The 143,375-nt window shown below is 30.4% G+C and overlaps 16 protein-coding genes and 1 long non-coding RNA gene across 34 annotated transcripts; 5 read left to right on the plus strand and 12 right to left on the minus strand.

Annotated features, from left to right (window-relative positions):
- Positions 1-4,174: 4,174 nt before the first annotated feature.
- Positions 4,175-10,743, minus strand: LOC126846836 (DNA ligase 1). Of its 5 annotated transcripts, XM_050586645.1 has the most exons (9): positions 10,435-10,743; positions 10,274-10,357; positions 9,091-9,301; positions 6,576-6,754; positions 6,348-6,471; positions 5,971-6,086; positions 5,697-5,879; positions 5,021-5,617; positions 4,175-4,779 (listed from the first exon to the last, which is right to left on the minus strand). In XM_050586645.1, exons 1-9 carry the CDS (start codon positions 10,582-10,584, stop codon positions 4,519-4,521), a joined length of 1,905 nt encoding a protein of 634 aa, XP_050442602.1. In that variant the 5' UTR covers positions 10,585-10,743; the 3' UTR covers positions 4,175-4,518. The 5 variants fall into 5 exon arrangements, with proteins under 5 accessions (XP_050442602.1, XP_050442607.1, XP_050442604.1 ...); XM_050586650.1 differs by lacking the exons at positions 10,274-10,357; positions 10,435-10,743 and adding an exon at positions 10,022-10,039; XM_050586647.1 differs by lacking the exons at positions 10,274-10,357; positions 10,435-10,743 and adding an exon at positions 9,712-9,959.
- Positions 10,744-10,939: 196 nt separating this feature from the next.
- LOC126846426 (crossover junction endonuclease MUS81) lies at positions 10,940-14,607 on the minus strand. The gene is made up of 8 exons (XM_050585807.1): positions 13,679-14,607; positions 13,369-13,504; positions 13,174-13,292; positions 12,909-13,009; positions 12,034-12,235; positions 11,764-11,970; positions 11,575-11,691; positions 10,940-11,293 (listed from the first exon to the last, which is right to left on the minus strand). The coding sequence occupies exons 1-8, from the start codon at positions 13,799-13,801 to the stop codon at positions 11,048-11,050; spliced, it is 1,251 nt and encodes a 416-aa protein (XP_050441764.1). The 5' UTR covers positions 13,802-14,607; the 3' UTR covers positions 10,940-11,047.
- A 392-nt stretch (positions 14,608-14,999) lies between these two features.
- Positions 15,000-19,859, plus strand: LOC126846772 (EH domain-containing protein 1). The gene is made up of 6 exons (XM_050586561.1): positions 15,000-16,010; positions 18,317-18,425; positions 18,484-18,648; positions 18,736-18,919; positions 18,993-19,163; positions 19,241-19,859. The coding sequence occupies exons 1-6, from the start codon at positions 15,211-15,213 to the stop codon at positions 19,444-19,446; spliced, it is 1,635 nt and encodes a 544-aa protein (XP_050442518.1). The 5' UTR covers positions 15,000-15,210; the 3' UTR covers positions 19,447-19,859.
- A 5,422-nt stretch (positions 19,860-25,281) lies between these two features.
- On the minus strand, positions 25,282-30,514 carry LOC126847213 (1-acyl-sn-glycerol-3-phosphate acyltransferase beta-like). Of its 4 annotated transcripts, none has more exons than XM_050587354.1 (6): positions 30,404-30,514; positions 28,406-28,636; positions 28,207-28,340; positions 27,908-28,089; positions 27,498-27,663; positions 25,282-26,186 (listed from the first exon to the last, which is right to left on the minus strand). In XM_050587354.1, the coding sequence occupies exons 2-6, from the start codon at positions 28,597-28,599 to the stop codon at positions 26,032-26,034; spliced, it is 831 nt and encodes a 276-aa protein (XP_050443311.1). In that variant the 5' UTR covers positions 28,600-28,636; positions 30,404-30,514; the 3' UTR covers positions 25,282-26,031. The 4 variants fall into 4 exon arrangements, with proteins under 4 accessions (XP_050443311.1, XP_050443309.1, XP_050443307.1 ...); XM_050587352.1 differs by lacking the exon at positions 30,404-30,514 and adding an exon at positions 29,182-29,410; XM_050587350.1 differs by lacking the exon at positions 30,404-30,514 and adding an exon at positions 30,054-30,248 and having other exon boundaries at positions 25,283-26,186.
- Positions 30,515-30,745: 231 nt separating this feature from the next.
- Positions 30,746-37,243, plus strand: LOC126847210 (formin-binding protein 4-like). Its single transcript, XM_050587348.1, has 10 exons — positions 30,746-31,112; positions 31,775-31,858; positions 31,946-32,062; positions 32,157-32,777; positions 33,575-33,796; positions 33,874-33,989; positions 35,292-35,425; positions 36,077-36,293; positions 36,706-36,912; positions 37,041-37,243. Exons 1-10 carry the CDS (start codon positions 31,064-31,066, stop codon positions 37,131-37,133), a joined length of 1,860 nt encoding a protein of 619 aa, XP_050443305.1. The 5' UTR covers positions 30,746-31,063; the 3' UTR covers positions 37,134-37,243.
- On the minus strand, positions 37,211-40,151 carry LOC126847212 (serpin B5-like). Its single transcript, XM_050587349.1, has 7 exons — positions 39,932-40,151; positions 39,301-39,474; positions 39,043-39,235; positions 38,268-38,455; positions 37,838-38,023; positions 37,624-37,762; positions 37,211-37,538 (listed from the first exon to the last, which is right to left on the minus strand). Exons 1-7 carry the CDS (start codon positions 40,046-40,048, stop codon positions 37,360-37,362), a joined length of 1,176 nt encoding a protein of 391 aa, XP_050443306.1. The 5' UTR covers positions 40,049-40,151; the 3' UTR covers positions 37,211-37,359.
- Positions 40,152-41,562: 1,411 nt separating this feature from the next.
- LOC126846526 (lisH domain-containing protein ARMC9-like) lies at positions 41,563-47,226 on the minus strand. Of its 3 annotated transcripts, XM_050586016.1 has the most exons (11): positions 47,108-47,146; positions 46,983-47,016; positions 46,414-46,593; positions 46,077-46,349; positions 45,841-46,003; positions 45,480-45,595; positions 45,296-45,406; positions 44,875-45,188; positions 43,120-43,357; positions 41,921-42,154; positions 41,563-41,844 (listed from the first exon to the last, which is right to left on the minus strand). In XM_050586016.1, the coding sequence occupies exons 1-11, from the start codon at positions 47,110-47,112 to the stop codon at positions 41,719-41,721; spliced, it is 1,794 nt and encodes a 597-aa protein (XP_050441973.1). In that variant the 5' UTR covers positions 47,113-47,146; the 3' UTR covers positions 41,563-41,718. The 3 variants fall into 3 exon arrangements, with proteins under 3 accessions (XP_050441973.1, XP_050441974.1, XP_050441972.1); XM_050586017.1 differs by lacking the exon at positions 46,983-47,016 and having other exon boundaries at positions 41,921-42,106; positions 47,108-47,226; XM_050586015.1 differs by lacking the exon at positions 46,983-47,016 and having other exon boundaries at positions 47,108-47,226.
- Positions 47,227-47,621: 395 nt separating this feature from the next.
- Positions 47,622-67,680, minus strand: LOC126846339 (monocarboxylate transporter 9). Of its 2 annotated transcripts, none has more exons than XM_050585661.1 (9): positions 67,440-67,680; positions 51,574-51,793; positions 51,369-51,512; positions 50,543-50,728; positions 50,017-50,471; positions 49,564-49,813; positions 49,222-49,464; positions 49,021-49,146; positions 47,622-48,046 (listed from the first exon to the last, which is right to left on the minus strand). In XM_050585661.1, exons 1-9 carry the CDS (start codon positions 67,533-67,535, stop codon positions 47,901-47,903), a joined length of 1,866 nt encoding a protein of 621 aa, XP_050441618.1. In that variant the 5' UTR covers positions 67,536-67,680; the 3' UTR covers positions 47,622-47,900. The 2 variants fall into 2 exon arrangements, with proteins under 2 accessions (XP_050441618.1, XP_050441619.1); XM_050585662.1 differs by lacking the exon at positions 67,440-67,680 and adding an exon at positions 61,334-61,771.
- Positions 67,681-73,400: 5,720 nt separating this feature from the next.
- On the plus strand, positions 73,401-73,955 carry LOC126847088 (uncharacterized). Its single transcript, XM_050587125.1, has 2 exons — positions 73,401-73,668; positions 73,813-73,955. The coding sequence occupies exons 1-2, from the start codon at positions 73,532-73,534 to the stop codon at positions 73,937-73,939; spliced, it is 264 nt and encodes an 87-aa protein (XP_050443082.1). The 5' UTR covers positions 73,401-73,531; the 3' UTR covers positions 73,940-73,955.
- Positions 73,670-79,769, minus strand: LOC126847087 (zinc finger CCHC domain-containing protein 10-like). Of its 4 annotated transcripts, XM_050587124.1 has the most exons (5): positions 79,489-79,769; positions 76,169-76,214; positions 74,907-74,983; positions 74,646-74,810; positions 73,670-74,232 (listed from the first exon to the last, which is right to left on the minus strand). In XM_050587124.1, exons 3-5 carry the CDS (start codon positions 74,936-74,938, stop codon positions 74,046-74,048), a joined length of 384 nt encoding a protein of 127 aa, XP_050443081.1. In that variant the 5' UTR covers positions 74,939-74,983; positions 76,169-76,214; positions 79,489-79,769; the 3' UTR covers positions 73,670-74,045. The 4 variants fall into 4 exon arrangements, with proteins under 4 accessions (XP_050443081.1, XP_050443078.1, XP_050443079.1 ...); XM_050587121.1 differs by lacking the exon at positions 76,169-76,214 and having other exon boundaries at positions 79,489-79,768; XM_050587122.1 differs by lacking the exon at positions 76,169-76,214 and having other exon boundaries at positions 79,467-79,768.
- Positions 78,075-79,467, minus strand: LOC126847086 (ubiquitin-like protein 7). The gene is made up of 2 exons (XM_050587120.1): positions 78,724-79,467; positions 78,075-78,646 (listed from the first exon to the last, which is right to left on the minus strand). The coding sequence occupies exons 1-2, from the start codon at positions 79,291-79,293 to the stop codon at positions 78,167-78,169; spliced, it is 1,050 nt and encodes a 349-aa protein (XP_050443077.1). The 5' UTR covers positions 79,294-79,467; the 3' UTR covers positions 78,075-78,166.
- Positions 79,770-79,996: 227 nt separating the features above from the next.
- On the plus strand, positions 79,997-94,387 carry LOC126847084 (DNA mismatch repair protein Msh2). 2 transcript variants are annotated; one of them, XM_050587116.1, is made up of 16 exons: positions 79,997-80,241; positions 80,923-80,972; positions 89,895-90,018; positions 90,539-90,672; positions 90,959-91,072; positions 91,142-91,498; positions 91,583-91,764; positions 91,877-92,074; positions 92,188-92,533; positions 92,602-92,776; positions 92,840-93,061; positions 93,125-93,357; positions 93,435-93,526; positions 93,616-93,838; positions 93,915-93,983; positions 94,058-94,386. In XM_050587116.1, the coding sequence occupies exons 1-16, from the start codon at positions 80,208-80,210 to the stop codon at positions 94,178-94,180; spliced, it is 2,676 nt and encodes an 891-aa protein (XP_050443073.1). In that variant the 5' UTR covers positions 79,997-80,207; the 3' UTR covers positions 94,181-94,386. The 2 variants fall into 2 exon arrangements, with proteins under 2 accessions (XP_050443073.1, XP_050443074.1); XM_050587117.1 differs by lacking the exons at positions 79,997-80,241; positions 80,923-80,972 and adding an exon at positions 89,699-89,831 and having other exon boundaries at positions 94,058-94,387.
- Positions 83,304-86,393, minus strand: LOC126847085 (uncharacterized). The gene is made up of 2 exons (XM_050587119.1): positions 86,191-86,393; positions 83,304-86,095 (listed from the first exon to the last, which is right to left on the minus strand). Exons 1-2 carry the CDS (start codon positions 86,206-86,208, stop codon positions 83,561-83,563), a joined length of 2,553 nt encoding a protein of 850 aa, XP_050443076.1. The 5' UTR covers positions 86,209-86,393; the 3' UTR covers positions 83,304-83,560.
- Positions 94,388-95,518: 1,131 nt separating the features above from the next.
- LOC126846217 (DNA replication licensing factor Mcm2) lies at positions 95,519-99,804 on the minus strand. Its single transcript, XM_050585470.1, has 13 exons — positions 99,623-99,804; positions 99,364-99,536; positions 99,129-99,295; positions 98,973-99,070; positions 98,507-98,901; positions 98,243-98,435; positions 97,732-98,167; positions 97,367-97,617; positions 96,884-97,048; positions 96,495-96,803; positions 96,224-96,406; positions 95,989-96,144; positions 95,519-95,877 (listed from the first exon to the last, which is right to left on the minus strand). Exons 1-13 carry the CDS (start codon positions 99,629-99,631, stop codon positions 95,755-95,757), a joined length of 2,658 nt encoding a protein of 885 aa, XP_050441427.1. The 5' UTR covers positions 99,632-99,804; the 3' UTR covers positions 95,519-95,754.
- Positions 99,805-103,415: 3,611 nt separating this feature from the next.
- On the minus strand, positions 103,416-106,480 carry LOC126846346 (pancreatic lipase-related protein 2-like). 2 transcript variants are annotated; one of them, XM_050585674.1, is made up of 9 exons: positions 106,313-106,480; positions 106,120-106,241; positions 105,917-106,042; positions 105,712-105,855; positions 104,562-104,787; positions 104,148-104,368; positions 103,948-104,068; positions 103,712-103,805; positions 103,416-103,645 (listed from the first exon to the last, which is right to left on the minus strand). In XM_050585674.1, the coding sequence occupies exons 1-9, from the start codon at positions 106,422-106,424 to the stop codon at positions 103,588-103,590; spliced, it is 1,224 nt and encodes a 407-aa protein (XP_050441631.1). In that variant the 5' UTR covers positions 106,425-106,480; the 3' UTR covers positions 103,416-103,587. The 2 variants fall into 2 exon arrangements, with proteins under 2 accessions (XP_050441631.1, XP_050441630.1); XM_050585673.1 differs by having other exon boundaries at positions 106,120-106,247.
- Positions 106,481-108,780: 2,300 nt separating this feature from the next.
- On the plus strand, positions 108,781-110,235 carry LOC126846975 (uncharacterized). The gene is made up of 3 exons (XR_007686950.1): positions 108,781-109,103; positions 109,719-109,876; positions 110,114-110,235. It is a non-coding gene; the product is annotated as an uncharacterized LOC126846975 (long non-coding RNA).
- Positions 110,236-117,909: 7,674 nt separating this feature from the next.
- LOC126846640 (putative glutathione-specific gamma-glutamylcyclotransferase 2) lies at positions 117,910-128,833 on the minus strand. 3 transcript variants are annotated; one of them, XM_050586334.1, is made up of 4 exons: positions 128,646-128,827; positions 128,399-128,573; positions 122,687-122,722; positions 117,910-118,969 (listed from the first exon to the last, which is right to left on the minus strand). In XM_050586334.1, exons 2-4 carry the CDS (start codon positions 128,555-128,557, stop codon positions 118,517-118,519), a joined length of 648 nt encoding a protein of 215 aa, XP_050442291.1. In that variant the 5' UTR covers positions 128,558-128,573; positions 128,646-128,827; the 3' UTR covers positions 117,910-118,516. The 3 variants fall into 3 exon arrangements, with proteins under 3 accessions (XP_050442291.1, XP_050442290.1, XP_050442292.1); XM_050586333.1 differs by having other exon boundaries at positions 128,399-128,826; XM_050586335.1 differs by lacking the exon at positions 122,687-122,722 and having other exon boundaries at positions 128,399-128,833.
- Positions 128,834-143,375: the final 14,542 nt, after the last annotated feature.

The following is a 143,375-nucleotide window of genomic DNA, read 5'->3' on the forward strand; positions in this document are numbered from 1 at the left end:
AAGGTTTTGCAGAATTGATAATAGTATTTATCAATTTCATGTGGCTCTCGACAATCTTCCCGTCTTGTGAACGTTCGTTTTCTGCTTTAAAATAAATAAAGACTTGGCTTAGGGTTTCAATGGGGCAGGATAGACTTATAGATTTGTCAATATTATATATGTATAGAAAAATATACGAAAATTTTAATTAACATAAACAAAGTTGTAGACATATTTGCAAAACAAGATAGGCGTATAATAACTCTTGCGTAAAATACCTGTAAAATGTAATATTGTATTAATTTGTATTCTTTTTTATTATAAAATTAAAATGTTAATAAACTAAAGTGTTAAATATTTAATTGTTTTACAACATAAAACTTGCCTGGAAAATTCAGAGCTCAGCTCACCTCAGTTTTTTTTTTTTTTAATTGCGCCTATGTACAAAAGTATATGTACATAGCCATTTAACTACACGCCAATTGAACATATATCGCAGGCTTTCCCGATAGGATGACCAATGAAAGAAAAGCAGGCATTCTGGTGAATTTATTATCGACAAAAGTGCCTCTGGCAGGCTACTATACAAATATTATATAGTTGGTACATAGTGGAAATGGAGGTGGTGGTAGCGTTCAGTCCGAGACCGCCACATCTGTCACGTCTTTTAGCGCGACAACAATAATAATAATAACGCTTTTTCGTTTATCCATCAATGTACGGCACACCACAATGCAGGGGACCCTTTTATGGTAATTGATATTATTATACTATGTTTCAATAGCCGGCGCACATCAATACTGCTACAGTTTATTTACAATACAAAACTTACATAAGATACATTGTTATTTACTAATACAATATCGGGTAATTAAGCATTCGCAGAAACTATAATCCACAACCGAGTAAATTGTTGTAGAGTGACTTTATTCTTCCCGACTACAAAGTAATGGAGTTTAATTAACAGCAACCGCAGCGGACTCTGGCGTTGGTGAATTAATGGAAAAGCGTGCGGTGCAAAACAAAGGTCAAACGCACCATTTAACACGGATTTAAATCAACGACAGTGGTGCATTTAGATGTATTCATCGTTCTTCGGGGTAAAATAATCGTATCCCCCACCCCTCTTCGAGTTTGCACCTCATAAACACAATCATCACTTAAATTGTATAAATTGTTTATATTTTACTGGTTTAGGTCACCTTAAGGCGTTTAACATCAACTTGTGTTATAGGCCGATTTCTAGACCTTAAAACGGCTAGAAATAAAGAACCAAATATTGGCTATTTTATCGTTTTCAGTTGATAGAAACGTGATTTTATTTAAATAATATCGCTAGAGAAGTTGAAATTAGTTTTCTCCAAGTATAATGGAGAATTCGGGTTGAAACTTAAAAAAAAACCTGATATCTTTAAGAGATTTTTCGACAATTGAGGGCTTTTCAATCTTATGTGGCGTATTTTAAGGGGATGTCTACGGTGTTTTTGTTAATCAAACAAGTCACTGCTTCTATGGAATTTCGCTTTTAATCTTTTGCCGCCTAGGTTGTTGATCATGTTATTCGTCCCGTCCTAATTGCGCTACTACTCTAAACTGGAACTATATAGGTATATGAATTATGAGCAAGCTCTTAGAGTAATTATCAACGTCATTTCTGAATTGTGTCAGAGGACTTAGCAGCATTGTTGTTAACCGACTAAAACAACTCCATTCGTTGGATGTAAAAACAAAAAGAAATAGTTTTATCTATTCTTTGAGAAATATTCACACATTTTATGTGTGTGCTAAGTACGCGCCGACGGTGCCGCCGATATTATGACAACGGCTTGTCGAGTAATATTACAAACGCATATAATAAATATAAATATTATGTACATGTGTACCCAAGAGTTAGAAGTTTGTGTAGTACAATAATTTGTATTGCGTATGTATACGTGTAAGACAAATTAAACACGCCTCTCGCGCGCTAAGAAAGCAAAACTTCTCGCCTCCGTCGTCTTAGACGTTTTTGATAATAATTACTTACGTAAACACGGGGATAGGTTTATCTTTGTTTCGGTAAGAGCAACACGGACCTTCTTCTACCGGCGAGCGCGGGAAGAGGGTGTAGAGAACACTGAGTTGGAAGCGCCAAGCAGAGTAGGAGGACCGAGGAGAAGGAGGAGGCGGCTATGGCGGCAAATTCATTTTGGTGTTGTTTTGTCGTGTTATAAACGACCGGGCGGCGGATGATTCTGTTCAATCTCCAACGTCCATAAATTACACGATATGCGAGCATATCTGACGTTTAAAAGTGTATACAGCAACGGCGGCGCGGTGTCCCGGCAAACATTAATTAAAAACTTTAAGCGGGAAAATTCGCTTAAGGCGTCGCGACGTGGAAGGGGCAAACAAGTGCGACAAACGTTATTACACGCCCTCGCAGGTAACGTTCCGCGTAAAGCTTTTGCGTGCGGCATACGCACGGTCTCCTGGATAAAAAACAAATGTATTATATAATAGCGTACATGGAAAAAAATAAACTGCCGGGTCACACGGTGATTTCTATTAAAAATATTATAATGCGTTTTTTACACTATATTAAAAGTGACGGTACCAAATCTCCGCGGTGTCGTTTACACTTTTTTTTTTCCGAACGACTCAGATTGGCGGGACGCGCGAGTCATTGTATGCACGCGACCGCGGTCTGCTCATCTTCTCACGGTTCATACACGCTGTAACATACGAAATCGTATCATTATTAAAGTATTGCGGCGTTAACTTTTCGGGTCCCGCGACATGGTGTGTGCACGGGACAGATCTATACATTTATCGGTAGCTGTTATTGCATATATATAACGTTATATACGGCCGCGGCATCTGGCGCTGCTCAGGAACGCCGTCTCCCCCGGGACAGAAAGAACCGACTCCTCTCTGGCGCGCCGCACCGTCCCGCAGCATTTGCGGCACCCTGCATCACGGTGTTGGTTGGTATATTGGTATATTGTTTTCGGAGGCCGCTGTTGTAGAATGTAGTGCTGCGTACACACACACACAAGCATACAACGTTGTTTACACTGTGGGAAAGTGGTTTGTCAAGTGCTCCCAGCAATAAAAACAAGCCACAGCGTCGTGTCCCTCGACTCTCCATGACGCCGGGTATGGTGTATGTGTGTGCGCGCGCTATGGGGCGGCGGTGCGGTGGAGGCGTTATACGCGCACTTGACTTCTTACTGTTGACTCCTTGGTGCACGGCTAAGACGCGAAAAGCTCGCAAACTCGTTCGTAGGCGTTAAAACCGTATAAGTACAGCCGCCGATTACGAACAAAGTTTTGCTGTTAACTGATTATATTATGTACTATTCGTAGATGAAAGTTCAGACACCGAACGGCGTTAGAGATAAATGGCTTGAGAATATAAGTAGGTCGTAAACATAACAAACGAGTAAACGGGGTAAATGAGAATTGACCAAATGAAAAACCTATTTGTAACATTGTAAAAAAGCTAGACAACGCTATGTCCTATGTGCAATCACTCTAATATAAGTACTGATAAAACAAATCTACTACAATAATTAATAATCCTTAATAGTAATAAATATGATATACTAATTATATGTATATAATGTGTCTGACAGAGAATGTATTATTATAAAAAAATCAAAGTAAAAACCAAGTAAATAGTTTTAAATCTTTGAATTGCAATTGACTAATGAAATATTGACAATACTAGGTATCGTTTTCCCCACAGCTGTACGTAGCATAAAATATGTTATAAAGAAAAACTACACTACAATGTCTTAAATAGTTTTTTTTTTAATTTACTCTTTATTTAGTTTTCATTTGTATAATACATCTCATCGTTAAGTATCATAGTATTAACTAGTCCAGCTTGGATAAGTCACCAAGATAATTAATTTAACATTTCTTTGCTCTCCCTAGAAAATGTTTTTCTTGGTACACTTAGAGCTTTCAGCTTCCACTGCTCTACTTTATATTATGTCCTACTATCACAACCCTATCAAATTCAAAAGATTTTCAGTAAACATACACAACATGCTTTCTTGACAGTCAACACTTTCAATCATATCATTGATTTTATTCAATCAATTATTTGTTTTGTCGAGTTATATATCTTTTAACATAATTACAAGTTAAAACTAAATAAATTTCAAGCATAACATAAGAAATATTTATTTATTTCGAATTTGTAGCAATATTATTAGATTAGGTTACTATTTCATAACGCGAACATGTTTTACGATACATCCGTCACGTATAATATGTCTAAGGTAATGTTAAAAACAAATTATCAAATTATGGTAACGCGAATTAATTTCGGCATATATTTGTAACGTATCAATTGTTAGGTAAATATAAAGCCAATAGTCACCAATGGAAAACTCGATCGGTTGTAGTTAAAACAATAAATAACATTTATTTATCATATTATTATAACAAATATAATTATTAATATTAACGCGTATCACTTTCCCGTTTAACAAATTCGTATAAAAACAAAAAAAAAAGGGCGAAGTATGTGAACGTATTTGCTTGCGGTCATCCCAGTTCAGCCAATACTGAATTCAAATCTTCTTGTAAAACTAAAGACATTTCTTTTTGTTTGTTGACGTCGTCCTGGAGCCGTTCAACATTAGCCTTCAGCAAATAATTGCCTTTTTTCAACGAAGTCAACCTTCCTTCGTAGTACTTCGATCTGCGGTTTAAGTTATCTTTTTTCTCATCAGCCGTGGCCGTGGCTGGAGCTTCTCCTTCGCTTTTGGGTTCATCGTCACTCTCCTCGCTTTCGGTTTCGGTCTCCTGTAAACGATTACCGTACATTAACAACAGAAAAAATATCATAAATAAAAATTACTATCTCATAATAACGATTTTATAGAACTTGTTTCGCTGAAACTGATTGAGATTTTGTTATTAAGGGTACAAACCGTAGAAAACGAATATAAAAAATGGCGGGATTGAAAAGATAGTTAAAAAAATAATTCGTTAAATGAAGAAGAAAAAAATTGTAAAAAGTTAAAGAGAATAATCCTTCCATTACCTCCTCTGATTCTTCTTCCTCCTGTTCTTCGGCTTCTTCATCCTCGTCCTCGTCCTCTTCGCCGGTTTCTCTCATCAATTTCGCCATCTTGTCGACTTCCTTTTGCAACACCTTGTACTTTTTCTTTTCGGCTTTGAGCTCCCGCTGTCTCTTGGCCAATTCCTGTTTGAGCATTTTGCGTTCTTTGAGCGCCGAAGTTTGTTTGTCGCTAAGCGATTTCACTTTGACCTCCAACAGCTTCAGTTCCCTGGCCGTCCTTCTGGCGTCGTCCATTTCTTGGGACCCGTCGCTCGAACCGTCTTCTGAACTATCGTCGTCGTCGTCGTCCTCGTCCTCGTCCTCTTCGGACAAATGATCAACAGACGGCGCCACGGACAGTCTTTTCATAGACATCTGACGGGGTACCGTTTGTTGAGACGTCACGCGGCCCGACAGAGCCGCTTTCAATTCCAATTCCAACTGTTGGTTTCTCAACCATGCGCTTTCCAGTTTTCTGCGGGTGCTATCCAACTCTTCGGCGGTCACGTGATACTTTTGTTCCATGTCTTTGACGATACGGTCGGCCTCTGCCGCTTCTTCTTTCAACTTGTTCATTAGCTAAAAAAAAATTGTCGAATAGCATTAAAAAGGACGTTTTTTTGTCAAACGCAATTATGAAATCAATAAACAATCGTACCTGCTGGTCTTTTTCAGACCTCGAGGGCTCGTGGCCATTCGATTTGTCTTTGTCTTTGTCTTGAAGTTCTTCTTGTAGATTCGATACTCTGGCTAAAAGTCTTTTGTTTTCCCGTTCTAGCGCTTCTTTACTGCGCAATTCCAACGCAAGCATTTGTTTGGCCGACTGTAGATCGTCTCTAACCTGTAGAAAGTATTATTATAGAAAACGATCGATAGCATTTACTACAATTAAATAATATAATAATAATGACTTTATTCTATAATTCGCGTACTTTGTCGATATCGTCAAGTTCATCAGGTTCTGCAGCAGCAGCTACAACGTCCGCCATCGACACCGACTTTTGAATTTTTTCCTCGATAGTCGCTTGTCTTCTAAATTTTCTAAGTCCTAAAATATTAAGTCGTCGAATTAATAAAACTATTTTAAAAAAGGTCAAACTCGCGTGATCAACAAATTCAGGATTCAACGCTGATTAAAATTTAGTATGAGATTTTACTGAGAATGTTCACTGGGTATAAAAATTAAAAAAAAAAACAAAACTAAATTACTCAAATTGTCGTATCACCTATTGGCCGAGGGACCAACTAAATATTATGTCCATCAACGTTATATCTGGAACTAAAAAAAATTGACCAAGGTAAAGCATACCTTCAATATTTGGCTTGCTTCTATCATTTGTTGCAACTTTTCGCAGTTTAACACCACCCTGAATGTCTTTCAAAAGTTGATGGTGGTCTGTAGATTCGGCTTTCGTTTCAGATTCGTACATAAACTGAAAATAAGTAATTATTTTTTTTTTTTTGGAATGAACAACAATTGAGTGTATTTCATCAATACACACTCATATGACATCATATGGTATTTTAATGAAATTACCTTATCTTTAGATTTGTCACTAGGTAAAATCGGAGCACTGCGGTCATTGCACTCGACATGTTTTAGTTTCCTGCCACTTTCCACTTCTTTCATCATATCCGACCAATCCGGTCGTCTTCTCGGTCGGCTGCGAAGAGATTCTATCTTCTTCATTTTATCCGGAGTCGGTGGCTTTTTTACTAGTAATTAAAACGAACACTTCATTAACAAAAAGACAACAACAGCACAGGTACGCTTTATGTATTTATACATACGAAAATGGCATAAAAGTAACGACTCATTCATCGGACTTACTAACGAATCTAATTAAACTTTTCGATTGGAACATTTCCAACACTATATTTGTGTTACATTGACACATAGGTAATCATTGGGATTAAATAGTTATCGGCATTACGTTGCTCTGTAGAACTAACTGACATTTCACAATCTTGGATGTAAATCAACGAATTCGGAATATTTTCCATTATTGATTTATAGTTGTCATATGAATATGTACAAAGAGAAGAACCCAGCTGAAAAGAATTAACGCTTCCTTTCCAAACAATTATAATACGAAAATAACAGCAAGAATATCTTTGTTGTATTTTTAAAGATGTGTGATTATAATTCTTCATTCTTAACGGTTGCATAATATAGTTTTTATATAGTTAAATTCGATTTTTATAAATACCTAATTACCGCAGAGTCCGGGAACTTGTAATATTATTTTGAGTTATAAATATAGCTTCTTGTAATGAAATAAGTTTGATAACTAAAAAAAGTTTCAATGTTTTCCCAAATGTCAAATCATTAGAAAGTCATTGAACTCAATTATTAACAAACAGTTATTTTGTGGTCTCTATTAACGTTTTAATAAATCACATTTTATTAGAGAAATTTGAAAAAAATAATTGTATTTCTCTTTTAGGTACAAATTGAATGTAAAATGATAAATAATATGCGATTCTCGTATACAAATAATATTATAGTTATAATGTGGCAATAGATATAATATGTTTGACAAAAAAAAAATACAACTTTTGAGTGCATAGCGAAAAAAAATTGATCACGGATCCGATTTTTAAAATCTGTTATTCTAAGAAGTACAATATTTTTGTTAAAGTCAATATTACTTTGTGAAAATTCTTTACATACAGACAATGTTATACAGACCATTATACTTTTATTGCACACTTTTTAAGTACTTCGATATTTCCTTAAATTTAAAACTTAAGCCTCTGCCTACGTAAGTACATACAAATAAAATTACTGTAGATCCTAGGTAAAAATGATTATGTTACCCACAGTTTTGTGTTAAGGAAACGAAAAATTGTTTTATGTAAAAGAAATCACAAAAGTTTTATACAGGCGCTAGAGACGTTGATGGTTCATAAATAAAAAGCTAGTACAGGCTTGGGGTCGGAGCATATCAGGGGCACGGAGGGGGTTACAGGTTCACAGAAACCATTATTTTAACTGAAAGTGATACAATAATTTTTACTTTATTTATAATAGAAATGTATAAAATTGATTTTATAAAAAAAAACAGAACAGTGGAGTGGGGACGAAGTCTATTGGGATCAGGGAGGTCATAGGTTTTCTGAATTAGTATTAGGGTGGATACGATTAGAGTTGATTGTCTATCTACAGTAATTTTTTGCTGTTATTACTCATATATTGTAATCAACAAAAAAAATTGTTTTCAGATACATGTTGACTGTTGCCCTCATACTTAGCAAACTAGAAATTTACTACGGTTAAAGTTTGATAGTTTTTCCTTAATAAATTAAGTTTCGAAAAAATTATGTAGATATGTTATAGCCTCACTCTGGAACTACCATCAGTCTAATTTGATTATTTTTTAACAAAAAGTTATAAAGCGCCGAAAAATTAAGTGTAATATATGTACGTAAGTAATAGTATATACATTTGTTGAGTGTTTTTTCTCAATTTGAAGGGGGAAGAGGTGAAATTTTGAATTTTTGACCCAGTCACAAAAACAAATTAAAAAACAATACCTTCTCAGCCCTGAACCGTAGCTAAATGTTCTAAGAAAAAGATCTTATATAAAAATATTAAAATACCAAGTAGACTTTTTTCTTTAACTTTATAACTTTAAAACTTATAATAATAACAAAGCTATGAAAAAGTAGTATTGTTAAAAAATATAAGCTATTTTACATATTTATACTATCTTATAATTGTTTTCAATGATTAGTAGTAATTATTATTATATTTTGAATATAAACATGTAAATAATATTTATTATTGATATTCACATTTTGAACCCAATCAAATTTATTTAAAACTTATTTATTTAGATAATAATATAATATTTTTTATCTAATAGTCAATAGATAACCTTTAGATACCTCATAGACTATATCTATGTATATGACGTACCTAGTTAAATTTATCTATACATTCTCTACCCTGGTTACCTACCTACTACCTATGTATATATGCAATGTAGGTATACATAGTACCTACCGTGTAATACCAACATAAAACATTATATACCTATAAGTCTTACCGATAAGTGGTCCATTCATGCTTGCCATTGGTGGAGGCGGCGGTGGTCCAGCTGGAGCACATGGCGGCGGGGGTGGTATAGGAGGTGCGGCTGGAGGTGGTCGCGGTACATTGGAAGTGGGTGGTGGTGCTTTTGATGTCATCGTTGGTTTTGCCGGTGTCTCTGCTACTGGCACGGACTTCTTAACTTGTAACGGACCTTGAGATTCAATCTAAACGTAAAAATTAACAAAATTACACACACCCGTTTGACGTTAGTCCGTAGTCGATACTCGTTACATATTTACAAAAATAGTCTTATTCGCCGATACGTATTACTCTTCAGGCGTATTACGTTACACGAGATAAATAATATTATTATCGCGAATTACCGACTCGTCTCAAAAAATATTTATTAAATACAGCTATTTTGTCACTGCGTCGAGCATGACATTTTCAAAACACACAATACGTACAATTACACAATTTAACGTAGAAAAATAATTTTTTTTACAATCCTTGACAAGATAGCACAGAAAAACTATTGACCAAACGTTGTTAGTAATAATTTGATTATACAAACACCCAATTTGTACTTTTTATGGTAAAACTTAACATAATACCTACTCAATAATTTGTTAACCTGATATTACAGAGTTTGAATCCGATTGTAAAAACACATCCTTTTGCCGACCGACAAATCAAACTGAACATGACCCAACATTATAATGATGTTACACACACTCGTCATTTGCGAATAGATCCAAACTATAATAATATTATGTAGGTCAGATGCTAGTGTTCAGCTCAGGGTTAACGATCATTTATCTATCTTCTAACGCTATAATTAATCTGATTGTCTTTTTTTAACCGTTTTGCTCGAAATGAAATCGTATACAAATTAAACCGACGTTGAATTTTTGCAACTAACGATTACAAAAAAAAAAACTTACTTTACGCAAAAACAATCATCGATTTCTTGTTACAGAATGAAAATTAACTTAAGAATTCAGTTACTTTTTCTTCGATATATTACATACGACACGGGAAGAGATGAAATGAATATCCCATCGCTAATTTCAGATTTTCATATCGTTTAGTTATATGTATTTTAATAATAAACTAGGAAATGACGAGGGAAAACGTGTTAGGCCACTTTTTGTGATATATATAATTATATATATTTGTATAACGATAAATCTCACTCTTGGCACAATTTTGATTTCTGTGACTTTTTTTCCATCGTTCGGTGTGACTTTTCGCAACTTGAAATGTTTCATTTCGTCAATCTGATTTGCGCCAAAAAAAATCCACATTTAGCATTATATTTCATATTTTATAACGAGGTTCGCAATTAATCACTTACCGCATTTGGTTGGTTAGTTACATTTGTGGTCATCTTATCTCGGTTTCTCCACGGTACAGGGTTAGCCGGAGCCTGACCCGTAGCTGCATCTTTGACATCTTTAACCCACGGTGGTCGAAACGTAGTCCTTTGTGGAGGATTACCGGACATTTATTTATTAATCGACTTAAAACTAATTTAAGACGACCGTCGTTGGCGACAATATTAACGCGATAGTTGTATGGTATACAACACAATAATAGTGTTTATTTCATAACTGGAATACAATTTTGTTAAAAACCAAAGAAAACAGACTGACTGGCTGTAGTCAACTGGACGGTGTAAAAATAGAAACATTAGTTCGGTGTGGGAAGATATTTCACACAGTTTGGCGGCATTCCATATCACACACTTAATATTATATTATGTACGAAAAAGAGAGAGAGGAACGGGAAAATACATTTTTAAAAACATCACTAAATGTCGTCAACGGAACTCAGAAAATAAGACACTAATTACAATAAAATATTTTTAAAAAAAAACATTTTTATTTTACAAAAATAATAATGAATGATAGAATGATACAATATAATAATAATAAACTTTACAAATTTGAGTAATAAACAACAAGTCGTCACATTAGAATATTACCATCATTCGAATATAATTGAAATAAAGTCTTGCTAATAATTTGACCAACCATTTTGCTCGGTACACCATATGTAATATTAGCTAGCAAAAGTGGGTTACGGGAACTTCTAAAAGCTCTTATGAGTGAAATAGGAGTCGGGTAGTGCTCAACGATTGCAAAAGCCTTTTTCACAGATAATCCTCGTATTTGTAATAAATGCCGAATGAACATATCCCGTACAGTCATATTCTGTAGGCAATTTCAAAAATAGATTAATTTAACACTTCTTCGATATTTTTAAATCCCTCACTAGTTTACTCTTAAAATAATTGCAATTTTGTAGTTTTTCTTTTTGAAAAAGAAAAACTACAAATTCCAATAATTTTAGTTGAAAACTGGTGTAGGACGTTAAAAGAATCGCCTGGTAAAAATAGAACACTTTTAAACAATTTAAAATCATTTTCTATTTTGTTCAATTTTAATAGATATATTAACTTCTATATGTTTAAAATGTATACTACGATAATTACCTTACTTTTTGATGAACATTTATTGAATGTTTTAAATGATATGAGTGTCACAGCGTCTGCTGTACTTCCATAACCAGAATCGGGATGATCATCCATACAGGTAGTTAACAATTTGTTCTGTAAACATTTTAAATACTGTATACTGTCTAAACAATACAATTTAACTATAACCAAACAAAATAATATTACTGAATACATATCAGTCAATAAACTAGTTAAACTCGCTATGTAACTAATAGATTCCAAATGATTTTCAGTTTTGATTATCGTAAACTCATCTACGACCTCTGTATTTGCTATTCCTTGTAATAAATTTGCCAAGGGCAAACCATGATATTTTTTGCCCATTTCTAGTAAATATATTTTATTTTTGATACCACATTGTTTTAATCTAAACTACATGGATAATTGAATTAACATAAGGTTTATTTTAAATAAATCTGATTTAAAACAGTCTACTTTTTGCTCGTGGAAACGCCCATCTTGAATACTACTTGATAAGTCATCAAGTCGCTTACGTTCAATTATATATGGTAACATTAGTTCATTATTGTGACAGTCACGACATACCCAAGCGAAATCTCCAATACTTAATCGTCTCATTTCAAAAGTTATATTTAAAGATAAAAGTTGAGCTGTAACTTTGCTCATATCAGTTTTTCTGTAACAAAATGTACAAGCACTTGTTTTTTTGGTCTGTAAATTCAAAACAAATATAAATAATAACTTGCTCAAGGGACTATGCAATCACAGGTCTGTTTGGATTATTATCACTAAAATTTAAGTAATTACATCAGAGAATTATTTTATGTGGAGTTTTAGATGGAAAAAAATATTAAATATCAGTAGAAATCCCACAAAAGGTAATATTTTGTTCGTTTTTATTTTTTTTTTAATAAAAAAAGTTAGACAAAGGATTTTAAAACAATTTTATACACCTAGGTAAGCACTAGATTTATTTTTAGATTCTAGTACTATTCTAATATAAGTTTCAAGAACCAAATCAAATAAAATATTGTTTTAATTCATCTTAAAAAAAGTGTTATTGACATGTTCTTAGTTCTTGGTAGATTAGTGGGTTGAAGGTAGGTATTTTAAAGTTGAAAATTAAATATGTTTTTAAGATACGAAAATGGTAAACTTATAGTATTTTAATATACCGTAAGTAAACAATTATTGATGTAAAAACTTGAGTATAAAGACTGAATATCTAAACACAAAAACACTATATTATAATAAAACCTTTAAAATTGTATAGCGCATAATTTCTATAAGTTGACGAAAAAATATACATTGCTTATAAATGCAGATTAAACTAGTGTATTAATAAATACCTTAAACTTGATGTTTCTCCTGTATCAATGAGAAGTATGACAGAAAATTCATTTGGCCAAATGACTATTTTATCTGCTACTACTGGATTTAATTCATTAAGCTAAACAGAATTTTATAATTAGCCATAAGCTATAAATTAGTTAAAGTGTGTTTAGAGTAAAGGTATTCAATCTATGCGTTGCGTGAATTTATTTAAGGAGCCATTAAATATTTCAAATAATATAAGCTTTTAATATACAATAATAAGAAAGCGTTTGATAACACCTTATTAGAGCCTGTAGAATTTATTGGGTTAGGTATGTCAATTGGAATCACTGTTGTTGATTTTGATGGAACATTTTGGATTGCCAGTTGTTGAAGCATATTATCTTCAACTTCTCTTTCTGCAATAATTGATTGAAAGATTGGTACAATTAAAAATACATTAAGACAATAAGAAATTTAATTTTTGTATCTTACCAATGTTTAAAGAATTTTTATATTGTTCAAGCCTTTTATCAATTTTATCACATAATTTTTTCCCAAAAAATTTTAAAATCAAACATTCTTTACCACTTTGTAAAGGCAAAGGATATTTTTGCAATGCTTGTAATGCCTAATAATATTTGAAAAATTAATTATTTATGTAGATAATACTATAAATATAGAATTAAGCTACCTATATATTATAAAACAAATATTTAAGTTAAAAATTAAAAATAGGCAGGTTTTCAAGAAGTGTTGTCATATTTAGACATCCAAATTTATTTTTTAACCTATTTCTACTCACTCTACGATAACCATGACGGACTTCTAAATTTTTCTCTGTTGCTTCAGCCATCCATTCGGAAATCCATTTTTCAAACATTGGATTTGGTTTTAAACGAGTTTTAGTTTTTTTTTTTGAAGACATTTTTCAAACCTTTGAATATAATACTATTACGTTCAATTCTATATCCGAGAAGTTTAGTTGTTTCCTCTGTATCCTGTTATATCTCTTTTATCGAATTCGTTTATATTAATACTTAATTTCAAATTGAGAAAAACGCTCGAGCATTGAAGTTTGAAAATGGTTTGAAGACAAATAATATTCAAAATTCAAATGTACTGGTTAACACTTAACAGTTAGCTATCAGTTTTCAGATATTATCCACAGACCACAGGCTGCAGCAGTGGTCCAATCATCAACCAATAACAATTCAACTACTTACAAATTCTGGTAAGTGGTTGCCACTTGTCAGCTGTTAGCTGGATAAACTCAACAAGTTGCATAAAATATTCAAAAATATTATATGAATATAATATAATACTGACAAAATCAAGGTTAAGCCTTAGCCACTAAGTTTTAACAATATAGAACTAAAATTATTAAATACTTGTATTATGTTATTCGTTATACAAAACCGCGAGCTGATATTCGTAAAAGGATCTAACGAAAAGTTTGTAAATAATTCATTTTTTAAATTAAATTAAATGGTTGAGTCGATGGTCAGTGGTCACATTCAGCATAATTTTTCGAGGAATGAGGAGGATGATAGGTTAAATTTAAGATTTTTCATGAAATATGACCGAAATTCAAAATCTAAATAATGACACTGAATAGTGATTAGTGAATGATTCATTTAACCACAGATATATATAATAAACTAGATTGCTAACTAGCAATAAGAATTGAAGCCGACGGTCCGCCATTCTGGTGGGATTTATGTGTGTTATCAATGCATATAATATATACCTATATATAGATATATCAATATTATATATATATATGTAATTGTTATAAACATATATTATTCTCGCGTGATAAGGTTCTAATTCCCACCGAAATGGTGGAAAGTGGCTGCTTCAATCTTCTCTATTGGTGGCATGTACAGTTAGCAATCTATAGTTTATTATATATATCTATGCATTTAACATTTTTCATAGAAGGATAAGCCCTCCCACCTCCCCCCTGCTGAATACGGTCATGCGTGTTCGTTGATTGTTATTCAGTTTTCAATTTGTACAATAATAAATTATAATAAAATATGTTACAAACATTTTATGGTTGTTGCTAGTGAGTTGGCATTTCTGATAGATAACAACGTCACGATCTATCAATGATAAGGAAATATCCAACTTGCACTCGTTTATCGTTACGCGATTTCTTTTTTGTTTAGTTATCTGGCAAACTGAGTAAAATCTGTATTACTGAAGTATAATGTACTAAATGTCAACTATTATAATGACGTTCCGGTGAAAACCTTTCGAGTGCTAGCGTGTGATTGTGTTTTATTATTATATAAATATATTTTTGTGTATGAAATTTTCAATCGTACAATCATGTTGGGTTGGCTAAGAAAAGATGATAGCAAAAAAATTGAAACGTACGAATCCGTGTTGGATGGATTGCGGGAAAAGTATAAGACTAAACTTTTGCCTCTTGAACAAGCTTATCAATTCCATGATTTCCATTCACCTCAGCTGGATGATCCTGATTTTGATGCAAAACCAATGATCTTGCTTGTTGGTCAATATTCAACAGGCAAAACTACTTTTATCAAGCATCTGCTGGAGTCAGAATTCCCTGGCATACGGATCGGACCAGAGCCAACAACTGACCGATTCATTGCTGTCATGTATGATGACAAAGAAGGCATAATTCCAGGAAATGCATTAGTTGTAGATCCTAAAAAACAATTTAGACCATTATCGAAATTCGGTAATGCGTTCCTTAACCGCTTTCAATGTTCTATGGTTAATTCACCTGTACTCAAAGGAATTTCAATAGTTGACACACCTGGTATTTTATCAGGTGAAAAACAAAGGGTTGATAGAGGTTATGACTTTACCGGCGTACTTGAATGGTTTGCTGAGCATGTAGATAGAATTATTTTGCTATTTGATGCTCATAAATTAGACATTTCTGATGAGTTTCGTCGATCTATTGAAGCACTACGAGGTCATGATGACAAAATTAGAATTATATTAAACAAAGCAGATATGATTGATCATCAACAATTAATGCGTGTGTATGGAGCATTGATGTGGTCATTAGGAAAAGTATTACAAACTCCAGAAGTAGCTAGAGTATATATTGGATCATTTTGGGACAAGCCATTAAGATATGATGTCAATAGAAGGTAATATATTATTTAATCAAATTAAAATGTATAAAAATATAAACTCGATGAACTAAAAATGTTTAAAAAAAATTTTATTACTTTAAATAAATCTTTTTTTAAAGTGATTACAAAAACTAATTTCAAAAGTAAGCCTTTAGCCCCACCGAAAAAGTCATAAGCCTTCTTTTAAAGAAGACATTTTGAAATCCATTGAATAAATAGGTCATATTAGAAGTTCTACAACAGTCATACTTGATCAAACTTTTACCTTAACACGCAGAAAAAATATTATACAACTTTTGTAACCAAAAAAAGCTTAATACCAATTTAACTGTTAAAAAAGTTTGCATATTTAAAATGACCGTTAAATCTATCGATCTTTAAATATTGACTTTATTTTACCCATCATTAATGAGTTTTTTACGGTCATCTTAATGTTATTTACTTATTGATATGATTACTTGGCAGGTGTTATTAGAAACAAAAATCATTTTACAATAATTATTATGCTATTTGATGTTATGAAAGGTGTCTTACTCGTGTTTAAGTGTTTAATTGAATCATTTAATAAAAAAATATGCTTCCCCCCAAAATACTAAAAATAATTTATATATTTTATACCTATCTAGTTATATTTTTATGTTAAAATCAATTACTAAATAAATTAACTAGACCGTGACAATAATTGAACCAATCAAACTAGATCAAACATTAAATAAATATACTGTCTTTATAGTGTTAAGTGTCAATTGTTTTTTTTTTTATGGCATGCTCTAGTTTCTAATGATTGGAAATCTGTTGTCATTTTTCTTTTTCCTTAAGAAGATAAAGGGGGCTAGTAGGTCAATACTTTCATTATTATACCCTGTTTCTATAAAATGCATTGGTATTTATTTTTTTTAGATTAAACCACATACTATTTATTTTATAATATAATATGTAGGTAACTTATTAGTACAAATATTTTGTTAATATTCATTTAAATAACTAGAATTCATTTAACAATAAATTAATATTCAATAGAAGCTCCTATGAATTTATTTGATGGTTCTTATAAAATAGAGTATGGAATTATTAAAAAAAAAATTGATTCTAGACATTATAAAATATGATCCAATAGTTACTTTTATAACTGTGATTTTACATGGTTATGTAAAGTTATTATTGTTAAATTCTATACTTTATTTAAATCATTTATAAAAAAGTAATTTCAAAGTTATATCTGAATGTTTTAAATATTTTAATCACTTTATTTTAGTAAAAGTAGTTAACTATCACTGTGTAAGACTGTTATTTTAATTGTGTTTATCATATTTTTATCTTACAAAGACAATTAGTTTTTTTTTTACTATTATTATTAGACAAACAACTAAAAAAGTTAATATAATTAGTACAGTATAAAGTTATAATAATATTATCTCATTTACTCATAAATCATAATCTTTATATAACCTTCAACTTGTAACCTAACATGCCTTAAAGGCCATCATGAGATGGTTTTTTGACAAATAAGTGGGACTGGTCGTCAGTCTGTTACTGTAGATCTTGTAGGTTTGTTCTTTTTTGGAATAGACTATAGAGATGTAGTGGGTATTCATTATACACTGTTAAAACAGTTTTAAAAATATATTCGTTAATCATTCTTTGATGAACATAAATACACACTCATTTAGTATTGACTAATCAATTCAAGTTTATTTTATATTTTTTATGAGATAATTAAGAGGAGAAGGAGTGGCCGAGTGGGTAAGGCGGCAGTGTGATAGCACTCACTGTCGTTGGTTCAAAACTCAGTTACGGGTGCTCTGTTTGCTGGGCGAGCAATCGTCCGGTGAAAAGGAGCCACCATCCGGCGACAAACTGACGATCTGTCCCGGATAGCAAATTTGTCAAGAAACCATCTCATGATAGTAGCTTTGGGCATTTATGGCCTACATCATGATGAATAAGATAATTAATGAGTAGTTAAAAAAATAACAGCTAGTTGTTGTAGCATTATAAATACTTCCATTATTTAAAAAAAAAAACAATTATTTAATAATAGTTTAAGTATGGCGCTTATTTTAACAACACAAATTCTATTCTGTTTTAAAAACTATTATTAGCATTTAAAAATCAATTACTTATACCTCATAAATTATGTTGGCTTACTAGTAGTTAGTAGGTAATTCATATTTTGAAAAAATAGGTTTTAAAATGTATACTTGTTAAAAAAAAAATTATAATTGACTAGAAAATGTTATTCCCTTATATGTTAATATGTTCAATGTATTTCACCTTAAAAAAACAATGATTAATATTTAATGAATATGAATTATTAATAGATTATTTGAAGACGAAGAGCAGGATTTATTCAAGGATTTGCAATCCTTGCCAGGAAATGCTGCATTAAGAAAGTTGAACGACTTAATAAAAAGAGCAAGATTAGCCAAAGTGAGGGTGCATAGTGTTTTTAAAATGTTCAAGTTAATAATGAAAACTCTTTTGACAGGTTCATGCCTATATCATTAGCGCCCTCCATAAAGAAATGCCAGCTATTTTTAGAAAAGATGGTAAGAAAAAAGATTTAATAAAAAATCTTGGTACTATATACCAAACTATACAGCGTGAACACCAAATTTCACCTGGAGATTTTCCTGAAATTAAAAAAATGCAGGTATTTATTGTTTCTTATTTCCAGAAGTATAAAATAGAATCCTTTCTATACTTCATATATTCTAATAACGAACAAATACTATTTTAGGATATTTTAATTAACCAAGATTTTAGTAAGTTTCAAAGTCTTAAACCCCATTTATTAGAAGAAGTTGATAAAATGCTAGCTAATGATATTGCCAAACTAATGGCCATGATACCACTGCAAGATGTTGACAATCGACAAGTTAATAATGGAGATGCTCCTCCACAACAATCTGCAGTTGTTAAAGGTTATTGAATATTCATTCTTACTTCACAATGGAAGAAAGTTGAGATACATTGATTTTTAATTTATATCTGTAGGTGGTGCATTCATTAGCGTTCAAGATACTGCTAGTCCATTTGGCTATAAACGTGGTGAGGGAATCGATGCTGGAAAAGGAGAAACAGGGTGGATAGTCAATAAAGATCGGCAAAAATACGATGCTATATTTACTAGCCTGGAAAAATCTGATGGCAAACTATCAGGAGCTAGTATGTCATAAGTTTTAACTTTTAAATACTAAAAATACCAACATAAATGTAATTCCTAATAAAATATAATATTGCAGTTGCCAAAGCTGAGATGGTGAAATCAAAACTACCTAACTCTGTATTGGGAAAAATTTGGAAATTATCTGATATCGACCATGATGGTTTCTTAGACGCAGATGAATTTGCTTTGGCTTTACATTTAATACAGGTGAAACTGGAAGGACATGAATTGCCAATGGAATTACCCGAACATTTAGTTCCTCCCTCGAAAAGAGATATTTGAATATAAATTTTTAATTTATTGGAATACCTTATTGTGGACTTTGTACTCAGTATACTTAGATTCAAATGATTACTTATTGGGCCCTATTATTTTTAGTTAATTAATATATCAAGCAAATAAATATTCCATATTGAACCCGCACAATTTTTCTTTAACAGAACTATCGCTTATGTGTAAATTTTATTTCCGAATGAATCGTAAATATTATTGAAACTTGTTGAGAAAAAGTTTATATTATTATTTTTATTAATTTATTTTTTTATTTGTTAAATTGCATAACCAATGCAGCATTTCATTATACGTACCAATATCAGTAAATATGTGATATATTTATTATTTTTATTATCAATGATATGGCTGTTTTATGCCAGTTATAATGCACTGTAATAACTGATAAGAAACTTTATATTTTTAATAAGGCAAGTAAATTTTAAGAATATGTATTAATTATAAATGTATATTATTATCTTAAAGAAAACATGGTGTTAGTTTTAATTTAGTTAATTTGTCACCTCTCTTTTCATTAAAATAATTTGTTATAGTAAAATACCTACTATTATTTTATATTAGGTAATTGTCAATAAAATTTACTGTCATAAAATTTTCTTTTCTTGTTAACATGTTTTAATAATATACATTTTATTTTTGAAATTAAAGGTTTTTTTTTCTAAATAGCAATTTATTGTCTAAAAGTGCATATTCAATTGAACTAGTTTGAATATAGTTTTAATTAGTGATTTGACAAATTCTGATTTTTTACTTTGAACCAAACTTTTAAAACATTTTAACACCAAATCAGAAACAAGCTATAAAAATATTCTTGGTTTAATGTAAAGTATAAAAACTATTTTATTTTTGTAAATATAATTCTCTCATGGTACTTTATATATTTTAATAATATAAAATAAGTTTATTGTTTTAGCAATAACTTTTCATTCTACTTTAGTGCAGTTTTAACAAAGCAATAATTTTTGTATAATGAAATTATTGACATATAACCCACACAATATTATACATGTAATATTTAAGGTAAGTTAAAAGAAAAATGTTTCTAAGTTTGGTTAGGTTCCATGACATCTCTATTTTAGTTAATTATTTGTAGCTATTAAACTGCACTATATTTATAAGAAATTGTAGACATTTTCATTAGAAATTTAAATCAATTTTTGATTGGGTCGAACAATGACAGTATCTTTAAAATGTATTAACTTAGTCATGCAATCTTTTTGTTCACCACTCAGTAATAGAAATGGGAAGGCAACATGCAATTGTTTAAAATAGCAATATATTAATAGGACGACACATTTTTCAAATATTGTTATGCACTTATTTAAGAAACTGATTGAATAAATATGAATGTAGAGTATTGAGATGTGACGGCAAAATGTGCTGTTTGCCTAGAACCTTTAAACCCGCCTCTGCCACAATGCCGATAACTGTTTTTTTTAATTCCCCGCTGCGATTTCAATATACTTATTTGAAAAAGTGATGGAATAGCAGTTTTTAATTATTTATAACTATGTAAAGAACTATTTAAAACTGTAGTATAGAAAGTAAAAATGATATCGTTGATGATAGGTAAATCGTAAATGTCTTATATGTCTTTACTGAGAACTACACAAATACAATAAATTTTAGAAACATTTTCAAATGTTTTATAGCAAGATAATAATAAATTCGACAACCGTTTTTTAGTAATTATCAACACTGTTTAAAGTACCTTGTAGTTTTATCCTGATTCTAGATTTATGATTAGCGCATACGTTATAACTTATACATCTGCATACTAATTGAAAAAATTACAATAACCACGTGTCTAAGGCATGACTCATGTACAAATAATTCTCGAACAGTTCTTATATACGAGTAGCCTAGTATACAGTGAATAGAATTATTTACGAAAATGATGAGTCACGGCAGTTGCTATATTTTAATAACGTTGATAAATCATTTTTACTTTCGTCATGATGGGTGGAGTTGGATGTAAGGTAACAACATAAACACCACGAGTACTTCTTACATGAATGTGAATCATACGTTAAACATAAAAACTTGGCGTCAAAACGATTAGATACCAATTAAATTCGCATGACCACGATTAAAATCGCGGTTGTGCAATTTGCAGTCGTTACAATGGCATCAAACCTACAATTGTACTGAATACCGGATGTGTAAACATGTAAACTGCGCCCGAGTTCTTATCATGTGGAAAAAGCTGACATGTAAACTGCAATAAAAATAACTTAGTTCGTTACAGCCATATAATATCGCCGCCCCGGTAGAACAATGACACAACTGCAATAATTGAAATTTTACAGGAGAACCAAAAAACCAAATTATTTTTCACTAAAATGTTAATAATTTATGAATGCACAATAAATTATTACAACTACAGTTACGTCGTTTGTCTACCTCGCTATATCTAAACACATTGAAGCATTTAGTTCATTTTACCAAATTTTGCATTTGTGTCATTGTTCTACCGTGGTGTCGATATGTACATAAAATAAACAAAACTACAAAATATCTCATGTTAATAATACTTCGATCGTTAAAATTAGGACAAATAATAACATATTGATCAATTGGTGTTTCACCGCTAATATATTTCTTAATTAAACTTTGTAATTTTTCACATTTTTGTTTTGTTTTAGAACTTTGATTTTTAAAAGGTTCATTTATACTTTTTAATTTAATATATATTTCTATTTGAATTTCTTTTAACTTCTCTATAAACATAAAAATATTTGGATGAGTTGTAAAGCTAGAATTAAAATGGGAATGGTTTAAAACATAAAGATGTACACAAACTACCTGGTTCATTAATTATTAATAACGAGGAAATACAATTTAGAATTTTTGTTACGGATGACACAATAACTTGCTACTTATGCACATCCACCCGCCATACATCAACCTCATGCCCTAGCAAGCTAAATACACCACATATAACCGAGTTAGATGAATCAAACAATCAATTACAAAATAATATTACACATGAATTTAACGAACCCTTAATAAAATCTGTCAATACATCTAAAGTTACTCCTATGGTATCTGATAATACATATAAAACCCTGAATACAATCGAAGACAAAATCCTTCACTCACAAACTATGAACAAACGCCCAGTACCCTCTTCACCCCTTTCTCAATCGTCTAATATGCAAATTATAAACGCAACTGTTAAAAACACTGAAAAAAAAATAATTAAAAAAAACTTCTTTTGTCGAAAACTTAATTGATAACCTGTCCTTCAACATGGAACCGACCAAAACGTATTTTAAAGAAAACCCTCAACTACCATTAGACTATGTTCAAACAATGAGTTTTATCGATAACGTAATAAACGCTAACATTTTTGAAGAAATGCAAAGCATAGCAAAAAAATATACTAACGACATAGATACATTGGCGACAGTTATCCAAGTGATTCATACATTTATAACCGACAGAAGTTGTAAATATAGGCTCACCAAGTTGTATAAAAAACTCACCTCCCCTTCAACTCAATATTAATGACCTCAATAATTCAATGGAACATTAATAGCTTCTACAAAAAATTGCTTAACCCTTTATATTACTAGGAGATTTTAATAACCGAAGTCATACATCCATATAACCATATATGAGGATCGACACTACTACCGAAACAAGAGGGAAAATTTTGGAAAAAACTGTAGACAAAGAAAATGTAATTGTTATCAACAACGGAGACTCAACAAGAATAAATATTAACAGCCGTTTTACAGCCATAGACTTAACTTCAACATGTCCAACACTAGCCCCCCTACTTGAGTGGAAAGTATAATGTCGCTCAACTAGCCAACACAATTTGCACATTTTTTCTTTGATTTGCAACTTTTTCTGGCGTACATGTTTCCAGTTAAGTCGCGAGTCAAGGTGCATTCCCAGATATTTTGCTGAATCATTTTGTGGGACTATGTTGATTTAGCGTGACTGGGATATATGCGGTTTTACTTGTCACTATTGATTTTTATTTTCCAACGCTTTGTCCAGTCGTAAACGTTGTTGATTGTCACTTGTAGAATATCTCAGTCGCAGCTTGTTCCTTATTGGTTGATAGTATTGTCGTGTCATCGGCAAACATAGCTATCATTGTGTCGTCATTAGTTGGAATATTAGCTGTATAGAGTAGGTACACAATAGGTCCGAGAACACTACCTTGAGGTACTCCAGCTAATATACTCTTCCAGTTAGTGGTCGCTTCTTCGTATCTAACACGAAACTGTCTTTCAGTCAGATATGATTTGAGAAGTGCACACCACGTATGTAGGAGCTGCTCTTGCAATTTTAGTAATATACCTTTGTGCCAAACTTTGTCAAAAGCTTGGGCCACATCAAGGAATACACCACAGCAGTATTATAAGGACAATAGTTGAAACAATTCTCCCCTTCTCCTTTAAAACCGAGAAAAACACCCAACAAAAATTAACTTATTTTTCAACTATAAAATATGATAATTACACAGATATTTTTGAAAAATAGTCGATTTATAGCTGTACATTTATTTGAAGAACTTATTTTATAAATTAATTATTATAACTATTTTTATTTTTTTATTTTACAAAAAACATCTATAATAAATCTAAAATATGCATAATAAGTTTTTTTTCTAAATTATATTACCCATATTTGTCGTATTATTAACTTATATATAAGTAATTTAATCTCGAGAGGCAGGTTGGATATAAGCATCGGGCGGAAAAGATGCAATTAAATAATTGATATTTTTCTTTTGACATTTTCATGTCTTAGCTCTCACACGTAACCGACAAAAGTGTTATGGACACGGAGATATTTGTTGTATTCACAACGTACAAACTAGAACTGAACCAAAATGAGTTCAATAATTTAAGAGGCCATATTTTTATGAACTATTTTAAGTCAGATATTTAAAACTAAAATATTAGCCAGAAACTTGGTATGTTACTAGCCACCTTAGATACTAGCTTATTAATATACTATTTTATTATCTATAATTCCACCACAACTCTAAATTTATTCGGTACTTCAACGAGAAATGAAAATGCTCTTTCGTGGTTCCAGACTCGGCTGAAAAATGTTTTTTTTCTTCGAGGTGAGGTCCCCAAGTTAGACGTTTGTCTAGTATTAAACCAAGATATTTTGTCTCATTTTGAGTAGTGATAACTGTATTGTTGAGTATTACAACAGGACATGATTCAGGACGGAGAGGAAAGGTAACGTGACTGGATTTATTTATATTAAAAACCTTAGATCTAAGGCAAACAACTTGAAGAAACTATTACAATTGTTGTATTAAATTATTTTTGATGAAAAAAAAACATGTTTCACGCTTAACTGTATAACCTACCACACAGAAAAAATAAAGTCTATATTATTGGTTTGATTTGTGCGGACCATCACCTGAGGTCACAATCGTAAAAACTTCGGAGCCCCACCGGCCATACGTATGTTAGTTTTAGTTATACTAAAACTAAAAAAGTAAATATATATTTTTTTTATACCTAATATTATTATATTTAATATGGTTTATATGGCCACAAAAAAAAAAAAAAAAATGTTTTTTTTCAAGTTAACTCATTTAATACCCGTACAATACCATAGCGGCCCCAATTATAAACCAAGAGCACTCCAATCTGACTTCCAACACTTGGTTTATTAAATTTATTTCTGATAAATACTCAGTTAATATTATACTGCATACATTTATTTAAGTAAAAATATAATTAAATAAAATCAGAAATAATAATAGTACTAATTAATTTTTTCATAACTTTCTTAACACAAGAAAGTAGGTATTAAAAAATATAAATTGTTATAGTTAATTTCATCAAAGTTATGATGTACAAGAGGCCTTGTTAAAAGTAGTTTACAACATAACATATGAGACTAGTAAATAAAAGAATCAAATATTTTTATGGTAACGACTATGTCTATAATAAATGTTACTATTTATTTTAAAGCGCTAATATACAAACAAAGATATGGGTGCTTGTAACTATCATATTAGATAGCAGCCAATATTTTATATTTAGAGTTCAAATACAGCTATACAACTTAAAATTAAAAATAAATAGTAAATATTTAACTCAAATTTGATAGATTGCATAAAACTTTAATGGTTCTACAATCCTTTATTAGAACACTTTGATTAATCCAAATATATGGTTATGAAACCAATGAAGTGTTGTGCAACGTTTGACTTTCAGTTTTTGTATACCCATAAATATTAAGAATTGAGTACGTAATTTGAATTAAACAACTGTGTAGATGTTTTGAATTTTTAAACCAACAAAAACCATTAAAAAACATAATTTTTTTTATTTGAAATTATCAGAACAGTAATATTAACTTAATCTACTTTAGTTTTTTTAAAGATTCGTATTTTAAATCTATCATCTACAATCATTATAAATTATAAAATGGAACAAAACATATTCTGTCAAAAATACTGTAAGCACATTTGTACCAGATAAGTGATAACTATAAGCTAATGCTGATAGTTACTTTAGTTAAATTACCATACTTATATGCTACATAACTATTAAGTCAACACTCTCAAAAGGCATATTTATGGTTTTAGCTAACATTATAATATTTTGTTTTTAGTTCTTCTGAAGTTTTTTTATAAACATCAGTCATTGCAGACCTAGCTTTTTCTATTAACTCGGTCAAATTTTCTTTGGTCATTCCTTCTGTGGATATAGGAGGCAATATTGTAATTATATTATGACCTGAAAAAAAAATTCCAACTTAATATTCTCATAAAGGCATCAATATATTACCTACATATACAAATTTTAATAAAATTAACGATTTATTCTAAATTTTATCATTTTAATACAAATTCGAATTACATTAGCTATCAATTTTTATAACTTAAATATCTTTTTACTTAATTGATGGTACAACGATTTGGTTTACTTAAATAAATTTTAAAAAAAAATTCTAGAAACCTCTCCAATAAACATATTAATGGCAGCAGGTAATACAGCCGATATTGATTTTTTTAATTTTGTCAATACTGATACACTCAAGTCATATTTAAAGTCAAAAAGATAATTAACTAAGACTTATAAAATTATTTTTAAACTATTGTAGCATATGTTATTCATTATTTATTATATTATACTACCTGTTATTATTATATATATATTATACTATTTTTGTAAATGGAGTTGATTCCGTAATATAGAATATTATTATTATTATTATTATATTTTATTTTTGGTTTATGATCTTTTTTAAATTGTTCAACCACTTTTTTAGGTCATTTTCAAAATAACAGTATCCAAACTTAATAATTTATAACTATTGTTGTAAGTTAATAATTTTCTTAACATTTTTATTTATCTATTCAATGGTAATTTTATTATAATATGCAGATGCCAGATACTGTTTTATTATAAGTGGTAAACAGTTTTTATAAATAGTTATTATAATACTAAAAATCTCCTAATTACTTTGTTTTAATGTTATTTAATTCAATTACTAACTTGATGCGTAGCTGAAAAGATAGTTTTTATTATTATTTTTTGGGTAATTGTGTCTGATCACACGATATCTTCTAACCTGCTGAACTGATTTCTTCAAGTGGCAAGTCTATTGATCAGAAATCTAACCTGGAAGGTATTTTATCAGGTAAAAAATTTAAGAAGTTTAACCCCCTTCCTCTTCAAAATTGAGAGAAACACCCAATAAATTTACTTATTTTTTAACTTTAAAATATGGCACGCAATAACTTTTTTTAAGTAGTTTAATTAGTTCCAAATTTGTATGGAATATATTTTAGATAAAGTCTATTATTGTATTTCTACCATCTACTGATTCGCATCTAAGCATTTTTTTGAAAGTGATAAATTCACCTTTAGTTATTCCCGTAGACCTGTGACATCAACCAACCCTAAATGTTTCATTCTCACTATGCCTAGACTCCACTGTACTGGCCTTATTAAATTGGTAATCAAGTAAATATAAATTAAGATCAGTAAATTGTTTGTTTATTTTTAGGAAATACAATTTATTAGTAAGGCTAATATTATTACCTGAATCGAATGTACGATTTTTGTGGTCTAAAAATGTATATTGTGATACAACCATCGGTTGTATTGGACATTGGCATGAAATAGCCACGTGGAATGCTCCTTTTTTAAATGGTAAAAGTTCATCACCACCATGTCTTGTACCTTCAGGAAACATGCAAAGTTTTGCCTATAAAAAAAAAAACTTCGTAGAAATATTCTTTTCACCTATTTGAAAAAGTATATGTTATTGATATATTAAAATATTTCAAGAACCATTAATAAGAGAACATACCAAAAGCGATTATATTGAAAGAAATGTAATATAATTTTAATTTCATACATTTAACATTATAACATGTTAATATCATTTTTTTTTTTAATTAATATGTTTTAATAATGAGTTTTTAACATTGTAATTTAGTTAGAATTACCTTTCTTTGGCGAATAGTTTCTCCAGTTTTGTTAATTGTATTCTGTGCACTTTCAACATTCAGTCGATCAATGAATATTGTACCCCATAACCATGACGCTAACCCAAATGGCCAAAAATAAAAAATTTCTTTTTTAGAAATTACTGTACACCGGTCCATAACCGGCCATATTTCTGATAATACTAAAACATATAATAAGTTAATTATTATAAATAATAAATAACTATTATGAGCAAATTAACTAGTTGTCAATAAAATTATTATCAAAAATAAATATTCACAATAAAAAATCACTTTACCCAATAAATCCAAACAGCTTTGGTGATTAATCAAAACCACACAACCAGAATCGTTGACGATATTTTCTTTTCCCCTAAATTCCCACGTGAGACCTAAAATTTTTGAAATTTGACGTCCTCCCCAAGCTGGTAACCTAAAAAATTATTTAAAAAGAAAACCAATAACATAATTATTTGCACATACACATAATTTTCTTACAATCCATTTCGGTAGTCCTTAGGTCTCCATAGCATGAGAGGTATGAATACGGTGGCAGAAATATATGACAATACTGTAAATATGGCATATTTAGTGTAATAACGGAAAGCATGACTAGAAGTGTACATGATTATAATAAACATGATTATGAGAGTGCTAGTTATTTCAAACTGATAGTCGGATATCAGGAACATTGTTACAAGGTCTTAGGTCGTCACATAATCAGGAACTCTGAAACACAATGTTTATGATATCTTTAAAATATTTCACAAGACAAAAAAGTTTTCTTATCAGTTTTTTTTATAGTAAAAATGTTTAATAGTATATAGCTACTATAAGATTAATTAGAGCTTAAAACATACTAAAAAAATCTGTTAACAATTAAAATTGAATAAATATATATTTTACTATCGGTTTTTCCTAAATTATACTTTTTTAATTAATAAATAATAGATAAAATAATATAGTTTACAATTAGTTATATAATAGTTGTTACTATATATTAGAATAAAATAACTGTGGTTAAAAAACCACAGTAATGAAAACAGAAGTGTGATATTTAGCTATTTAGTTAGGAAACTCAGGAAGCAAGAATATAAACATTTGTATAATATTTTAATGTTCTTACTGTTTTATAAGCATACATACAAATTATGTAGGTCAGATAAAATGTTATCGTTTTACTATAAAATATAAAAAATAAAGCTTAAGTTTGTACATTAAAATATTATTGAAAAATGAGAAATATACTAAAATAATAGCATAAGGGACATTACTATTATATTATGGCACTGTTGATTAGGAGTAAGTTAGATCATATTGGTCGTCTATTAGGCATAATTGTTTTTAGTAATAATAAGGATGGTAGTCTCTTTTTCTAGCGTGATACCAGGTGTTTGCTTAGAGGAAAATACCACCAGTAGGTAATCCAACGTTTGCATTCACACTGCTATAATATCCACGGTTAAGGAAATCATAGTACCCATTAAGCATTAGACACCCAAATCTAGATTTATAAAAACAATTTTTACAATCCATTAGTCGTGTCTTAACAATAATTAGTTACACAATATGAATAGCAATTGAAAATATGTATCCAAGTTAAAAGTTTTGGTTTGAAATATTAAAAAAAAAAAAAAACTGAAAAATAATGTAAATTAAATTACTTGATAAAAGTAGAAAAAAAAATTAAATAATATTATAAATTTTTTAAATTTAACAATTTTTTTAAACTAATTACTTTTGCTCAGTATTTCTAGAAATAGTTTTTTACATTTTTAATAATTTAATTAAGTTAAAAAACTTAAAAATTAAAGAATCTCTTGATTTTTGGAAATTCTCATTAAATAAAGTGATGGAAATAATTTATAAATAAAATAAATTTACGAAGTACATACTTTTAAATTTATATTGATAACTATATAAATACAATTTTACAAAAGCATTAATAGAAGGTTTTATAATACTTACGATACATTAATTAAATAAAACATACACAAGATATAAATTTCGTTTATATTATAATTAAGTGAAATGGAAAAACAATTTTAAGACTGGGTACAAATGAAAAAATATTATGCATACAAGCAAATTATATGAATAATTATTATCCTATTGTAGTATAGCATGCATAATTAATTTGTATTACTTTTTAACTGTTCCCGAAAAACTAATAGGTTAATGATATTAACATAAAATTTCGACTGCGTCACTCAGTAAATTAAAATTTCAAATCAGTACAACTACTGGTTTTCCTTGGAGTGCAAGTTTAAAATAAAAAAAGAACATGTTCTACAGACTACATGTAGTATAAGTACTAGGAGTTGATGTAAATAAATCATAAAAAATTATCTTGCTATCTTTAATCATGATAAAATTGTTCAGAAGAATGATAATATCAGGTTTAATACTGATAAGATAAATGTGAAATATTAATGATAGTAAGCTAAAAATAAAATACGTAATATAGGGAAAGCAAACGTTTCGATAAATACATACCAATACATTTTTGACTGGCCGTTTTACTTTCAAAATTAATATATAAAACAATAAAATCACGATTATCAAGGTGATCGACAGACGTTGATTGGTCAATATTTAATAACGATAACTCATTGTCAAAAAGGATCCACCTTGCTCATTGTAGTACTTATGATTGGTAGCACTGTAGTTAGAAAAATAATATTAAAGCTGAGATTACTATTTCTTCAAATGGTATAACTTGGTTATAACCTTGCAAAAGAAAAAAGGAGGACCACGAAGGGCGGGGTAATTCGGGACGTCAGCTGCAAGGCCGTCATAACCATAGTGGTAACTTGATACTTTGTTATCATTTAGGAACTTTTGACCAGAATGCTTTCAGTGGGACGTGAGTACACGGAGTTCACCTCTTCATATTACTACTCTAAGCTTTTGTGACATAATTTTTATTTTCAATTTGTTTTATCATGCTATTATTGATAAAAATACAATTTATATTTTTTTTTTTATCTGGATAGTAAGTTGTAACTTGTCACTTTTGATAGTTCAGACTTAAAATTGTGTATAGGAGGTAAATAGTGCAATAATCGTGGATAATGTATTAGTATCTGAGCTGTTCCAGAATATTTATTATATAAAAAAAACAATCATTAGATCGGTTTGAACATTATTATTGGCATGGATAGAAGAAAAATCATATTAGATATGACACAGTCCATTGAAAACGGTAAACTTACTAAAACATGATAAATAGTCAAATAAATAAGTTACTTTATTGTTTATATGTATTAAATATCAATGTTGTTTTATTTTAATGGGATTGGATAGCAATTAGTCCCGTCTCGTCTATCTCATGTACAACAAAGGAATTTAGATGTATATTTTGTACATTGTACCGATTTACTTAGTGATGCGATAAGGAATTTGAAAACGGACTTAAATTTGTCATGAAGTTTACTAGAGATCCAACAGAGTACTTTTTAAAGTGTTTAAACGTTTCTTATTCGTAGTAGGAAAACTATATTTAAAAAAGTATTTAATGGACATAGACGAGAATAATCGGTATTCAATCCTTTTAATGTAACTAAGGAAACATGTTTTCACTGTAACGATTTTAGAATACAATGAACAGTGAACATAAATTATTTTTATTATTATTATTATAAAAGATATTATTTGGTAGTATTTTTGAGTACTTGGATATTAGAATTTGATACCTTTTAAGTTAACATTATGATATTAGTAAAAACCCATCAAATTTTACTTATAACTAAATATTTTTTGTACATACTTATGCCAACTCAATTACTTATTAGGGGCGTAAGCCCCATATTAAATATCTATAATTTATTTGATTCCTTGCTTACTTAATATATTATTTTTCTTTAGAACCAAACGGAGTTCAAATTCATAATACTAGTATCAATGAAAATGGATTAATGAATACTTTTCAGGATAATGATTCTGACCATAGTTAGTAAACATTTTTAAATAAATAACAAACTATCATTTTTCAACTCGAGTACAAAGTGTTTTACACAATTGTAATTATATTTACAGTTTGGCAAGAATGTTACGATGATGTATCTGGATTTATATATTACTGGAATACACAAACTAATAAAGTGACATGGGAGAAACCTGAGTATTATGCTGCCCATACCGTTAACAACGAAGGTAAATTAAATGAAATACTTTAAATTTCATAAAAATTTAATATAATATATGATTAACTATTATTTATTTTCACAACCGTCATAACATGTTTTAGATAACTTGAATGGAACCACCAATTCTAGAAAAAGATTATCAAGTGAAGCATTACCTGTACTAGACCCTACTTCATGTAAAAGTGCTAAGAAACCTAAACAAGAATCTAAAAAACTAAGTGCACTAGTTGATTACGGTAGTGATTCCAGTGATGATGAAAAAGAGGATGAACTGGTGCAAAAATCTACAATATTAAAGAGATTACAGCAAAAAGCTGAGATGTTTAAACAAAAAGAAAAGGAAATTAGTTGTATAAAAATAACAGAAAACGTAATTGAATCAAAAAGTCCAACCGATATAATTGATATTATTGGAACAGAGATACCTCCTGATAATATAATAAATGAATCTGAAACAAAAAAATCTTTAGAAAATAAATCATCTGGTGATATTTTTGACATTTTAAATAGTGAAGTTCCTCCAGATTACGTAGATCAAATAAGTACAAGTCCTAAAAGTACATCACCAGATTTGAAAACGACTAATAAACAATCAATTAAGCTTCTCGAGAGTAATATAAGTTCATTAACCAATCTAAATAATGAACCCAAGTTAGAGGCTAAAGAAAATACGATTAAACCATTCAGTTTGATTGCAAATTATGGTGAAGATAATGAACAAGGTACGAATAAATACATATAAATAGTAATAATATAGTACATTATTAATAGATATATATATATATATATACATATTAGAATCGTCTTTATTATATTTATAGGTTTTGGAAAAATTTTATTCTGAATTTCTGTTAATCTGTTATAAATTAATTACATTTTTTTAAAAAATTATTATATATACAAGTGAGACCAGCTTAGCTACAATCAACAGGTCATGCTCCTATTATCTTAATATTTAGAGATCGATAGAGGGCCCGAAATAATGGAGAAATTTGAAATTTTTAGTATTATTTGGTGCATTTTTGTTAATTTTAGATTTCTCCACTGTTTTAATTCCCTTATCAACCATCCAAATTAGAAGAAAATACAAGACATAACCTGTTAATCCTGGACAATCTGGTGTTGTAGTGAGATGTTTTATTTATTTGAAAACAATATTTTTTATTTTAATTTCGAATATATATTTTCCTGTAACAATATTTGTAGCCAAAACAGTTTCTTGTTATGGAAATGTATTAAGGTATTTGAGGTAATTTCCTTTTAATAATATTTTTATTCAAAAATGAATCATAATAATTATAATATTCTGGGATTCTTTAATTAATATATCGAGGAAAACTTTCCACTCAAATCACAAGAAATCATTCCTAATTAAAAAAAAAAAAACTCAAAACTTTACTCTCTTGGAACCGAATCGAAGGGCTCCGATACAAAGTAAAAATTAACAATCACCCTAATAGATGTATATATTTCTAAAAAAAAAAAAATGTTTTTAACAAAATCGTATCTTAATTTTTAGATGATGGAACAAATAGTTTAAATGAAAAAAAGTTGTTGTACAGTCATGACCCTTGTGCCAATATCAAAACGGGATTTGGTTATTCAGCTCCAACTAAGCCTAATAACGGAGGTTCAATCAGTTTTGTTAAAGGTGAAACAATAAATTTGCCAAGTAGTCCAAAATTTGTCAAAACGAATTCTTTGGCAAAACAATCAACTATATTATGTGATTTAAATATAGGTAATTTGATAAATAACCTTTATTTTTGTACATATATCAATTTTATGTTGACAATTATTTCTAATTCCAATTTTTAGATAAAAACCACATTCAAGAATTATCTTTATTAATCTCATCCAAATTACATTTTTTATCAGACTGTGAAAACAATACAAAATTATCCACTGTTCAAATCATGACTGTTAAAATTGATGTAAGTTACTAATTAATAAATACATTGAAATTAAATACTTGATAAATAAGTACATTTTTTAAACAAGGTTAGCATCCTAATATAGAGAAGCTACTAAACTATACTTAAGAAGCCTGGTTTTAAATAAATAAATATTTATTTTACAAAAGTTTTAGTATTTTCTTATAGCATTGCTACAGAAATACTTGTGTACACTAAAGTGTATTATTTTATATGGTTAAGGGTTTTTTAGATATTTTGTTATTTTATTACATTATAAAATTACTAAATGTGTTACCTTTTTAGAGCTCTATCCACTTTAATACTTAAACGGTAACATACATATTTAATTAACTTTTTAAATGAATAATTAACTAAATATTTTGACTTATCATTAATCTGATTAAAAAATGTATTTTAAAAATTATGAGTTTAAAATTTAGGACTGGAGGAAGGGTGGATTATTTTTATACTTAGTATAACCCTACTATGCGTGGTTTACTCAACCGAACCTCATCTCTTGCCCAAAATATAAACTATAATAACATTAAAAGTAATTATTAAAAATTGGTTATCATCCAGTCAAAATTTTCAAAAAATTATTCTAAATTAAAAAAATGTATTAAATATATACATTACTGTTAAAGTTGCATAAGTGAATAGAACTCTGAAAATGACATAAAAACAGGCGTATATTTAGCAATTTTGTAATATTGTAAAGTAACATAAAGTATGAAAAAAAATAATAAAATATTTTTAAATGTCTCATTGATGATTTTCAATGATAAAAACATGTTTACATTAAATAGATAAAATACTGTGATTTTAAAGATTAAACACTCATAATAAAAAAGATAATTTATAGTCCTAATTACTGAACTAATAATCATCACAATCAACACATCACAATTTAACTTTTAAATTAACATTTTTTCAAAAAATTGCCAATACCCCTTAATAACTAGAAGGTTCTCTTAACTACTATAAATAATACACTTAGAGTACACGAGTATTTCCTATAACAATGCTACCATCATCAGTGCTCACAACAGACATAGACATTTTAGATATAGTGAATAAGCTGCATATTCTTATTATTTTTTCATTACATTAACAAATAAAAATAAAATTAGTGTCCATTTATTGCTGATAGGCACTAATCATATCATAAAATCAGTAAAATTACCTAAATTAATAAAAAAATCAGTATATTACCTAATAATTATCTTAAGAGATACTGGGTTATCTAAGGTTGAATTGATCACTCTGTACTACTTATTGTAAAAAATTAACATTATAATATTGTACTTTTTTTTTTTACAGACATTAATGGAAGCTTGGAAAGAAAATGCATTAAATGATGATTATTTTTCAAAATGGCTCGATGAAATGGCAATTGAATTGAGAACTTTAGAAAAATCTGTTGTGCCCGATGGTTGGTCGTGTCAGTGGGACAAGTATGTGCTATATTTTGATTTATTGAGATTATTGACTAACAAATTGTTTAATATACAAATTAGCAGTTACTATTATTGTATTAATTTTTTTATGTCGATAATTAAATATGAGAGAGGGGAAATTACATTTTAAAAATATTTTCAAAATAATATGTAAATAGCATATGAGTTATGACTAAGGCAGTTTGAACACCAAGTAGGTATGTACCAAAAAAAAACAGAAAAGTTTTATGGACTCCATAACCAATCAACATTGAAGTTCAAATGGCTTGAAATGTGCTCAAAATAATTATTTACCATTGTAATAATACTTTATCTTTACTACTTTATATTTAATAGTATTCAATTGTGTGGTTTGCATTTGAGATGTGTTAAACGCAGGTGGAATAATATGGCGGAAATAATGTCTACACAACAGGTTTGTCTCCAACAGGCACAATACAACAACATTTTTTCATATTTTATATGGTTATTTGAGTCAAACATAAGTATTATTAAATGTATTTATTTCACTTTCATATAGTACAACTTATATTTATTTATAATTACAAGTATGTTAATTATATATTTTTTTGGCTTTAAATGTGTCTTTAAAAAAAAACAAAAATTATTTATTTTTACTTTTACATTAATTTGTGGATATTATTTTAGAACTAACACGAGGTATTATTATCAAAACATTGCTGATGGCCATACACAATGGCATTATCCAGTTGAGGAAACTGAGATTACTCAGTCATCAACTGGGGCGGCTAAAGATTGTACACCTCCTCCAACCAATTGTTCCGAACCGGATACTAGCCACCCTGAACCCGAAGATATGGATATCGAAGATGATAGCCATAAAGAAGGAACAGAAATAATAGTTGTAAGTAAAAATCTTGAACCCCGTCCACACTAGCGAGCTGAAGCTCGAGCTGCACACCGAACCACGTCACAACGAAATGTTTCCTTGGCTCCTGTAATGTCGGCATTTCGACAAACCTTTGATGTGTATGCAAAATTTAGCTAACATTGTATTTCAGCTGTAACATGTTTGTGTTGCATTTAGGGTTTGGCTTGATAGTGGGGACGAGGCTCTGTTTAATATATAAAATTTTTTACAATTTCTAGTTCAGTGTTGGGGGTCGCAAGAACATTCATTAATGGATCACTAAGCATTCTGTGGTACCTTAATGTGTATAATTTGGTAGCCTGTTATTGATCCATTAAACTCATTAATTTTTTTTTTTATCATCATAGCATGACTAAATCTATTTATAATTGGCTTTTGATTCTAGCCGCCGGTTCCTGGTGATGAGTTATCTTATGAATTAAATTCATTTTATGCCGATATTGCTCAGTTTGAATCAAAACCACCCAGTCAACCAGAAACAATAGTTCAAACACCTGATGTAGAAATAGTTCCTCGTGCGAAAATAACTTCTAATCCAGTTGTAAGTGTAGAAGAAGACAAAGAAGTGATCAAACCAAAAAAAAAGAAAAAAGTAAATATAATTCCTACAAACTTAAAACTTTACTATGCAGTATTTTCTTCAAGTTTAAATTGTGAAAATCCTATGTAAAACATAATTATAATTTTATGCTTATTATTACTTCTTTTTCTTTCTTGCAGGTCGGAAAATTAGATGTAGGTCTTGGACTAAAACACAAGCATGTTTCATCACTGGTGCAAAAATGGCAACAAATTCAAAACGAAATCAAATGACGTATTTTTCTCATAGTATTAATTTCAACCCTATTACTAGTGACTGTGTAAAAAATTCTATATCATATTTCCATGTGTTGTGTAAATAGTGTAACTATATTTTTATTATATAATGTATAGTATAATAATAATTTAATAAATACATGTTCTAAAAATAATTATGACTTGCTAATTTTAAAACTTAATAATTAATTTCGGCCATGAGGCGCTAGTAGATATCGTTCTCCTACATTTTGATAGTTTCAATATCAGTGTTTGAATTGTTCTCTGTTTCTTGCCAGTTGGGTTGTTCTACTTTACCAGCGACGAGTATTACGTTGTTACTCTCATTGTATAAGATGTACACAAATGGTTTGTCAACAACTATATACTCTTTGATGACTCTTTGAGGCGCAAACGCTGAACCTGAAATAAATAGCAGAAAATTGGTTTATTTTTTTTTCTTATCGAATTTTGGTTAATTGTTTTAATGTCATTTATAATTCCTTACTAGATAATGAAAAAGCTGATGTTCCATCGATGCATACTTCAATACCTGCCTGTTGAACCATGTCGTCTAAGTACAGTTTGTCAGACGATATGTTTGACAAGTCGGCTGTTTCGGTGAAAACTCTGTTTACCTTTGTTTTCTGTCACAACATTTAAACAATAGATCCGTGTTAGATCAAGCCGGTAGGGTGGATCATAATATTATTATATTTTACCTCTTTTAAAACAGATTTAAAGGAAGTGATGTTGCTACTTTCAAAACATGGCATCGTGACGAAAGCCGGTTTCATAGTCAACGTCTTTGTGATTTCATCGATGCTGTTTTCGGGCAGGCTTTTAAGCGTGTCGTCCAATGTACTTTTGGTTTTTGGTACAAGCACTAGCAGACTGTAATCCGTGTTCTAGAGTACAAAAAAAACCAAACGTATTTCAGTAGACTTTCTTAAAATATCATACTTATTTTATTAAGAGAAAGCTATACATCCACACATTTATTAAGGAGTAAAGTATAGGTAATTATTTTTTTTTAAAAAAACCTTAATTTAGAGCTTTTAACTATTGTGTATACTTATTAATACAGTAATGAATAATTTTGGTTGAACAGTGCAAAAGGCCAAAGTTAACGATAAGAGTACATGGATATACCTTGTATGGTAACTTGAAAGCTGTACAATCTACTGACGGTACGTAGCCCAGAGCAAAGTTGCCGGCCGCTCCAAATGCTCTAATCACATTACCGTCCCAAGACACTGAAGTCCTGTGCCAAGTGCTCGTCGGCCAACTCATTTCCAAAGAGAACCCGTTGAACATCAGCATGGCGTGTTCGTTAAACGCTAAAAAACGATATAGACATGTTTTTAATAAATCGCTATGTCTTCTTTTAAATGCCTTTTGCCATTACAAAAAAATAAACTTGAGCTTTCCAAAAAAAATAACGCTTATAGAAAATAATTACAAGACGAGGGCTACACATCATAAAGAAAACCAATCGTTTTGCCGAGTTTTAATTATCTCCCTGTCCCATGTAGAAAAATTAGTGCTCATGTTTGTGTATAAAAGATAATTCATCAAAGGAATATTATCTAGAAAAGATAATATCGAATAGTGCAGTTTTTTTTTAGTATTAGCATATTATTGCGCGATTCGATTTCTGTTAGGTGATGCGGTTTTGTAGTGTTTTTTTTTTGCTGTTTAACTTGTCCTTATTGAACTTATTACTGTAAATATTCAAATAGCTTCTGGCGTCGCTTGGTGTTATTATAATATGCGCCAGAGCGAACAAGGTCAATGGCCTTTTCGACACGAGTACAGAGTAGGTATATTTATTTTGTTATTTTTAACTTTTATAGCGTATTACAGGTATATACTTTTACAATTAAAGGTTGCAACGTGAAAATAGAGTAGAAAACAATGCGTATACCGGTGTTTGTGACGTCTTCCCGAGTCTGGAGAATGCGGACCTCCAAGTCTGGTCTTGCCACGCTCTTGACATCTGCCAAGTAATACTCCTTAGCTAACTCGGCGAACGACTCGTGGACGCTGTAGTTTTTGTAGACATACACGAAATTTTTGAGCACCACCTTGTTCTGTAACGTTCCGTCGGATGACAACCCCTGCACAACCAAGAAGAAGAAGACACAGTAATTACTGTGAACAGTCTAAGACGTGTTCGACTAACCTTGATCGAAGTGAGCACCTTCTTGTACGCCTCCTTGTCCAACAATTCGTTGGATCCCGAGGCTGCCAGCAGTTCACTCTTAGTATCACCCTCTGCTCCTTCTGTCACCAATCCCAGGATAATCGAGGCGGCCAAAGGGGACGACACGTAGTTGTACCGGTCTTCGATGGTCGCCTGCAGATGAGTGTACGAGTTTGCCATGAGTTAATTTCCTCAGGCTCAGGGACATATACATGGAGGATTATGGGCCTCCCTTGTGTACTTGAATTTTAAGTATTAAAAGTGTATTTCTTTAACAATATAATAGAATAGAACATGTATTTGTTTTTTACTATATAAACTTAACTTTACTCTACGACTATATTGCTCATATGTATTTAAAGTACATTTTTTTCCATCCCCCTCCTTCCTTTCATTGTTAAATTCGCCCCTGCTAAGACATCGGACGTACCTATTAGTCATATTGCAGTTATTGTTATTCACAGACCGCGTGAAGTGGGTCGAGGGATTGAGAAATATGTTGCTTAATTATTATTATTATTATTAAAAAAAAAACTGTTTTCAACATAAAAATCAACACCAGCTATTTGATACGTGTTTAGTGTAATTTAGTATGGGTTTTGTTTATTACCTGAAGTGCAGCGTTTGCCAAGAACTGTGTAGTTTTTGAAATCTGCTCACCGTTGACGTCTAGCGTTGAGACGATGGCGACCAGACAAAGGCCCGCTAACGGTATTCGAAAGAACATTGCGTTAACGTTTTAAATTAAATATTATTATAATACGGTGTCGGTATAGGTGTATTTCTTAACGCTGTATCACACTAAATGCCGTGTGAGTAGTTGGCGTTTATGATCGCACGGCCAAGATCAACGATTCTTTTCTTATTAAAACAAAAAACCGGTTGATCTTCATTATGCATTCATACGGCGGCGACGTTAAACACCCGGACAGTGTTCACAGTGGGTTTCTATTATTATCGTTACTATATGTATGTACGCGCCAGTGAATTTTTTATTATGTTTTTCTTTTCGGTAGAAAGTTTATTTGTCGATTAGAAAGAAAGACTGCACGTTAAACCCGCGTAGAGGTGCATTATGTACGTATAAATAAATAGGTACACGTTTTTTTTATAGACAGAATGCGAATTTATGAATACATATTATTTATACATCCATATTATATACGTATAATATGATTTGAATCGATTTAAGACGTGGCGTCGTAATTCTGAATAGTTCAGACGAAGAAAAAAATCGGCCGACAACGATCGTTGTCAAAAATGTGTCCGGTTTGAAAGTATTTTGCAATGTTATTACTTTCTAAATTATAATTTTTTAGCTAAAAATCCAAATGGAAATAATTGCTTTATGCTTTAGGGGCAAAGGAAATAACGAATTCAGCGACTTAAGGAAATCACATTCAAAGGCCAAAAGTATTTTCATTAAAAAATCGACAACATCTATTTAAAGAGATAATATTTTTTGAAAAATATTTCGAAATTAAGTTACTGCTAGTTTTAGCATTAACTGTCACAGTCAAGACAGCCAATTGACTATTAATAGGTTTGGCGAAGGCAATTTTTCACAATAACGTTTTTTTTACATTTTTTTTGTAAACCTAAAACAGTTAAGGGACGCTACCCATTCGTAATTAGTATTGTAAAATAGACTAAAATACTAGAATCACCAATCTTAGAGAAATAGAAGACAATATTATTATCTGTGCTTGGGCGATTCAATTTTTTGGTTTATGGAATATTTGTTTTCTGTGATTGTTTAAAGTTGTCTGTCTTAACAAAAATCCAAACGTCAATCCGACATTGCTCGAATAAATGACAAAGCGAGGTAAAATTGAATACGGCTCGGCTAAGTATACCCCTTATCTAAAAATGACATATTTTATAGTAAAAAAGTCGAGCACTATCCACTTTTCAAAAATATAAAATTCGGTTTGCTATAATTGCTAATATTATGTTTATCGTAAAGTATGGAACAAATGCTTAGGAATATTAAACATTTTAGGTGGCAGCTACTTGGCATGGAATGTCCCAAATATGAAAAACTATTGGTGTATGTTATTTGGCCTACACAGCATACTAATACGAGGTATAATAACTATCAGGTCTTAAGTTAATATTTTGCCTGCTGCTAAAGGAACTACAGCTACTTTTAAATTCAATATTAATCAGTAAATTGTTTTCGATAATTTTATTATTTAAGATTACACAAGTTTTGTATTTGATCTCTTTTTCTAAGCGTGATGAAAAAATACATGATATTTGGTAAGTATATAATTTTGTAAAAATATATGGTAATCAACGATTCTTAAAATTATTTTTAACTGTATTGTAATAGAAAATTTTTATAAATTCAACTATAGAAATAACAATTAACTGTTATTGTAATCTGCTAATATGTTAGTCAATGGTCAATGCGGCCAAACTGTCTGCGGTTTTGTAGCTAGCTAAGAATTCCTCGCCGTTCGGCTGAATTTTTAGCGGGTCGTCTTCGTCCAGTTCTACTTCAAGATATTCGTAATCTTCCTATAAACGAACAAAGCAATTTTTTGTTAATTAGACAAACACATTGGCCAGTTATAATAACCCAAGGTGGTTTTACATCATCAGAATTATTGTTTTCATCGTCGTCTGACGATTGATCCAAGCCCGGGTGCTTACTATGCTGCAGAACGTCTCTTACGCCCAACAAATGGTCAACGGCCAACGGGTAAACGTTTTTATTTTTTTCTATGGTCTGTTCGACGATAGCAATTAAACCGCATTCGACGGCCACGCTTATCATTTCCTGTTGTTTTAAAAGTCTGTAAAAAATCCTCGACACACACGGCAAGATCTTAAAATAACCAAAAACAGCCGTAAGTAAAACGGAATTAATATTAATATAATATAATTTAAATAAAAAACAGTGATTATTTTTGGATTTACACAAACGAGAACGCCACACAAAATTATACTTTAAGGGGTTTCGTATAGGCAATATTTTATCATAGAAAATTAATTTACACCTACAATTTTGGCCTGTGCTTATTATTTAAACATTTGAAAAGTTCTTCTAAAAAAACAATAACTTAAAGAATAAATAATTTCATTGAATAGGTTACTATCGTTTTTATATAATGTAGCTAATCAATAATGTTAAAATTAAAAATAAATAACACTATGATTAATTCGATTTTATAGTCAGAGTGTTTTGATATCTTCTTTCGTTTATTTCGCTTTTAAATACAATGATTATGTTACATTATTAATGTTTTTAATTTTTCCAACCTCTGAGAGTGGTTTTAACACTCGAGTTTGATATGTTTGGCGAACTCTTACAAGCAAACAAACTCTTATACTATATCGTCGCTTAAGATGCAACACCTCATATAATATCTCATTTTTTCAACTTTACAGGAGAGCAAAAATCAGTGTCAAATGTCAATTACCATTCAATAACATTATAAACCATGTAACCATTATTCGATCATATCGTTATTTAATACTTTATTATAATCTGTGCCCGACAGTCGATTCCTCGCTACAATTTTAAATTAAACAGTGTGGCCAACTTGATTTGGCAAAAAAATAAGAAATGAGATGTTGCATCTTAAGCGACGATATTTGAATCCATTCATGGCCATCTTAAACCATACACTATTTTTACTGTGAGTAACTACAATTTTGATTTTTTCCAAATGGACGAGTAGTAAGTAGACAGTTAGGCTAAACATGGCGTGAAGGGAGGTGGGAAAGTCCTTCCGATTGCGCCTAATAAAGTGTTTTATTATTTTTTTAACTTGTAACAATTTTACTAACATCGACGTCGAGAGATGTAAGAAAAACGCCAATGCTTTGAAGTAGATTTCGAGCCCGAGAAATACACGCGTAGACGGCCAATTGACTTTTGCAGAGATTCATGAAAAGCCCTAAGCTGTATTCCAAATCGTACATTTCGTATTTGTTCCTGTCGCCTGTGAATTCGCTTTTTCTCACCAACTGATCGGCCAACCAAGTTGCCAAACCGTTTTCGATCATTTGTTTCCGTTGACGGGCACTGCAACAATATCCAAAACACTGTATTTATCATTCTCAGAGCTTGAATGTTTATATCCATAATAAATGTATTGAAAAATGCATTTCAAAAAATGCAATTATATGCCTTATTGAAATCGCATAAAATATTTTAGTCGAGTTTTCAAATAGCCGACTTGACATAATAAAAAATAACATTTTACAAAGGTCAATAAAAATGTGTTACACGTACCAGGAAAACATTAAATTACAATTATTTTGCTTATGTTTATTATTTTAGAAATTGTTGACAATATTTTATGTAACATAATTTTATCTATACTTTTCTCATATTTTGTAGAATTTTCTTTAGCTTATACTCGTAGATGCGATTAAAGATAATAATAAAATGAAACATTTTTTATTAATTATACTTACAAATATGCTAATAAATCTAGAAATAATCATTATAGGCAAATATATCATATATACATTATAATTTTGATCATTTGAAATCTAGTCTTTGTGAATAGAATTTATATTGTATTTGGGTATAATTCTAATTTCACTAAAAAAAATAATCAGTTATAAATATCCGACTCAATAATACATCTAACGTTTATTTGTATATTGCTATTGTTTTTTTTTAACTTATAATGGTACGAGGCATGAGTATAGGCGAGTCCACAGTTTTATTAGAGGTTAGGGGAGGCTAAGTGTAAATGTTTTCCAAAAAAATTGCTAGTACCATAGGGGACATTATAAAATCTGAAAATAGCAAAGTATTGATTTCATTCTTTAAATTAATATATTAACAATCAATACATTAAAAAAAGGAACTTTTCGTTAATGAATGACTTTAATTAAGATGGAATATTAGACCTACAAAGAATACAAAGAATTTTGACAAAATACAAATAAATAAAAAGTACTCTCAAAATGTTAACTTTAACTGTTAACCCTTACCTAAACTGCCTAATTTTCTCGTTTAATTAACCCATCAGTAAGTAATACGCTTTCGGTCGTCATTTTACTGTTAATGTAAAAATAAAAATAGAACATAACCAGTACTTCAGTGCGTTTCGTTGAGAATTATAAATTACTTTATGTTTTTTATTAAAATGGTATTTCGGTTATTGTTGCAAAAACGTTGCTGCATATAGATTTCCGGTAATGATAATTTCCTAAGTAATCTCCAAGTATGTCCCTGGGGTAATGGGCATTGTAAACAAACAAATAAAAAAAACAGAAAGCTATTGCTATAGCATGCCTGTGTGTACACATGTCCATGGGTAAAGGAAAGCTATTACTGCCATGGGCGAGCTGGTTATTGGTCGTGGGGGCAACATGACTATGTAATTTTGAGCCCTTAAACCTTTTTCGAAATTCAGACCTTAATATATCACAATATATCCTTCTGGATACATGTCACTAATCAGTAATCACTAACACGTATTGATCCATCGGATTTTTTAGTGTATACATTTTTGGTGTTAACGAAAATATTGATGAAACTGCGCTTTATTATTATAATATAATATAATATTGCATATAACCAACCACGTGCTCAGCTTTTGTATTGTTCCCAAGAGCATGTTACACGTGATGGTGTCCCAAAAGTGTTGAGACGATATGAGCTGCGAGATAATGAGCTTTATCAAAAACGGAGAACTTGCCAAGTACTTGCGACCTTTGCTGAACGATGCCAAAGCATTGAGTAATCTGGCTATCATTTGTTGCAATGGGTGTGGTCCGTTCGTCATCATTAACCATTTCATTAGACCTTGTTCGGCCTTAGGCTTGCATAAATCTAACATGTCGTGTTTCTTTATCATAGCCACCGTTTGTGGTCGATTGTCTGATCTAGTAAGTCTCTGAAAACGACACGCAATTTGTAATTTTATGAAATTAAAACTTTTTATAAAACTACAAGATTCTTGTAATATTTTGAAAGTTCTCGGTTTTTTTTATTTAAGCTTACCCATCGTAAAGCTTGCAATATTAGCAGTTTGTTCTTTGTGCTATTCCCATCCCTTAGTTCGAGTTTGATTTTAAAAACGCCTAAATTGCATTCATCATCAATTGCTGTGCTCTTAAAAGGTTAAAAAAAAACATTGTATTATTTTCGAATAAAAAAAATAATATAATATTCTAAAATATCGAACTTGATATTCTTCATTGCATTCGATCACTGCGTTACAGTTTTTTAATATCATCTCCAAATTAATCGTTTGTCCTCGAATTGAATTTTCTAAAGCATTTATTAACTCACCGGCCAAAACTAAAATCAGAATTTTCGAGTCATTGATAAACGTATATACGATTTATTATACTTATGTATAAATTGCATAATGGAGTTGCGAGTTTTTATAATTACTCATTTAGGTATACTTTTTGTGAGTTACTTCAATCCATTATTAAAAAAATATATTATATAAAGATTTTTGTTCATTAATTAGGTACCTTGTAGGGGGTTGCAGTGCAAAATAAAATTAAAATATTCAAGCAATCGAATTGTATACTAACTGTTAAGCGGCTTATAGTCCTGGTATAATGACTTAAGGTTTTTCTTTTCAAATTTTCTTTTTTTCGCTTCTTTACTGGGCACCAACAGAATGGACGTGCTAATCGCAATGTCAAGAATAAAATCCTCCAATCTGGTGTTTAGCGAATCGCACCATTGGTTTTCCTTTAGAGAATACAAAATATACAATCGCTCAAGTGATCTTACTTAATGCACTCTAAATAGATAATATGATTACCCTGAACAGATTTTTAAACGAAGAATGTTGCGTGGGATCGCAGACGTAAGGCAAAGCGAAATAAGGTAAAAATTCTGTTTCTGTGCTAAATTCTGCTCCCCTCCGAACCAAAAACAAACGGAAAGCGTCCATGGAACTGTCTTGCTTTTCATCGTCCTTTGAGCTGCATTTTTCAGCTTTACATTCTAAAATGGTGTAGTAAACGTGCAGGTAGAACGTGAGCTTCCTGTACTCGTCCAGCTGTTTTACTTTGGCCGGCAATTCGTCCCAAATCTGTAAAACGATATTTTTTTGCCTAAGTATGCTCGCGAGGGCAAATATACAGGGTGTTTCGCACCTTCAGAAACTCCGGTCCCGAGGTCGTTTTGAACGCTTTTATAATGGACGCTGCTCGGTCTTTCGATATGTGGACAGGAACGTTCGAATCGGGCATTTTTGACGGTATTGGCTTGTTAAACTTATGGCATTCGTCGAGGAAACAAGCGCACGTCTTCGCCATGTTGTTGGATTGTAAAAACTAAGACATGAATGTATCTAATAGTCGGTGCTTAGTCGTGTAAAACATACATTTTTCAGGAACGCTTATCAAAATGTTGATAAATCCATTTTTTTGAAAAGTTAATTTATTGTTTTTATAGCTGTAGTGTTTAAAAATCCAATATTTGAAGCGGTTTTATTATTTTTAGCTACTAAACGACTTGACTCTTTAGTCTTTTCGATTTTTATTGTATAAGATTTTAATGTTACACTTTATCTGTCCGGCTTAGGAAAAAAACAGTAGACTTACAAACATGGAAACGTAGTGTTCGTGTAAGGATAAAAAAATATCGTGGATTGGCCATTGGGTTTTTAAAATATGGATAAATATGAGTTGGGTTACCTAATTTTTAGAAAAATCCTACATACATGTTTTGACATAGCACCGAAAACGCGCGTGCAACTTAAAAATATAGGATGTGATTTTTCAAAAAACAAATTATTAAACAACGTTATTTGTTACTGTGATAATATTACTAGCATATTGTACATACTTCATAAATGTGTCGCAACGTTTTTGCTTCGCACGCCGAGTACTTTTCTAACCTATCCATTGTTACAAATGAAACTTGGCTTTCCACATAAAGTAATTGGTATACCTACTACTGCCAAGAACGCCCTGAAGCGCAATATATACATATAAGTACATTTTATATTCATAAACCTGCGTGTCCAACGCGTTAAATCAATAACTTAGCCAGCGGCGTTTGTGAACTATATTTTATATGTATGCCTATATATAGGTATAAGCACATATAGTGTTTTTTCCGTCATGGATAAACGTCGTAGAAAAAAAAAAGTATAACGTTTCCTATACCTACACCATAGGTTTGTTCATAGAGGATTATGATTTAGTCGTTTATAAGTTTTATATAGGTATATGTATAAAGATAATATATTAAGCCTCGCCGTGAACGAGAGATCGTGCAGGGGCAAATGTCAATAGACGAGAATTTAATAAAACGATCAGATTATTTAAATATATATATATAATATGTATAAACGCAGTTCCGAGTCATTTATAAAATGAAAATAATATCATATTCACATACATCAAATCGTAATAATAATAATTTCTAAAATTTGTTAGAGTAATACAAATTATTTAACAATAACAAAAACGCCATCACGACAACATACATACATATATTTTATATTGTGGTATCTACGTGGACGCGAATTACACATTTTTATCCGCTAAAACGACATAAATGTATCGCAATCATAGTTAACGAATAAAAAAACAATGGAAAGCATTGAAGGGTTAACCGCTTAGAGCGACAACAGTCAAACGTTATTGGTTTTCTTTTTTCGATTGTCTTCCCAATTCTTGACTCTTCTCATGGGATAGCAAATTACACCCGACAGTATCAATAATATACCGGCCAAGTAAAAAGACATGTCATAATTGCCGGACCATTCTTTAAATATTCCTGAAAAAAAATATTTAAATAAATAAATTCATCGGGTAGGATACTTGGATAACTTGAAGATAATTAATATTTCAAGAGAATAGGCTTTGTTAAGGGCTATTCCGTGTATTATTCGATTTATGTCCTAACTATAATTCAATGGACTTTTAACAATGCCGATTTCATCAAAAATTATTGACTATCGGCTAGAGATGAGCGATTATACATTCGATTAATTGTTTTTAAATAATTTGTTTATCGTTGTTAAATAAACGATTAATGAAATAATATTTAGTAATCGAAAGTAGATATCAGTCTATTTTAATATCATTCGGTTATTTAGTAATTAACATTCAATAAATAGTTAGGTACTTTATTATTTTTAAGCATGTATTTAAAAATCCGTTAACCACTTCGTACTTCAATAAATCGTAATAAAATTATAATTATGTTATACAAAATGCATTTTGTGAACTATAATTATTAGCTATTATTATGAAATATTAATTAAGTAGTTAATTTGTAGATAAACTAATAAGTCATTAGTAACTATACACAATATGACTTAATAGTTTATAATTACAATTATTCATTATTACCTAATTATTTTTTTCTAAAAATTAAAGGAAAAAGTTAAATATATAAGTACAAATCACAGCTAACATTTGATAAATTATGACTTTAGTTTTCGGTTGGTATTTTAAGTTGCAACACCATTTATCTTGTTTTTCTCAACTTTACGGGAGAGGAAAATATCAATTTTAATTACTATTCAATAACATTATAAACCATGTTATGAATTATTCGATTGTAGCGTAATCTATTGATTTTTATCATAAATCTGTGCCCGCCATTAAATTCCCCGCTCAAATTATAATAAAACGGTGTGATCAACTTGATTTGGCCAAAAAATAAAATATGAGGTGTTGCATCTTAAACGACAAAATGTATTTATCTAGGCTATTTGTTTTTAACGTATTTATAATATCGTTTACCTAAGATGGGAGATCCAACAGCTGCTGCTAACCCTTGGAACATCAAAAGAACGCCAAAAGCGTTTGTCAACAATTCGAGCCCGGTCAATTCCACGACCATGGTCGACCGTAACGATGCAAAACAGGCTAAATGGAATGATCATAAAAATATGTAAGTATCAGTATGGGATTACATACGTCTATATTGAAATCAGTTATTACCCATTAAGATTCCAAAAAGGCTAGCGTACAGGTAATAAGAGAACATGGAATACGGAAAAAAAGGTAAAATGAATGTGTAGATCCCGCCGAGTGTTAGGGATACATTGTTTAGAAATATCGGATCTATCGAATCGAAGCTGGATATCCAACCGCACAGTACTCTGCCTACCGTATTAGTTATTCCGATGATTGAAACTATATACACAGCGTTGTCTTTATCCATTCCCAGATCGGTTGCCATTTCTGAAAATATATATTTGAAAAAATCGCCGCTTAAAAAATGCCAACATTAATGTAGGTATTTCACACTGATAAATGATATGTATAATCTGTTATTGTTACCGCTTATAAACATGAACGGCACATAGTAGCCCATTAGCGTTAAAAAGCCACTGGCGGTCAGCACCAAAAAGGACGGGGATAACAAAATCGAGAAATCCAACATGGTCTTAAGCGTGTGCATCGTCGACCTGTAGTATTTCTGAACGCTGGATTGACATTTTTTTTTCACAGATTCCACCGCCTCTTCGTTGTCAACCTCGTTCCACGCGGGTATTCTCGTAACGGACATGGTATAGTTCAACGAACTAACCTAAAACAACACCTACACGAAATAAATAAGTTAACCTATACACACTGGACCGGCGGTGTAGCTTATATATTAAGTTTCGGAACAAGCAAATTTAAGAAATCTACACCGACAAAAGCACGAGCCCGGGGCCTCCATATTCAGCGTGCCCAAGGGATGCTACATAGCCTAAGACTACCCTGAAAATATGACACTTATAACCACACCTGCGAGGAGTACTGCGGTAGTCTCGAGAGGCTTCCTCCGAAGAATCTGTCGTCCCTGTCCATCGGCTGAGACGATAACGACGGGGTGATGGTGTTTCTTCTGTTACTCGTCACAGACAATTTCTTTTCTTTCGTCTCCAGCGTCAACCTGTCTTTTACCGCTGTGGTCGTGTTCAGCGAATAACACGACAAACTTATGTTCGGATGATCCGGCGTCAACCGTCCTGACAGATGGTGGAATACCGCCTCGGCCGTGGGCGCTCCATTTCTCAGGGTACTCAACCTAGTGTCTACTGACAATTTCCTCTCGTTATTATGGTTAACTGCCACGAGCAACGGTTCGTTTTCCGGTCGTTCGGGTTCTATCACAATGGGATTGTTCGAAGGCACCTCGACTATGGTGGGCTCGAGAGGCCGGAACAGTATTCCGAAAACGGCACAGCTCAACGCCATCCCTAAACACAAGTAGACATTACTGAAAATCGCTACAAAATATGGTGGATATTATGTATTTGATTCGATTTACCTGCTTGAACCAATATAGTAGATCTCCATCCGTAGTGCCTGACTATAAACGCCGTTAAAGGGGCAAGAGCAAAAGTTCCAATTCCAGAACCGCACACCGCTATACCGGTAGCAAGAGCCCGCCATTTATCGAAATAAAATCCTGGTATTAATACTGCGCACACATAAACCATACTAAATCCGATACCTGAAAAACGCGTTTTTTAATAATAATTATTGTTAGCACTACACTTCAAGCACGATAAACATCTAAGTTTATTAACTCCATTATTGTTATGTAATATACAACATTCGTCGATTTTATTATTTTACTCAAACCAGAATTAATTTACGTCGGAATTCAACCGTGCAATGATCGTTTTATTTTTAATAAATACATAATTATATATACTGGTATCGTCTAATAATTTGTAAATAAAAAAAAAATTGTCCAATTAGATAATAACAACACTGTATGTTGGTTTAGTGTCAAGTGGTATCTATACACGTGACCGTAATAATTGTTAACAGACAAAATGAATGCATGCATTACTAAAACAATTTACTATCAAATAATATAAGAGCGTCAAATACTCTGGCGGTGCCTCTGTTGGGGTAGAGGAATGTTTAAGAGTAGAATTTTAGACCTTACCCCATGTGTGCTGTGTAGTGTGGTTATAGTGATAGTGTCAAGTTTAATCACCAAAACTACCTAATTATTTAGCGTTTAAGCTAAAATTTTAGCATGTGAATTAGAACAGAGATGTAAATATCAACAAGACAATCTGTTCGTTCTATTTGAAGTAATTTAATAACGACTAAAAAGTTAAAATTAAATCATTACTTACCTCCAACGAAACCGTAGAAAAACATAAGTTGATAAACAGTTGTTGCATAAGCCCCCAACACAAATGAACCAAACGAAATTAGACTTCCCAGGACGGTAACTGTTCTGAATCCAAAACTATTCACGAGTGCGCTCACAAATGGTCCTGTAAGTAAAGTAAAAATACATCATTAAAACATGACCAGCAAATTAAAATAACAGTTTACCTGCGATGAGATAGAATCCGGTTAGCAGTGATCCGACAATTGTAGCCATAGCTTCTGTTTCATTTAAATCTGTGGCTATATCTTTCATGATCAATCCGAAAGTGTAAACGATTCCGTCCACTATCATGTTGCAGTAAAAAGCTGCAAAAACGACAACCCAACCCCAGCCGCCATCGGGAGCGACTACTATCGCCAAAGAACCTCCAGCTCCTTTTGTCATCTGAAATTATGATTTCTTAAATTTAATAATCATTCTCAACACACGAGCTAATAGCCGATAAATGTTCTACCTAGGACCGTAGTAGTTTTTAACTTTAATTGTTGGTCTTATGTTTAACATTAAATGATTACCATTTAATGTGTATAATTACTATTTGATAAGTATTATACATACACCATTGTGCTTATTAAAATATATTTAATCAAGTCGTTGACCCGTTTAATAGGTATTTAAAAAAAACAATTTTTATAAATAGTTTTTCAAATACTTTATCCGTCATTTATTTAAAAAAAAAACTTAATTAGTACTGTTCAACTAAAACATTTATATTCATTCAAATAAACAAATGGTTTACACGATTCTACTATATTATATATTGCATCATGTAGGTACAGTAAAATGTCACGATTGTTAATAATTATCATTGGCAATTATGATTACTCCCACGCGGATCCCACGCTATACTTCCATATTAATCGTTTGACATTCGCGCAGTACATATCCCACATTTCCTTGTGTGTATAGATCACTGCAGTTTTTTCCTTTATTTCAGTATTACATTATTCATTCAAATGGTATAACTTTTCCCTGATGAAATAACACTAATTAGCTACTTTTTATGGGATACGAATAAACTAATAACTTGTCAGTGCAATGCTATTAATATTGCAACAAACAACAGATAAATTGTATGCACATTTCCCGTTTAAACACTAACATAGAGCCTTGGTAGATGGAGCACAATAAAGAGTATATTGGTATAAAACTTGCAAATAATAGCTGATGCTGCTTTTAAATGTAAAATGGTTGTACAACAATAAACAGATAGTTTTCACAACAACCAAACATATACACTAATGGTAATTATAGAACGCAGATAGCAAACAATTTATAAATATTACTAATTATGAGCAATGTGTGTTTAGATTATTTTGTTATTAGGAAATGGTAAAGCGTCAGTTTAAATACATTCATACAAGTTACATATAAATAGAAATCAAAAACTCCAGTGTCAGTGGATAATATTAGTTACACAATATAGTGTACGTTTATATACGACATAATAACCAATTATTGGATTAATTAGATAACTTGTTGTCTGTAATGAATAATATTGGAATTAGTTGAGCAGTTAGTAACAATAACCATTACATTTAAAATACTAATGACGAATGGTAAATTCTAAATCTATTAATATAACGTTGAATTTAAATTGTTAACTTCCGGTATATTAGCCGATAGTATAATAATATGATATGAACTATAATTTCATCAATTCTAAATGTTTTATTTTTTAGGACGTCGAACTTACCTACTATTAAACCTGTTGGTTTACAGCTAAAAATAGCCTTTTCATCGAGTAAGTGCTTAATCATATCACATTTGGTTCTGTACATTATGTTATATATTCGATTTTGAACAAGTTGCAAAATTAAAATTCCATTTTTCTAGTTTTTACGAGCATTCAAAATGTACACTTTCCAAAACAACCTCTCCTCAGGCCTCAATATCTCCAGTGGACTAAATACTAATGGTTAATTTTTTGTACAAAATATAGGTTTAACCTAGAACTTTAAATTGATCTCGAATGTATCAATAATTGTACCTTGGTCTCTGCAGGATTCGGTCTTAGGATATAGGTCAAAACATTGAATCGAATCTAATAATAGCCTAAATTAGTATAAATTTATCTCGGTAAAAAAGATCTCTTGTCGGCTAACTCCAAAGTCACAAAATTGAAACTCGGTCAAGATATACACCTAGGGCCTAGGTCTCAAACAAATTGTTCAAAATGTATATTGTAGAATATGTTATAATTGTAATATGTACCTAATACTGTTATATATTATGTTAGTAGTACAATTGATGACCTTAATAACCATAACCGTTGATTATAAATTCTTGAAGATAATTATTATTCATTATCAATGCTAAAAATACTTGCGACAATACCATTGTTTTTGCATAAATATGTATTCTATTAAATTTTCGCAAAACCGAACCTCAGCACACTGCAAATCATCTTTTTCTAAGAATGAAGAGTAATGAAATATAAATATATACATTTTAAAATGTAATCATCATTTTTATTTAATATTTGTTACTGATTATTTAAGCTGGAACATAAGTTATAACTTAAGAAACGCAATACAAATAAATACTATTGGAATGTGACGTCAATAATAATAAGTTTTCATTTTTTATTATATGAATTGACTATTCAGTACTTGGCGTTTATCAACATATTACAATGTATACTACACTAGACATATATATATATATATATATATATATATTTAATATTAACACAGATACTCGTACTCAAATTTTAAGGATTTCTTAAAATCCTTGGTACGTTTATTTAAACATTCTTACATGATCGGAGTCTAGTACGTAGCTATTGTATAAGTCTAAGATATATTGCAGTATAAGATAGATATGAGCACGAAAACGAATTATTATTTACAAACAAAAGTTTACATACTTAAAGTATGTATTTAGGGAAATTCAATTTTACTTTAACGCCAACAGTTCAAGTGTATTGTTTGTTTAGAAAAACATTTTGTACGGTTTACAAAGATTAAAAAAAAACACTCGTGACCTTACATAGATGTACTTGGAAGGTACTTACCACTTACTTATAATAATATTGAACGTAGGTACTCCGTTTAAAAACGCATAGCACATTTACCTAATATCAAAACGGTCATATTTAAATCCAAGTACTAACTATAGTATATTTTATGTACAGTAGCAAAACAATCATTAGTTTATAAACATGATACTATACAGCCATAGAATTACCATTGTTGGGAACGGTTATCATGTACCGGCCAAGGCCGTAAAGTAAAAATTGTACCAAATTTGATTGCATCAGTTATCGACAGGTTTTTTTTGTCAAGGTAAGTACGGACGGATACATTATAAATTATGGACATATATTAAACATTTTTTTACTTGCGCAAAATGTCCCACGACATGATGACTTTTTAATCGTTTCAGTTTACGACGCTGGCATAATTTGAATACTGAAGCTATGAGTATTATTTAATTTAACATAACCCAAGCCCGCATATTTTCATTTAGCCATCACGCAAGATCGAGTTAATAAGTAATTAGAACTCGGGGCGCATTCATAAGACAACAAAAGTGAAATCGCCAATTAATAATAAACGAATATGAGACAAGTGTCGATTCTTCCAAGGGCGAATCGACACTTTATAATAGCCAGTACATCCTAGAAAAGTTCTTCTTAATAAATTACCGGCTCTTCTATATTGCTATAGAAAACCTCGCGATCATGCACAGATGTCAATTAACAATTATTAATAGCAAAATAATCAACCATGTATTAATGACAAAGACACACGAGACGGCAACACACACAAGACAAATGATACTGTCATTTCCGTAATAATAATAATAATAAGAAGAATATCGATAATTCCTATATTTTAATACAACATCTTTGTGGTCATTAATTAATAATTGTTTTTTGAGTACGATACTGCATTAACATAATAGTACTGTCTGCAGTCTGTATGTAAATATATTATATATTTTTTAATTTATGAGTGTCTTCACATTATAAAACAAAAAATACAACGTTTAAACAGTTTTAAGACCGATTATGTTGTAGCCACTGGCCAATCCATATTCAACCATCGATAGTACCTATAAATTCGAAATTTGTTTAGCTCTAAATTATTGTGTAGTACGTTTCACTATAATTGCGTTTATTTCATAAGGGCTTATAAGTGTAGAAAATTGCATATCATTTAGGGCGTATTAATTATACAAATATATATTTATATATAACACCAACAACATATTTATGTATATTATGACATAATTTGTACACTAAAGTTGCGTGGAATTATAATTGATTTACCTGCAATTATTTTTTTTTTTGTACAACCACAGTCAATAATATACCTTGTTTCACTTTTTTTTACAGGTATAAAACTCTAGTTGACTAATTGTAAGACAAAATCGTTATTTTTATTAAACATTACTACAGAGGGAAAGTAAATAAATTCTCAAAAAATAACCATTAATACTTGTGCTTATTATTATGAAAAACTAATTGTATTTTTGTACAATTAAATAGTATTTCTAAAAAAATCGAATTATTAATCAAATGTGTTTTAGCTGATGTGGTAAAATAGCATACCTTCGTTTAAAAATTGTTTAATGACATGTTATAATTGAAATGACTATGAAGTATGAACATGCATATGCCTATATATAATATATTGTCCACCGACACTGATAGCAGTACTAGCATAGAATACTTTATTGTGACTTGCCTAATCACGTCGTTACAACTTACAACGTCATTATACATTTTAGCCTGCGACTATTACAAACGCGAGACGAATTTAAATCATCAAATTTAAAGTGAATTATTAGAATAGCTGAGTATCTAAGAATTATGTCTACAGATTAAGACTCTTTAAAATATAAATACCCTCTTGAGTATTATTAACGTTTTTTTTCGTTCATATAAATTTGAATGAGTGAACAGAACACCCAATGTCGTACCAATATTCAGAAAATAATTTTCAATTTAAGCTATATCCAAATTAATCATTTACTGCATAATTTTCCAGTAACATATTTATAAAACTATGTTATTAAAAACAAGAATATAGCGATATAGACAATAAAACATAAATTATAACGGATAAGTATAAAGTATATATCTACATTATAGTTATATACATTATGCCCGGTGTTCGGGCAAAAGGTATAAGCCTAAAAACTGCATAAATTGAATACAATACTTTTTTTATTGAAGAGAGGGGATATGAAATAAGTTGTATGCCTATTAATTAGTAATTTGAACCTAAGACCTTTTACCCGAGCACCACATAATTAGTATTTTCATCACAAGACTTTAATTTATTTGTCTTACACTTCAGCACCTACATATCCACTTGTTAACTCAAACCAAAATACACATATAATATTGCATAGTTTATATTTCATCATAATATTATTGTTGTAACTATTATAACAACAATAATAATAATATTTATAATGTTATTGTTATTGTATCTCGACAGTTAATATGTTGCATATTTCATGAAGAATACAAAAATAATAAAGCCTATTGAAGCTTACGTGGTGGAACTAAAGTCCAAGTATAATTTAACATTGAATAGAATTATTTATTTCTGTTTTTGAGTAGGACAGTAGGAGTCCAAAAGAGATACTTACAGTAACAAATGTTGGTAAGGTTTTTAGTTATATAAAAGCATATATGTATAATTATTATAAATTATGATTTTTAAAAAATTCACTTTCGTCTTGGTTGACCCTAAAATCCACTACACTGTCTAACGTCTACTAGTGAAATCAATATTAACCCGGCCACAAGCATGCAAATGACAGATGATTCATAGTACCTGCATAGGTTAATTATTGAAAGCTTAATTCGGTAAATTAGTAATTTAACACTTGCTTGGTTGCATATATTACTACAAATAATTATATTCTATAAAAACTCCCAACCCTATTACAAGAAGTAAATTACTGTGGTACTTATCTATAACTAATATTTAATATTATTTCTCTTTTTCTTTTTTTAGTTTACTTTATTTATAACGACAAAATAGTTGAAAAGTATTTAGCCTTCAAAGGAGCACAAAAATAAGTATGCGTAGTCAAGGTGTATTAATATAATTACTATAATACAAGAAAAAAATGAATTTTATTATATGTAACTCGTTTGTCTGAGCCATTGAAGAAATATAATAACTACATCTAATTAAAACATCTAATTTTAATTTATCTTTTAATTTCATTATAATTTCAATTACATTCAAATGTTTGAGTAATTTACCAACAAATTTAATAAATTAGTTAAAATGCTTATTTTATTACTTTAAGTATTCTTATTAATTTATAATTATAATACACGTTTTCGTCTACCTACATTATAGAAAAAAAAATTGCCATGCAATCTAAAAATGTATGCTTTGTGCATATTGTAAGATAAATGAAGTTTCCTCATTTTGCTTGAGCAAATTGACATCAAGAACTACATATAATAAATCCTATAATATTATTTTATACCATAGTTCAAATCGATGAGTATTCAATGAACTACTTTTCGCAAACCTTGAATATTCTCCTTAGCAAAATTGTATTCTATTAAACTATTATACGGTATAAGCTATAAAGTATACACTTGAAGTGAATAATAAACATTTTCGAATAGGTTCAAATAAACGCTTCAATGCGAATCTGTAATAGTAGAAATGCAAATACCAATAAAACCATTGTACCTAATTACAATAATGTTGCTTAAAAATGTATGTTTAGTATGATGGTGGATACGATTAGAGTTGATTGTAACGCTTTATTAATTTATTGCCATAATTATCCATATTTGTAATTTACAACATAATGATAATGTTTTTAAATATAATTATGTTTGATTCACTCACACATAGACACCTAAAAATTGGCAACGGTTAAAGTGTAATTTTCCCATTTTTTCGCGGTTTTTTTAAATAAATAAAAAATGTTTGACTACAGGTGTTATAGCCCCATTCTAGATCTAATTTTCTGACCTTAAACCCTAAAACTTCATCCAGAAATTCAAAATAAAGAAAAAGTTTCCATTAAGTGTTTTTCTTAATTTTGAAGAGGAAGCGGTGAAATATTTAAATTTTTGGCCCAATAGTGTATCTTTCAGGTACGATTTCTGACCCCTAGAATAGCTACACGAAGAAATCGTTTCAGCGTTATAGAACATATCTTGAGGGTACACACAAAAAAAAAAAATTCACATTGTAAAAACAATACCTTCTTAGCTACGCATCGAAGCTAATAATTATTTAGTGCACTTTGAATGGTTACAACTATATACATATTATTAAGATGGTAAAAAGCTGGACAAAAGTTAAATCTATTATATTTTTACCAACCTCCTAATACAACTATATATTATTTATAGATATTGTTAAACATTTGTATAACTTGTAAGTTTGTATTATTAACATGATTTTTTTTTTTAATGTTATCTGAATCTTTGTATGAGTTAATTAGTGGAATTTTGTGACTATACATCGTAAAGCAACTATGTACATTATAGACTGACCGATTTAAAGTATTTAGACACTCTAAAGTAAGTATTTAGGCACTCTTTTTCTCTCAAAATAATTTAACTTTTATATTTTTTTAATGTTGACAAATCGATTTACAGCCTTCAATGATTATTTTTTTAATTATATAAATGTTAAATTTAGGACTGTAGAAAAGGTGGAGTGTAATATTATTTTTACCTGCGGCCAATACTCAAACGCACAACTTCCGTTTAAAACGTTAAACCTTATTTAAATCTATTTTAATTGACTGGTTTATTTATTTTAAAAAAGTTTATCAAGTATAGTAGTATACGCTCTCGCTTCCCATTTAAGTTTTAAAAGATAATAGCGCTCTGGAAAATACTAAAACTGATAAATATTCGATAATTCTATATTGTGAAATAACATTCATAAACCTTTATTTTTAAATAGAAGAGCTAACAAATTGCAATTAATTTAAGAGATACGAGAGTCTAGTTTAAATGGATCACCATGTATATGATATTTATACGTGTCATTGGTCCTACCACCTAAATATTATTTATTATCTTAAAAATACGGAAAATACTTCATCATTTTTTTGTCATTTATATTGATAATAATAATTACAATTTTAATATAATATTACTATGCTTTCCCAATGTTGTGTGATAACTGGTTATTACCAATATAGGTCCCTACTATGCGTCGCGATATGGTGAAATTCAATGAATTTACCTAACCTACCTACTAATATTCTTTGAACTGAAACTAATTGATATTATTATAAGAGCGTTGAGCACGACTGCAACAAAAACAAATTATCTAAAAATCTCTTGCGCGCATGGCATTTTGTCAGAAACTACATTGATGTCATTTTCGTAAACAACATATTAAGATGATAAGATTATATGCCAAATCGATGCCGTTGAACTTGATTCTGTTAACCTTTGATAGTTTGAACGCCAATAAAAATGTATAGGTAATATATTTGTCTTTTGTATTTGCCGTATCGAAAAATTAACCTGCATAGTGCGCGATTAAAAAAGATTACAAAATGCCATTGCATTTTGCAATTTCCAGTCGATATAGATACAGTCGTGTGCAGAATGTTATTTTAATAATTCATATACCTACTGAATATACATTATATGTTGATGTTCGGTGCATTTTATCAATAATCGAGTTTATCTATATTATCGTGTACATGACAGACATTTAAATTTATTAGCCATACGCAACTGCACACTCTCCAACAACAGCTTAAGTAGCAGGCGTTTCGTTGTCCACATTAATTATATAATACCGATAACGAAAATTTTGGATAAAACGATAGAAATCGATAACTGCTAGTTTGAGATTGTTATTTGTAATATATCAGTAATCACATTACCCACATATTATATTTATGATTCGAATACCAATTCGAATGCTATTGAAATACTATCAGAGAATAATACTAATAATTTGTATTAATTTAACAATATTATTCGAATAATCCAACTTACAATAATTATACGACGACTAAAATATATTATAGTCGATGGATTTTTTATTCGGAACAAAATAGTAATGTGTAATTTGTCAAGAAGATAAAATATACGTGTATATTATATTTTCAAACGCTTTTTTATTTTTTTTTATCATGGTTACTATTGATCACACCGTGTTTAGTTCATAATATTATATGTATAAAATAATACTTTTATCCTGTTCATTTGAATATAGTTATAATTATAACAACAATCGTAATAAATATAAAAGTAGGCGTCCACACGCATAATTTTTTCTTTGATTTGCCAATTATGTGACTGCGTGTATTTATTTTGTGCTACTGTGAAATATAAAAATAATAATTACGAAACCGCTTCAACAATATAATATATTATTCGAACAACAAGTTAACACGAAGCGCGTGTATGTGTTAAAACAAGACAGTCAGGCAATCCGATGTGTCCAACCGAAGCCGTGATACTAAACCAACAACAAGTTTCAAAAAATGTCGAAATTTGAAATCGATTTAAAATTTAAAATTCTACTAATACCCTAAGCAAACTTACTGATACGTTTTAAGAATTTTTAGACATACCTACCTACTGACATCGGCGTAAGTATAAAAATTCGCCACAGAAAAACCAAAAGGGCCGTTTTCCTATTCAGTTTAAAATATGTAGACCAATAAAATTAGGTACATGCTTTTTGTCGGTGAATTTTTAATGGGTGTTTTATTATATCAAATTATAACATATAACACATGGAATATTATGATATTATATAATATGCATCTAAAATAATACCATATTATAATATAAAACAGATCAAATTTGAAAGACTCTCTAGACATTAGGGCTCCAACGCAGCCGACTTGCCTGCATTTCTGTTATTTACCCCGCTGCCTAATTAAACTCCGTTCTATTATATAACGTAACACTGTAATAATAATGATAATAAAAGTTAGGTTTACCTTAAATTTTCCTTTCGAAAAAAATACTGAGAGCTTCCTTCGGTGGTTTTCCCGCGCTGTTGATCACGTCTTACGCTTATCCTCGTGTGATAACCGCGAAACGACGGAGAAAATTTATTGAAATCTATTGAAAAATGCTCGATGCTTGTACTCGACAAAAACCGTTTTGTACATACTATATTATCGTCGTCGTTTTTTTAATAAAATAGTTCAAAGCGGTCTGGAAATAATACACAACGGCAATGCTGCTGATTTTAGGCGCGTACATAAATAACGGAAAAATAAAAAATCAACGAATACGACGGTTTTTAACGACAATTCATTTATCTTGCGTTGCCCAAGTCGTACTGGTTTAGTGTTTTATGATGCACATGATCCTTCGCATTCGCGGCCGGGCTAACTGGTTGCCATAATAACACTAACGACACTGCTTAGTATATTATTATGTCCATGTCAATATCAGCGTTGATAATTTTAATTGTTCGAGATTGCAGTTAGCGCCTCTACGAAAGACGCCTGTCTGTTATTTTTTTTTATGTTTTTCTCTTTCTACAATATCTTACTGTAATGCACTTGGGCGGTCTACCCGAAAGCGGCGGGGACTGAATTAATAAAACACGAACGTTTAATATACTGATACATAGATAATATCGTTGGCTTACAAGTGATACAAATGAATTACATTAAGTCGATAATCCAAGTTTTGAGACATTTTGAAGATAACATTTTTTTTTTTTAAACAGATTATTTACGTTATTAATTAATTCTTTGGAGTTTAATTGTTTTGATTTTGGTTTTTATTTTACATTGAAAATAAATTAAAAAAACTAAAATAATTACAATTTTTTATTAAAATGGTGACTTAATGTATTTCACTTGTATGCCAACGATATCTTATAATTATGTTTTAATTTTAATCTCCTTTACTATGCCGTGTGGTCCGGTAATTTTAAAAAGCCGTTTTTTCATGAATTTATCATTTTTCTACTTGGACGTTTTTGAAAACTTAAAAATATCTAATACTATCTAAAGTTTATTTTGTAAATTCAGATTTAATGCAAGTCCCACTAATTAGTCTCTATGAGTAAAGAGTATGGAAATATATGAATTTTAAAATAATACTAATGACTGCTCTCACCTGTTTAGCTTCATTTAGTTTGTATAATTTAGCCTATTATATTTAGTTGTGTTAAACTTAACTGGCAAGAACGGCTATAAGAAAATCATGTTGAAGAAAAAGACGGGTCTAACCCCTAACTAGTAGCTTTATAATCACTATTATATAATATAATGTACAATTTAAATAACGATAAGTGTGAAGTGAGCAATTAGATATTTGTGTTATCTTTAAGTATGCGATCCAACAAATTACCTAATACATCAATACTAATTATTACCGTAATTTATGTCACTTGTAGTTAGACTTGTAGTTTGAACAAATAATAAAAATCAATTTATTGGATATATAAACAAAAACCGACTATATATAAATTATATTAATTACAAAAAATTATATTATAAATATCTAGACCTACACCAACTAAAAATGAAATAGGACAGTTAAATAGTTAAATAATGTCTTCTAATTAATGACAATTTATAGTTTATGAATATTTATAGACTTCGACATAATTATACGAATACTGCAATTGTATTATTTTCCATACAGTAATAATTACTGTAAAATAGTCTTATTATTCTTAATTTGTATGGAATATTCTCTAAATATAGTAATAACTACTATCGCTTTATGTAGATTAACAAAAAAAAATACCTTAAATCCTTTCCCCTAAAACAAATGAAAACTTTTTTTTAATTTCACTTTTTTGAGCTTAGTTTTATGACTTAAAGCCTGAAAATTAGACTGAAGGTAGATATTTATAGAAGAGGCTATAACATTTACAATTTTCTTGAAAATCTCTATAGAATCTCAAACTTTTTGTTTTTTATGGAAAAATAAAAAAGGTGTGGAGGGGGGGGATGACACCCGTGCTGTATTGAATTTCCAGGTTGTAGAAAAATAAAGGTCTCTTTATATTTTTGATAATGATGTATGTTTAAGAAAGGCAACAAATTATTATAGAGAGACAATTAACCCTAAACGTATCCACGCTAATACTAAAATATAAATGTTAACCCTTCACTGCACAATGTTCCATATATGGAACAATTGTATTTATTGTTTATATCTGCTCATGCTATACATCTTTGATGCACAATGTTCCATATTTGGTACAATTCTTTAATTAGCGTTTTCCATGAAACCAAAACTAAAAAAAAATTTATTTTTAATTCTTTTAAATAGTATTAAGTACATTTTAGCATATGGTTAAAAAAAAAAATTCATGCAGTGAAGGGTTAAGCATATTTTTACCTTTAAAATGCTTTATCGATATTTAATATTTCTAACATTTACAGATTCGAATAGAAGCGTTTATTTGATAGTTATTTTATCACGTTTAGTTATAACAATTATTGCTAAAGACCTCCGACTCCCCGTTTCCAATATGCTTCATTCCTACTATGCTCGTTTTTTTTTATTTCCGTTTTCAACATAGATGTAATATTTTTTAATGTACCATACAAATTGTAGCTACATTGAGTCTTCTGATTACATTGTATAAGTGAAACGATTTGGCACACTCAATGAATTATGAATCTGCTGGACTAAGTTCAGAAATAACCACAGGTTCATCTTATAAATAGACCCTCAAAGGGCAGAGTACCGTAACAATGGTAGACTTAGTAAAAAATAACTATTCGAGAATGTTAGTACTTGGTAATCGATAAATTTGACTTTCAGCATTTTACTAACGATTTATAAAGACTTATATATTTATCCTTATTCGTATTGCGCCCAGTGGCAAGGTATGGGATTTTAGTTAGTGTAAGTAATGGTTACTACTGCTTAAATTGTGCAAATTTTAAATGTACCATGTATTATCATGTATTATCAAGTGAAAAATTACATTATCTTTGTTTAAAATATTTATAAAAGTAAAAAGGTTAGTATTAGCAATTAGCACTGAGTATATATTGTATACTCAATGGTATTAGATGTGTAAAATTAAAAAAACATTTGTATTATAAAACTTGTTGTATACAATACAATACAATTTTGTTTTGGCGACTCGAAAAATTACCGGTTTAGCGCTACAGCCATTTATCAGAGCAATGTATAAACATTATTCTATTGCGGTATAAATATTTAATTTTTAAATCTCTTAATGCAAGACACTAATAGTGTAACACTGTAATATTAGTTTGCCAAAATTAGATCTTTCGATCTTTTTCAGCAAATTTATTTCCAGTATTTATTGTTATTACTTCATTGAGAACTCTCTTTTAATGCACAATCATGAAAATTTAGAAAATCGTTTAACATTGTTGAACGAATATAGCAAAACATATAGTTGTGAATGCGACACTTATCACAGAAAACGACCGTCACAACATACGCTATTATAGACAATAGTATGGAAAAAGCTACATGGAGAATTTTATACACAATAGAAAATTACGGTTGCCCAAAAATACCTACTCTTAAGAAGTTTCAAATGTTCTTCACTGGAATCATACTTCGAATTAAAACTTTTACAGCAGTTTTACTAATACTTCTGATTTTATAGCTTTTTCAAATAGGTAAAGTCTAAAATAAACGAACATGACCATGACCTGTTATATCGCAGTTGCTGATTATACAGAATTATTGTTTCAAGTAATATTGTAAGAAAATATGTTGAATTTGTCAATAGCCTTTGAGCTATGAAGGGGAGTTATGCCAAAATATAAATAGGTTTTTAAAACTAATTAAGATATTGTAAAAGCTAAGCAGATACATTATATCGTAACATTTCCATATTTAGTTTAAAATACTACTTAGTTCATCTTTAACTCAACACATTACTTTATTAAATACGTTAAAAAACAAAAATCTATTAAGAAAAGAAGGATTAGAGGTCGACGTGCTCAACTATTAACTTGCCAAATATAAAAATACCTATCGCATTCAACTTTTAACCCCACTGAAAATACTATTAAGTTGTAAAAAAAGTCATCTTAAGAATGCATGCAAACATACAATAATATTTTATTAACTCCACAATAAAGCCGAATGATTATTTAATTAAATATGGGTTTAAAATAATAACATACATCTTTGTTCGAATGGCCTAACCTAACAGTAATAATAAAATAATGATAAATAATAACACTTATGCCGGATTGCATAAACGTTTAATGAACCAATAAATGTTTAGTGGTTCCTTAAACATAATTTAGTGGCCAGTTATTGGGCAATTAAATTTGATGAACCATTAAATGTATTAATTCTTTATGCAATCAAGCATTTAAGGATCATAAAACAATTACTGACAAGGTAAGTGTCTAATATTTATGTTACATTATATACAATATAATATGTCAATTTGTTCTGTTATCAAGTAAATAACGTACTCGTATTCAATTAAACTATAGAAATTATTTTACTCATTGAATATTTGCTTTGATTACACTTAATTATTACAAGTTCATACCGTATGCGGTATGGCGTATACAGAATAGGTATAGCTAGTCTTTATTATTATGTTATATTTGATGTACCGTAAGGCGTACTGCGGTTGTGTGATTAACTTTACGCTATAGGTAACAATTTTGCTTAATCTTAATAAAGTATTTTATTCTTATGGTATGCGGAAAACGATTTGTGTTTTGTTTATAATTAGCTGTGTGATTTAAAATTATTTAAATATTACGTTTCAAGATATTTGTAATTGTTTATAACTGATACTACCAATAATTACATATATAATATGTATCAGTTACAACAACGAATATGTGTATTTAACGCCATCCCCTCGAATTCTTTGCCCGCCATACCATTGGGCCACACACAAATTGGTCAAATTACACCTTAAGTTTGATTAAATCAGTTTTACTGTTTATTACAAAAACAATTTGAAATTTGATTAATTGTATTTAAATTACATAAAACAATTAGGTAGGTACACAAAACGCAACATAGTCTAAAGTAATATACGCCATATTTGTGAATATTTAAATGTATTATTGTTTATCAAACAAGGTGGTGCGTACCCAAACGTAATACACATTGAACAATGGACATTGTACTAAAACTAAAAGGAACGTTTGGAGGAATTTAAAGGTATACCTACATGGTCTATTTAATATATATATATATATATATGTACAATTTAATTTGTAAATGTAAGTTGAACGATATATACATGCTTGATGAATATTAAAACGATCATATTATGTAAAATTAGGCAGGAGGTACCCTAGTGTTTACCAAGGACATAAAAACGATTGCTCTAATTTATTAACTTGAAATTGAAATCGAGACAAATCACAATTAAAACCAAATATAGTGAGAAATGCGTTGCGCGCGTGTACGGTTGTAATCAATGTTATTTTCGGTAACAATTTGAGCATTTTGGCTTGTGGAGTATTTAGAGAAAAAAACCTTAACGTTTTGTAACCGGGATATGTACATTTAGATGCTTCTCGTTTATATTATAATACTAAAGGCCCGATCGAGTTGTTATTATAATAGTATTAAGTAGTGAGTATAATATGACATCAGTGACGATTCATATATCTCGATATTAAACGATATGTTGTTTTTTTAACAGTTGCAGCAATTATTATGGAATAATTGCATAATTTATGGTGGTCAACAGATAATGAATAATCAAACCAATTGTTATTAGTATTTAAAAACATTTTTTTTTTGTACTATTGTTTGGTACTGCAAAAAAATATATTTGTCAAAGCACAGACGCACTGATTTTTATACCGAGTGTTAATTTTTTGTATCATTGTGTGATATTGTCCGAACATAATACAGTTGAGCAAACAGTATTACATAATATTAATACATAACATATTATAAAACTAAAACTTGCATACCTATTGAAATCAATCGGATTGACCCTATATTTTTATTTATTAAAACTTTATGCGCATATTAACCGTCCGTCGGTATTTTCAAAAATATTAGACAAACTAGTTTAAAACCAGAAATATCGGTGTTGATTGTGAACTTGATGAATACTATAAATGACTTTTATGCAAATTCGTTTACCTTTTCCGCCATAGATTTTTTCCGGCGTTCATCTGTTCCCGGGTCCGCCGCGACGACATCCTTGGATTTCTTATTCTTAATTAACGCCTTAGTCATTGGTCAATGATTTACAATCGTTTTCGAAAAGAGATTTTTATTCTAAGCTATAGAAAAAAAAAAACGTTTAACGCACACACGAGCGCGCGCGTCACTCGGTCAATCCACACTTAAGAGAAACGTAAGCACAATAATAATATTAATCGTTTTCAAAAGGTATGAATGTATTTATAATCGTTTAAAACATTATATATACAACATGTTTATATCATCAGACGGCACAGCGTACACGTAATAGCACGGTATATTGTCTATAGATCACACTCGGCGTGGACTGTTCATATCTCTGTTAACCTAAATCGATATACTTTTAATACTGAAGTATAGTTTTATTTGCATCAATCAATTACCGACCTTGATAGCCGAATAACAATGTTATTTTTTTTTAATAGTGTGTGTGTCTTTTCACCGGCGACCAGCTTCGCCCTCTCTATACACACACTAGATGTTAATTATTTTGCGTACGGCTACGCGTTATAAGTTGTTCAAGGGCATAATATTCGACTGATTAGTATTAAATATCTATAAATATATATATATATATATATATAATAAGAAAACTGCAAAGAGACAAGTGTAATTTACAAAAAATTATTAGCAATTATGATATTTTCCCGTACTCGATTGCGACGTTGAACTTCTTAAATGCCTGTTGAGGAAGGTGTGTATACGACGCTTGTGTAAAATACAAAATATGTACCTACACAGTTATTATGGTCGGTTGCTTAGAATAGCAGAAAAAAAATATAAAATAAAAATATTACAAACACACGACACGATCACGTTATCGACTTGCGTAATCGGTTAATTAATATATGCTAATAAACACACAAGACTGTATGTGTTGTAGACTGTAGTTTATGACTTATGATAAATTATTTACACAGATCATAATATTATTGTACATTTAATATTTATACATAACTCAAGTGAGGTATCTGCAACCCAAACGTAGTGACATTAAAATATTTCCAAAGAAATAATCAACGGATTTAATTTTTATTGAAAAACAACATGATTTAAATTATTAAATACAAAATTAGTTATTTTTTATGGAAAATTCGGTAGCAACACTTGTCCTATTCAGTTACTTACATTTACATCCCACTCGACCTTGCCCAATTTCTTTAAATTACACTTATTGCATTTAATGTTATATTTAAATGAATTATGAACAGACAATGTGGACACGCTATGTATAAACAAAAATGTATTCTAACCTAAATATTTAAATAATTTAACGTAAATATTATAATATATTATTATATATAATATATGCACTTATAAAGTAGATATTCTTTCTCGTATCCTACACAGAAAAACGCATGTTTGTTTTTACAAAACATTTTGGTTGCTTTCGCAACACCCAAACGAGAAGTAAGTAGGTAGGCAGTTACAATAGCTGTTCATTGGGGTATTTTTTTTATCATCCACTATAAAACAAATTCTGCAGGGTTCTCATTGAAATAGAACAAAACCAAAGTAAACACCACAATCACTACAATTCTTAGTAAGCATATCGTTTGAAATTATTCAAACTTATTTTAACGATCACCATAGTATAAGGTATTTTATTTAACATAAAAAAGAAGATATTTTGTTGCACATTATAAACAATCGAGTACAAACTTCTTATTAAAACAATGACGTGATTGTCGCGGAAATCATCTTTGGCTAACTTGGCCTGTGTGGATTCCTTTAATTTGAACATTTCTGCGAAAACTATTGTTAATAGTATAAAACTATTTGATTATACCTAGTTTTAAATCGCCGTACAAGTAAATGTGAAAATTAACATAAATTGTGTTTCTTAAGCATATTAAATTAATTATTCCTACTTTTCCTGGTACAACCTATCTATAGTTGGCTTGATCCTCGATTCACGGAAACCTGATCAAGTTTATCATCAATTGTAATTGTTTTATAAAGAATAAACTTATCTAAGACTAAGAATTCCGAGAAAATTATATAGTTTGATATCATCTATAAAGGATACTGATCTGTCATAATAGTTAATTGCCATAGTCCCACTAGAGCTGATCTACGTTAAAAAATTAAATAAAAAATGTCCATTTATTCTATTTTTTTAAGGTTTCAGATATTTTTTGGTTTGTCAACGCACGTGGATAGGACTATATCTAAATAATATTCCATAGAAATTTGGAACTAATTCGACCAATTTTTTAAAAAAATGTTACAGTGTGCCGTAATAAATTGTAAGATGAAAAACATGTACATATGTTTTTAGATTTTGTAGGGAATGAGGTGAATTTTAATATTTTTGTTCTATTAAGTACTTTTTAGATAGGTACGAATTCTGATGGTCTATCGACTTGCTAAAGTAATTGGTGCCTACGTTCTCAAATCCGCATCAAAGCTAATAAAAAATCATTTTTGTAAAATCAATACTTTCTAAATTTCTTTTAATATTTTCTTTTAAACTTGTAAAGTTCGTCCTACTTTTGATCCTTGATTGCTACTCGGTTCTGGGTTTATTTATCTATCAACTTTTCAATAGTTAATAGTAAAAATAAATAAATCACAATGGTATTATAATTTGAATAATATATTAATATGATGCATGTGCACATATTTTTTTTTTTATAATTGCCAAAGGGCATTTTTATTTAAACGATTAAAAATCTTTATAAATATAAATCAAAGCAGTATTAATATATACATACAAGTAAAAAAAATATATATATACATATACAAAACATGTGTGGGGTTCTACTTCCAGTGAAGTAGTCCCATACTACTACATACACAATATGTATTTCATTATTGTAGGTCAATATATTATATTCAAAAATATTACTATGACAACTTCTTTAATCTTTAGTATAGTACCATATATCGCACGATAAACGTGATATTATTGCATCGTGTGTTATGTATACATACATATTGTATATTATACTCGTATGTATTATACTATTAATAATTAAGTATAATTAATGTAGATATGTCAACTGTCTGATTAGATAAAAAACGATTCTTATTAACAGACAACATTTTACACATATATAGTTAATTACATTTACATATAAAGTGACCGGTTGCATCATGATCAAACAATAATTACACTCCATGTGGATACCTTGTGGAAGTTATGATTACAGTAAAGATTCTCTAACGCTAATATATATGGGGCATTCTGAGTCAAACCACGCGGTCATCGGCCTGACCTCCTCAAATTTTTTTGAAATTTTTTTTTAAACTTCTTTTGGTCTCATATAAGACTTTTATTTTTTTGAAATTTTTATCACTAGTTTTTGCCCCAAAAATAGAGGTTTTTTAAGTTATTTAGAAAAAAAAAATATTTCGACCTGTTTTAAATTTCTATCATAAAATCAGAGTCTTAAATCAAATCTTTTCATCTAATAATGGGAATGGACCGAGATTTATTTCTAGTTTTTTTTAATAATAATAATTTTTCCAGGTGGTCATTCATCCTGGATCAAACAGTAACGGACACAGCTTAACCTCAGATGCCGCGTGGCACACTGCATCCACACTAGCCCCTGTATTATTTTTAATGTTATTCGTAAGGAACATTTTTCACTTTTTACTCCCAAAATATGCAAAAATTTAAAATTTACCAAGACATGTTTTATTTTTTTAAATAACAAACTGAATTAAAAATTTTTTTTCAGATTTTGAAAAAAAAAAATGTTCTTTATTAAAAAAAAAATGGAAATAAATCTCGGCCCACTCCCGTTATTAGACGAAAATATTTCATTTAAGTCTGATTTTACGATAAAAATTTCAGAAATTTAAAACTGGTCAAAATTTATTTTTTTTCTAAATAACTTAAAAAACCTCTATTTTTGGGGCAAAAACTAGTGATACAAATTTAAAAAAAAAAGTCTTATATTAGACCAAAAGAAGTTAAAAAAAAATTTTCAAAAAAATTTGAGGTCAGGCTGATGACCGCGTGGTTTGACTCAGAATGCCCCATATATAACAACAGTGATAATTAAAAAACATCCGGTTTGAAGAAGCCTGACCTATACAAATATACATCCATCTATACATTGTCTTTCTATTAAAACTTGAGGAAACCGACATTTTTAATTTTTAACATTACTAACTACTACCATGCTTATCATTGATTTCTAAATCACTGTACACTGCAAAATTATACGACACTTAATTTTTTTTAACAGGTTGATCAGTTTAACATAAGACTTAGTGTCTTATGTTATAAGACACTAAGTGTGAGAGTTCCTTAAGAATTCCTGTGGACCTCCGGTGCTCCTGGGGATATAAATCCACAATAGATACTTATGTTATACTTAAATCAAAATGCAATAATTATAAGTAAATACACTCCAAATATAAAATTGTTGACATATATAACGGCATACCCACTAAGATTTTTAAAATCTTAAAATACCACTCAGTATTACCCGAGTTGTTCCTTATAAAGTAGCTTATCTTATAATTAGGTCAAGTACATAATACCTAGACTGTATTGAAATATATTTGAACTTTTTGCTTCGCCAATTTATTAATACCTACTTCATACTGTTTTAATATTACATTATATTCTTATTAGTGCAATATCACTTCTATGAAATCACAGACCATTAAACTTTTAAGTAATACTACTTTACGGTTAAATTATTATCTTATCTTTGATCAATTAAATGATCTAATATTGATATATTAGAGATAATTTATGATTATAATTGGACCACTTAGACTTAACAATTATATTTTAAACTTTTTTTGTTGATTTGCAATAATTACAATTTTATGTATACTACTACATAGTTAACACGATAAAAATCTACCTTAGTTTAATTAAATAATAAATAAAACTCCGATTTTTTAACTAAAAAAATCAATCATTTTTTTAATATTAACTATAAAATTTTAATCCTACGATGTCAATGCATTAAAATTTAACCCTAAATAAAGCAACCAATTGTTGATTATCTTGTTTTCTTGATAACAATTTTTAATTTTATGTCCTTATAGTTTACAATAATTGTTTCACTAGAACATAAATGCGGCGCTTAGAGCCAAACGACTTACGAAATCCATTAAAGTTTTTTGAATGTAATTATTTAAATGCCAGCTTTACACAAAGTTCTGTCATCTAGACGATTATTTTTTTTTTGTGTTTGACCATATTAGTTCGGAAAAAATATATTAGTCTAAATTATTTATTGCAATAAAACAATTTTTTTTGTGGATTAATCCGTTTTGGCTCTATACGCCTTAAATAAAACATTATTTAAATAATAGAGGGGAAAACCAGAAAAGTCACTTTTTTAAAAACTAATAAAAAAACATGTTTAATAATTTGCCTTTCCAAGACATAATCCAGAATTCTCTTCAACCTAATGACAACCGATTGTTTTTCTGGTGCAATTTGAACATAGATTTCAAGACCTCAATAAAATCGAATAATTCTAATATTTAGCAATATTCTAGACTCAATACACACATATTTGTAATGTATTCACCAGAGTTAGGTTCTCTATGAGGTTCTGAAATTAAAAAGTTTACCGTTTATTATGACTAAGAATACATTTTGGAAGTACTATTTCTGTTTTAAGTAGTAGAGAAAATCAACGTAAGTAAATGTAAACGCATATTAAATTTCGTTTGTTTGACCTTTGAGCAAATGGAAGTTCCACTAGTTGGCTACAATATTGTAGTACGCTGGGGTTTAAGTAGTAACATACATAGTATAATTATGTAGGTGAGACTTGAAATGAACGCGTGCGAAGACGACAGACGATTTTAGCGTACGCTTGTATCATGGACTTATGTGTTGTGATGGATAAGGTTATTTTCTTGAACTTATGCCCAAAAAGAAAATCAATGAAGTGGGGAAGGGCTACTTGGTTCAGAGACTTTAGTCTAAATCCGTCGTACGACCAACGCGACAACGGCGCCTATGTTTTTTTTAAAATTTTTTTTTTTAAGAAGTCTACTAAAGCGTATAGAACTCAAACTAATCCTGAGTAGTAGTGTATGTCATGGACGAGCTGCAGTGTTTGGCGCCCCAGTTATGCATCCGGTGCAAGTTAAACAGTCACGTTGTTTCCAACACCGACGCTTGCACGTGTCCCAACGAAGAGGAATGTGTACACAACAAGATGAAGCTTAAAAAAAAGTTTGCACACAATTTTATTTTTATTTTCACTATTTTGTAATATTAGAAAAAAAAAAAATTCTCGTAAAAAATAATAGTAATAATTGTAAATAAACGAACATAAGTAATAATTAAAACGCGTTCTTTTTTTTATCTTTTTGCCAGGACAAGTCCGACGATAGTCATTAATAATCGATTGTGTGAAAATATTAACGATGAAACTGACGACGAGGAATCTGACTTGTCTAGTAGTACGTCTAGTAGTTCCAGTAGCTCGTCGGTGTCTTTATGAACTATTATGCGTTTAAGAGGTATATTTATATAAAAAAAAATGTTGTTCTTAACAAGTACCTAGGATGTTATTTAAATAAGAAACGGGTTTTATTTTTTTTAGATATTCATTTCGAATGATCACTGCTGCTGCTACTACTACTGCTGCTACTGCTAGTACTACTATTGCTGCTACTGCTAGTACTGCTGCTGCTGCTACTTTCAGAGCTGTCCGAATCCGAAGACGACGAAGACGAATCGCTAGAATTTGTCTTCTTCTTGCGTTTGGCTCTCCCGGTTTGTTTCTTAGGAACACTAAAAACCAAGGAAAATTTACTGTAATATTAACGATTTTGGAAAATTGTTTCTTGAGCGGTAATATATTATATACACCAAATTCTTATTCATTGTCCTCTCTTCTAACGGAAATAATCCTTTTAACTTTCTCTGTATTATGAGTACAAACAGCCCCAACCCTTTCGACATCCTTTTAATAACCATAAATAAATTTAGAACAATTAACGTTTTCTGTAGAGTAAGGACGTTAAGGTAACTTTACAGTGAAAATAATACTGAAAACAGTAATTTGGCATGGTAGTATTAGGCTGTTCCTTATTTTAACGTTTTTTTATTTTTATACCCGAGACCACTCAATTGTAAGGGGGGGGGGGTAGATTTTATCGAAAATATCCAATATTTAGAAAATAAAGATCAAAGGAGTCTCATACTTGTCTAAAACTGCTTTAGCTGGTCTATCTTTATTTAGGTTTCTTTTGAGTAACGTCGTCCGTGAAGGGCGATCAGCGAATTTCCTTTTTCCTTTGCACTCATATGTCCAGTGACCATGCTCAAGGCACTTTTGACACCGAACACCTTGAGGTGGTATATAGCTCCTAAAATAAAATATTATAATATATCTAAATATTATAGTATATAAACATAATATATAATTGTTATAATTTGGGATAAATCCCAAAACGTTCACTTACAATTTCTTTTTATTTATAATTGGCATTGGCATTGTATTTGGTTATTTCTTGAGATCAAATTACTTCAGATATAATTCCTAAAAATAATAAGTAGACACGCGTGTAAACGTCATAAAATATAAATAACAACAAAACTACTTAACAAATAGTTATGATAGCTACAATTTTATTTATAGATAAAATAAGTGCTATTTGATTTTCTTAATAAGTACTTAAATCCAATATTCAAAGTGCAAACAGTAGTATAATATACTTATATAGTAGATACGATAATGTTAAAAATAGAAAATATTGTTTCGAATCATTTAAACATCAAAACTTAATTGTTAGACATTTTTTAAACAACCGACAGACCTTTAATACGTACTGGTCAATTGATGAGTTTAAAAGAATATTCAAATTTAAACACAATCGGTACTTTTTTATATTTTAATGTTTGCTAGCAGTAAAATTAAATTGAAAAAATTAGTTTTCTAAAATAGATTCAGTTTTTAAAAATAGAAAAAAAAATTGAACTTTAGAGAAAGTCTAATAATGGAAAATAGCAAAAAGAAAAAGTTCCTGAGAAAATTAGTAATTTACATTTAATTAATCACCCCATATTGATAGACAACACACAATAATTAATTACTAGTATAATTTTGAAACACAATTTTGTTTGTAGAACGACATTTAAAAATGTTATTATTGTGTTTTAAGTATTTACATTTAAGAGACATCATAAATTCTTTATATTTTTAAGAATATACTAATTATTACTTATTTTAGCTTTAAAAGATAGGTCATAATATGTAAACCAGGAATATCAGCTTTGTGTAGATTACATAATTAAAAACGTATTGTAGGCCTGAAAAATATATGAATATTTTCCCAGCTTATCCGGTATAGGTTTATGTTGAAATGTAATTTTATACCTAATATATTCATACCTATTACTTGTTCGGTGAATGTTTAAAAAATTAAACAACTCCATTCAGCATTACTTTTTTAGTCAAATTTGTATCCCAATAGGTATGTCTAATTGAAAAATCTATTTATGCCTACATTCCTAAGTGAAAAATAAAATTATCTAGATCAATAACGTACTGTTGAAATTTTAGGGATTATTAAGTATAAATATTTCATATTTGAGTGCAGAGTGCTATATAATTATCATATTAAATAATTGTATTATTTGTATGTATATTATAGGTGAGTATATTTAGAGTTACAACAATTATATTACTGTATAAAATAAAGATATAATCTTGAATAATCCTTACATCTTAAAATACGGTTTACTGATTAAATACATGGAACAACAAGATTCTGGAATAAGAAAATACAACTGTTTTATTCGCTGAATTTTAAATTTATCCTAGATTTTCTTAAAAAAGTTTGGAGAACGTTGAGTAAACGATTGTAAAGCTCTGTCCTACAAGACCCAAATTGTCACTGGCATTGCTGCTTGTTTCCCGTAGAATACGTTAAATCTCTGTCTACGCAAAAAAAATTGCCGACAGAAAATGCTTTTTACGACGACGTTTCTGAAGTGTCGATAGAGCTTGAGATAATTATATAATAAGTGTATTGGCTATGAATTTTGGGACACTTCTAGATAAAATTGTACATAAATAATTTTACTTGGTAATTATTTAAATTTAATTAAAATATTGATACCTAAATTAATTATATATTTATTCTTCTAAGTACATAAATGTTTTTTTTTTTTTATATAGTACTAACTATAGTTTTGTTTAATGTTTGCATCAAAATGAACAACCAAGAACACAGAGTTGATGCTCAGCACTAATAGGTATTAAATAATAACTATATTATAACAAATAATATAATCTTTTGATATTAGAAAAAAGAATTACAGCAGAATTAATTGCAAAAAAATATCAAGCCAATCATAATCCTAAATGTAGTACTGCTATTATATTTTAGAAATATTGTAGAAATCTGTATAGAATTTGTGCATACAATTTTAAACTGAAGATTTATAATACCACTTAACTAAAATAAAAGATTTAATAGACATTCAACCATTCAGAGATAACAGTCTACCCTTTACAAATGAGAAGTAGGTAACAAATCGATCATTTTAAGGATAAAGAGCGTAAACACTAATTTAAAATACATTTTTTTTAATATCAAGTATATAGGATTTAGAGTGCATTAAATTTGTTCAGTCTGAAGTAATAACTTGCGGAAAAAAATTGGTTAAAATTAATTAAAATTACATATAATTTTAATGTAGTGTTACGCTTTTTTTTTTGGTCTTGGATGAATCAAAAAAGTTTTATATTTTCATGTACATAACATAAAAAATGTATTAAATAAATTAGAATCGATTTAATAACTACCAAAACATACTACAACTATTAAGCTAATACAATTTTATTACACATTTTTAACAATAATTGGTATTTACTCAATTATCTATTATAATATGTTTAAAACAAGGATTAAACATTTTACCAAGCCAAAATTAACACTTTTTGTTATAACTAGAATAATTAATGTTTATTAAAGTTAATAATAGTATATTCTAATAGGTTAAATGAAATTGAGCTTGCCAAAAAAAAAGTTAATTAAATTGTTTTTTAAGTTATATACTATATGTATGTATATAGTTATAATATACATATAAATATAAAAACATAATAAATTTATATTCATTTTATAGCTATTAGAATATCATACTATTAAAATAAGTTAATATAAAATATATACTTCTACTTTATGGAACAATTTTGTTAAGCGTATAATTTCAGAAACAATATATTATATTAAAATGTTTTTAAGTTGAATAATTTAAAATTCAGCTACACAAAGTAATATGTATAATTTACCTACATTTAAAAAGTAACACATATCACAATATTATATTAAATCAACAAAAAACAACGCCAATTTCATAAATTTTAACTGGAAACCTTTAATTAATTAGAATTGATATTTATCAAAAAGTATAGGCTATGCTTGGCTTCTTTATTTAGTGCGTAGCAAAATATTTTCCTTGTTTTGTTAATACAATTTTATCTTCACACAATTTAATATTTAGAATCTGAATGACTAAAATATATTTTTTAATTATTAATTTTATTTATATACTATAATATAGTACATAAAAATTTAAATTAAACATAAATAGTTATTTAAAATATAAGATATATATATATATATATATATATAATTTGTATTTTATAGGTAATTACATTTACATAAACTATTTAAATATTTTTAGATAAATTTTTATTACTAAATAAGAAAGTTTAATCTTCATTCATAAAGCCGCTTAATACTAATTCTATAGCAGCTGCCAAATCTCCATTACTAACACGTAATGCTTCAATGTTAATTGCATCATTAGAAAGGCCCATGTCTCTCATTTTTTGTACTTGAGTTTGTAAATTAGGACTGTTAGATGCTGGTTGATTTTGTAAATCACCAATAACTGAACGCAACATATCTCTTGTTATTCCAGTTGATGTGCTGGCAGTCGATGTGTTGGCAGTTGATGTGCTACTACTTGTGCCGGGTAAATTTTGTGGCAGTTGAAAATCTTGAGGCGTGGCTCTTGCTATTGCTGCTGCCAATTGAGCAGCTGTTATGGCAAACGATTCACTTCTAGATACGGACTGACTACTTGACTCTGGTGAAGAATCTTCCATATCTTCAATTTCATCATCACTAATGTCCGTCAAGTTGGATAGGAGTGATGGTGGTAGATAGTGTCTATCACCACGATTGTTCTATCAACACAAAAATATCTGAATTAATATACTTTTAAGTACATTGAAAACAGACACAATGTTTTTAAATAATTTACCTGCATTTGTAAAGTTTCTTCGTGCACAGCAGCAGCTATATGATGTGTGGCCTCAACCAAAGCAGGATGATTTTCAGCAATTCGTTTTATAATTTCTAGATCACCGAGTCTCACCAATAGTTCTGAGTGCTGTAGTAACGTAATTGCTACAGGATCATGACTCAAGGCTGGAGTGGTCATGATGATATTTAATATTATTTCAGGTCTACTTAACTTCGATAAAGCATTTTTATAATTATAGTTTAATGAAAGTGACCGAAATGCAACTCCTAATTTAAGCAATTCGACTTCAGTAAGCTCTTTGGGAGCAATATGTGTGTCATATTTAACTTTTTTGAATGCATGCACAGTAATACCATGCAATACACCATAAATACCAAGTGCTTCGTGGTCTTCCATTACAACGCCCATGTAAACGAGTTCAATGTCGTCAACATTCAAGTCTTTATCGAGCGTGCATATTTTTTGTTTCAGAATAGATACAGGATCTTCTACTTCTACATACACCTTTGCATTATTGATAGTAATATCTGTACCCATTCGCAATTTAACATTCAACAATGTAGACATAATTTTTGTTTTGAGATAAAATTATAAAACTGGCGTTGTTTGTTATTATTTTTGTCTGAATTTGGAATTGTTATTAAATAACAAAAAGTGATAAATGTATCTTATATTTTTTAGTTAAGCAAGAGGATCCAGTTAATAGTTTATTATAGTAAGAATATAAAATTTACACTTACTACACAAAATGTAAGAACGTACTTTTTACACGAAACTGACGCACCAAAATATCGCAAGTTGTGACAATTACTTATTGTCTTGGATATCGTTTCCACACTTTAGTTGATTATAATTATTTTCCTTTGTAAGTACTAAGTCGTATTGTCATCTATCGTGCACAGCTCGGAAGGAAGACCGCAACGCGCAATGATTAAAATCGACAAATAAATTATTGTTACGTTTGTGTTTTTTATAATAGAAAAAGTAAATAGGTAAAACCGCGTTCACATTTATTTCGTTAACGTCGTTCCGTTGATAAAAACAACTATGTCTATGAGATATTTTATCAACATAAACATCAAATATAATGGCTTCGCCTCACTAGCAACTGATTGAATTTACCTTAGGTAATTTTGTGTTATCTTATACCGTGGTTCTAAACTAAAATAAGCCTTCAAAGACTTCAAAGACTTAATAAAATGTCAATGTGCGCACTTTATCCTGATAACGTTGATAAATGAAGATTAATATTTTTTTGGCGGTAATAATATATTAAATAAAAAAAAATGTTTGATAAAATAACATGATGTCTGATGATATTTACCGATTATTTAATATCGTTCTTGACAAGTTAGCTGCAGACACCTCACTTTTGTTGTTATTGCATTCACAATAGAATATCATCTGAAACTTCTAGTTTGCAAAAAAACCGAAATCTTTGTACTAAATTGTAATTGTTTGACATCTTCCTATAAGTTCTAATGGCTATCAAACCAATCAACCATTTGAATTTAGGTGAGTATATATATGTTATAAAAACTAATTTTTGCTATGCATCTAGAAAATACTTAAATGTAATCATTAATTACAAAATACAAAATTCGTTTTGTTAATTACGTGACTTTATTTAAATTTCTGTTCATTATTATTTCATATAAGTTCTAAACTGTACTTTAAATTTTACCTTGCTATAATTTACATTAACATCAATTTGGCGAATTTAATTAGTAGAATGATTATATTTTGTATATTTTATTGTTGCCTTAGGGAGGTTACAGTTAGGTTAGGACACTTGAATAACTCCACTGTTTGGCTTTTGTACTACACATATAACAACGCTTGTCACACATGCACAATATTGCTTCACCACCACACGATACAAGCATGCTTGAAAAAACGTTAGTTTATGTTTCGAATATGTAGAGTTCAAACGACAACGCAATCACATTACCTGCTTTTGCTTGCACAAAAAAATTCAAATAACTGATCAACTACACTAATGTAATTAATACTGAGTATAAATTAAGACTTTTGGAACTACTAACATTTACATATGTACACATATTAAAAGAAAGGCTGATTATAGAATTAGCCAATTATACTTAAAAAACTAACATTGCTGTAAAATTGTGAAATTTGCAATGCTATAACCTTAATATTGTTAATAGTAATAAGTAAAATTATTATAATTTTCAGACCCCGAACAACAGAAGACATTCGTGCGGTATTATAAATCATTACCAGAAGTAAGTAAATTTAATGTAATCCGTCTTTCAATATTTTAATTTAATAAATATTTATATTTTAATATTTTTAATACTGATAGGGGTAATATGATTGTATTATCAATATTATCAGAACTTTCATATTTTGAGGCCTGTATGTATGTCAGTTTTAATTTTTTCAAATTAACCTCTAGATAATAATTTGTTTTTCTTTATATACTGAAAATTTCCATAGGAATCACTTTTTCTCAATATTATTTTAACCCTGAAAAAAATTAAGACTTGAAAGAATTAATATTTTTTTATAAAAGTGCTGCTACCAATCTAAAAATTCTTTTAAATATTATATGTAAAAGTTAGGAACATTTTTTATATTCTAAAGAACATAAGAAAAAAAAATTGTTAGTCCACCTGAAGTAACCATAGAATATTCAGTATTCTGGAACTTTTGTAACAGATAGGCAATATGCAATGCACATACTTACGAAAGTTTGCGAACAGTCTATTAATGTGACAGGGGCATGGCTAGACAATTCTAGATACACTGATGAATTTAAAGAGAAGCGTGACCGCGCTGCAGAAGAACAGTATACGCAGTGTAAATTGTATAGTGTTATTATTGGGTTAATACAACCTATTTTGTTTGGGTTTAAACTATTGATGTTTTTAGATGTATTATAATAATACCTAAAACACTAAAGTGGTGACCTCGACGAAATCTTGAGCCTGAATGCGTGTGACCGCTGTTTATTTTTTTATAAAAGTTTATCTCTGTTGTAGCAGTAGTTGCCTAATTTGTAGTACAAGGAGGTCAGCTATTTTATATTTTTTTAGTGTTTTGGATATTATTGTAGTACCGAAAACATCCTACATGTAATTTGTATAAAATACACTCGAGCGTTCTTATATCTAAGGTTATAACTTAAATTTTCCAAATAAGAAATACTAATATGAATTAATTGCTGATCACTATTTTTAGCATCATGCAAGAATAAAACTTTGGTTTCTAAAAAGTAAATCTCTAAAATGTTAGCGTATAACATTCAATAAGATTGGTATAAACATTAAAAATTCCTTATTAATACTACTTTAGGTTTAGTTATATGATTTTTTCACGGATAATCGATCATCGTGTACTACCTGTAATAAAAATGTTAGTTAATTTAAAATATGAAACCATTAAAATAATCAGTGTATATTATGTACCGGGTGATAGGTTAACTATGGCCCAATCAATAACTTAGAAGAAATTAGACTTTTTTTAATTATTTTGTTTTCATACTGTTATAATTATTAGTTGGGACAAATTTAATATAGTTAAAAAATATATAACCAGATTCCTTGTATGTTATCATTGCCTTACACTCCCAACTACATGGGTAAACATCAATATTATATAATATTATTGTAAATCCAGATTTTTTTTTGTTATTATTAGATTTGCTATACGTTATATGATTGTTGAGAAGACTGATTTTTTTCTTAAAATTAAAAATCGAAATACCTTCTCTGCTTTTGCATCAAAGATACATTTAGTTAAAATTTGTTTATACAGTAGTCTGATAGGGTATGGTCAAGGGAGACAAATTTAAATGTTATTTATTAATAAAAACCATATTATTTAATATTTAATCTTAAATGTAATTATTTACATTTTTTTTTTTAACATGAAATATTAACATAAAACTTCTTAAAAGTGTGAAATCTAAATTTTAAAGAGTTGTGATTAATAATGTTTAGGAAATATTTTTAATGAAATTTTAACAAGAAAATGCCCATCAGATGTTATTTATTGTTCTTATGGTTCTTATGACTAAAAAAATTAGGATTAAACAGTTATTTTTACCAATATACAAGTATAAAAATAATTTGGTATTTAAAAAAAGATTAGCTTTTAACCACTGCGAAAGCTATTAATTTACTATAATTATTATTTTTACAATCACTAAACTGCCAAGTTTATCTCTTCAATCAGTGGTCAATTTTTTTGTTGCTTTTCTATTTTTTTAAATAAATAAATTGATATATGTAGTTAGTTATTCTAAGCGATGTATATTCTATTTAAACAACCCAATAGTTTTGGAGTTAGTACACTTTTCGATGCAATTTAATTATGTTATAATTACCATAATTTTTTATTATTATTACACTTCGAGGCACTAGACCATTAGTATGTCTTAGTATTTATTACTATTAAATTACTCTCTTACTCTTTGATTTGTGTATTCATGTAAGGATCAGACAAAATATAAATAACAAATGATGTCTTGTTTATTATATAAGTTAAATTAAAAATTAAATGTACATTCTCACACAACAAAAATAAATTATTCTTAAACATCATTTTTTTTTTACAAATTAAGTTATTAGGTAAGTTGTATAGTTTACAAGTTTAAATAAATATTACAATATTATATAGAAATAAATAGTTGATAATATTTACAATCCAGTAATAATAAATTAAATTATGGTTATAAAATAAATATATTTCATATCATTAGCTGATATTAGTATTTTAAATAATGAAATAAGTACCTTTTAAATAAATAAAGTTATTTAACTATTTCAATTATAAATTAATACAATTTATATAGTTTTTAAGAACAATATCAACATGGTTTTTCAGTGTTTTGTGAAAATCCTACCTTTTCTTCAATAGTAGCAGCTATTTGATGGGCTTTACCTCTTGCTGCTTGAAAAGAATTAGATACTTTTTCTCCAATTCTCTTCCAAAGTGGTTGGGGGTTGGTATTATTTTCAGGCAAAACTTCAAAATGTTTTTCAATTTTTTCCTTCTGTTGAACTAACATAGTTGGTTCTACGTCATAACTGTTACTCGCTTTTCCAGTATTTTTTTGTACATAAGAGCTAGATGCAAAATATTGACCTTGAGTAGAAGCAGGGTTGTATTCAGACAGTGGCTCTACATATTGTTCGTGTTCATCAACTTTTTTTTGGAAATAGGACTCTTGATGGCCTGTTTGTATTGGCATGCTTTTTAAATTGTAATTACTCGAATAGGTTGTTTGAACATTATCTTTTTGTAAGTTCATTGAATTTTGCGCACCTAAAACTTCATGCTCCAATTGATCTAATTTGTTGAACGCCTTATTATATTGAACATTAGACGTTTGATCATTTACTGATACTAATTTGTCTCCATTCGATGAATAACCTGATGATTGGTATCCTACGTTTTGTGCGAATTGTTGCCCATAGTCTGGTCGATTTAGATCAATGTTCTTTTCAACCACACGCTGACTTTCAAAGACTACTGACTGTTGACCATGCGTGTTAACCGGAGAAGTGAACAATTTCCCGTTTGTATAATGTTGACCATAATTTGAATTCAACACATTTTCTTGGCCCGCTGGTTTGAGATTTTGGTGATTAATGCTTCCTGTCGATGTCTGACCAAGTGTTCCTAGATCAAGAATGTGTGTACCTCCGTATTTGGATGTAAAGATTCCGCCTGATCCTTGAGACTGTTGATCAGTTGTTAATTTAGCATCCCTATTAGAGTTTGTGAACGATGACTGCACTTCCTGATTCTGCGAGCCAAATTGGGATATATCAACTGATTGTTGACCAACCGGTAATTTTGATTGGGAAAAATCGCCGGAGACAGTTTGTTGACCAATGTTGACTTGTTGATTTGTGTTAAAATGTTTGTTAATATCGACTACTTGCTGACCAGCCGCGTTGTGGTTTTGAGTATAAAACGATTCTTGGTTTTGAATTTGTTGGCCAACCTGCGTGTTTGGTTTGTAAAATTGACCGAATGGTTCTTTTTGTTGATTTAATTGCGACGAGGTCGGTGATATATCGTCAATATTTACTGACTGTTGACCAAACTGCTGTTCCTGTGTGTTAAAAGATTCGTATTTTTCAAATTTATTGCTACTTGCAGTGTTAGAAGTCGAAAGCGAATCTATGTTCAAACTCTGTTGTCCAACAGGGACGACAGTCTGTTGACCAATTACTGGTTTGATTACCTTTTCAGAATGGTAAGACTGCGAATGTGAAACAATATTTGGTTGAAGAGGTTGAGATGTTTGATAATTATTATTACCTCGTTCGGTGAAGCTCAACTGTTTTTGTCCGTTAAAATTTGTGTCTACATTAACCTGGCTCGTTTCGCTGCAATCCGGTTCATTCGTATTGAGTCCTTGCGTTTGACTTGTAGGATAAACAGAAGGCAACACATTTATGTTGGAAGAAGTTTGTTTGGTGTTAAAAAAAGTACTGTAACCGTTTAATTGTTTCGACTCGTCAGGTTTTTGGAATAAAACATGGTTGTTGGACGCTATTGGCTGTGGTAAAACGGTTGGCTGAGATCCTATTAAACTTAAACCCGGTGTAATGCCTAAATACCCTGAATTACCAGACAGCAGAGACTGGTGATTGTTGTGTTCGAAGCCGCCCATTGACAAACTGTCGATTCCCAATGGTTTTTGAACGAATTTAGGTTGAACTCCCGTTACACTGGAAGACGAGTATTCTTTTTTGAAACTTTTCGAGTAACCGTTTGGCAGTTGTTTGTTTTCTTCGTATTCCAACACATGGGCATTTTGACCGTTTTGGTTGTTGAATACTTCTTTCTTTACTTGCGTGACGATGTTGCCTTGTTGATCTCTGAACGTCGTCGTGACTCCGGGTATATTGCTCAAGTCTTGATTAGCCGAAGATTGCGAACCCGATGCAATCCCTATGTACCCTGAATTGCCAGACAATAGAGACTGGTGATTGTTTTGTTCGAAGGCGCTACCTCCTCCAAACGATAGGTTTTTGGTTTTGAACGACCCGTCAATTGCCAACGGTTTTTGTATGAACGCCGGTTGAACTCCTCCTGACACGCTGGACGACGAATACTCCTTCTTGAAACTTTTCGAATAACCGTTTGGCAATTGTTTGTTTTCTTCGATTTCGACTATATGCGAATTTTGACCGTTGTCGTTATTAAAAGCTTCTTTTTTTACCTGAGTAACAACGTGTCCGTGTTCGTCGGTGAACGTCGTCGTCACGCCAGGCAAATCACTAGTAGGCGGCACTGAATAACTGCACTTTTCACACCCATTAACCAGTATTGGACTTGCACTCGTCGACAGTGCAAAACACGCCGCTAGTAAATAAAATTTGCAAATCTAAAAAAAAAAAATAATAAAAGTAAATAATAATTATTGGTATGATTTAACAAAAAATATATATATATATGATATATGTACGAAAACAAACCTACCTTACGAGTTATTTGCATTTTATTAAAACGATTATGTACTGATTACAACTGATGATGTACACAGTTTGGTGTACAACTGTTATTCTATTCACTCAAAACAAGACTTTTGAAAATTGCCTTTAATTTTGTTGGTAGAAACTTGTCCGCGGTGAAGTTGAACAGCCAAATGGTTCACTGTGAACGATTGATATACGTTTATATAATAAAATACACAAACGCGATTATAATGGTATACATTTGTAAAAAAAACCCAACGAGATGCAATTTATTAATTTTCACAGAAATGGACTAACGCCCAATACTAATGTAATAATATGACCTTATACTATGAACTTGGTCGTTCGATAACCTTACACTTATGCGATTCGAGAACGTAACCTCGTGCGTAGTTGTATACTTACTGAAAAACTTCTCGTATCAATAATTTTGCTTACGGTGTTATTTATGAACTATGTTATTAACGGTTTTACTTTTTATGTAAAATACAAGACGTTAACATAACACCTTAATTATTATTATTCGGGCTTAATCCTTTTACCGCACAAATAATTGTTAACAATAAGCCTTTTATTGTTGCATTTATAATGTACCTAATTAGTATATTAATTACACTTATTAGTAATCAGGATTTAAAAAAAAAACAAAATCCCAAGATAGGAGAAATATCACTGAATTTGGTACATTACTTTAGGAGCTGTGATTTTTTAATTTTTATAAATATTTAATAAGTTCAAAGCTATGTTTAAATGTTTTATTTTAAAATCAAATGTGCCTTTACTTCACCTAGTACTTTTGAGTACCGCTCTGGCCAGTATAATATAATATGTTATCAAAGGTTTATAATGTGATGAGATAAATTAAAATAATTATGTTTTCGTATCGTACAGGTACATTTAAATAATATCGGTTTACATTATTACAATAATGGCCTAGTTTATTACACCATTTCTATTAAACCTTTACAAAGTGATTCATTTTTAACGTAAAGACAGTCATTTCCATAGTAAATATCTAAGTATGATTTTATAGTGGTTTTTCGAATATTTACTATTGTAAAATTTTATAAAACTATCAAGTATTTGCCTTTTTTAGTATTTTCCAGAGCGCTATCAACTTTTATGAAACTTGAATGGGAATTTATGTATTATATTAAAATTTGAAAAATAATTTTCCGATTATTTTGACTGGTCGATAACCAGTTTTGAATGACTTTTAAAGTTATTTAAGTTTTTTTTTTTTTATTATTAAAAGATTTATCTAGGCGCAGATAAAAGTAATAATCGTCTTAAAATATTTTTAAAAAAAGGTAAATATTTGGTAATTTTATAATAATGTACAATAACGTGACTGAACACTTTTTCAAAAGAGAAAACTACAAAATTTTAATTATTTTCCACCCGATTGAATAGGATGGTAGTCATATTATTGGTATATCACTTATAATCTAGATTAGTAGTTCCCTTAAATAGTATTTGTTGTTTACACCATGATACTTAGTCTCATCAAAATGTATTGAAGTATTAAAACATTGTGACTTTACTTGACCTGTCAAGTGAACACACCCTAATCACCTATTATATAGGGGGTGGGTTCGGTGGAAGCAATTGTTCGTAGAAACTTCACATATAGCTAAACTGTGTATTTATTAGTGCAGTAATGAGGATTTCTAAAAAACAGGTAATTTTAAATATTCTAGTATTTGATTAAGCATATTAATCCATTCCGCATCATAACTAACTTTTTTAAATACTATTTAAACTAATTAAAACAACTATATATTTATTTACTGGTTTTTATAAATCATATTTTATAAATGATGATAAATTCAGTATACTAGTCGTACTTCTTACTACAAAATGTGTACAATCTTAATTTTTTTTTTTATCTATTTTAATTAATATAGGTATTTAAAATTTTAAGCTGTAATATGGTCTTCTTTAGAGCACATAATCGATAATTCGCATGTGTTTTTAATTATTCAACATATTTTAACAATTGTAATAAAGAAACTTGGACATATTTTTTTCCTTTTTTGAAAATAACATTACTCATCTTGTATTTCCTTAAACTTATGTATAAGCTGGGAATATCCCACCCATGATCTATTCTAAGTAAAGTGAATTTTTGCAACTGATTTACCTTGACACTCACAGCCTTCGGGTTTCCACAAGCTATATTTCTATTTTATTCTAGTCGTATATCATCTCATTAATTTATGGCATATCGCCAGACGTCTGCTCGGCATTTCAATCAGTTATTATTATTATTATTATTTAATAATAATTAAGAACCAAATGTTAATTAAAAAATAAACGTTTTAATTATTTCTACTGTATGAGTATTCACCTAGTATTTATCACTGTCGAATGTGGTGATTTATTATGTTGAAACATATAACTCTCAAGACTTGCAACTAAATGAGGACACAGACCTGAAAACAACTTCTTCCTTCTTTCGAACCCATTAATAAGTGTATAATACTAAAATACACTGATTTTCGGCATTGATTATGTGTTAGTCGGGCATTAAAGAAAACTGAGCTAACTGCCTGTCGTCACTTTTAAAAATGCAACAAATATAATATTACAACATATTTTTACCATTCATAAGGAGATTGAAAGCGGAAGAATTTTTTATAGGCAATAATTTTAAAAAAATTGGTTTTAATAAATATCGATCATATCAATTTACTAACAGATTATTTGTAAAAACTTCAATATATTATTTTTAACTTACACGATTTTTTCTATTAAGTAAACGCCATTTTAGTGGTATTTTAGACCTAAAAGCCTGACAAAATTACGCCTAATAAATATGGTTCGAGATCATCTTTGACTACTTTACTAAGTTGTGTTTTTTAAATACTTATTTCTCTAGTTTTTATTCGGTTTTCTAGATTGACAAAATACCAAACATTTGTAAGCAACATCGTTAAATGGCGATCGAAGCACCTCATATAAAGTTTTCCTTTTTCAAACAAAAAATCGTTTTCCCGTGGTTCATGCTTTTTTGCAAAAAAAATGCACTGTTCAGGCCCCTTTTTACATTGTGTAATAAGAGTTATTGTTTAAAAATACACCAATAGTATTACTGCATTTGTTGGAAAACAATAGAAGGAAAATAGTGATTTTAAGTTCGATAGTAATGTATATAATAATTTAATGAAGTTAAAACAAAAATAGATTTTAATTTAATATTATTATTATTACTATTTTAGTTATTATTGTAATATAATATTAAAATAGTTATTTGCGGTCATGCCGACAGTTCAACGTGTTAAGTTATCAATTTGTGCTCTTATTATTCGAGTTGTGCATAAATTATAATCACGTTTTCATAGTTATGAATTGCGTTTATAATAAAGATGATAAATTTACTGATCTTGACCTATTATTGTATCATGTCGCAACCTCAATAAATTAGATTCAATTTGTTAATGTTTACTTACTATACTAATAAGGTTTTGTTCAAGAACAATAATATAAATTTACCGATTATTTTTCGAATTCGCCCAGAGTACGCATTTATGATGTACTGGTATATTATACAGGGTGATTCATTAAATATTAGACAATAATTTTCTCTTAAAATAATGCTGTGTTTCGTCCTTTATGAATCACTCTTTATATCGCACGTGTGTGGTATTACCTTGAAACTGAACACTAGTGTGGCCTATGTAGTATATATGTTTGTTTTTTTTTCAGAAGCCTTTAACGACCGTGAGGTTTTTCAATCGACAAGATTACTACACGGTACACGGCCAAGATGCTACTTTTGCCGCCAAAGACTTTTACAAGACTAACCACTCAATAAAAATCATCGGGTCAGGTAAGGGGTGGCCTTTGAGAAAACAATAACGCAAATGGATCCTGTTAGGGCTGGTATTAAGAGAACAAAGCCCCCCTCAAGCTTATTACAAGCATTTTAAGCTTGTTATATATGGCGTCTGAACTAAGTACCTATACAAAGTATTATGTGTAATACAACTCGGACGTTCAATTAAAAGACGCATTGTATAACATTGTACAAGACCGCCAAAAAAAAAATAAATTTTAGTATGTTGTTACACACTACTTACTTTTTAGTACAACAACTATATTATGACTTTTATTTAATTTGTGGGCCAGGACTACATTAAGTCGTTTAGATGGTAAAAAGTTTAAATTTTAATATCGTTGACAAGTGTCAATGAATTTACTTGGTTCACTCTCACCAATCTTATCCGCTATAATTGAAATGTTTTCTTAAACGTAATATCTAAAAAATTAGCCTTATACAAACTTTTTAGTGTGTTGACTTCAGACATGAGTTTTCTAACATAACCTACTATAAAATTATCTTGTTTTAGATAACGAAACTCTCGAATCACTGATATTCAATAAAGCCAACTTCGAAGCTTACATTAAACAGTTATTGTTGGTTAATCAATACAGAGTGGAGATATTTATTAACAGAGGAGGGAAGTGGACTCTAGACTACAAGGTTTTACACTTATTGATATGTATAAAAAAAAAAAGTCATCTACTCAGGTCTACTGCTGTCACAACTTACATAGAATTTAGTGTGTACAATTGACAACACAATAATTAACAAAATTTAACTAAAATATACAATTACCGTGTGTAAGACATTAATTTTACCCAGCCCTATGTCACAGCACTAGGAAATTAAAATATTACCTACTAATAATTTCTACTTTCCTGTATTGGTACATTGCTGATTATAGGCGGCTTTGTATTAAGTTTATGTAATCGTATATTTTTTTTAGGGGTCACCTGGTAACTTATCGCAATTCGAAGACTTGTTGTTTGGCAACGTGGAACAGATAGAAGCCAATACAGTGATAGCTTTAAAATTAAGCTCAGACTTCAAAAACAACAAGGTATTAAGGTCACAGTATGAATTAATGTAATTTTTCATTTAACGATAAATTCATTTTTTTCTTCAATAGATCATCGGATTAGGAGCGGTGGATTCGGTGGAACGGAAATTTCAGCTAAGTGAATTCACCGATGACGAGTATTTTTCCCATACAGAGTGTATGGTGATAAAAGTATCTCCTAAAGAATGCGTTCTAATGTTGGATGGCTCCAATCCCGATATGGAGCAGTTGAAAAAAGTAGTGGAACGTTGCGGAGTTTTGGTGACGACAAGAAAGAAAACCGATTTTGGGACGGATTCGTTGGTTCAAGATCTAAATAAATTGATTTCGTTTGAAGAGGGTCAGCAACCCAACGCTCACACATTACCACAACTCGAGTTAGAAATCGCCAGCTCGGCTTTGGCCGCTGCCATTAAATATCTCGAAGTAAATAATTTTGTATTTTTATCATACATTTTTGTTATTTCGCCGAAAACATTTCAAATCTTAATAACTCAAATCATTGATTAGTTGTCGTCAGATTCGGATAACCTCAATCAGTTTACTGTTGAAAATTTGAGTTACGACAAATTTGTTCATCTGGATAGTGCAGGCGTTGAAGCTCTCAACCTTTTACCTGCAGCGGGCACCATGTCCAAAAACGATTCCATTCTTGGCATTTTTGACAAATGCAGGACTCCACATGGTCATAGGTTTGCACAGTTTTTTTATTATAAAACTTAAACAAAACAATTAAAATCTAAATTTGAAACAAAAAAAAAGTGTTATTAATAATAGAAGTATTTGATGAAATATTTTTTGCAGATTATTAACTCAGTGGATAAGGCAGCCTTTAAGGGATTTAAATAAAATAAACGAACGTTTAAATATAGTCGAAACCCTAATCAATGACACTGATGTTCGTCAACAGTTATACGATCAACATTTAAGACTTATACCCGACCTGCAAGCTTTAATGCGTAAAATTCAGAGAAAAAGAGCCAGCCTACAAGATTGCTACAGGTACTATATAGTTTGAATAAATAAGAAAAATACAAATTTATAGTTCGTATGTAATGACTAATGTATGTATTATATGATATATAATAACATTTTATAATTAATTACGTCATTAGAATATATCAAGCTGTGGAAAAACTACCCGCACTTGTGGAAACATTGAATAACTCCGATTACAAAACTCTCCAGAGTGTCATCACTATGCCTCTAAAAGAATTGGTAAAGGACATGAGTAACTACCAGTCTATGATTGAAGAAACAATAGACTTCAACCTTGTTCAACGTGGAGATTATCTAATACAGTCGGGTTTTGACGAGGAACTACAAGAAATGAGAAATCAAATGAATGATCTTGAGGCAAAAATGAAATCAAATTTGGCTAAAACCTCTGGACAGTTGAAAATTCAAGTGAAGCTGGATTCAAACTCACAATATGGATTTTTCTTCAAAGTGCCATTAAAAGTACACAATTAAATAATTTTATTAGTTTCGGAGCCATTTTATTATTATAGACATATTTTTTATTTAAGGATGCCAAAACCGTATCGAACAACAAATCATACGAGGTTCTTGATACTACAAAAGGTGGTGGAATGCGTTTCAGGTCTTCCAAACTAACGGAAATCAACTCCGATTATCAGAGTATTCATCAAAAATATTTGGAACATCAAAAAACTATTGTCGAGGAAGTGATTAAAACAGCTAGTGAGTTTGCTATTGACTCAAAATAGCGTCAGTTCAAAAATTAATTAATAATTTATTACTCAGGTAGTTATAGTGCGACTCTATTGAACCTCAGTCGGACTCTTGCACAACTCGACGTTCTCACAAGTTTTGCCATGTTGGCGGCTAGCTCTTTACGGCCTTATGTCCGACCGATTCTACATCCCCAGGGCACAGGTTTATTGGATTTAAAACAAATCAGGCATCCTTGTGTTGAACTACAAGATTCCATTTCTTACATACCAAATGACGCATACTTTAAACAAGGTCTCATCACCTCAAATGTTTTATGACGTATTAACAAACAAAAATAATCTTAAATTATTTTAGGAGAATGTACGTTCAATGTGATAACTGGACCAAACATGGGCGGTAAAAGTACATACATCAGAAGTGTAGCCGTAGCTGTATTTATGGCACATTTAGGTAGTTTTGTTCCCTGCGAAGCGGCCGAAATAAGTGTGGTTGATGCTATCTTGGCTCGTGTCGGAGCTAATGATTCTCAAATCAAAGGACTATCGACATTTATGGTTGAAATGATCGAAACCGTTTCAATACTTAAGGTAGATAAGTGTGTTTCGCGCTTTAAAATATTTTACTTATTGTAATTTACATAATAATATATTATCATTACATACAGAAAGCGACTGCGGAATCGTTGGTGATAATCGACGAGTTGGGCAGAGGTACATCTACTTATGAAGGTTGCGGAATAGCATGTGCCATTGCAGAGTACGTAAAAATAATGACTAGAGTCTGTTTTCATTTAACATAATATTATTAGTCGATGAACTAAAAATACATTTTGAAATTATTTTTAGGCGTTTAGCGTCCGAAACTAAAGCGTTTACTTTGTTTGCCACACATTTTCATGAGCTAACTAAACTAAGCGAGAACATAACAACGATTGTAAACAAACACGTTTCTGCCGTTACTACTGATGATAGTCTTACGCTTTTATACCAAGTACAACCCGGGTCGTGTGATAAAAGTTTTGGTATTCATGTTGCGGCTATGGCCAAATTTCCAACCAGCGTCATTCAAGTATAGTTTATATTTTTAAAAACAAATTAAAATTAATATTTTCGAACAATATGTAACAGTGTGATTTCTTTTATAGGATGCTTCAAAAAAACTTGCTCTGTTAGAAAGTTTTGAAACTAATCAAAATAATGATGATGTACAAAAAGTGAGAAAAATTAATAATAATTGAAACATTTTTTCATACTTTACTGTACTAATGGCTTTCGTTATATATTTTAGGAAATTAGTGAACAGACCAAGGAAAAGTTTTTAAACGAGTGTAAACGGTGTGCTCAGGAATGTGATTTGTCCGACGAAGAGTTATTTTCGCGTATTAAAAAATTGAGAACGGAGTACCTATAAGTTGAATCTTATTTGTTATCAACATTATAATTTTTTTTTTTTAATTAATAACTGCCAGTTATAATTTATTTTTTACATTTACAGATAAGTAATAATTATCATCAGTTTTTTTTTTTTTTTTTAATATATCAGACTTAAGTAAAGTGGGTTGTTGTTTTTCATATAAGTAGTTTTACCTACGTTTTGTTTGGTGCATATTTCTGGATATAATTTATTATTTTGTTATATTAATGTCTTAGAGATACTAAGATTTTAAAAAAATGATATGTATATTTTTCATTTTTTTATAAAGTAATACTTAATTAAAAATTTAAAAATTGTATTTATTTTATTTAAAAAAACTGAATGTATTTTGTGAAACTATAAACAGCGTTTTTCTCACGACTATGTTTCCACCACCATATTTTAAAAACCTCTCGACAGATTCTAATGAAATTTATTTAAGCACATATTCTAGGCATGAAAAACTAGTGCTTTATTTACAATTGATGTGTTTTTTTCCTTTAAAATGCGTACATCGATTTTAAGAGTCCACCATTTTACTTTTTTTGATTTCGCACTATAGTATTAAACTATTCATTTTTTTTTAACTGATTTAGATTTTGGAATAAACCACTAAGAAATACTGATGGTCACTGCAAAGCAATATGCGTAAGAAAGCTTTGAACAATCAAGCAAATACCTTGGTCCAGACTTAATTATGAAGTTTCAAATCAAAATAATAATTATTTTGATTTGAAATGTTTGTAAAATTTTCTTGATATATAGTGTAAAAACTTTATATATCATATAATTAGGACATTTTTGTATTACACATCAAACGAAAAACATTATACAACAGTTTAAAAAAATTCTTTATGCCTATTTTTTAACCCCCAATTATTTAAGTTTGATAATTATCATCGGTGTTGTTTTGTTTAAAATATAACAGACTTAAAATAAGTTTAATCAAAAAAAGGAAATATTAAACATTTTTATTTGGTAATATTTAATAAATGCCTTTTTTTTACAAATTAAAATAGTTATTCAATTTAGATAATCTTCTCAATCTGCTTTAGTAAAAATTATCCTTGCTTATATGGGCAATCAGATATGGCTTTAACTGGCATTTTTTTCTTGTATTTCAACTTAAATTTAAGTGAAAATAAGTTTGAAATTTTCATTGAGAATTCAATAGTATTATCAATAATCACGCATCTTATTTACTACTCTAAATAAAAATCTAATAAATATTGGCCATTAGAAAAGCTTATAGCAAAAAATGTAAGTCTTTATTTTAAAATTCACATACATTCTTAACTATAGTTACATTTGAGTACCATAGGTACTTTAGGTACATGTTGTTTGAAGATAGGTATAAAAATAAATCGTACAATATTTGACACTGGAATATAAATAAAACATTTTTACAACTTTTAACATAAAAAAAATAAAAAGCATTTATACTTTTTATATTTATAAAAAAAAAAAAGAATTTATGAACATTTAAATTTGAATACATACAGTATGTTGTAAAAACTGTGTTTCATTCAACCTCTTAGTTGTAAGTTAAAATTTAATGATATGTAAGCACATTATTCATTGACAAGTAATGTTTGAATTATCATATGTCTTTTTTCATCATAAACAAAGTTATTATTTTTGAACAATTTGCTCTCGAAAAACGGTCTGAGATCGTGCACATCTATTTGCTTCACCTATAAGCAAAAATAAATAAATAGAAAACATCCCATTATATTAAACCATACAATTATGGGTTTAGCATAATCTAAAACTATAACTTTCAAAATTGAAAAATGAATGTTTACTTTATCTTTGAAATCTTTTTCGTGTATTTCAATCGTGTTGACTGTAACACCGTGTATTCCTCTAATGTATGCTAATTGATCAGTAGCCATTTGATGTAATATAAAGTATAAAAGTTCCGTGATGTCTTTTTTGAACGACAAATATTTTTGGAATGCCTAAACAAATATGAAAAATAAATATTTAAATATCCAAATAATTGTAATTATTATTTTTTGACAAACTATGACGACATACTTTTCTCATAGTTTTCATGACGCTATACTTTTGAGTCTCAATGAAAGACTCCAACATAATACGTATGGCCATATTGACATCGTCTTCTTGGACGTAATCTCTTAAATGCATTTTAGCGTTAGCCTCGGCCATTCGAATCATACTCTCAATGTGACGAACTGTAATGGGCAAACTTCCAGTCATCTTTGTAAAGCACAAGACATTATTTTTAATGACATAAATTTAATTAATATTGCACACGCAAACGCGCAATTAGAATTATTTATTTTACCATCGATTCTTGTCGTAATTGGCTGTACATTTTGGCCACTTTGTCCTGATCCATTCGATGAAGTTTAGGATGAATGTTTTGCTTGGCGTAAACGATGTACTTTTTCAACAGGTCTTGAGGTATTTGTTCTACATCGGTGGTAGAAAATGGGTTCCTTATGTCACACTGTTTGTCTTTGTTGAGTGGATGATTACGCATGTGGGACTGGACCACAAATGTGGCAAGCTGACAATCTTTAGCTTGGTCTACTTCGTCACGTACAACACAAAGGACATCAAACCTCGACATGATGGGTTCAGACAAATTAACCTGAAATATGTTTATTTATATTAATAATCAAATATGTAAGTATATTACTAGTTTCATTGTCATTGGTTTGCATGACTAACGTTTTCTGAAAACGTCATGGCAGGATCATAACGACCACCGATCGGGTTAGCCGCCGCCATGACAGAACACCTGGCTTGGAGTGAAGTGACAATACCGGCTTTTGAGATGGATATACTTTGCTGTTCCATAGCTTCATGAATAGAAGTTCTATCTTGATCATTCATCTATAATTGAAATGACAATTTTTAATGAAAACTGAGCTGCATTGATATCGAGAAATATATCGATGGTTACACGGCAAAGGGGCCTAAGATATCGCATATACTTTTGGATAGGGAAAAATATGCTATGTCAAATGTACATCTGTAACAATTTTTTACTGAACAATTTTAATTCCTACTACAAAAAAAGTTATTATCTTTGTAAAAAATAAAACCACAAACAAAAGGTTTTTTGACTCTTCTGTTGTAAACCTACAAAAATGTTGCTCAGACTCTGTAACCAACCATTCATATATTCTATGAAATGAATCACATTTCTACCTTATCAAACTCGTCAATAATACAAATGCCTTGATCGGCTAAAACGAGTGCACCAGCTTCTAATGTCCATTCCTTGCTTTGTGTGTCACGTTTGACGTAGGCCGTTAGACCTACTGCTGAAGCTCCTTGGCCTGTGGTAAAAATAGCTCGAGGCGCTACTTTTTCGACATACTTCAAAAACTGAGACTTGGCTGTTCCAGGATCTCCACACAACAGTACGTTAATGTCTCCTCTTAGTTTATGTTTATCACCTAATAATAACATTTTAAGTATTAAACAAAAAACATTAATTCATTTAATATTCCAAATACTTTTTTAATATGTGCAATAATTATCAAGGTAATTTCTTTTTTTTTTAAACCAACCTGGATTTTTTGGTTCTCCGCCAAACAAAGCCAATGCTAAACTTTTCTTGATATAATCGTGTCCATAAATTGATGGAGCAATCGATGCGGCGACTCGGTCTCCGATTTTATGATCTTTAGCCAACTTCAATATTTGCGAAACGTCTTCATCAGTTAACGAATCGACTATATGTTTGTTATCTTTTACAATCAAATGATTTGCCATGATAACCGTTGCAAATACTGGAAAGCCATTGCCGGTGTTCAATGACCCTTCATAACTATTTGAATAAATTCCAGTAACATCAATTTCGTCCCCGGGTTTACATTGATCGCACAAATCCGCTAATAATATACAGTCTTTGCTACGAGGTATACGACCGGGCGGTATGCTTCCGGGAGACTCTTGTATTGTAATTTTTTGATAGTTGCGGTACACGGTTTGCTCCATATTCACCTAATTAAACACAAATAATTTTTTTTTAACTACATGCTGCTACTCTTGAATTTTAATTTTGATAACTTTACTAACCATGAATGGTCCGGTGCTTTGACATTCTGGACATGAACCCGGTTTCACTTCTTGACTTTGAGATTGTGTAAATGGACCCATCACATACCCACATTTTGAACAATCGTACTTAATTAAACTAAGTTGTGGTAACACCCCAGTAGTCGATGTTACTACACCACGAGTCCGGACTAGCTGGTTCAAATGGATTTTTCTAAAATCAATTATACGTTTGTTAGGCGATTATTAAATAGATGACACTTTTAAAGTGCTAAAAAAACATACTTAAAAGTCCGAATTTCTTCAATTAACGGTAAATCAGTGATGCGCACAAATATCTCGGATGTGACACGTTGGTATTGAGGATACATGGTTATAACCAAATCTTTAGCGACTTCATTAAAAATGTTTATCATTTCTGAAGGAGCTTCTGGCAAGAACAACGCTAAAGTGTGCTGCTTGTTTGCCAAATTGGTAAACTCTACTTCTAAACTACACAAATTGCTCTCACACATGCGCCTGATTTTTTCTTTATACACATAAGCGCCACTCGCGTTAACATCGTTCCTCAAAAAGTTTTTGAAGCGGTTCGCAATTTCAGTTTTCGGACCAAGCATAGCTACCCACTCGGAAACCGAGTGCCCTTTTGTGTCTTGTAAATTCTCAATAGACTCGATCATCTAAACAGAATTATTAAATAGAATGTATAAAAACTATATATTCATTAAACTTGATTATATCGATAATATACTTCTTCATCAGGAGCATCATCGTCGATAAAACCAGTGGCAGCTCTCTCAGCCATTCGACGTTTTCTTTTAGAACCCTCATCGTCCAAATCATGCTCGTCTTAAGAACAAAATCTCAATTAATACGCGCTAAATTAACATTAATACTAAATACTAACCATACAGAATGTCATCGGCATCTCTTCGACCTGTGCCTTCTTCTCTATCACGTCTTTGTAATTCTCTTTCGGCCGCAGCTCTTGCCCCTGGGCTCATGGAGTCATAATCGTCTTCATCTAACTCTTCACCGTCATAACGATCAAGCGCTGGTATTGGGCGGTAATCACTGTTAACATTTAATTATTAAAAAATATATTTAATTTAAAAAAAAAATAGTTTTATAGTTGACTTTACCGTTCCAAGTTATCTCCGAATAGTTCTTCCCCGTCTTCTTCTTCGGGGTCATCAAATTGACTTAAACTCAATACATCACCTTCACTCAATACTTCATCGTTGAAATTGCGAACAGGAGAAGTATCGGCGCCGTCAAACCCAGCCTCGTCAAACGGTTCTGGGCTGGATTCTCTCTATGTTAGTCATAGAAAATAGTAGCATTTATAATAAATATTAATATGAATAAAATACAGGTTACTAATAGTTGTGGGTTACTTACGTCTGACATTTTGTTTAATAAATATAAACGTTACTCAAAAACAATTATTACAACGTTGGATGTCCTAACTTCAAACTTAATATTTAAACAATAACAATAATAAATAATAATCAAGACTAAAGTTTTTAGCCTTATGATGAGGTAAATACTTATAGTGGTAATGGTAAAGCCTAAAATCTCACCACAACACATTGCCATTTGCTAAACAATCAAATGGCGGGAAATTATTAAACTGAAGTTAGAAACACTTTTTATAGTACCGCTATCTTCAGATAAGTAGTTTGGCGGCAACATTTAAATTATAACTGGAAATTCTGAATAGGTATATTGAACAATATTATTAGATATTCTTCATTCCTATGAACATCGTTTTAAACATACTTATGTTTAAAAAAATTGGACAAATCAAATGGTTTTTTTTTTATTAATAAAAAAATATTTGGCTCAATAATTAAACAGTACTAAAGAGTAAAGAGTAAATGTAAGGTTAGATACATTATTAGTAATGACATTATTTTTAAACGATAAATATAAAATGATAGATAAAAAACAAAAAACAAAAACAACCAGAGTGTGCGTAAAATAGATGAAACAGATCTTTCATACAATTTCATGAATAGTTTAAGAGAAAATAATTTGTTAAATATTACATACACATAAACTTTTCAAAAACAAATAAATTTGTCAAGCTGTTGTCTAACCAATTTACCTACAGTCTACTACACAAGTCAATTTTGTTCTCAAATTATTAGAAAGACAAAGTAGACTAATAAAAGTAAGTGTTAAATCAAGGAATACCTTTTTTTTTTTTATTTAACCTTTGGTGTGTTTTTTCATAATATAATATATCATTCTAATTTATCCCCATAATAATAATGGATAAACACAAAAGCTGGTGTTTTGTCGAGTATAAGATACAAGAAAGTTACTTCAGAACTTGCGTTTAACAAGTATGTCGTAGAATTAATAATTTGTCTTAAAAAGTTGTAAGTATGTTTTTAATCAAGTAATATGTATGGATACAAATCGTCAGATACCTACTATAATTTAGAATACTCGTTTAAGATACAAATAGATGAATAATCAACATGACTACTGACGCTGTCTATCAGTATGTTCTTTTTAGTTTTTGGTAAATAAATAATACGATAGATGTCACTACTTGATGTATAGAAAATTATTTTTCAATATACAATAATATAATCTACTCGTTAAGCTACATGATGATAATGAATGTACTCGATAATCTTTCCTTTTTTTTTTTTAATTTTCAACCTAAAATTAATTTTTTTCCAAGTAAATAAATTGAAAAGAAGTGGGGAAGAGACATGCTTATCAGTTTATCAGTTTAAGTTTGCATGTAAAAGTGTTGGGCGAATGGGCTCAATATGTACTGGACTGATTATGACAACATAACTTACTACAATAATTGTAGGCTAAATCAAACTAGTGAGAACGGCCGTTAAACGTTCAACTCGTATTGAAACTTTGAACATTTATAAATTATAATAAAAATAATAAAAAACGGAAATTTCTCGTCGTTAATGTAACAAAATTGTAATTACCGTTGGCGTGACGGTAAACTTATTTCATGTTGTTTTCAATTAATTACAGGTACCTACTGTAACAAGGCATGCAAACAACTCTATGCAACCATCTCGATTATGTAATTGTTTCCGCGCTCTCCTCGATAATCATAGTAATTATTTAGAGATTATTTTCATTACTCATGTCAAGATGATCTACAACACAGTTTTTTTCATTTTACCTTCACAATGTTTTACCGAAACCGTTTAGTAATAGTTAATCTAAGAGGACGCTATCCAGGCCGTTTCTAAGGAGTAAAGTATAGGCAACATTTTACAAAATCTTAATTTACAGTTTGAACTGTAGTGTATACTTATTAATATTTAATACAGTAATGAGGATACTTTATTGATTGCCATTTTTTTTTGTCAAACTATCACAGTCATTTCTATAGGATAAATTACAATTTTTCTCAAAGTAGTTTAGTTTTTAGTACATGTTTACATTGAACACACATTAAATTAAGGAAAAGCGTGCCCTCTAGTATTTCTGTTGAAATTCGGTTAAATGTAATGTACTGTAAACCAACTTGTATATAGGAACCGAACAAGGTATTGTCACAGTGTCACCCCATATAGGGTCACACGACCCCTGCGACTTCAGAGGAGCACGGTGCATTGTCATTCATGTTTGGCTCAAAGAAGTCATTGAAATCACCGCGAATTCTGCGAAATAAAACTGGAGACATTTGGCATTTTTTTTTTTTTTTTACATAGAATTTATCGATACCAAAAAATCAGGTGTTCCATTATCATTGTACATATTATGCTTTTTTTTTCAACACAAAAAAGAAACTATTTCACGCTTTGTTTCACACATTTTACCGGACCACCTGTATGCTAGTGCGTTCACAAAAAGGTCGACGGTGTAATTGGCATTTTAATAGGATTCGTGTACCTGTAAAGGCCGTTACCAAAACAAAGACAAACAGCAGTAAAAAGATACCTGAAATTATATTTTTCTCAATCATGCATATTTTTGTACCTACCTATTGTGAACGAAACAAATGAGTGTGTGTGTGTGTGTATCATTCATGAGATAGATCCTACTTATTTTATGAGATAAACATATATTTTTACAAATTGGACGTTTGTATCATTTTTGTTTGGTGGTAGATGGAAAAATTGGCGGGAAATAGCCGATGCGAAGTTGACTGTAAGCCGCATTTAGTATTTACTGTTTGTAGTTTTTTTTTTTTTTTTTTACACATTTTTATATTAAACCTAGACTCATGTTTTCTATTTGAAGTTGCCAAAGCACTGAATAGCTGCTACCGTGTGAGCTCCACAGTTCACAACACATTTGTCATTTTTTTAATGCAAATTAACAGCGTGTGCATAAAGCAAGCAAGTGCCAACTATAGTTTAAGTCGTCACACTTTATAATTTTGCAAATTGTAACGAGCAATTTTTGTTGGCTTCGTTAAAATGCCTGTGTTGTTGTGTACAAGCTGTACTTATATGTTGTTAAACAGTCTCAGGTTATACGCCGTGTTTTTTTCCTACTTGACTTACTGGCGCTCGAGTTTAAGATATTTTTTTAAATTTTTAGCGAATTATTATGTTCAGCTATTTTTGAACTATATGGGTCAGGTACCTACTACGCATTTCTCTTTTAAAACGATCCAAGTATAAATTTAGAATGGCAACATGCTATTATAACGGCAACGACCTCCTTTGGCAACTCAAAGTTTATTTTGAGCTTGAAGTCGTTTTAACATGGAATAACTTTTTCGAAATACGATTGGCGTGATTAGCACTCATTATAATTATATCTACTACTATAATGATTGTAATTAAATATAGATTAAGCAACCTTATATTATTGTAATTTAGGTGAAAATTTAAAAGTTGCAAAAATTTGTTCCTATTCTACAATCATTTCAATATAAAATTGTTTGCCCAGATTGTTATTATTAGGTTATTACTCTCAGTGCAGGTGTTATTGTGATAAATAATATGAATTTCTTACTGACAAACATTGTATTACATTTAAATTAAATTCTATAAATCCCAAACAACTCATTCGAAGCATTAGGCCCCACTAAATGAAACAATTAATTCGTATATACTTATTATTTACCACAATAACACATAAATCACAGTGTATAACCTAGTGTCTTCTGTAGTTTATGTTTAAAAAACAAAATAAAAAAAATAATCACAGAATGGGAACGGTTTGAATGTTTAAAAAAATACAGGTGACAAACTGTCCATCAATAACTTTATTACACACTACTATATTTATAATATTTTTTCTAATTTTACTATTGCAAAAAAATGTTTTATATCCTATCTAGTATCATATTCTTCAGTTTTTGTCGCTATACTGTTACAAAATCTTGTTATAATATCGTCCCTGCAGAACTCCTTCGTTTCTCATTTATCGGAAGGTTGGATGATCACAAGACTGTCTGGATCCGTTGTCTCGTCGACACTACACAAATAACAAAAACATTAAATTTCTGATTTTTTACTAATCTTTTGATAATTCGAAAATTACTTTTGTAGCGCATCTGAATTGCTAATTAAATCGTTGTCGTTTAGGGCATATCCTAAGGGTTTAGCTAAATTCAATTTGACCTTATACTGCTTTCCTAGAAAAGAACAAAAATAAAAAATAACTATAAATGTTATTTTGCATATTCCCGTTACATTATTGTACAGCACTAACTATTACAACTATTATTATCTAAATCTCAAACTGCTATTAGCTTTAAATATTATTATGTCACTTACTGCAATACGGCGAGACCATTCCCGTGGTTAAGAAGTACTTTGTACCAGGAGGATGAGTAGGTTTTGTTGCATTCATACCCATTATGTTCAAATCTGTTTCGTTAGTTGAAAAACATTTACCCTGCAAATAAAATCATACAGTATTAGAAAATTTAACAATTAATTTTTGTTTATCAATTTAAAAGGTTATTTTGATTTACCTGTTGGAAATCCTCATATGAATCGCATTTGTTTGCAACGAACGGGCATTTTGAGTTAATAGATTCGTAGAATACTTGCAGGGCTCTTATGTGGGTACAAAAGAGTTCAGTCGCTGGTGCCATAAAACCTCCCTTGTCCTGTTTTTTATAGCATCCCGGTTGCTTTTGACCGCCGTTCGGATAAAAGTCAATGTGGCCAATAGCCTTTCTTAAACCTAGTCCTATCAACGATAATAAAACGATTACTATCAAAAAAAAATTACACTTTACTGTACATGTACAGTATGATATAGACTTAGAAGAAATCAAAACGTATGTATATATCTATACATACAGGGTGATTCTTTTATCAAGGGCCACGCAATATCTCATAGGGTTTAATAAGAAATGAACACGTATAATATATGTACTTACCAAAAAGCCTGCTTGTTCCACCCGTGTGTATGACGTCTACGAATTGTGCATCCGTATAATCAAGCCTATTCGCAGGGGGCGCATTGTAGTACGCCGGTCCGGCAGGGTCAAGCCCTGTGATGCGGCCTACTTGCCCTTGGAGGTGTTTGCCAACAAAACCGACTGTGTGCGCTCCTAAACTGTGTCCTATCAGATGGACATTTGTCAGATCTAGTCCCAGGTGGTTCTGACATGCGGTAATAAAAATTAAAAATATATAATTTAAAAACTTATAATAATTGTATACAAAGACTGTGGTTGTCGAAAACGTAACAGGTAACGAATAGTATTTTTTTTTTTTTTTTTTTAATAGAGGTTTTTTAAGTAAGTTTTTAACGAAAAATCGATTTCGACCAGTATTGAAATTCTGAAATTTTTATCATAAAATCAGACACTTAAATCGACTCTTTACGTTTAATAACGAGAACGGGCCGAGATTTATTTCTATTTTTTTTTTTTTTGTAATGAAAATTGTTTTTTTTCAAAATTTGAAAAATTTATATTTTTAGTTTTTTTTAAATAAAATATGCTTTGATGGAATTTGATTTTTTTCTTATTTTGGGAGTAAAATGTGAAAAATGTGCCTTACGAAATAAAATTAAAAACAATACAATTTAGTTGTGTATAAATATAATGTATTATGAATTCTGTGAGGCCCCTGTATTATTTTTTATTTTATTCGTACATTTTTCACTATTTGCTGCCAAAATATGCAAAAAATAAAATTTTACCAAGATGATATTTTTAAATAAAAAAACTAAAACTATACATTTTTGTTCCGGTTTTGAAAAAACAAATTTTCATTTCAAAAAAAAAAAAATAGGAAAAAATCTCGACCTATTTCCGTTATTTCAATAAAATTTCAAAAAAACAATGGTCTTATATAGACCAAAATAAGTTTAAAAAAAATACTAGCCACTACACAATTCTTCAAGCCATATGCCAATCGACATTTCTTCATAATATTATACTGTTTAATCCATTTAAAATAACTATCGTTGGTGTATCGACAAATTTAATTATTGTAATTACTTGGTCGAACTATGCAAATTACTACTCCCTATATATTTTATTATACAACTAAGAAACATACATAGATTTTTAACATTACCTTTAAATATTTGATTAGAATAGCGGTTTCGTTTGCTACGCCTTTAAGTTGTTGTACCGAGGTAGGGTACCAGATTTGGCTACTTTTCCATTGTACGAATATGACATTTGAGTCGGAATTTTTTAACAGTTCATCTTTAAAATCCTGCACAAAAAAAAAATAGAATTTAATTGAAAGACTATAGTTCAAACGTAACTTGCGTTACCGGCATCCATGACCGCATGTCTTCTTTTTCGGACATCCAACCGTGGATAAGGATCTTTGTAGGATTTTTCGGTTGAAAATTTGAGTTTGTTATTGTTTCAGTAAATTTAACGTCCAGCATCTGACCCTGAAAACAAAAAAAGAAGAAAGTGTAGATATCTACAGCATATAAATTATGGTCTAAAAGATTTGTAAAATTTGTACCTGATCATTTTCTTTATTCTTCCTGGTGAAAAGCTCGAACACTTGCATTGGTTCTTCATTTTCCGCATTCAGGTTAGGTTTGAAGTCCAGGCATCCCAATCCGTTAAAACATACTGTATTCACTGTACCTACACAAAAAGGCGTTATTATTATTAAAAAACGACAAGTGGTAGCAATATTATATACTACTAACCTGTGCCTTCTACAATGTTCTGGCTATCCACGGCAGCTGCTTCAGTTAAACGCGACACTAAGCATAGCAATAGCACGCAATAAAGGGACATAGTTTTGTGAAAACCCAACATCGCGTTGGGTACGGCTAGTAAGAAGCAAGTACAAAGTGGTATTATTACAAAAGTAATAAATATCGTCTATTTTATAGGTGTGCTTGATTCGTTCAGATCAGCAATTTTGTGTTCACGACGGTATAGATATGGCAGTTCTTGGGAGTTTGGTAGTAGGTCAAAACAGCAAGTTTGATAAGTACAATATTATAGTATAGCATGGTTTTTGTTTAACCGATTATAGAGGAATAATGTAATATAGGTAAGTGTAAATTATCATGATTGTCATTACTGTGCATTTTGTTGATTAAACATTAACTATTTTATACCTACCCGTATTTCTGGTTCGTTGAGATCAGACATTTTTTTCTAGATAAGGTAGTTCTTGGGAGTTTGGTAATAGGTCAAAACAATGATTTGATAGGCACAATTATTATAGTAACATGTTAAATTAATTGTTAATTAACACGTTAGTTAAACATGCTTAATTTACAAGTAATACAAGTGCGCAGAATATTATGATTGTCATTACTGTGCATTTTATATATTATGCATTTTATCTATGGTAACGAAACGAGGTAGCGCTGCCTCTTTTTTAAATTAATATTATATATAATTGAACGCGGTGTTTGAAATAGGCAAAGTGTCCAATTTTTTTTTTCATATTGAACATATTCATAATATAGTAATGTTGATTTGTTGTCTTTCTTGTAAAATTTGAATTTCCCGAGGTGTTGCTTTTCCTAAATACCTATTATAGATTTATTTATATTTGTCAAGATACATTTCAACAAGATAATTAGTTCGAGGCTAAAATCAGCGATGGAGGTCAGTATTTTAAGTAGCCTTTGTAAAAAAGATTCACTTTTCAATAGTTTTGTTATGGTATTCTATTTTAAAAGGGTAGAGTTTAAATTTTAAACCTTGATTACCTTTAAGTTTGGCGCAACTACAATGTAATATGTATATATTTATTTTTAAATAGGCGCTGATTAAAGGAAGACCCACTTTGTGCAATAAAATAAACGCAACGAACTTAAGCAAAAGTAATCATAATCATTATCGTAATATAGTTGTTGTACAGTTTATATACAGCTCATTAGGTTAATATACAAGAAGTAGATGTATATTCTATTCCTATTATAATTGCAGCCTTATTTTCTGTTTGCGCAGGCGAATTTTACTAGAGAAAATTAATTGTTTGACCTTCAGACAAGATATTATTTCATTTATTCGTTTTTCTTAATTATTGCCTTAGTAAAACTCCTTAAAATCCGTCCGCTTTCAACAACCTTTAAAAAAAAAAGTTTGACATTGAAAGTTTCAATGCGCATTTGATAAAACAAAAGTTCACTAATTATTCTTAAACTTGATACAAATAATAATCTATAAAAATTGCGGGTATACAATTCTGGGTATTGGTTTTTTGTATCGGCTGATTTTTTTTATCATGAGCCACTCAATATCTCATAGGGTTTAAGAGGACGCCACACCGGTCATTTCCAAGGAGTAGGGTATAGGCAATTTTTCGAAAAATCTTAATTTAGAGTTTGAACTATAATGTATACTTATTAACACAGTAATGAGAATACTTTGTTAATTGCCATTTTTTTTGTCAGACTATCACAGTCATTTCTATAGGATAAAATACATTTTTTTTGCCACCAAAACTGCTTTGCGCTGATTAATTTTTCTCAGGCTTCATACATAGTTAAGGAAAGAAATTCATGCATATTATTTATGACAAAATTATCTGTGTTCTACCATCCATATTTTTTCGATATACCTAATACAACCAACGCTATATCATTTTTAAAAAAGTAAGAAAAGTCTTTTCTTAATTAATTAATTATTCATTAATTGGTAAAAATATTTAAAAAAAGGCGATGGTAGAACACAGACAATGTTGTTGTCTATATTATGTAAAAATTTGGTTTCTTAATTTTGATTATAGCCTTCGTAAAATTATTCCGCGCAAGGAGGGTTTTTTGAAGAAAATAACGGGTGTGTGACGTCCTCTTAATAAGAAATAAAAACAAAATTTTCCATATTGCTTTTATACAATGTGATCTCAATTTTTCACAATTTATTTTGTCTTTACAATGGTTGATGGTTTGCAAGCATTGCATAAATAACTGCATCGTACACAATACAATATGTACACTCGGTGGTAAGTAGACAATAGATAATAGGCACACTTGAGAGGTTGAACGCATCAGACTTGTTATCTCGATAAATTGATACCGGCTTCTTTACCTACGCGCTTGTGTAAGTCAGGTGTGATTTTGGTATTTACATTGAGTCGACTAACTGGCGTTCGCCTTTTTTTTTTTTTAATGCCTCACAAACGCATAAAGAGAACAACAAGCGGCCGTGGAAATGTAAAGAAAAAGACAAAATGACCTTGTCCTATAGACAACAACCGAGGCGGCGGGGGCAGACAGCTGAGGCCGGCGGGATAAGAATAGTTGATAAGGTCGCGGCCGGCAGCTTAGAGGCAGCCGAGGTCCTTTTTGCCGCAGCTGGTGTTCGCGCGCCCTGGGTCCTTTCTGGTCCTATGCTAACAGCTGCTGCCGTCGGATCTCTCAAGAAAACCGTGGGAACCCCAGACACCTATAAGGCGACGTTCGCACACCGTCCAAAACAAAGGGATTGTGTATTCACACAAAACATTTAAGTTGAGAAATTTTATAAAAGCAGGTAAGCTTAAATAAATACCCGTTCCGTGCGTTCTCCTTAAAACAAAAAGTAGGAGTACGTTAGAATATCCAAAAAATCAGTTGTGGTACTCAGCCCCTCCCCCCCTAAATCAAGCACTAGACTAGTCTTACCTAAAAAGATATATGCCGCCCGAGAGATACTTCTACCGACGTCTCTTACTGCTCTTCCTGAATTTCTGTTACATATGGGATTTGAGTTTGGAATAATTTTCAATAATTTGTTTGATCTTCTATTCGACGTTTGAACAAATCCTGAAAAGTCCCCATTGATATGTTGTACGCGTGATAACGGACGGAGTCCCAAAGTTGGTAAAATCTAATTTTTGCAAATATCTCGATTTCTATTGACTATACGGACACGAAAGTAATGTACAAAACCAAAGCCGATAAAATTCTCTACAAAAAAGATCCTTTAGCATTTTCACCTTGAAGCAATACTTTTTCTAAAAACCACAGTTTTATGCTTTTCGCCCATCGTTTTATAGGTTCACATGGAGACAAACAAAAAATTCATGATCAAATACGATATATTCGAGTACGCATATAGTGTATTATGATATTTTATAAATTTCTTTATTATAATATTCTATTTTAGTAGCCCGGCAAAGCAAATGTAATACAGACTTACATACTGTACAAACGCACCCTGCACGGTCGTCAGGTGGTGGCGCAGGCAGCAGGTTTCACCGGCTATACATGTACATATTATACACCGACCGCCGCCGAGATTCATCAAATCCAGACCGCAATCAGGTAAGACGGGAGGAAATGGTTTATTCATACATATATACATACATACATACATAGATAGATGTACACAGGTCTTATACAGCTCACACACACAACGACCAAGAAGTTCTTAGAACATTTGATCGTTTTTTTTTTAATAATACATAAAGGTATTATATGTATATGTAACATGCTTTTATTGTATTAATATTCGTTGTACGGCTACCGGTCTTGTCTATTAATATGTTTTTTTTTTTTTAGACGCTCATAATATTGTTTTAAACACAATACGTTTCAGTGGCAACCATCGTTATTCTCCATCGTTTGTCTCGATCCTGTTGTGCTATTGTTAATAAGTATATCTAACCTGTAATAGTACCAATAAGAAGTTAATTAACATAATTAACGGCGCTAAAACGTATCGCGCAAATCATAATACTCGTAATATCAGATTATAAATAAACCATCATCGTTCCCGTAAAAACATATTATGGTTTAAATTGTTATATTATTTATTTGTAATTTGTAAGTTTTTTTAAATAACTACTCGGTTTTTTTAGAACTTTGCCTTAAATACAAGCACCTAAAAAAGTAAAAATGTCAGAATTAAAATATAAATGGTGAATATTGGGCTTAAAATATGAGAAAACCGACGAGAGACCTAGATAAAATTCTCATTATTTTAAATAGGTAAAAAAAAATGTCTACGATTATTATTTTTAGCCAATAATAAAGAATATGTTTAGATGAGTAAAAAAGAATGTTAAATCGCTGTCAAAGTGATAGTCCGAATAATAAAATAGCTACCAAAAAAAATAATCCTAATTACTATACTAATATAATTACACAACACAGTTTAACCTTTGAATTAAGATTTTGCAAAAAAATTGCCTATACCGATCTCCTTAATAATGTGGTGGTATGACGTCCAAGACTGGGCGCCACTTAAAATTATCATAGACGTTATTTCTTAATTAATATAATATTTTGTAATTAAAACCAAAAACGTTATTGTATTGTTATCACTTTCTTATCTTATCAAAAATATGTTATCTTATACGTTGTAAAACTGATAACATGATTATTTTGTTCGACGTTTCTCTTCTTCACGAAGCTGTTTTCCTTGCGTGTCAAGTACTCGATACTATATTATTTAAAAGGCATACTATTAATATTATCACCATTATAATACGACTTATGTGTTCATCATCCGTGGCGGATATGTTTGATACAAGTTGTTAAAATTGTGTTATTATTTCTCGGTATATAACGGGGATTCCACGATAAATCACAACCGACAATTAAAGTCCCGGCAAGAGATATGTAATTACCGAATGCGAGTTGAAAACCGGATAGATACGTTCCTTTTTTCATGTAAACACAATAAACACTGCACACAAGCGATTACAACGCGTTATCAAATTTAAATGTATTTGAAAAAATCTTATCTCGACTCGAAGACCAAAACAAGAACCTAATACACAGATATATATATATATATATATTTAATAAACTAGATTGCTAACTAGTGATAAGTACTGAAGTCGACCTCGGCCTTTTTTGTAAGATGCATGTGTGTATTAATTAATATATCTGTAATTCTGTGCTACCAACTTGATTGGTAATAATTGTTATAAACAGTGAAAGAACAGTTAGAAATATGTGATAAGATTCTACACAAAGATGGCAGAAAATGGTAACTTCAATTATCTCTACTGGCGGCACAAATACACGTCTTAGCAATCTTAGCTTAATGTTCAGTTTTATTGAAAAATTGCATATATAAAGCGCCTTAATAAATTCTCATGTAGAGAGGTCCTTACAACATAAAAATTGTAATTTTAATAATTAAGTCCACAGAGTATCCTGCTGACAATCGTGTAGCTTATCATTATTATAACTTTAATTATATTCGTAAGGAATCTTGTCATGGGCAATAGATTATGCTATGTTGTGCATGGATATTATTTAATTTTTTTGAAATCCAAACAAGCATCTATTTCGTATCGATTGTGTGTTAAATTAAAAAATAAATTAACCATCTATTGAAAAAATAGGTGTTCGATAAGTAACCAGTTTCGAATCGTTTATTTATGAGAACGGCTGGAATTGAGACACGGTGAGAAGCGCGGCGCAAGGTAAACCGTAAAGTGTATTTAAGATTATGAGTTACTAACCAAGACAGTTTTATAATATTGACATCATCCGGTCTTAACGGAAAATGTGTGCAGCTCATAAATTCACCGAACTACCAACTAAGTTACGGACTAGCCATTCTTATGTTATCTGTTTTTACAGAGATACAGAATTGTAAGTTGGTAATGACTTTGTGTCACTAAAGCTATGATAAGCATCCAGCTGTCAGCAGCATCTCTTAACTCTAATCTCTAATCTCTTACCTCACCTCCAGCATCCAGCTGGACCATATTTGAACTCTAAATCTCTTATCTCTAATTTCTTATTTCTTACCTCACTACCAGCAACCAGTTTTACGTTAGTAAATACTAATTTACACTTTTTGTACAGTATAAATTTTCATAAGGTTTCAATGATCACCGAATGGTCTTGACTCATTTAAGTATCTTCTAATTTGACACACTTGTAAACTTTCGTTAATAATGAGTGGGGGATGCTTATACGGAATAGAAATAGTTGATTTCCGGAAGGCGGCTTATCCAAGTTATAAATTATCTAATATTAAATAAAATAAATAATATTATTTTGTTTCTATTATATATATTTCGAATTAATCGTGATGTAACATAATTAAATAACTTATAAATTCGAGCGATTAAAATAAAAACCAGAAATAGTAAAAAATAAATGAACAGCCTAAAAATAAAAAATAAAACGTTTACATTCCGAATTCAGCGTAGGTACGTTTTTTAATGTTTTCCAAAATAAATGAACGTTGCATAAACGCGTGGAAACAGTAAACATTAATTGGAACAGAATAAAAAAAATGAAATACTTAATGACGGGTGGTCGTATATAAAACCAGACTGCAAGCAACAGTTTTTGAGGTCAATAACTTAGGTTGACTGTGAACGACAAACGTCTAAGAGCATTGATAAATTAAGAAGTACCGTGTAATAAGGAATGACAAGATTGCAATTTATTTTACCATTGCGCCATAAAAAATCGACAAGTTTCAAATGCCTGCGGCAAGCACTCGGTATTGTCTTACTGAATTATTATTAAATGCTTTTTGATTGGACATATTCAAACGCATACCTGAATAAAAGTTGGCCTAAAAACACCTCAAAACGAAGTTATATAGTTAAATTTTACTTAGCCGACAACTAGATTTCACCGTCGGATCAAATTTGATTTGAAACGAGACGAATAAATACCACTAATTAGCGTAAACTAATTAAACACAAAAAACGGTACAATTTTACAAAAATAAAAAAGGTGATTATTATTATCATCATAATTAATTTTAAAAAGGACTCATTACTGTTATGTGGTGCAAAAACGAGGGTTTTGAACCTCTGAACACCCATTGTATATAAATTATGTTAATATTATTTGACAAATCAAGACTTACACAATACCTGCTCGGTGAGTTTTAGTTTTTAATTTCATAATTTTTGTTGTTTTTTGTTAACGGTAAATCGAAAAGTGGAATAAAATTACTTTTTGAAACAAAAAAAAAATGATGATATCTTGAACTTTGACAACGCTCAATTTGAGTTTTATTATTTTTCAAGAAGCTAACAAACATCATAGTTTATTTTGGCTATGACGATTAGGAAAGCTAGTAATTTTTTTTAACATTTAGTATGAAGGTTATGATAGTCTAGTAGAAAAAATAAAATATTATAACGTTATGACCTTTAAAAATAATCGTAAAACGTGTTTATGGCAAAGTGAAATAGTCATAGAAAACTCATTTTGATACCGTTAAAAGTGGAGAACATTAACTAGAACTTAAAAAAGTAAAAAAAAAATATTAAAGTTATAATATAAATTGTGAACATTGGGTATTATCCCAATGATATAATAATTATATTATAACACAAAAAGCCAACGAGAGTACCTAGATAAAGTTCTCAGTATTATAAATATGTGAAAAAAATTGTCTTATAATTATTATTTTTTAGCCAATAATTGAGAATATGCTTAGAGTTATATTTAGATGACAAACAAAAATAGTTAAATCGCTATCAAGGATGATGTGTAGACCAAAAAAATAAATTAACTACCAAAAAAAAATTTAACGAGTACTAATTACTGAACTAATAATTACACATCACGGTTTAACCTTTAAATCAAGATTTTGCAAGGTGTTGCCTATACCTAACTCCTTATATAGAGTGTATGGCGTCACCTTAGCTATACTAATGATAAATATAATTCGTAGTGTTAATTTAAATTAATTTTTATGAAAAATTGCCTATACGTAACCCTTAAAAGACATCGTTTTTTTTATTTTTGATAACTAAAATTTTGTTTAATTTCTAATTTAATTTCTCAAATTTTTAGTATTCCCATTATTGTTTTTATAATTAAACGAACCGTTATCCGAAAATTGACTTCCAAAATAACCTGAAAAAAAGGGTGGATGAACTTAAATGTTTTTTACAAAACTAAAATCCCATCATTCTCTAATTCATTATTATTGCTTTTGCTAAACAATGTGTTTTTGTTCAACAGTCCTCATAGTCAACCTTACACTACCTACAACGTACCCTTTGCCCCTAAGCACAGGTGGGGAGTTATCGATAAATTGTTGAAAAAAATATAAGTACGAGCAACATCTGTTGGTTATTTATTGTTTTATATCATCGTACAACCGACAACGTATTGGCAATTGATATTAACCAATTTCCGGTTTCATTAATAATATATACGGTGGTAATGACGTTGTAAACATCCCGTTATTTCCAACAATAAAAGACATCATAAGAATTAGTAATAATCATTATCATCATCCCATTGGGCTCGGCATTGACCGGCTATTATACAAGTACACTTGAACGTTAATAATAGTATTCTAATATTATTATACATACCGTTTGGTCGAAAATGAAAAGTAATATACACTTAAAAAATGTATATAGATATTTTCTCCGTAGCTTTCACGCTGTTAAGTATCACGTACGGCTAAAGTAAAACTGCCGATTTACCGAATATACAATATTAATATGTTCATATTTCGATTATACATAATGTATTATTATAATGACGGTAATTTGTTTAACCAGAGTATGGCACTGATTTAGAAAAGGGTTTAATACGGCTGCCGTACACATAGGCGCCACGGTATTATGATCTATAGGCAGAGGAGATTATATATATATATATATATATATACCAAGGTTAACTATCTGAGAACACGGATTAACCCGTCTCGAGTAATAGATGCGGCGTTTAAGACAAAAAAAAAAAGAAAAGAAAAAGAATGCCCAGAGAATAATGGGAAACTTAGGTGTAAGGTACACAGAAAACATATAGCTTTGCATTCATCCATAACGAGCATAATATTATATAAGGCGGCGAAACTGTACAAAACTTGAGGAAGAGCATAAGTTTCACACATTGAGCTATAATAATAATAATGGTACTTGTTGTATACAACGATGATAACATGGCCGGCATCAGCGCTGACGGATTTACGATGAGGAAAATTATTATCATATTATTATTATTTGCATATTTATATATTAATCGTCCGATTAACACGTGAGCTGAATATCCGAGATAAATAAACCTTTGCAGTAATGTTGTTGTAGAAGGCAGAAGATACACTCAAGTCGACAGATTCCGCACTCCCACGCCGGTCCCATCTACACAATTCCCACACCTTATATAACACACTCGCGTCTCTTGCCAAAGAACAGAAAGATTAAATCACCAGGAACGTGTGTGTGTGTGTGTGCTTGTTTTCAGCTTGCTATGCCAACACAATCGTAGTTGCTGCCTTCCACTCGTTTAACACTGTATACCTAACCTATCTCACACAAAAAAACAGTATAGGTATACAGAAATATATTTAAAAAAAAGTGTGTATGTATACATAGAGCTCAGCAAAGTGTGGGGATTGCCCCGGCCGCAATTAGTTAGATAAGTAAGCCAATTATTAAAACTCTGTTGTATTAATTAACTACATTGCTAAAAAAAAAAAATGTACCCGTCGCATCTGCGTGTACTATCTTTTGTACTGTGTCACAGCGTAATCGAATGATGAATTTGTCATTTTCTAAGTGTCACAAGAAAAGTATATGAAAACAAAAAAATATAAACTGTATTATTGGGTTATTAAAAATTCTCTGCAAAGATAATGTATGAAAAAAGAATCTAGTTAATATTTTCACCGCTCCACAGAAAAACATTGAATCGTGGATATGTTCACGTGATATCACTTTTTGTGTAACGCGAAAACGGCGACATAAAATTTCTTGTATCCAGCCCTAATAACGTAACCATGTTAATTTTACCTATATATTTTATCGTTTACAACTCTCAGGAAATGTATACTAAGACGGTACATAAAATACAAAACGATGAAACAAATTGTTCGTCTTTTGGTCGTGGCAGCGTTTGACGGATTTACTCAATTTGATTTTAAACTCCTTCCGAGTGCTGGTTTAACGACGATCCATATATTATATTATAGCTATTATTATAATTATTACACACACGCCTGACGGCGCCAATGTTTGTCGTTGAACTCTGTATAAGAACGACGACACGGGCCACAGCAGTGCATTATAATAATAATATAAATTTGATCGTTCGTTTTGTGCGCGAAATTCGATTTACATGTAACGGCTATGGTGTTGTCCCTGTCCTTGGAGTAGAAAATGAACTAAACCCATTGCCGGCGCCAAAACAAAGGGTTCGATGGAAATAATCATCGACTCGAGACGATCTTGGACGAAAATATACACTTATACATACCATACATAATATACTTGGAAGTTGGACGGGTTCCATTACACGCGCGAATAAACCAAACGGTTCACCAGACACGTCACACGTGTACGTCTATTATTGTTGTTTTATGTTTAAAACGGTTTCTAACATAACACACACACACGCATAACGACAATGCCTCATTTTGTGTCGTTTTTATTATTATTGGTTATTTTGTCGACAGTTGGGCGAATAACATACTAGGTATAATATTATAGCTGTGAATAATTATGTCATACACGTGGGTAATAATTAATATGAACGGTTGTAAAAAATAAAATAAAAATATACCTAATATGCAGACATACTTTAAAATCGTTATACATATTATACTAATATCATTATACAAACAAACAAAACAACACACACGGTTTCGATTAATACCCACGGTATATATTCCTTGAGGCAATTATTATTCTCTTTTATCGCTAACAAAAGCCTGACGATCATAGATATATTATATAATAATTAATAAACTAGATTGCTAAGTGTACATGCCGCCAATAGAGATAATAATTGAAGTCACCGTTTTCCGCCATCTTTGTGTAGAACTTTATCACATGTTTATAACTCTTACCACTGTTTATCACTAGTTAAGTTGATAACACAGATACACATATATATACCATTTAATACACACATAAATGGCCGACGTCGACTTCAAGTTAGCATTCTAGTTTATTATATTATACTGTATATCTGTGCTGACAATTGACAAAATACTTACTCCGCGATATTAAAATTTGCTAATCGTGCTCGTTACTGATTAATAAAAGACGGATAACAGCTGATGATAAGAGAGAATTTTATAAAAAGAGACCGTTGTCAATAATAATATAATGATTGAGGATCGTTAAAAGTAAAACGGGAGAATATGTAGATTTTTGTAATTTTTTAAACCTATCCCCAGAAAATAAATATGGTTTCAGTATAAGCACAGCACAGAATTCGGCCCGCAGAGAGTTAACAGGCAAGTAGCGTTTGACGTCGCCCGGCAGTAGGCCTAACGCATAACAAATCACTCACCTATTTAGACATCACAACAATACGTACACAGCGATTGTGTTTAAATATTATTATAACAATGCACAGTGTTTATTTTTTTTTTTTTGGTAAGAAAAAAGATACATAACAGCTATCATTACATATTATATTATAACAACATTAATAACGTAGTCGGTACGCGTACAAAATAATAAGTTTAAAACAAAAAAAATACATATTACAAAATGTCGGTAACGTGATTTACATAGTTCTTACATGCTAGCACATATTTATTATATAATAAAATTTAACTTGACGTTACCCTGTTGAAGTTCACAAACTAAACGGAGTACTTTTTAACATACATAAATAATCACGATCGAATTTATCATAAATATAATATAAATATGTGTTCTACAAAATAGAATTTAGTTGTTAGTTACATTTAAATATTAATAAATAGCTATAAAATAATAATTCCAAGTTGTGGGCAATTTAAAAAAAAAAGTCGAACCAAAACGTCGAGGTACAACAATGTAAGTGTATTTAGGCAATATAGGTATTAAAAGTAAGCGTTAAAAATAGTTAATTACCATATTAAGTGTAAATATATATATATAACAATTCGGATGCTGACGTGACGTATACGCAATGGACACAAACGACGTAAGAACTCGGGAAAACTGACAACAGTTTTCGCGTCGGATAACGAAAGTTTCGTATCCGTGCGAAACGCGTAGTTTGTAGGAAGCTGGCCTTTCATATGTGCAGGCATCGCAGCTTCTTCTCCGGCACCATGGACGAGAACGACACGCGCTTATTGGTAGTAAGCACGTCGTCGATGTTGATACCGGCCTCGGTAAGCCGGCCAATGACCAGCCGTTCGAGCTCGGCCAACTCGGCGTCCAACCGGTCGTCGGGCGCGTACAGCCGTTCCCAGCGGGCCAGCAGTATCACGTACTCGGCGTTGTGGCCAGCCGGTCCCGAGCATGTGGCCACCTGCGCGGCCAACTCGTCCACCGGCGCCTCGCCCAGCCATTGGCTGTTGTCGCCGGTGGCCACGTACACCGTAGCGTTCACTACCCGGCTGCCGTCCTCCGAGTGCACGTCCACTTTGTGCACCTCGTAACCGCCCATGAACACTTCCCGCATCTGCAGATATTGGAAAGCGAACTCGTCCGGTAGGTGGAACGCTTTTCCCCATACGAAGCCCTGAAATCACAATAATACATCACTTAGATGAGCAACATGCGCAAATCAATAGGTTAAAACAATAATCGTAAACATGACAATTTCTCAACATAATAACTTAGATATCATCTATAATTAATTGTTGCTAATCGGCGACAATTCTTATCAAGCCTGCAAGTCCATATTCTTACTCTTATCATAATATAAGCTTATTGTATAGATTTAGTTAAGTATAGATTGTTTATGTCAAATAAAAATATATATCACCTAACATTTCCATGATAAAAATATAATTAACATGAACGTTTTTCTACTATAACATAATATTTGCATTGGCGCAACGTAGAAGTTCAAATTGTTCTAAACTTGTTCAGGCACAGCCTCCGAGTAAGGTTCATAATTTTCACTGAAATTCCCAGTGAGCTCTCAGAGGAGTTTTTAAAAAGTTTGAACTTCCTCAGCGCCCCCCTCCCCCCTCATCTAGTTGTGCCAATGAACATTTGAGGTGTATACTACTACAGTTATATTTTCATTTGGATTTTTTTTTACAAAAGCCGACCTTGCAGCAACACGTAGGGAATGTAGGTTAGCTAAATAACTCTGAAAATACATATTTTTAACCAATCGTCGGCTGTTGATTATCATATTATTTTAACTTAACACATTTCTATATACCTATTATTATTTCTTTTTATGAGCGTTCCGATCGCAACCGTTTATCATTGTGTCTTGTGTTGTGTAATATTGTAATATAATAATAATCGGTCGGTCGGTTAGGTTGGACTTCGATAATTAACAACAATATCCAAAAATGCAATAAAAATAAACTCACGTACACTCGATGAAATATTATGTGCGTTATTAATACAACACGGGTATATATAATATAATGATTAATGAAATATTATTATTTTACCAACAGTCACGCTTCTTTTATATATACACTTAGACACTTATATATACACATCGGTGTATACAGTATACCTATAATAATATAGGTATATCCTTTGGGTACGGGACACAATAATACACCAACGTGTAGAGTAAGTGTATGTATGTGTACCCCACACGTATTTCATTTGTTTCATTAATACTCCTGTACCATATATAATAGTATACACACTTGAAGATAATACAAAAACAACTCCTTTTTATTTCCCCACGTGAAATAGACGCCGGTGAAGTATGATTTTAATTCAGAAACTAAAATCTATAGGTAAAAATATATCCAGGTAACTATACCACTATAATAATAATATTACAGAGACCTTTTGACCGCACTAATGTCTATAATTAAACGACCAAGCCCTGTGGTACACCGCCATTCATGTATCTCTCTCTCTCTAATCGCGCTACTGTCATTTTTTTAAATAATAATTTACAATATAAAATGATTAGATATAAATGATCGAATCTATATAATTTTGTTGTGCCTTTAATACAAAATTCTTACCCGCGCATTGTGTTATTACTGTTGCGAGTTTTCGAACCGGTATTGATATTATTATTATAATATATATAAATTATAAACACAACCCTATTACAGTCATAATGTATATATTTTATTTATAATTTTTATATGATCAACCTTATATTATAAGTACCTGCGCGTCGGTCGGTGCAATAACAATTTATTTTTGATTGTGAGTGAGAGTAAAACATGTCCAATAATCGGGCATGTAATATTATTAAATTTAATAGGCTTGAGAAAACGCCGGGCGTATCTAGGTTTTTTTTAAATCAGAATCCGAATAAAAATAAAAATATTGAAAATCAATTTTGGAAACGTTCATATCGAATAAAAGACCAAGGGTTGACTAATTGAAATTAGTACATCCAACTTTGTCACAATAAGAAAAAGATATTGCTTAAGAGATCACACAATCAATAAATTTGACGGGTAAAATTGGATAAGAGCCAACTACAATAATAATTATAATTTACAACTTAGATAGATACTGTTATCATGGCTCATATACTTACAACTAGAAAAATGATTGAGTTTGGTATATTTAATCCTATGTAACATTGAGTTGTATATTTTTTATAATACAAATGTATCAAAGAAAAATTATGAATTTTAAAAGAATTTTTAAAGAATTTTAACTATTATAATAATAGTTGGTATACTTAAATTCAGTTTTATTACACTAGATCAATACAAGTATTATTATTAGTTGTATAATATTACGAACGGTACAATAAACAAAATATGCTCATTACCATATAACTACCCTGCTCGGAGATGTCCTATTATAGTTATTAATACAAGGGATGTGAATTATGGAAGACAATTAAAAGTATTGTAAAAATGTGTTAGTTATATAGTTATAGTTAACTCAATATATAAATTGAGTTGCTTAGTTTAGGTGTTCATTATGTTAGTATAATTCTGTAAAATAAAGCGATAAATGTGAAAATGTGTAATTGTAAGATTTTTATAATGATTTTACTCGTGTCGGCTTTGAAAAGAAACGCTGTACATTAGCCATAACTCATATTAGTCGAAAATGTGATTGCCAAGCACGACATAATATTTCAAGCGTGGCCTGTAATTTTGCAAATAAATCTTCAACGTAGATAAATAAAACGTTAATACGCAATTTCGAATACTAATTACAATAATAATCGTTTCTCACGACTAAATATTTAGATCGGCATTCATATAGACAAGACGCGACGACCGTGTAACTAGACTAGATAAGATAAACATAAATATTGTCATTTGTTATCTTGTATTTTTTTTTTCAAAGTAAACAGACGACGTTATCTTGCAGGTAAACCGATAAAGGATAAGCAACGAAAACACGTTTTTCTTATAATACAACTCACATAATACTTTGTCTGCATTAAACTAATCTCTCTTTCTCACTCTAAAAAAACCTCAGATTTGCAACCTCTACCGGTTGCGTATCGCATTTGTTATATTTTAGTTCATTCATGTTTAGTTTATATATAAAAAAAACCCATTTCGTTTCTTCGTTTACACATATTTATCATACACTTGTATGATAATTTTCAACAGACACAGCCACAGCGACAGACCAGAGCCGCGATGAAGTGAGGGTTACACGAACAAGATGCCAATAGACATATGAATTGTAAGCATTTCAATATTCTTACAGACATAATATGATCACACAGTCTGCCATCAAGAACACAATACCAACGAATATAATATACATATTATAATTATTAAACATCTATGGTGGTGAACGGGGAGAGGTCTTAGCCCCTTGACTAAAATTTAGCCCCTCCTAAAAAAAAATTATTCCTCGTCGACTTGAATATTAATGAAATTTTATTATTTTGTCGTTTGAAAAATAATTGAAAACTAATGATTAATGAACGTTGTTAAAACTCAGAAAATATGTTTGTTCAAGTAAAATAACTATAAATAATGTGTTTTGAATAACTGTAACAACTATGAGTAAGTGTGTAAGTCGAATTTTGGTCAAAATTGACCAAGTGCGCTAGGATGTAGCCGAAGCGCCTAGCACACCTTGAATAACCAAAAAAATGTATTTTATCCTATATAAATGACTGTGATAGTATGCCAAAAAAAAATGGCTATTAACATAGTATCCTCATTACTGTATTAATAAGTATACATTATAGTTCAAACTCTAAATTAAGATTTTTCGAAAAATTGCCTATACTTTACTCCTTAAAAATGGCCGGTGTGGCGTCCTCTTAAAAGTATACAAAGTATTAATAAAATAATATGAATATACTAACCTCTGGGTTTTCGACTAAAGTGGCCACTCGTCCTGGCTGAAAAAAAATGTAAACCAATAAAGTTAATACAAAGCAACAACAATAATAAATCATAAAAAACAAATTCAGGCCATGACATCCAAAGTATTTTTATTTTATTTATTTACGCCCAATTTTTCGTCAGTCACAGTTTTGACCATACAATTTTTTTTATCAACTTTTGAAAGAGATTGAAGAAAACTAACAAACATCGCAATATCATTTAGCTCTGTCTTTTATTTTTTTTAAAGGTTCTTATACTTTTTAGTTAAGTCGCCTTTCGATATTATAATTTCAATAAATAGATAAACAGTAGTTTAAAATATAGTATTAAACATTAGCAATTACACTAAAAACGAAACAGGGAATTAAATGTTGGCAGTTGGATAATACTGTATGTACAACACAACACATTCGGTGGCTTTACACGTCATATTAGACACAGTTATAAAGGAGTACCGTTCACATACAATGTAATAATATGTGTATAATATATATTATATGAAAGTATATCTCCTCGGTGACAGTACAATATGAAATCCGAGCATGTATAACAAAAGTACAGTGCACTGTGACGGTCTATGAAGATTTTCTCGGTTGTAAAAAAAATTGAACATAACGTCGGACAATAGTATTGATATTGAGGTATAATGATGCATGGGTAATATTGACTTTCTTCCGATACAGTTTGTGTTGAAAACACCCGCCCATCTTTTATCTAAACAATAGGTTTTTTTTTATTTTAAAGATAGAACCTGTAACTGGGATAATATTATTATTATATTTAAAAATCTGATAGAAAGCCGCCTCTTATCGAATATTCGATATTATTATTGCCAATTTCTTTCTAGCTACGCGAATTAAACTTACAATAGAAATTTTTATACAGAATATTTTTTATTTTTACAATATAAATGTTAACGTATATGAAAAATTAAAACGTCACGGTCATGATAATAATTTGATGTACAGAGAGATAAGTGGAACCGTCATAATAAGATAATATCATGTTAAAAATGAGAACTATATTTACCAGCATTGAAATCTCATATACAATTTTTACGATTTTCTAAAAGCTCTATATTTAAATTAAAAAATAACCTCAATACTAGATTGGATTTTATTTTATGTACTTATCGCATCGCATTCCGTGTAATACAGATAATAGGTGTATGGGTTCTATAAACTCGGTTGACTATTAAAATAGATAATTTTTTTATAATTATTTATAGGAACACCGTTTGATAATGTTTAATCCTTTTCATGAGTATTTAATCAACTTGACATGCCGGTATGCATTGTCAATTGCTCTACTGGTAATAGTAAACAATGTTTGCACCAGTTTATTATTTTGCTTATTGTAGCTGATATCGTAGTTGACATAAGATTGGCAAAAAAAAAATTATTTAACATTGTACAGAAGAGATTATATAATAATAATTAACCATGTTATTCAATACAGACATGGGTAATGCGCAAAAGATTTTCCTGCAGTGCTTACTGGTGTAATGTATATTAAACCAGTTTAGTTTAAATTTGCAAAGATTAATTAACGTTCGCCAATATAATATGAACGTTTATTAAGTGGGTTACACATTAAACAAAAGTCGTTGTTTAGTTTGCACTTTAAACAGTCACGTTTGATAGCCTTACATCGACCGTTAGCGTTGTTAATTGGAAAAAAAAATGTATAAACCGGTTGTTATTTGTTTGCGACTATTTGCTGTCTTCCTTAGTGTTTTTTCATTTCTATAAATTATCAACAATTAATTGAATTTTAAATTTTTACCGCGTTTTGTAATAGTTGAAAAATTACGAATAAATTGTAATTATTAACATAAAATAAAATGTGAATTTTAACAAAAACAATATTATAAGAACAGGTATTTAGGTACCAGAAACGTTCAATTTCCTGATAGCATTTTTAAAAAAAACGAGTACTAAAAAATATGATTCTATTTAGCCATATCCGTCTACCATTTATATAGACATTTTATTCTATTATAGAACTAAATCTACAACGGATCACCTTACAAAACTAATTAAACCGAGTATTGCTTTTTTTTTTTAATTATTATTGCTCATGAACCCACGTGACCTTTGACAATCACAATAATTCACCGTACCTACATTATATATATTTATTATTGAAGATAAAATGCGATACGGTGGCGATTCCGATAATAATTTGCACTGCGTAATTAGTAAATTCTCAATAATTGATTTAAAAAAGACAGTCTGAGCGCTTAATACCGTTGTATAAATAATTAGCAAATGCAGAATAATCGCACGTACGATTATTACCATTTACCGATAACCCGGTGTAGCTCTGTTCGCAAGTTCGTACAAAAAAAAAAATGAAATCAAGTTGTTTTTACCAAATAATAGGCAAATGTGTTAAAATGAATTGTTTAAACTGAAACGTACGTGGATTTAAACTTTTGAGTTCGAGGACAAACGTTTGTTATCATCGTTAATGTTCAGATAGTATGTAGATTTTGAACCGTAAGCTTTTTGGACCACCAAACGCATCTTAGATCTAAGACGTCTTGTCCTGCCCTATGATGCAGCCATATTATATTGAGTCTGAATAAACAATTCTTATCAAAACTTTACTGGCAACAAAAAAAATACTCAAACTCTGGAAAAATCACTATTGTACATACGCCATTAGGAATTGGCGGGGATATTAAAAAAATTGAACTGAAAAATCAACAATTTACAACAATCGAAACAAATATATTTAAAAATACCGTTAGTGGTGATAAGATATTAATGATAACAATGTCTTGAAAAAAAAAAAAATATATTTTACGATGAGGGGTAAAAACCTATTTACCGTATTGAGTACCAACCGCTCAACGATGAAGACTATTTTTTCTATTGTGTGGTCATACTGGTTTTAGTCCCTTCTGTTTACTTCACTGTCGCATACAAGCTAGTACCTATAATATTACACGGTTTGAACAAGACAAGACGATTCGGTCAAATATACTCGTTATATATGTACATAAAATAACATTGAACTTTCGATGCTTTTAAATTATAATAATAAAACCCGCCGCCTTATTTCGGGTAACTGACCTAAGCGCTACGGTTTAGAAATAGATTCGATAATATTGTATTGAAATTCGATTGGTTTTAACGTGGAAGAATTTAAAAAAAATTTATAATTTTCTGTTTCTACGAAACATCCGAAGGTCGCTCAACTGTGGTTTAACTTCTGTAAAAATAACGCACGCGCTAAATACCATATCGTTTGCATTGAGACAAACAACGATAATTATATTTTTAGTAATAATAACAACAGCAATAATAATAATATTAATAATTATTGTATACACTAGCAGATAGAAGCGTCGCACATGGCGCGACGTGTGTGAGGTCGTCGGATAAGCGACGATAAAATTATTATTATTATTCAAACACTATCCATATTTTTTTTTGCTTCCTGTACGACTTTCAAGGCTTTTTCTAGCCCTTCGGAAATTGGCAGAAGAAACAGAAAACAAAAGATAGTGGACTTTGCCGGCAACCGAGTCGAGTAAGGGGTTAAAAAAAAAAAGCGGGGTGATAAGGAATATAATAATTTTCTTTGGGGCGACCTACTTAAAAAAAAAAAACAACATATCGTCGTACTCGCTATGTAACCCTGTAAACCCGAGTGAAAGGCATTAAATATACATTAATACATAAAATTGTCATATTATTATAGTGCCTATGGTAAAACCACCGGAGGTGTAACGATAAGACATTTAATATCGGTTGAACGGTTTACAGCAAAGTACACAAAAACAATATTATACTATTCAACGTTCACCGCCGTACCCAATAATTTAATAAAATATTTCACAACAATTTTCGGCTTGAACAACAGATGTGTCATCCAGTCTCGTTGTTTATGTAAATGAGACGGTATTTTTTTTTATATTGTTATTCGACGTGAATGAACGATTTTTTATTATATTAAAAGAGCTAAAACGAGAATTTTGTCCAATACAAATCTAAAGAAATATAATATATTATGTACGTGTACATTTTTTTTGAGTACCACATGTTTGATTTTTAAATCCATTCTTCTCTTTCCCCCCTCCTCCTGCTCCGCTGTAAATTGACAAGTATGTACAAGGGGGGGGACAGCGAATTGGTGTTTCGCAGTGCGGCGGAATTCTCAATATTCTACTCAGGCCGAATTCGCAGGTTAATAAAAGATTACATATTATACATACATATGCATTGATAGACGAAAACCTGTTATAAAAAAATGCGGACGTATCGTTAACACGGATCGTGGTAAATGGCAAAAAAAAAAATTGCTTCACAACGTTTTACAGTATATTCATCCGTTGAAACGTGACCGTGTCTGAGAACCATTGAATCGGTACGAATAATAATTGACCGTCTGTCTGGCATAAACAGAAATTACATCTCCGTTGAAAACGGCCGCAGTAACGATAATTATTATTTAGCAGCAGACTAAGTATTATACTCTCTATCCCATATAAGAAAGGTAGTGCGCAAAAAACTAAAACGCGTCACTCCTGGCTGCGTAGCTAGGAGCATACGAGGTAATTTTTTTTTTTTAATGAAATCTAGGTTGATGGTCACAGCAGTAGGTGTTGTAGCGTTTGTCTTTCGAAGAGGTATATAATAGATAAAAACGAAAAGGTAATGAACGTATTTTATATTGTTTTAAAATGTCAAGCGAACAAACGTTTTTGCAGCTTTTAAGATTAAGACAATCACAACCGCAACAGTGCCTGCTCCAAGAAGGGGAGAGCGGTGCACCCGTACCGGGCCCCTTGCAGGCCGTTTAACCGCAAAAAAAAACATAAAATGTCTTTTTAAGTTTTCCTCATATTCGAATAATTGCTATTCATAATGCGACCGTCTAAAATATAGTTTTTTCTTACGAAATTAAAAACACTTGTCATTATAACATTAAAATTAATTGTATTTACATTTTAGTATTTTTACCATAACAACTATGTATGTGTTTTATATAAGAGAATCGCAAAAGCTAGCCAAGACCCGCGAATAGATGCTAAAACACTAAAATATCATAGGATGATGATGATTATAGTTAAAAATTGTTGTCTTGATTTGCAAATAATATTAAGTGAAGGTGATTCTAGGAGCAGATTTATATTCGTGGAACTGCAAATTTTTCAAAATTATGACAACAACATCTGCAGGCATTAGCATGTTTGAATAATATGTCTAGTTCATTTCCCAAGACAGGGGTAGCTATCAGAATAATGCTCACTACACTGTAGCTGTTGTTGAGTGTACATTTTCCAAACTAAAATCTACAAAAATTATTCAACAAGCACAACTCTATCCCAGCACAAGTTACCTGGCCTGTCCCTTATCAGTATCGAACATGATATTGGCGATTCTTTGAGCATGATGAAACAATAATTGATAAATGTATAAAATATAATATAGAGCCTAGGTAGTACAACTCTGCACTGAACTACAATACCGATTGACAAAAAAAGTACACACATGGATAGATATAGCTGTATAATATTGAAGTATAAGTCACACAAGTAAAACGCGGTAGCGTCGCCCCCGGCAACAACCAGAGCCGTGGTCGCAGGGGTAACCAAAATGCGGGCTTATTGCGTCAGCCGCACGTGCCATTTGAGTTTCGGGTGGTTTTAACAAAAAAAAAAAAGGTAAAGCGTTTACCTTGTTTTTGGTCCCTCTGTGAGCGATGTTGCCCTGCCAGAATTTCCTCGAAAATCCCTGCACGTAGCCGACCATGGAGTCTTTGTACTCGAATCCCGGATTCCAGCACAACGACCCGTACCCGAACACCCAGTACTCGTTGCCACCGTCGTCGACCATAATTACAACGTGCGTTCTATTTTTTTTTTTTGTTACAAAACGATTGGCGAAAATATTATAATAATTAATACTACAATACCGTACCTACTTGTTATTTATAATGTAGGCGATTTTATATTCAAAATAAACGATCACTTTTTTTAAAGTTATTATAACAACACCGTGATAACGTGTGACGGCCGACGGTTGCCGTCTAACGGTGGGGTGGACGCGGCCGAGGCGATGGTGATTTGGCGCGATCCGACGCGAGACTGTGACCGACGGGACGGCGCGCGGTCGGACGGTCTGAACTCGCGCGTGGCCACCGCCGTCCCGCACGGCGGCGGTGGCATTCGGCGTGTGCGCGACGCTCGCGGCGGTGCGCGAATTCTGGCAGATTTTACTTGTATCATATTATTATATATATATATATATATATATTATTATTGTTATTTACTTTTTTTCTACTTGCGGCGATCAGCTGATGCCGCGCCGTCTGCGATTCTGCGCGTTCTCCGCAGCTTTCCCCGCGCGTCGCTACCGCGCGTTAAGGTCAATTAACTCAAGACATTCACATTGACTATACAGGGTGATTCATAAACTCCGAGTGCGATGCTAACGAGGACACGGTACGAGACGGTGCCCTCGCCCAACGCCCCACGCTACACTAGACTCCAAAGAAGTCCAAGAATAATAATCGAACACACAACTATATTAACAATATAAGTCAACAGGACGTCGTACAGTCGATTTTTCAACAGAATGCGTTTAACTCGCTCCGTGATTATTATAGAGCAAAAATGCCCATTGCAAAAAAAAAAAGATGACAAGATTTTGGAAACAACGTCAATTTTCATATTATCATACTTTTATTTTTTTTTTCGACGATAATACTTATATTTAACATTCGATTTCATAATATGAGTTTTTGCTTCAAGACAACCACGGACTTGCTATAAGATTTTGCGATGACAAAAAAAAAAAGTTAAACCGCTGACAAAGATGCTGTGATAGGACGAAAAATAAATTAACTATCAAAAAAAGAGTTCTAATTACTACACTAATAATTGCACATTACAGTTTAAGTTTTAAATTTAGATTTTGCAAAAAATAGATAGGTCTATCCTGATAGACCTAATAAAATGTTTTTCGTATCGATACAACTGTGCATAACAACACACATTATTTTATTTTCGTCAATTCAACACAAGTTCCAAAATAATTTCCTTTTGATTTAGACGTGATTTATGAACTCAACACATTATACAAACGCAGGAGGCGTTTTTCTAGAAATATTGCACGGCCCCTTGGGAATACAAGCAACCGTTTTACCATTGACTTAAGTTGCTGTCAGACAACTTCAAACTTGACATTTATAGGTCTCGACAACAACCAAGATGCGGACTTATTGAATATACAACTAAAGCGTCTATAGTATCTGATTGGTATAGACTACAAATACATAGATAGTTAGAAATAACTTATAATTATATTTTATCGTTTTAGTACAGTATATGTATGCAGGCCTGTATGTATGTACATTGTACAATAGGCCATGGATATTGACATTGTTGACAACGGTATCCCTTATCAATGTTTGTAGTCGCATTAACATAATAATAATAATTTATATAAACGTCCACCAGTATGTTAATGATTTCAGTGTATTTAGATGATATGTTAAATACGGTTGTCGGCGCGAAGGTTAAATTCAAAGGCAATCGTTGTGAATATTTTGATTGTTTCGTTGACTTGGAAGAGTTTTACGTTGTTACAAAACTAGACAATGTAGTGGAAAAAAAGAATGATTCCCAATCGCCAACGTGGGATGAAATTTAAAAAAAAATGAATAAACTTGAAACAACAGCAATTTTTATACATACTTAATATATTTTCCTGCGTGTAATACCTTTTTCTAGCAAGTCTATCTTATTCTTGCTTCGAGTACGAGCTAAGCAACAAGAGCATTAAATAATTATAATATTAGTAGAAAAAACAAGCTCTATAAGTTAATTAGCATTTTTTGGGTAGAAATATTCACATATATATTATCATGTCGGCCGTCAACGATTGGTTGTTCAATAGTTTTTGAAGATAAAGTTTATATTAATAAGTTCATAGAGATAATATTGTCACTGTACCGCCCTGTATATACTTACGTTCAAACGCCGCATCGCTTTTGCTTTTTTGTTATATTTAACTCATTAAAAATACATATCATAGCGTTTTAAACATCTGTAATTGTTTCGTTTGCCAATATATTTTTATTTTGAACTTGGGCCAAGGTCAGCATTTTTTCACCTACTTACAATTTACAAAGCTATCCTCTCTAAGTCCTCTCACGCCTTTGTGACGACAATGTGACGCGTCTGGCACGTCGAGTATCTGGCAGTGAAACGTTATTATAAGAAAAAATTATTATTACTCCTGATAGCCGTATCGTCTCTGATGGGTCAACGACATTTCGCATTGCAAAGCTATTGCCAAGGGCGCTAGCAGGTGAAAATTTAGGCTATGATTTTGAAAAATTTTGAAAATCGGACATAATTTTTTTGAACTTGCAGAGAAGCCAGGGGAGAAGTTGTCCAACCCTGCCTTTCTATGTGAGTGACTTTGACTTTGACTTTTGAATGTGGTGTATTATTTTAAGAACAATATAAGGTCACTAAAGCTATGATAATAATTTTCCAACGAATAGCTTAATTTCTGACTCTTTATCAATATTTATTATTTAATGTATACGATTTTTTTTCTGTTTCTAGTCAAGCATGAATTGCTAACCAATGGTTAGATGGTCTTTTGGATGTTTTAACATACCACGCAAATGAATCCAGTTATTAAATCCATAAGTGCATAATACACCCATAAACGTTAGCTTACAAGCAAAACAATACATTTTATTTTTGAGTAAATCAACAATTTTCTTACTAGTTCAACGCTATTCTCTATTTTTCTCTTGTAATATTAAACAAACAAAAAAAAAACACCTATTTCCTTTCTCGACATCTTTAGGAAATTAAAAATTCTTAATAAATACATATGTACGAAGTTTATCCGTTAAATTTTGTTGCTATGTCTTAGTGTGGTCTTTATGTATGTTTAAAATCTCTCTTTCTAAAATGTCTATTTAAATATTTGTTTGAAAATAATAATAGTGATTCGTTAATTTTGTTTAAACCTAATCTATACTCGAGAATATTTTCTATAACAAGGACTCGAATTGTTTTCTTGAATGAAAGTGCTTATGCAAGTCAATGTAAAAAATCAACTAGACTTTTCGAAGAAACATAATTAGAGAACCTCCCTAATTATGGATTATTGACGATTTGAGCATTCCTCTGTTGTCAGCAGCTCTCAATAGTCAATTGTTGGCATTATTTTACGGTACACTTTTCGAAGATGACACACTCTTTTTTAAGCATCAATTATTATTATTTTTACCGTACAGCCCTTGATTTTATTTTGTTTCCAGTCTATTCTACCTAAAAAATCAAATAACTCTTGACTTATCAATTGGAATTTTTATTTTTATTCATAACAATTTAAATTAATACAATCAATGAGAATATGTCATTATAGTATCAAGTCTATACACAGTTGTCTTCATGTTGTACACGTGTTACGTTTAAACTACTATTAATGGGCCCACGTGTCTTGTTGAACTATGACCCAAACCTTTCAAACTACTTAGAAACGGATATACTGAAAAAATCACACGGCTCTGTTATACCAACTGTTTTGGATAAGGAAAAATAAAAAACTATTCAAGAATTTGAAATGCAATATTTATAAGACCTCAATTCAATTCGTTGTAAAAGTCTTATAACGTTCACAAAGGCGCAAATACGAGGGGGCTAGGGTGGGCTACCCCCCCCCCCAAAAAAAAATTAGGTTATGCATACAATTTTGAAATACAAAAATATATTTACTTATATATATATATATTTTAAAAAAATTTCCAGCCCCCCCCCCCCAAGTTAAAAATTGAAATTGCGCCTATGAACGTTCAAAATAATCTTGTATATTTTAAAAACAATTATTAATAATTAACAGCTAATTGTTATAATTAATATTTCTTGATAAACGAGAGTGTTGCTATATTTTTAGTGGAGAACATTATTTACCTCCTCAAAGTAGATAATAAAATATGCTCGGATAGCCTTAAAACCTAAGATAGCTGAAGTATCCATTTAATACTTGAACTAAAATACGTTTTCAACAGCTAGGTACTAGGGTTGTTGAGTTCTCGAGGACTTAAGTAGAATTGTGAGCTGTAATGTTCTTTTGGTCGAGAGAAGAGAAAAATGTATGATAATTTAATTAAACAGAAATCATTTACGTTGCTCGTAAATAATGAATTAACTGACATCAGAGTAAACTTATTTTCTTGTGTGGTATTTATATACTTTCATAGTTAACTAAATTCAGCAGACACAACTCGTTTAAAAACCAAATTCAATACTATTTTTAGATTTATTTTAGGTACACAGAACATAAAAATTTGATTGCATATATAAAAAATTGGTTGTTATTCATAGTCGACCTTAAAAAACTTTTAAGTTCAGAAAACTGAATTAATGGTGACTAAACCAAATTTTTATTCAACAATACCATTTTTACAGGAAAATTCAACGAAAAATGTTTCATTTTCAATTTTCTCGAAACATGTAATTTTTTAACCAATTTTTAAATAAATTTATACAATAGAAATCAGGAAAATAAAAAAATTTTAATATATTAAAATTTGATGACAGTTATTATGTTCCACTTATTGTTTTTTTTTTTGTTCAGTATTTTATAATATTCATCAAACAATATATAAATGTATTTTATAGTCATAAAAATTATAGTAAAAGTAAATCAAATCGATTTTGAATGTTATTTTTATTGCTCTCAAAAAACCTAAAGTTCCACCAACTTGGATGACATTACGGTAATTGGGTGATCTAGAATATCTCAAGCTTAGTTTTCACATTTAATCAATTATTTCATTATTTGTATTAATTTCATCAACGGTTTTATTGATCTCAGAATTCATTGTGGGGTTTTTTTTTATTGTATTAGTGTTAGATGTCAATGTAAGTTTTGTTTGTTTTGGACATTCACTAGCTGCTACAAGAAGTTAACTTTTTGTGTCCCCGAATCAAACAAATCTTCGTTTTCCAGACATTTTCATGTTGGAATTAAATAATTCAAATAACAGATTTTATTAGTCACGAATTCACGAATGACTAGTGACTAATGAACTGGTGGCAGTTGTTTTAGTTTCTGCGATAGCAGAGTTTTTGGTATTGGTGTATTTTAATTTCATCGTATGGGAAAACCGAAAATGGTAGGTACATAATATTATATAATTGTACGAGAGAACATGAAATTGATTTTAAAATCATAGTTCATACATAGAGATTAGTAAGCAGTAGCATTGATTATAATTATAATTATAATCAAACAATATTATTTGTGATCAACGGTAGGTGGTCTATAATTTTTTTTTTTTTGTCAAAATTTGAAAAAATCAACTATATAATTTAGGGGGGCCCCAGTACACAATCTAGGAGGGGGCCTCGTAAATACATTTTACTCAATTGTAATAAAGAAAACTAGTAAATAATTAAGTCAAAAGTTTAAAAAAAAATAATACAAAATGCTATAAATTTGTAAGTTATTCTGTTAAATTATTCTTTCTATTTTCAATATAAATTGTATGAATTTAAATATGGGTTTTAAACTTTTTATTGATACATAAAATAAGTACCCGTTTTTTCATAATTAAAAACAATTAATAGATTATATCCATTTGTTAAGAACAAAAAAAAATACCTTATCGATAAAATAAGTATGACAAAAGTTAAGAAGCAAATACAAAATTAGTACTATAATGCACGTTGAATATGATGTATTAGTAAGTTATTATAATTTATCATTTATTGCCGTCTGTGGTGAAGTTTTTGTTTTTGCTTACTAAAGTTCTATTTTAGTATATTCAAGTCAATTAGTTCAAATGTAGTATTGATTTTGTAGAACTATTTTCAACTCGTTGCCTACGTGGAAAGTATTGATGATGAAAGTTTTCATTTTCTTGATACTGTTTTCTGTCTTTCTTGCATAAGTTTGTACGACTAGGCAAGCAACATTTTATAATTACACGCTAAATCGTACAGTCCAATTATATATTATTTGAGTTTTAGATAACTGGATTGAAGTGTCACTGGATTTTCTTTTGTATTGTAATTTTTTTTCTTGAAAACATTGCAAAGAAAATATATTATTAACACAATTACGGTTTAAAAATCACGATTCATTCTTTAAAAACTGAATAAATCAGTTATAATATTTGAAAGTGATTTCATAATAATTCCTATAGACCTCTCCCGCTTTTATATACAGGGTCCTCACTACGCCCCAATCCAGTGGCAATGGCTTTTTTCTTCCTCTTGCGACCTTCCAATTGTGAGCTTTAATTTTTTAGCTTAATTATCATCATATCTTTAATTGTTACCTGTTGTAGTTTTATAGTCATTATTTATGAAGTTAATGTTTCAAAATTGGACCAAAAGTAAAAGTTGTTTAACTTTTTTTAATGTGTCTATAAAAATATGATACAATCGATTTAATTTAATTCTCCATAATCCATTTATTCTACACAACTTTCTCAATCTACTGAACTATGTATAAAAAACCATTTTAACTACACATTTTAGGCCTACATTAAGTCTAAATTTTCGGACCTTAAGTTCAAAGACCACACTAATAGAGTGAAATAAATTTAAAATTTCCACATTTTTGGTGAAATGTGTCGATGATATTTTTTCGGCATTTTACTGCATAAGTCTTGACGGGAATAAAAAGAAACTTTTATTTTAAACAAATGTTTTATGTTAACACTCGGTTAAAACCAGATCGAAGTTAAAGATAATGATCTCATTCTAATTCAATGAGAACTCCAAAACGCGTAATCCGACAATAATTTTGAAAACAGATATAACTTCTTCAATACTTCTTTGATGCCATGATCGTTTTTAATATATTAATTGTAAAACTGTTTTAGAAAATTTTAAAAATTGAATTAACCAAAAATAATTTCAAAATTGTACATCGGTCATTGCCATGTGAATGCTGCGAAGAGCTTAAATTATTTTTTTTTTTAAGTTAAATCGAAGTATTCTTAGGAACAGTACGTTTGAAGTAAAAACATATTATGTTATTGTACAAAAATAGATCCTACATGCGTCATAAAAATTGAAAAACAAAAAAATGATCAAAATAGATACTTTTATCTATGGTAATGTCTATGGTTGTATGTTTAAATATTTTATCTTAACGTTAAGTTTTACAGATAAATTGCCTATACAATACTCCTTAATAAATGCTGATGCGGAGGCCCCTTAACTTTTTTGCACACAACATTTTTTTTTTATAATAAAATACTTTTTATTACTTATGAATAAAGCTAAAAAATAAAAAAATTGATTTTTTTATTTATAAAAAAGAGGTGGGTTAAAAATGTCCCGCTGTGCACGATTATCAAATATGTTGGTTCGTTCCTTTTGCGCTGAAATAAAACAAAATAAATCAAAACATTTTAAAATGTATACTTAAATTAAACTTAAATAGTAAACAGTTTTAAACACTTACATTTCAACATGAGTGGTAATTATTGAAACAATTTCTGGACTTAGAAATGCTAAGTGGCACATCACATACTGTGCATTTCCAATATGTGGATTGATGTGTCCATTGATGTGGTTCCATCTTTAGATTTATTTTGACCTCGGTCAAATCAGTTGGATTATTGAAGTTGGACAGCAAAGTAACTCCTCGTTTGTCCTTCCATTTGACAATTGAAATGTCATACTGGTCGCTCATGTTCCAATCAATGTCACCACACATATTCATGTTTTCATGATTTCAGATATGCCAAGGGTGTACACTTGTAAAAAAATGATCGATGCACAAATTATGATTTTTATTCTGTAATGGATTTGTTAAATCTTCAGCGACTCGTCCTCCAAGATTTGTTTCAACAGTTTCCTATTTTTACCAGTGTACAAATCGAAATTTCAAAGATAACAATGTTTATCAGCTAACGACCATACCTTATAGCCTCTTTTATTGGTTTTTAGGCACGTTTGCTTTAAAGATGATCGCCCTTTAAATTCAATCATAGACTCGTCGTCAACTGCAATTATTTTGTGTAGATAGTAATATTTTTGAAAATGTTCTCGAATTTTTTTTTCAAAAAAGTTGAACTCTGTACAATTTATCAAAACCTGTTTCACCCCTTTTTTTGCATAACCGAGTTGTCATTTAAGTGTAAAGATGAGAGGAGCCAACCAAAAACGATTTACAGTCATAAGAGAACTTATGTCTCTATAACTTGGCAAACGTTTTATACCCATTAAAGTATTTATATCTAGGAAAGTCGTAATTTCTTGTTTATCAGTAAACTTGTTTATTCAGCGACTTTTAGTAATTGATAATTTGGTTCCTGATTTATTGGCGGAAATAAGGGGTGATGAATATTAGTATGGTCAGTTCTAAGATGTGTTAGTGTGACTCATTTCCTGTGGATAAGAATGACACCAGATAACTAAATTAGTCATATCATAGATTAAATTTAACTTAATCGATTTTTTCTTGTAAGCTGATGATTTACATGGTTTATTAAAAGAGGAAATAAAATATCTACATTTAAAATGGTGGGTTATTTTTCATCCCACTATGCTTCAAAGAGTTAAGTGTTAAAAAAAAAGCAAGTATAGTTAAAAAACAAATTAGGAAAAGTCAAATGGAAAACAACAAATTTGGATTATACTGTAAAAAAATGATAAGATTTCTTTGAAGTTTTCTTATCTCCGTGTACATACCTATTACGATGCAAAAAAGATAGCAAAAGTATAAAAAAAAACGAGAGCTCTCATAGTGAATACTTTACACGTAAGTAATAAGTTCGAATGAGTACTCAGAATTAATACTAGAAAAAAAAACAATTTCCCTATTAATGTTTGCACGTTTTGTTATTCTTCTCGCTTGTTGTTTTCTAGCAATACAAAAATAGCAAAAACAAGGTTGTATGCTCTGGGGCACAAAAAACCCATGTATATTCTAAACCAAAACACCCAAAACCCTCATAACCAGTCCAACTAAAATTATGGTTAATATACGGACACAATACAATATCCAGTTGGAATAGCTAAGTAAACAGTTGTGTCAATTAAATTTTTACATAAAGCAACTAAACATTTAGTTTGGCCAACTAGACATTTATTGTGTCTCTATATTGACTATAATTTTAGTTAGACCAACTGTGTAGTTTTTTCCCCGTTTATATCGACCTAATTTTGTTACTGACACGGCCGCTTTGCATAATATTTAAATAATTGATGTACTTTAAAACGTTTTGACCGAATGGTTTTCTCATCGAAACATTTTTTGGAAACCATCTGTATTGCATTGGGACGCTATTGTTTAACCGGTTGTATGGTGTTTTCGTCGAACGCGTAGCTTTTTGGAAAAAAAACAAGCTTTATTGTATTAAGGCGCGTTTGTTTGTACATGCCGTATGACAAAAGTTCACACAGCTGGTACTGCTGTAGTATTTTTTATCAATAACATTTACATACTGTATAACGAAATCAGAAATCAGAACAGACACCAGTCAAGCTGACCACAGTTTTGAAAAAATATTACAAGCGAGCAAACGGTTTTTGGCACACCAAGCGTAAGTTTTCACCTATTATTACAATTTCCAACACATTATACATTTTAGGTAGCGAATTCGCCAAGAAACCATCTCATGATGGCAGCGTTGGGGACCTTCATGGCGAGTTAAGCTACTTGATGATGATTATACATTTAAGGTACTATTCCTAATATATAGACTTGCTACCCGAAGCAAGGTCCAGACACAAAAACTATTCTGGTTGTACCAGAATTTTATTCTGAATAACATATATTAGCTGATTACATGAGAATCAAATTAAAAGTGATAACGCAATTTTAAAAAGGTTACATAATTTTTAAAGTATAATAATATTGAATTATGTATTAGTGTATATGATTTTGCACTTTCCAAGTAATTTAAACTGTTAAATGAAAAGTATCAAGTTGTTAAGAGTCTTTTGTTTTTTAATCAAATAGGCAAACTTACATTGTACAATATATATAAATGATTGTTTATAAGTTTATTTATTTAAGTTAGGTTAATCGTAAAATATGTTATTTTAGCGATACGACCACAGTACGGTAAGACGCTGATAATGTTTAAAGACAAGCTGATCGACCTTATATTACGCTTAAAAACATCCGAACAATCCGAAAAACATGAACAGCAGCCTTTTCAGTGTAAATTCTGCATGAAGACACTTTCGCGAGCCGGTAGTCTTAAAAGACACGAAAGAACTCACACGGGCGAGAAGCCTTATCGGTGTGAAATATGCACGAAGACATTTGCACAACTCGGTACTCTCGTGGCGCACAAAAGAACACACACGGGCGAGAAGCCTTTCCGGTGTGACATATGCTTGAAAATGTTTTCCGAATCCGGGCATCTTAAAGAGCACAGAAGAAAGCACACGGGCGAGAGGCCTTTCCGGTGCGAAATATGCCTGAGAATATTTAGCACATCTTGTAATCTCAAAATTGATTTTATACTTATGATATTGTACACCATAAAATATCTTAATAGCGCAAATAAGATTTATCCCAAGACTAGGTTTTCACAACATGAAGTCTATTAAAAAAAAATCGTGTATACCCCTTTGGTTAATCTTGAATTTGGAACAACAAAATATGGTCTCTTATTAAAAAATAAGATACAAAATAAAATTGACTAAAACAATTATTGTTCAGAGCAAGATCATACACAAATTGTATACATTTGATAATATATAAAAAAACACTATTATAAATAAAAAAAAGCCCTCAGTTGTAAATAATTTTTATAGCTAATAAAATATTTGGTTTTTGGATAACAATAAAGAAATTAGAAATTACTTAAAACTCAATCTTACAAAAATGACCTTCTAAGTAATAAAATTTAAACTATTGTAATTTTCTACTAACTAGTGTCAACGTTTTGAGAGCTGTTACCAAACGACCGACAACGCAAACACACTAATATATTTCACAACACATTTATCTATAAACATGTTTTAATAATGACTTCAGCTGATGTGTTGTGTTATTTTTTGTGTTTTCAACTAATTTCCTGAAGAAATGAACGACATGGTTTGAGAAGCAAGTAGGAACTCTTCTAAGTATTTCACTAATTATTGTGCAAAATTCTGTTGGCTTCATCGCAAACGATTTTTACCAACGTTGCGACAGCTTTCACAAACAATAGCAAATGTTTCTCAATCGAACACTTAGTATAATAATAATATATAATACAGTAATAATGCTCGATCAAATAATATAATATTACAGAGTTCACTGATAAGATATTTGTTGCTAGAATTAAATTAGCTATTACCCATATATATTCATCCGTAAGTGTCTAGGAAAATGAATTTTGTTTAAAAGTGAATCAAGAATATTGAGAGTTTATCCGACAACAAAATACCTACTTCAATGACTTTAGTTAAGGTGTTATTGTGTTCAATTTTACTGTCTACGATATTCAATTAGTTTATTATGTGTTGAAAAACAATAATAATTGAAAACATTGGCAAAGTCTTTAATGGAACAAGTAAATGCGAGAAACACATTGTCGTTTATTTTATAATTATTATGAGATACCGACAACTATAATTTAAGGAGTTTAACTCTGGCAATTTATATACTTGTAAGTTGTTTGTTCTGTTTACAACAGTCATAATTCGTTATTATAAAAAAGTAGCAGTAAAAAAACCAAAACTGATTTGCAACACAAAAAAAAAATTATAACATGTTTTCTAAACTGTTAACTGACTTTTAATAGACATATTTTTCCTTAAACTTTATTGATTACTTTTTTATAACAAAAACTATTTTAAAAAAAAATACGAACTTTAAATATTATATTATTATAATATTATATGATGACATTGTTTTTTTTTTTACTATTTAATATTTATTTTACTGTGTGATGGTTTATAATAAATGTATGATTGGAGTTTGTTTTTAAGCTAAATGGGAAAACTGAAAACAGCTGCACAATATAACTGTAATAAACTATAAAAAATAAAAGAGCTTGAATTGAGTTTTTCAAAACTCAATTTTGAATGTAGATAATTACATATTATTTTGATTTTATTATTGCAATTTGATTTTAAATAATTGAGACGCAGATACAAGGGTCCAATTACAAAATTTGGACTTTTTTCAAAAGATAAAAAACTATTTTTCTGTTTTTATTTTTAAACGAAAACTAATGGGTTGGTTTAATTTGCAAACAATTAATTATTAATTTTAATTTAGCCTAAGGATTTTTTTAAAAGTCTCCTAAAAAACGAAATTCAAAATTGGGCTCTTGTTCTAATAAGCGTTTCAATTTCCAGGTTTGCAAAGAATAAAACAATAAAATAAATAAAATATTACAAAAAAAAACCCTGAACCACAAAGAGTAGTACACATTTGACTTTATTATTTTTTTGACCAGTAAAATTAATTAAAAATGTAGATAAATAAAGAACTTCCGGTATGACGCTGCTGTAAAGGGGTAGTTATAAAAAAGGGGTTGTTTGCCCGTAATAGGGTAGGTTAGGTTGTGAGCGCTGATGATGATAGCATTGCTACCATTATAATACGCGTTTATTTTGGCTTAATGTTTTTTTTTAAATATTTTTATTTTTTACCTGTATTGTACAACAAGAAGTGTTGCTCCAATTTTTTCTAGGTCTTTCCCAGATTTGCATTTATCTACAGATGTATGAAACGCATTGCGCTAGAAAAGCATAACCAAGAAATCCAATTTTTCGAGAAAAAGTAATTTACAATTTTTTAAACGCCATTGTTTAAATGGAAATTCCCCAAAAAAATTACTGGATCCGTGTGACTTGGATCAGCTTACCGGATTGTGGTGCATATCAATTGCGCCATGAGGCCAGATAGGATATGTATACAAAGGTTTATGAAAAACTCCGTGTATGGTGCTTAGTAAACTGTAAAAACCAAAAATTGTAATAAAAAATTATTGTGATATGTTGTGCGAAATGGAAAAACACATCAAAGTAAAATTAACAATCATACATTTAGATATCAAAAAATAACATAATATTATCATAGTTGCAGTGCACAACAAACACCCGTCAATCTATTTTGAAAGTTACCCAACTTAACCGGTTTGACCACTAAAATAGTTAGGTAGTTTTGGAACTCACTTTACTTGATAAGTTTTGTGTAGTTACCTGATAAGTTACTAACAGCAGCTAAGATCAATGATACGTACAAAAAAATATATAAAATAAAAAAAAAACATTATTTAATTTTCAAGTTATTTAAATCCATGATAATCCAGCTCTTTATACTAATTAAAGATACTTGGTGTTAGTGTTATGTATTATAAAATTAGAATTTCACGCTTATTTTTTTAATATTTTCAACTGTTTACCATTACTGTTTTGAATAAATCAATTAAGTATAACCAAACAACTCATATTTTACTTGCTTATTTTTGTTTGTATGACTTGTATTTTGTTTAACTTAATAATAGATGTATGTATGACTTGTTTAATTTCGTGTAGTAAAGTTCAGACTTAACACTGTGAAATTGTTTTTTATACAAAATTTACTCGGACTAACGCCTAAAACTATAAATACAGTTTTTATATTTTAAACTTGAGATTAAATTCTGTGCGCGGAATCATTTTTTTGGGGTAAAATTAATTCAACAACTGTATTATAATTTACTGTACTCGTTCTCTAAACCGCGGTAACAATGAAATAATAATTGAGTATGCCAATAAAATAAACAGTTATGTGTGTTTATTTGTTCATTTTTAATACAATAACCGTTATACGCTTGGTACCTCGGCGGAAACAAAACCGGTAAACGCCGGTAACGAGACGGGTTTAATTGAATTTAACCTAACCACAGGTAAAACTGCTTGTTGCTAATTGATATTGAGTATTGAACAAAAATCACAGCAATGATATTATATTATCAAAGTTGGCATCCTAACTGGCAACTACTCAACGTGTACCTCTATAAAAGGGCGGTGTGTACAGGTGCTACATTCTGAGTAAATGTTATAAATATTTTTTATCGCCGTTTTGTCTAAAAAAAAAAAATTAATAATAATCCAGTATACATAAACTTATTTGTACTCCAATAATAATTAATCATTTAAACGATTGGAAATATGTGGCGAAGCGAACACACTGGTCAACGATGAGCTAATCAAAAAAAATACTAAAATGAAATGTAAAGTTTTAAACACTATTTATAATCGACGGTCATATCTTTAAACGCGCTAAGAATCAATTCGCACGTTTTACAGCTGTATCAAAGGCAAACAACGTTTTTTTTTATCAATGGGTTTGTACGTTTATAGCCGTGCAGGTAAGAAATGTGCGATAAGAAAATGTCCAGGAAGTGTTATCATTATATGATTTTTAAAAACGTAATAAAAATTCATAAAACCGTTGGAGTGATAAATAGCGCGTTATTTGGACCGAACAAAAAATGATCATTTGTACATTTTGACAGCTAATTTAATTAGTATTTAAGTCAATTTCTGTTGTGTAGATCAGCCTAAAGATTAGCTTGATACGCGACAGTGTTTGGTATTATCGTCCACAATGTTTCATTCAATTAAGTTTGGTTGAAAATCCTTAATAGGTGTATAGGCCTACAATGATTTATCTTTTCGAACATCGACGACGGCTAATTATCAATGTAGGTATAACAAAATATACA

The sequence above is a fragment of the Adelges cooleyi genome, unplaced genomic scaffold, assembly GCF_023614345.1.
Source record: "Adelges cooleyi isolate 19-005CV unplaced genomic scaffold, UGA_ACOO_1.1 ACOO_flye_CR_arks_rails_tigmint_CR_PRNA_9, whole genome shotgun sequence".
Classification (NCBI taxonomy): domain Eukaryota; kingdom Metazoa; phylum Arthropoda; class Insecta; order Hemiptera; family Adelgidae; genus Adelges; species Adelges cooleyi.

Excerpts from the sequence above, each read along its gene's own strand:
- LOC126846836 (XM_050586645.1), bottom strand. The coding sequence starts at position 10,584 with ATGTCCGGTAATCCTCCACAAAGGACTACGTTTCGACCACCGTGGGTT. Across the intron at positions 6,472-6,575 it reads GTGACAAATCTAAAGATAAG|TTTATGTACGAATCTGAAAC; the intron begins GTAATTTCATTA and ends ACTTATTTTCAG. Across the intron at positions 4,780-5,020 it reads AGGAAGAAGAATCAGAGGAG|GAGACCGAAACCGAAAGCGA; the intron begins GTAATGGAAGGA and ends AATCGTTTACAG.
- LOC126846426 (XM_050585807.1), bottom strand. The coding sequence starts at position 13,801 with ATGTCTTCAAAAAAAAAAACTAAAACTCGTTTAAAACCAAATCCAATG. Across the intron at positions 13,505-13,678 it reads TCCGTCATGGTTATCGTAGA|GCATTACAAGCATTGCAAAA; the intron begins GTGAGTAGAAAT and ends AAATATTATTAG. Across the intron at positions 11,692-11,763 it reads TATTGACTGATATGTATTCA|AACAAATTGTTAACTACCTG; the intron begins GTAATATTATTT and ends AAATGTTTACAG.
- LOC126846772 (XM_050586561.1), top strand. The coding sequence starts at position 15,211 with ATGTTGGGTTGGCTAAGAAAAGATGATAGCAAAAAAATTGAAACGTAC. Across the intron at positions 16,011-18,316 it reads AGATATGATGTCAATAGAAG|ATTATTTGAAGACGAAGAGC; the intron begins GTAATATATTAT and ends AATTATTAATAG. Across the intron at positions 18,649-18,735 it reads CTGAAATTAAAAAAATGCAG|GATATTTTAATTAACCAAGA; the intron begins GTATTTATTGTT and ends ATACTATTTTAG.
- LOC126847213 (XM_050587354.1), bottom strand. The coding sequence starts at position 28,599 with ATGTTCCTGATATCCGACTATCAGTTTGAAATAACTAGCACTCTCATA. Across the intron at positions 27,664-27,907 it reads AAACTATTCGCCAAAGAAAG|GCAAAACTTTGCATGTTTCC; the intron begins GTAATTCTAACT and ends TTTTTTTTATAG. Across the intron at positions 26,187-27,497 it reads AAATCGTACATTCGATTCAG|GTCATAATATAATTACAATA; the intron begins GTAATAATATTA and ends TTTTTTTTTCAG.
- LOC126847210 (XM_050587348.1), top strand. The coding sequence starts at position 31,064 with ATGGATAGAAGAAAAATCATATTAGATATGACACAGTCCATTGAAAAC. Across the intron at positions 32,778-33,574 it reads TGGTGAAGATAATGAACAAG|ATGATGGAACAAATAGTTTA; the intron begins GTACGAATAAAT and ends CTTAATTTTTAG. Across the intron at positions 35,426-36,076 it reads TGGTCGTGTCAGTGGGACAA|AACTAACACGAGGTATTATT; the intron begins GTATGTGCTATA and ends ATATTATTTTAG.
- LOC126847212 (XM_050587349.1), bottom strand. The coding sequence starts at position 40,048 with ATGTTCTTTCGAATACCGTTAGCGGGCCTTTGTCTGGTCGCCATCGTC. Across the intron at positions 39,475-39,931 it reads TGGCAAACGCTGCACTTCAG|GCGACCATCGAAGACCGGTA; the intron begins GTAATAAACAAA and ends ACTCATCTGCAG. Across the intron at positions 37,539-37,623 it reads ATCAGCTTTTTCATTATCTA|GTTCAGCGTTTGCGCCTCAA; the intron begins GTAAGGAATTAT and ends TATTTATTTCAG.
- LOC126846526 (XM_050586015.1), bottom strand. The coding sequence starts at position 47,167 with ATGGATAGGTTAGAAAAGTACTCGGCGTGCGAAGCAAAAACGTTGCGA. Across the intron at positions 46,594-47,107 it reads CGTTGCGACACATTTATGAA|TTTTTACAATCCAACAACAT; the intron begins GTATGTACAATA and ends TTCATGTCTTAG. Across the intron at positions 46,350-46,413 it reads CGGGACCGGAGTTTCTGAAG|ATTTGGGACGAATTGCCGGC; the intron begins GTGCGAAACACC and ends ATCGTTTTACAG.
- LOC126846339 (XM_050585661.1), bottom strand. The coding sequence starts at position 67,535 with ATGACTAAGGCGTTAATTAAGAATAAGAAATCCAAGGATGTCGTCGCG. Across the intron at positions 50,472-50,542 it reads TACTATATTGGTTCAAGCAG|GGATGGCGTTGAGCTGTGCC; the intron begins GTAAATCGAATC and ends ACTTGTGTTTAG. Across the intron at positions 48,047-49,020 it reads TGTTGGATCTCCCATCTTAG|GAATATTTAAAGAATGGTCC; the intron begins GTAAACGATATT and ends ATTTTTTTTCAG.
- LOC126847088 (XM_050587125.1), top strand. The coding sequence starts at position 73,532 with ATGGACGAGCTGCAGTGTTTGGCGCCCCAGTTATGCATCCGGTGCAAG. Across the intron at positions 73,669-73,812 it reads AAGATGAAGCTTAAAAAAAA|GACAAGTCCGACGATAGTCA; the intron begins GTTTGCACACAA and ends TCTTTTTGCCAG.
- LOC126847087 (XM_050587124.1), bottom strand. The coding sequence starts at position 74,938 with ATGCCAATGCCAATTATAAATAAAAAGAAATT. Across the intron at positions 74,811-74,906 it reads ATTATAAATAAAAAGAAATT|GAGCTATATACCACCTCAAG; the intron begins GTAAGTGAACGT and ends ATTTTATTTTAG. Across the intron at positions 74,233-74,645 it reads GCTAAAGCAGTTTTAGACAA|TGTTCCTAAGAAACAAACCG; the intron begins GTATGAGACTCC and ends CTTGGTTTTTAG.
- LOC126847086 (XM_050587120.1), bottom strand. The coding sequence starts at position 79,293 with ATGTCTACATTGTTGAATGTTAAATTGCGAATGGGTACAGATATTACT. Across the intron at positions 78,647-78,723 it reads AAGAAACTTTACAAATGCAG|AACAATCGTGGTGATAGACA; the intron begins GTAAATTATTTA and ends TTGTGTTGATAG.
- LOC126847084 (XM_050587116.1), top strand. The coding sequence starts at position 80,208 with ATGGCTATCAAACCAATCAACCATTTGAATTTAG. Across the intron at positions 91,073-91,141 it reads CAGACTTCAAAAACAACAAG|ATCATCGGATTAGGAGCGGT; the intron begins GTATTAAGGTCA and ends TTTCTTCAATAG. Across the intron at positions 93,358-93,434 it reads AAACCGTTTCAATACTTAAG|AAAGCGACTGCGGAATCGTT; the intron begins GTAGATAAGTGT and ends CATTACATACAG.
- LOC126846217 (XM_050585470.1), bottom strand. Across the intron at positions 99,071-99,128 it reads TGCCGATGACATTCTGTATG|ACGAGCATGATTTGGACGAT; the intron begins GTTAGTATTTAG and ends TTTGTTCTTAAG. Across the intron at positions 95,878-95,988 it reads AAAAAGATTTCAAAGATAAA|GTGAAGCAAATAGATGTGCA; the intron begins GTAAACATTCAT and ends TTTTGCTTATAG.
- LOC126846346 (XM_050585673.1), bottom strand. The coding sequence starts at position 106,424 with ATGTTGGGTTTTCACAAAACTATGTCCCTTTATTGCGTGCTATTGCTA. Across the intron at positions 105,856-105,916 it reads ACATGCGGTCATGGATGCCG|GATTTTAAAGATGAACTGTT; the intron begins GTAACGCAAGTT and ends TTTTTTGTGCAG. Across the intron at positions 103,806-103,947 it reads AATGGTCTCGCCGTATTGCA|GAAAGCAGTATAAGGTCAAA; the intron begins GTAAGTGACATA and ends GTTCTTTTCTAG.
- LOC126846640 (XM_050586334.1), bottom strand. The coding sequence starts at position 128,557 with ATGGTCGACGACGGTGGCAACGAGTACTGGGTGTTCGGGTACGGGTCG. Across the intron at positions 122,723-128,398 it reads ACAGAGGGACCAAAAACAAG|CCAGGACGAGTGGCCACTTT; the intron begins GTAAACGCTTTA and ends ATTTTTTTTCAG. Across the intron at positions 118,970-122,686 it reads CTTTAGTCGAAAACCCAGAG|GGCTTCGTATGGGGAAAAGC; the intron begins GTTAGTATATTC and ends TTGTGATTTCAG.